The 144,179-nt window shown below is 42.9% G+C and overlaps 3 protein-coding genes across 4 annotated transcripts in view; all 3 read right to left on the bottom strand.

The window, feature by feature from the left end:
• LOC135541664 (testis-expressed protein 264 homolog) overlaps positions 1–12,726 on the bottom strand; it is a 99,608-nt gene extending 86,882 nt beyond the window's left edge. Inside the window, exons 1-3 of one of the 2 annotated variants that reach the window (XM_064967981.1) lie at positions 12,696–12,712; positions 12,166–12,359; positions 10,336–10,853 (exon numbers count right to left, since the gene is read on the bottom strand). In XM_064967981.1, coding sequence (XP_064824053.1) covers positions 10,336–10,590 — 255 coding nt within the window. In that variant the 5' untranslated portion in view covers positions 10,591–10,853; positions 12,166–12,359; positions 12,696–12,712. Of the gene's footprint in view, positions 1–10,335; positions 10,854–12,165 lie in introns of both variants that reach the window. The other variant, XM_064967980.1, reaches the window with a different exon arrangement.
• Positions 12,727–55,346: 42,620 nt separating this feature from the next.
• slc6a14 (solute carrier family 6 member 14) lies at positions 55,347–79,191 on the bottom strand. The gene is made up of 15 exons (XM_064967175.1): positions 79,111–79,191; positions 78,513–78,687; positions 71,091–71,222; positions 68,412–68,573; positions 68,038–68,176; positions 67,738–67,870; positions 66,227–66,367; positions 66,011–66,146; positions 65,796–65,888; positions 65,576–65,701; positions 61,589–61,707; positions 61,382–61,481; positions 58,099–58,208; positions 57,794–57,961; positions 55,347–55,814 (listed from the first exon to the last, which is right to left on the bottom strand). Exons 1-15 carry the CDS (start codon positions 79,171–79,173, stop codon positions 55,653–55,655), a joined length of 1,959 nt encoding a protein of 652 aa, XP_064823247.1. The 5' UTR covers positions 79,174–79,191; the 3' UTR covers positions 55,347–55,652.
• Positions 79,192–94,029: 14,838 nt separating this feature from the next.
• On the bottom strand, positions 94,030–98,762 carry LOC135541655 (fibromodulin-like). Its single transcript, XM_064967976.1, has 6 exons — positions 98,650–98,762; positions 96,920–97,334; positions 96,668–96,790; positions 96,295–96,435; positions 95,799–96,066; positions 94,030–95,150 (listed from the first exon to the last, which is right to left on the bottom strand). The coding sequence occupies exons 2-6, from the start codon at positions 97,289–97,291 to the stop codon at positions 94,999–95,001; spliced, it is 1,056 nt and encodes a 351-aa protein (XP_064824048.1). The 5' UTR covers positions 97,292–97,334; positions 98,650–98,762; the 3' UTR covers positions 94,030–94,998.
• Positions 98,763–144,179: the final 45,417 nt, after the last annotated feature.

Raw genomic sequence — 144,179 nt, 5'->3', positions numbered from 1 at the left:
TAACACACAAATGATTGTATTTTTGTTGTCTATTGAATACATCATTTAAACATTCACAGTATAGATTGGAAAATGTATGTGAACCCCTAAGCTGACTCCAAAAGCTAATTGGAGTCAGGAGCCAGCTAACCTGGGGTCCAATCAATGAGACGAGATTGGAGACGTTGATTATAGCTGCCTTGCCCTATAAAAACACTCACAAAATTTGAGTTTGCTATTCACAAGAAGCGTTGCCTGATGTGAACCATGCCTCGAACAAAAGAGATCTCAGAAGATTAAGATTAAGAATTGTTGACTTGCATAAAGCTGGAAAGGGTTATAAAAGTATCTCTAAAAGCCTTGATGTTCATCAGTCCACAGTAAGACAAATTGTCTAGAAATGGAGAAAGTTCAGCACTGTTGCTACTCTCCCTAGGAGTGGCTGTCCTGCAAAGATGACTGCAAGAGCACAGTGCAGAATGCTCAATGAGGTTAAGAAGAATCCTAGTGTCAGCTAAAGACTTACAGAAAACTCTGGAACATGCTAACATCTCTGTTGATGAGTCTACAATACGTAAAACAAGAATGGTGTTCATCGGAGGACACCACAGAATAATCCACTGTTGTCCAAAAACAACCTTGCTGCACATCTGAAGTTTGCAAAAGTGAACCTGGATGTTCCACAGGGCTACTGGCAAAAATATTCTGTGGACAGATGAAAGTACCGTTGAGTTGTTTGGAAGAAACACACAACACTGTGTGGAGAAAAAAATAGCACAGCGCACCAACATCAAAACATCATCCTAACTGTAAAGTATGGTGGAGGGAGCATGGTTTGGGACTGCTTTGCTACCTCAGGGCCTGAACAGCTTGCCATCATCGACAGAAAAATGAATTCCCAAGTTTATCAAGAAATTTTGCAGTAGAATGTTAGGCTCTGTCCACCAATTGAAGCTCAAAAGAAGTTGTGTGATGCAACAGGAGAATGACTCAAAACACAGAAGTAAATCAACAACAGACTGGCTTCAACAGAAGAAAATATGCCTTCTGGAGTGGCCCAGTCAGAGTCATGACCTCAACCTGATTGAGATGCTGTGGCATGACCTAGAGAGCAGTTCACACCAGAAATTCCAAGAATATTGCTGAACTGAAACAGTTTTGTACAGATGAATGGTCCAAAATTCCTCCTGCAAACCGTAGTCTCGCTTTTTTATGGCGGTTTTGGAGCGGTGGAATCTTCCTTGCTGAGCGGCCTTTCAGGTTATGTTGATATAGGACTTGTTTTACAGTGGATATAGATACTTTTGTACCCGTTTCCTCCAGCATCTTCAGAAGGTCCATTGCATTTTTTCCACTTTTCACACAAAAGTATATTCATCTCTAGGATACAGAAGGTGTCTCCTTCCTGAGCAGCATGGTGACTGCATGGTCCCATGGTATTTATACTTGCATACTATTGTTTGTACAGATGAACGTGGTACCTTCAGGCGTTTGGAAATTGCTCCCAAGGATGAACCAGACATATGGAGGTCTACACTTTTTTCTGAGGTCTTGGCTGATTTCTTTTGATTTTCCCATGATGTCAAGCAAAGAGGCAATGAGTTTGAAGGTAGGCCTTGAAATACATCCACAGGTACACCTCCGTTCGACTCAAATTATATAAATTAGCCTATCGGAAGCTTCTAAAGCCATGACATCATTTTCTGGAATTTTCCAAGCTGTTTAAAGGCACAGACAACTTAGTGTATGTAAACTTCCGACCCACTGGAATTGTGATACAGTGAGTTATAAATGAAATAATCTGTCTGTAAACAATTGTTGAAAAATGACTTGTGTCATGCACAAAGTAGATGTCCTAACTGACTTGCCAAAACTATAGTTTGTTAACAAGAAATTTGTGGAGTGGTTGAAAAACAAGTTCTAATGACTCCAACGTAAGTGTATGTAAACTTCCAACTTCAACTGTACCTCTCTGCATCTTCATAACAACTTTGTCAATATGACTTAAACATGATAATAGACCATCCAATTTTACTCTTACAGCTTCTTCAACTTGTTCAATGACACCGTTTATGTACAACTCCAGTTGAGGTTTAGGTCTTAGAGAATGTTTTGAAACAAATACAATGCTTTTGGTTTGAGATGTATTTAAGAGAGCAACAGAGAGACGAGTGGAGCCTTTGAACTATGTCAAGAGAGGAGGAGAGGCTGTGGAAAAGAGGAGAGATGAGACAGACTTTACGCCTGGTGATGTCAGCTGTTTGAAGGAAGGGAAGGATAGGAAGAACAGAACAGTTGCTCCACAGCCCTGTATTTATGCCAACCATGTCAGGACCACCTCGAGCCCTTTCTCTCTGAGTCTTTTGTTTCCACAGAGGAAGTGATTAAAAAGAGAAGACTTTAGACTTGTGAAAAATATGAGGATATATACTCGATGGAGGAAAGACGAAGCCATACTTAACTGAAAACCAACCTCTCCTCTGACAGTTGTGCTTTTGTCAATTTAAACTCCCCATTCCATTTAAAACCAATAGCCTTTCTCTGAGTAGAAAACACTATTCCAACTCTGACTGTTCAAAATGGCACCCTAATCCCTATGGGCCCTGGTCAAAGGTAATGGACTATACAGGAAATAGTGTCCCATTTAGAACACAGCCTATGTTTTTCTGCCCATCCCCCTACCCTCCCTCCAGGGGGCCCAAAGCACTGAGGGCTTCTGACCTTGGGAACAGATAACATCCCGGGGTTTTAACAAACAAGCTGAGATCATTACGCCAATTAGGCCTAGCCAAACTTACATCAGGACTTGGCTGTGGCTGTACACAGCCTATAGGGTCCATTGCTAATTGCGGGCTTGGGAAAAAGCAGACGGGTGTCGGTGTCACAAAGGGGGATTGGAAGCAGAGCTGGGAAGAATCATTCAACTCTGGTAGCTAACATTCCAACAGGTTGCTGTGGGTACGAATCGGGCTCAGATAGCGAGAAGGGTACAGTTATTTATCTTGTAACTCCAGCTCATAGTATTAGCCAATGAGATGGAGAGGCGAGGCATGGAACCAAATAGCAGTCCTATAAAGAGAATGGTGAACAAATTCATTAAGTAATCTGAAAGTATTGTGAGTGGAGATGGACAGAAGTACAGAATGCTGATCAGTCAGAGGCTACCATTGCCAATCTATTGTGGACTCCAGAGCAGAGGAACAGAGGGGGCAAGGGGGGGGGAGACAGAGGTGGGGTGAGAAGGAGAGAGAAAGAGAGAGGGGGAGAGAGTGAGAGAATGATTTGAATTCAATCACTGTTTGAACACATCTCTTTCAATTTAAAAACTTTCCCTACATGTTTGGCCATTGAAGAAGTGGTCAGTCAGAAAGTTATTTTTTCCCCTGAATGTCAAAACATTCCTGAGAAAAGGGTGCTTAAAGTTGACCCATTTTGCATACCCCACCATACCATGAGACATCCATATTTTCATCAATTGAAAAGATAAAACGGTTGTGTTATAATTTAAAACCTTACAAAACAGGGTTGTCAAACTATTTCATAATTTCTTTCTTTTTTAACATCAATTATCTAAAAATGCGTAAACTCCGATTTTTTTCATATTCTGATACGTTGTAGATTAGATCCTATTTCACATCTGAGGTTTTTTGTGTTGTGCCTACCATCGGTTAAGACAGAACCTGCTCTTGAATACAGGGTGGGTGTCATTTCAACCATAGAAATAGATTTCCTAGAATGGACCTATCCCTTCAGATCACTGCAATTTAGCTGGTACACCATTGAAATTGGAATTTAATAGATTTTTAAAAATTCTAATTACTACCAAAGACGGCCGCCGGTCCACCCACCATCGAATGACAACTTAAATGTTTTTCTATTACCTATGTTTCTATGATTTCCTATGGAGAATTGACAGCATCATTTAAAACAACAGATATTCCCATTCAAGTCAACATTCTATGATGTGTGGAACTCCAACCATCTTTGTGGTACGATTAGAAAGTTGAAATTTCAATTTTATTCCTATTTTAGTACATTTATGAGCTAAAACATGACACCCACAATGTATTCAAGGGCATGATGTGTCTCAACCAATAGCAGGCACAACACAAAAACCATTAAACGATGTAGAATAGAGTCTAAGCTACAACAAATGTGAATATGAAGACAAATGTACGCATTTTTAGATCATTTATGTTTAAGGTAAAAAATTAAATACACTTTTTTCCAAGACATTTTGAAATAGTTTGACAATCTTATTTGTAATGTAATGTAAATGTAAGCTTAAAAAATATATCAATCTCAAATGTTTATTTTTTTCCAGTGATGTCTAATGGTATGGTGGGGTATGTAAAATAGGTCAACTTTGAGCACCTTTATCTCTTCAATGTTTTGGCATTCAGGACCAAAAGTGACTTTCTGACCACTTCTACAATGGGCAAACATGTATGGAAGGTTTTGTTCAAATCAAAAGGGGTGCTGTCAGAAAGTGATAGAAATCAAATGGATTTGCCCATAGGGGTAACAGAAGTTCAGTCTTCACACAGGGACCAGCAGGAGGCAGGAGAAAACAGTGTCACAGAGACACCCAGCAGGTTAGTGGATGGTGTTGACACTGCAGCGGGGTGGGAAGAGAAAGAATGGAGAGGAGGCAGCAGAGTGGATGGAAGAGGAACAAGCGGGACTACAATGGGCTACCTTCATTCACATGACCAGAGAGGGGGAACCATGTTTAGAGGCTAGCCCCTTGGCCTGACATCCTGAGAACACAGGTCTAGGGATCAGGCGTAGGGGGGATACAAAGTATACATCCCCCAAAACCATATAAGGGACAGAAGCTGTGTTAACATAGTCATGGACAACAAAAACACACATCACCACCGACCACACCCATTTCCAGATATTCTCCGGTATTATTTAGCTTCATATGAGACTGACATATCACTAAACTCAATGGCTGAGCTCATATGAGGCATTTAAAAGGGTAAACAAGCTCAAAATGTGGACCTATAGATGTGCAAAGGTAAAATTACTTCAAATGACCAACACTTTCAACTTCTGTGTCTGAGGACAACACCATATACTGACCTTTGGTTCAAGGTAGTAGATCTATAGACCATATTTCTGGCTTTAGGTTACATGTTTGGGTATAGAATGGATACCCTGGGAAACAACATCCATATTTTCTAACACACGATAAGCCCATTTATATACAAACAAGACGAATCCAGTACTGATGTGGTAATTCCTCCTGAAGGTAACGTGTATGCTATCATATTCCACCCCACCACTTCCAAATAGCACTGGGTTCTTTCTGATACCATTATCTCCATCTAGTGGATAATGGAGTAAATTACTAATCCAATCTGGAAACACCAGGGGAGAATGACTGCCCCCTCTCATTGAAGACACAGAAGTCAAATCAAATCTTCTTTCTCACGTTTCGTAAACAACAGGTATAGACTTACTTACGAACAACGCAAAAAAAATATATAGAAATCTTTTATTTTATTTTTTTATAACAATAACAAAGAATAATGGAAAAATAATAACACGAAGAATAATTGAAAAATAATAACCCAAGGAATAAATACACAATGAGTAACAACATATTGGCTATATACACAGAGTACCAGTACCAGTCGATGTGCAGGGGTACAAGGTAATTTAGAGCATCCAGTCTTCTGGGAAGGGTTTCTACTAGATGTTGGAACATTGTTGAGAGGATTTTCTTTCAGGCAACCACAAGAGCATTAGTGAGGTCAGGCACTGATGTTGGTCAATTAGGCATGGCTCCAATTCATCCCAAAGGTGTTCGATGGAGTTGAGGTCAGGGCTCTGTACATGCCAGTCAAGTTTTTCCACACTGATCTCAACAAACCAGTTCTGTATGGACCACACTTTATGCATGGGGGCATTGTCATGCCGAAACAGGGAAGGGCCATCCCCAAACTGTTGCCACAAAGTTGAAAGCACAGAATTGCCGAATGTAATGTAATTGTATACAGTAGTGTTAAGATTTCCCTTCACTGGAACTAAGGGGAAAAACAGCCCCAGACCATTATTCCTTGTGACTTAAATCTACTTGAAAATCTATGGCAAGACTTGAAAATGGTTGTCTAGCAATGATCTACCACCATTCTACAGAGCTTGAAGAATTTAGAAAATAATAATAGGCAAATGTTGCACAATCCAGGTGTGGAAAGCTCTCAGAGATTTACCCAGAAAGACTCACAGCTGTAATCGCTGCCAAAGGTGCTTTTACAAAGTATTGCGTCAGGGGTGTGAATTTTTGTATTTAATTTTCTATACATTTTTTTACTTCATCATTATGGGTTCATCATTGTGTACAGATGGGTGAGAAAAACTACAATGTAATCCATTTGTGGTGGTCTGCTTGAAAAATGTACATATTACAGACTAGGTTAGAGTTTGAAAATGTCAGAGAAGACACTTGCCAGCTGGTCAGCACATGCTTTGAGTACGCGTCCTGATAGTCTATCTGGCCCTGCGGCCTTGTGATTGTTAACCTGTTTAAAGGGCTTACTCACATCGGCTACGGAGAGCGTGATCACACAGTCGTCTGAAACAGCTGGTGCTCTCATGCATAGTTCAGTGTTTGCTAGCCTTCGAAGCGTGCATAGAAGGTATTTAGCTCATCTGGTAGGCTACCGACACTGGACAGCTTGGGCTGGGTTTCCCTTTGTAAGCAGTAGTAGTTTGCAAGACATGCCACACCTGACGAGCATCAGACGCTGTGTAGTAGGATTCGATCTTGATCCTGTATTGACACTTTGCCTGTTTGATGGTTCATCGGAGGGCGTAGCAGGATGTCTTATAAGTGTCCGGATTAGTGTCCCGCTCCTTGAAAGAGGCAGCTCTAGCCTTTAGCTCAGTGCAGATGTTGCTTGTAATCCATGGCTTCTGGTTGGGATATGTTCATCGATACACTTATTTATAAAGCCGGTGACTGATGTGGTAAACTCCTCAATGCCATCGGATGAATCCCAGAACATATCCTGTCTTTGCTAGAGAAACAGTCCTGTAGTGTAGCATCCACTTCATCAGACCACTTCCATATTGAGTGTGTCACTGGTACTTCCTGTTTGAGTTTTTGTCTTGTAAGAAGAAATCAGGATAGAGTTATGGTCAGATTTCCCAAATGGGGAAAGGGGGATACCTAATAAGATGGACAACTGAATGCCTTCAACTGAAATGTGTCGTCTGCATTTAACCCAACCACTCTGAATCAGAGAGGTGCAGGGGGCTGCCATAATCGACAACCACGTCTTCGGCGCCTGGGGAACAGTGGGTTAACTGCCTTGTTCAGGAGCAGAACGATAGATTGTTACCTTGTCAGCTCGGGGATTCGATCCAGCAACCTTTCAGTGGAGCGTGATCTACAGTTTTTTTCACCTTTAGGTTTCTGGTAGAAATTAGGTAAAACAGATTTCAGTTTTCCTGTATTAAAGTCACCGGTCACTAGGTGCACCGTCTCTGGGTGAGCATTTTCAAAGTCAAATTTATATAGCCCTTCTTACATCAGCTGATACCTCAAAGTGCTGTACAAAAACCCAGCCTAAAACCCCAAACAGCAAGCAATGCAGGTGTAGAAGCACGGTGGCTAGGAAAAACTCCCTAGAAAGGCCAATTTTCTTGTTTGCTTAAGGCCTTATACAGCTTGTTGAATGTGGTCTTAGTGCCAGCACTGGTTTGTGGTGGTAAATAGTCAGCTACGAAATATATAGATGAAATCTCTTGGTAATTGGTGTGGTATACAGCTAGCTTATCATGAGGTATTCTAACTTAGGCGAGCAGAACCCCAAGACTTCCTAAACATTAGAGATCGCACACCAGTTGTTGTTAATAAAGATACACACACTCTCAGCTTCCCCAACAATCCGTTCTGTCCTGCTGATGTATAGAAAGACCAGCTAGATTTATATTAACTACATCCTTGTTGAGCTATGACTCAGAGAAACAGGATAATACAGATCTTCAGATCACATTGATAAGATAAGTCTTGAACGGAGCTCATCCAGTTTATTCTCCAGTGATTGAAATTTGGCCATTAGAACGGAGGTTAGAGGCGATTTAACCACTCTGACTTATTCTCTTCAGGTATCTCGCACACCGGCTTCTATAGAGCCGTCTCCTCCTTCCAACATATTTGATGCTGAGTGGAAGCTACAACTGGAGACCCAATGGGGAAGAAGATGGTGTAAGCGTATTTTCTGTTTGAATCAGATGGCGTGTCGAATGGAGAATGAGAAGAATGGAGAGTGAGAATGGAGAGTGAGAAGGATTACAGTTGCAAACACAAACTGAAATAAGAGAATTAATGTGGTTGTCGGATTTAGTAAATCAAAGCCCAGTTCTGATTCTTTTTTGGACGGAGTGAGGGTTTTGGATCGATGGAGTTACCTGGGAGATCCGTTTGAAGTCTATATGAAAATCATGGATGCTTTGGACAAGAAGACCATTGGCCTGCGACTGAATCTAGTTGATGATTCCTGCTTTAAGAGCTTTCATTTCCAAACCCATGCAGTGTGATAATTGAAAATTATTTGGTAATGTGTCAAGTGTATGTAGAGGGCAGGAGTATCGTATGCAAGCTGAGACTAAATACTGCAATTGTGGTGGTAAACATGCACCCGGATTCTTTAAATGCCGTTAGGGTGAAGGAGACAGAGGTGGGAAGAATAATGTCTACTATCAGAAGGCCGTGAGGAGAGTGGAAGAAAGGAATGACGTTGAATAAATAATGGTAGTAGGAGTAGAGACACCAGTGAATATTCCTTGTCATCAGAAGGATCCTGACATGTTGCATGTTAAGAAGGTGAACTTTGTAGCGTTTATTGCATTGGTTATCAACTGCACAGCGCAAACAGAGAGGAAATCTGAGAAAACAGGCATAGTTGTGAGTGAGGCTGAATGTTTTTTTTTTTTACAACAGAGGCATTACAAGGAATCAATTAATGCTATGTCCTCACAGGCCCCTGAGTCTGACTGAAGAAGTGGGATGGTTTTTGATTGATTTCATCAAAAACCCCAAACAGTAGGTGGCGGCAATACACCAATAGGTTGTAGTGTGTCAAACTGAATGCTTTAAATGTTCACCCCCTGCGATCCATCTGGGTTTCCCCTATCCATCTGTGGTGGTAGTGAATAAAATCATGTTGAAAAGATATTGCTGCTGATAGGCCAAACAATGAAGTAATTGTTACTTTGGGGCTAGGCTAAATCTGGTCTGCTTAATCAGGCTGTAATACATCATTAATTGGTATATACTGCCTGACACATTTGAGTGAAAAATTGTGAAGGCCTAAATGTTCCTTGCAAGGTAGAAGGTTTAATAAAATTACATTTAGACTTACTCTACCGGTTGTCTGTGCAGTTTGTCCTTCAGCACTCAATTATTTTTTACAAATATCCACAGGAAATGATTGTTTACCCTAATTTTTTGAAAGCTGGTAGGTATGGTTCTGTCCGCTTGATTTTCTGTTGTGTGTTTTACACAACTAAACACTTGCACAATAAACAATAACCAAGTGTAACCAAACCACAGACTGAACATTGCTTACGTTCAGCTGGCAGTGGCAAACCTACCAGCTCTCTAAAAAGTTGGATCAACAATAATTTCCTGTGGATATTTTGGCTCAAATTTCAAGTGGGTGAAAGACAAACCGCACAACAATCGGTAGAGTAAGTTTAAATGTCATTTTATTCAACATTCTGGCATAAAAAGAACATATACACAATGTTGAACTCAAACATGTCAGGTTGTATACTATGCCAATGAATTGTGTATTATAGCCTGACTAATCAGACAAGACTAAATCCTTGAGTCAGAGCTAGGTAAGCTCACAGAAACGGTAGCCTTCTAGTATCAGGTCCTACCTCCAATACGATGTTCAAACTCAACCATGCTGTATGACCAACTGAGACTCGTGAAACTTCATTTATTTTAGATTAGAGGCCACCTACACAATAATGTAGGCTATTACTCACCGTTGTGTCACTTTGGATAAAATGGCATCCCTAACATCTTCAACATCCCTGAATACAGTAATTACAGACCGTGGCCAATTAGCAGTGCATGCCAGCCTTTATGATGTCAGCTAGAGAGCAATGGGCCTCAGTACTGTCAGACATAGGCCTGATAATAGCCTGTTATTTCTTATGACAAATATACCAATTTGTAGAAAATTGATTTATGTATGAGTATACTGTCATAACTAAATACGGGCTGATAAGTAGGCCTAAAATCTGATTTCTAGTAATGATGTATGTGTGCACAGGAAGTTGGCTAGCACTGCGCAGGCAGGGGCTGTGTTCTATGGCTAGCTAGTTTACCTTTTTAGGATCATCGTAGAACACTCCAATACTAGACAGATTGCGTCCGATGCTGCAACTCTCAGTAAAAAGTTGTCCACACTCTTTATATGGTCCCTGTTTGAACTTGTAGGCGATTGTGATGTTCTTGATTGGAGGAGAACCAGTCCGGATGTGTATTTCTGACAACAGCCCCGAGTACAGAACGTACCCTACTATTGTCACAAGACTCAACAAGAAGACGAACATCAAACACAACACTAACCATTCTGCCATGATGTAGAGTCCTAAAATGTAGCTTTGGTTGTTGAAACCTTTTCTGCCTTTGCGATTTGCTAAAACACACTCGGGAATTTATTTATGTTGGTAGCTAACTAGCTGGCTTAAAAGCCAACTAAAGCCACAACTACTTTCACAGTTAAAACGTCCGTTAACTTGATAACAACTCTCACATAACGGCATGAACAACTGGTCCGTTCAATACAGATTAATTTCCCTAAACAAGGACCAGTTGAAAACAACTTCCTGGGATGCACCATCTGTGGAAACGAAAGTGAGGTATTGTTTAATTCCATGACCATTGCTATTCAATATATCTGTAATATAAATTGTAGCTACCTACTTTTATAAACCAAATACATCTATCAATGTCATTTCAAATTCAAAACATATCTCAACGACTAAAATTTCGTGTTGTAGAAAATCGTTTAATCTAGTAAACACCCCTTTATATTTTTTTATCTTGTTCCAATCAATTATACGCTTTGCTGCGTGAGACGCCACCAGAGGTCAACAAATCCTCATGGAAGTTGTTACTGGGCAATTCCATGATAACGGAATGAAAAACATTGTTTGCAAAGTTAAATAAACCTTGTAAATATATGCACAAGGACTGCTTTTAACAACTTCCAGAGAACATTTTACAAAAACACATTTACTTGAAGAACAGATGTGTAGATGTAAAGTTTGGTGTCAGAATAACTGTAAAATCTCCCTCAGTTTTTATGTGAACCACTTTTTCCAAAACGTGTATGTAGAAAGAATGGGGTGTCAGCTATGATGAAAAAAAAATCTATTTTGGTTATTGAACTACAGTAAGTGAAAGGGATTAACACCCAGTAATAGAATGATGGCAACATAATGACATCATGGGTCCCTGATCTATAGTACAGAAATGCATAATTATGAATGTTATTCTCTTCATGGTGAAGTATCCTGAGTAGGTAAAAAAATGTAATATCCTCATTGGAATGTTTGGGTATTATTCTACACACTGGCTATTATTCTAATGAGCTTTGCCTCCAAACAATATCAAACGTGGATGTTCCAGACCGGACCAAATATGTACCAATAATGGACCTACATGTTTCACAAGTTTGGACACCACAGCACAGTAGAGTAGAGTTCAGTACAGTATAGTTCAATACAGTAAAGTGCAATACAGTCAATTATACTGTACTCTACTATAGTATGCTCTACTGTACTGTACTAAACTCTACTTTACAGTACTGTACAGTGCCTGCGGAACATATTCAGACCACTTTACTTTTTCCACATTTTGTTACATTACAGCCTTATTCTAAAATTGATAAAATATTATTTTTTTTCTCAGCAATCTACACACAGTACCCCATAATGACAAAGCGAAACCATTTTTAAAAGTTTTGCACACTTATCAAAAATAAAAAACAGAAATAACTTATTTACATTAGTATTCAGACCCTTTGCTATGAGACTCGAAATTTAACTGAGGTGCGCAGTTTCCATTGATGATCCATGAGAAATTTCTACAACTTGGAGTCCACCTGTGGTAAATGTAATTGATTGGGCATGATTTGGAAAGGCACACACCTGTCTATATATAGTTGAAGTTTGTATATTTAACAGTACTCTTCTTGCGTTGTGTACAATCAGTCATCGACACGGAACTCCAACATGTAGCACCAGTCATGTAGATTTATTCTGATAGGAACAGCACAAAATTGCACGTCATGCAATGCACGTCTCACCATCCAACTCTGCACTCACGCACGCTGGTTTGGTGCCTGTTCACCGGGACAGTTACCAAAATAATACAATTACAATATACAATATAATATCTTTAACAATGTAACTGAGAGGAACGGCACAAAATTGCACGTCATGCAATGCACGTCTCACCATGAACTCCCCCCCACCAGACACAGTAAGTTGCTAGCTAGTACTGGCGGGAATTCTTTACAACAAAATGCACAACATATATTCTCCAAAAACCGCTGCATCTTATGTGTGATGTTCGAATAACATTTACAAACAATTTGATATAAATTGTACATTTAAATCATCACTTGAGAGTATAAAAATCACTTTTGATGTACAGTGCTTTGCAACCAACAACTTACCGCTGGTTTGGTGCTTGTTCACTGGGACGATTCTAACAGGAACATTCCCCCTCGTAAGCAAGCAACGCAAACCAGCCAATAAGATGCCATGTTGAGTAGGTGAAGGCAAGACAAACTCAAACCAAAAACCCATTGGCTTAACAATAAAGTGACAAGGAGAATCACCAATATAACCCTGTTACACATACACCTTAGCCAAATACATTTAAACTCAGTTTTTCACAATTCCTGACATGTAATCCTAGTAAAAATTCCCTGTTTTAGGTCAGTTAGGATCACCACTTTATTTTAAGAATGTGAGATGTCAGAATAATAGTAGAGAGAATTATTTATTTCAGCTTTCATTTCTTTCATCACATTCCCAGTGGGTCAGAAGTTTGCATACGCTGAATTAGTATTTGGTAGCATTGTCTTTAAATTGTTTAATTAACTTGGGTCAAACGTTTCGGGTAGCCTTCCACAAGCTTCCCACAATAAATTGAGGGAATTTTGGCCCATTCCTCCTGACAGAGCTGGTTTAATTAACTGAGTCATGTTTGTAGGCCTCCTTGCTCGCACACACTTTTTCAGTTCTGCCCACATATTTTCTGTAGAATTGAAGTCAGGGCTTTGTGATGGCCACTCCAATACCTTGACTTTGTTGTCCTTAGGCCATTTTGCCACAACTTTGGGAGTATGCTTGGGGTCATTGTCAATTTGGAAGACCCATTTGCGACCAAGCTTTAACTTCCTGACTGATGTCTTGAGATGTTGCTTCAATATATCCACATAATTTTCCTGCCTCATGATGCTCCTAACTTTTTATTCCACCCAATAAACCCCGCCAAAATCCACAGACAAACAAACAAGGAAACATACAATGCACTATTTATAAACAACTCAACTCATTCACTGGGTACCTCTTCAAAATAAAGGTGCAATAAAAAAAATACAACCCAAAATAAAAATAGATGATTAATGCTGAACCACCTCTTCAAAACTAAAATAACTAGTATTGGGTAATTGTCGCTGAATTGCCTCTACAAAAGAAAAATAGATGATTGTTATCAATGAACCACCTCTTCCAAAATAAAATAACTAGTATTCAGTAATGGTCACCCGCATTACAACCCGAAATAAAATAGAAGAGATGAGTACTATAACCACCTATCCAAAACCAAAATAACTAGGATTTAGTAATGGTCGCCTGCATTACCATCCAAAATAAAATAGATGATTATTACTGAATCACCTCTCTCTCTCTCCAAAAAAAAGTATTCAGTAATGGTCGCCTGCATTACTACCCCAAATTAAAATTAAAATCATCAATCATTAATTTCATTCATCCTATATTGACATTTCCACAATAGCCCGTTAAGTAATTTCTCCAAACTAAAATCCGACTATGTCATATTCAAATGGTACTGTATGTCTATATTTTATAGTAAATGAGCTGCCACTTACTTGTTAGAGGGAAACCACACCAGTGAATGCCAAATAATTACAGACTTAAACAGGTGTCTGCGTACCTTGTTTAATTTGTTTAATTTGGAGCTCTGGCACTGGCAGATGTTAATGCGAGTGTAGCAAAATGCTTGTGCTTCTAGTTCCGACAATGCAGTAGTAACCAACGAGTAATCTAACCTAACAATTCAACAACTGCTACCTTATACACACAAGTGTAAGGGGATAAAGAATATGTACGTAAAGATATATGAATGAGTGATGGTACAGAACGGCATAGGCAAGATGCAGTAGATGGTATTGAGTACAGTATATACATATGAGATGAGTAATGTAGGGTATGTAAACATAAAAGTGGCATAATTTAAAGTGGCTAGTGATACATGTATTACATAAAGATGGCAAGATGCAGTAGATGGTATAGCGTACAGTATATACATATGAGATGAGTAATGTAGGGTATGTAAACATTATATTAAGTGGCATTGTTTAAAGTGGCTAGTGTAAAATGTATTACATAAAGATGGCAAGATGCAGTAGATGGTATAGAGTACAGTATATACATATGAGATGAGAAATGTAGGGTATGTAAACATTATATTAAGTGGCATTGTTTAAAGTGGCTAGTGATACATTTTTTACATCCATTTCCATTATTAAAGTGGCTGGATTGAGTCAGTATGTTGACAGCAGCCACTCAATGTTAGTGTTGGAAGCAGCCACTCAATGTTAGTGGTGGCTGTTTAATTGTGAGATATTCTAGGTCAGGTGAACAGAAGGACTTGAGTTCCTGTATGTTATCACAGTTAAACATAAATCGTTAATCATAAGACATATACCTCCACCCTTCTGCTTCCCAGGAGAGATATTTGTTCCTGTCGGCACGATGTACTGAGAACCCAACTTGCTTTACAGACTCAGACAGTATTCGTCGAGAGAGCCATGTTTCCATGAAGCAGAGTATGTTACAATCCCTGGTTTCCCTCTGAAAAGCAACTCTCGCCTTGAGCTCATACATTTTATTATCCAGAGATTGGACATTAGCGAGTAAAATACTTGGGTGTACGCACTTCCTACGTCAGACCAGAAGACCGGCTCGAGTACCTCTGCTGCGCCGGCGTTGTTTTGGGTCAGCCTCTGGAAACGTTTGATTACTCTCAGGAGAGCATCCAAAGGAACTGCTCCAGGGAAGTTGTAATCCTGGTCATAATGCTGGAAGTTCTGGTGAGTTACCGGCTCTCTATCTCTATCCAATAGTTCTTCCCAGCTGTATGTTATGACACAAAACAATTCCTGAGCTAATAACATAAAAAATAGTACATAAACAAACAAAATACTGCAAAGTTGCTTAAGAGCAAGTCACCATGCTGCCATCTCCGCCGGCACCATCAAAAGCTAATGTGCCTTTTACTGAGGAGTGTCTTCCATCTGGACACTCTACCATAAAGGCCTGATTTGTGGAGTGCTGCAGAGATGATTGTCCTTCTGGAAGGTTCTCCCATCTCCACAGAGGAACTCTAGAGCTCTGTCAGAGTGAACATCAGGTTCTTGGTCTCCTCCCTCGATTGCTCACTTTGGCCAGACGGCCAGCTCTAGGAATAGTTTTGAAGGTTCCAAACTTCGTCCATTTAAGAATGATGGAGGCCACTGTGTTCTTGGGGACCTTCAATGCTGCAGAAACGTTTTGGTACCCTTCCCCAGATCTGTAACTCGACACAATCCTGTCACGGAGCTCTACGGACAATTCCTTCAACCACATGGCTTGGTTTTTGCTCTGACATGCACTGTCAACTGTGGGACCTTACAGTTGAAGTCGGAAGTTTACATACACTTAGGTTGGAGTCATTAATACTAGTTTTTCAACCACTCCACGCATTTCTTCATAAACGACTATAGGCTACTCCACCTCGCCGCACTGGCCTGGCTACGGGGAGCATTCAACCAGGTAAGTTTGGGCAGGCTCGGTGCTCAAGAGCTCCAGTGCGCCTTCATGGTCCGGTCTGTCCGGTGCCACCTCCACGTACCAGCCCTCCGGTGGCAGCCCCCCGCACCAGGCTGTCTCTCCGTCTTCTCCCTACAGGTGTACCCGCCTGTCCAGTGCTGTCAGAGCCTTCCTCCTCTCCAGCGCTGCCAGAGTCTCCCGTCTGAGCCGTCAGTCAGCCAGGAGCTGCCAGAGCCATCAGTCAGCCAGGAGCTGCCAGAGCCGTCAGTCAGCCAGGAGCTGCCAGAGTTGCCTGTCACGCCGGCGATGCCAGAATCGCCCTTCACTCCAGAGCTGCTGGAGTCTCCCTCCTGTCCGGTGCTGCCGGAATCTCCCGTCCATTCGGGACCCATGGCTAGGGTCCCCAGTCGGAGGTTGGCGGCGAGGGTCGCCGCTCGTAAGAGGCCACGGGGGCGGTTGAGGAGGCGGACAAAAACTGTGAAGTGGGGTCCATGGCCCGCGCCAGAGCCGCCACCGTGGACAGACGCCAACCCAGACCCTCCCCTATAGGTTCAGGTTTTGCGGCCAGAGTCCGCACCTTTGGGGGGGGTTCTGACCTTAGTTCCTTTGTTTTGTCTTTGTTTTTGTATGGTCAGGGAGTGAGTTGGGGTGGGCAGTATATGTTGGTTTTTGAGTTCGGCCTAGTATGGTTCTCAATCAGAGGCAGCTGTCAATTGTTGTCCCTGATTGAGAATCATACTTAGGTAGCATGGGTTTCACTTTTGGGTTGTAGGTGTTTGTTTCCGTGTGAGTGTTTGGGCCACACGGTACTGTTTCGGTTTTGTAAATTCACGTCATCGTTTATTGTTTTGATTCAGTGTCCAGTGCTTTCTTTAATTAGAATCATCATGAACAATTACCACGCTGCACTTTGCTCCTCCTCTCTTTATCCTGACGAAAACCGTTACAATTATCAGGTGAGTAACAGCCTTTAAAAAAAATGTATTTAAAAAAACATTATTTCCCTGATTTTGATGCACCTACCGTCCTTCACCAATTACAAACACACATACCATCATGACACAAGGCGATACTCAGATGCAGACAGAGGAGGCAAATGGTTGGAGTTATTTGAATAAAAGGTTGAACTGTCACGAACCTCGCCGAGGATGGTGCCTCTTCCTGTTCGGGCGGGGCTCGGCGGTCGTCGCCGGCCTATTAGCTGCCATCGATTTCCTTTCCGTTTGTTTTTGGTTATTGGGTAATTGGGTACACCTGTTTTGTATTAGGGTTTGTTTGTAGGTTATTTAAGGGCACTAGGCCCGCTGGGTATTTGTGCGGGCTTGTTTCTTGTTACTCTGTGTTGGATGGACAAACGACTGAACCCTGCTCTCTGCGCCTGATTCTACCCACCACTCCTAGTTATCGTAACATGAACATATTTGTTAGTGACACTTTCCTACCATAGTAGAGTATAGGAAATGTACAATCCTTAGAATACCAGTAGAATTATTACAAGGAAATGTCTGTAAAATTTTCATAAAAAGTTACTTTGTGATTCTATCACCCGGGGGCACTGGTGTATAACATCTTACTGTTACTCTACACCGGGCACTGGTGTATAACATCTTACTGTTCCTCTACACTGGTGTATAACATCTTATTGTTCCTCTACACTGGTGTATAACATCTTACTGTTACTCTACACTGGGCACTGGTGTATAACATCTCACTGTTACTCTACACTGGGCACTGGTGTATAACATCTTACTGTTACTCTACACTGGTGTATAGCATCTTACAGTTACTCTACACTGGGCACTGGTGTATAACATCTTACTGTTCCTCTACACTGGTGTATAGCATCTTACTGTTACTCTACACTGGTGTATAACATCTTACTGTTCCTCTACACTGGCGTATAACATCTTACTGTTCCTCTACACTGGTGTATAACATCTTACTGTTACTCTACACTGGCGTATAACATCTTACTGTTCCTCTACACTGGTGTATAACATCTTACTGTTACTCTACACTAGTGCACTGTTACTCTACACTGTATAACATCTTACTGTTACTCTACACTGGTGTATAACATCTTACTGTTACTCTACACTGGTGTATAACATCTTACTGTTACTCTACACTGGTGTATAACATCTTACTGTTACTCTACACCGGTGTATAACATCTTACTGTTACTCTACACTGGGCACTGGTGTATAACATCTTACTGTTACTCTACACTGGTGTATAACATCTTACTGTTACTCTACACTGGGCACTGGTGTATAACATCTCACTGTTACTCTACACTGGGCACTGGTGTAAAACATCTTACTGTTACTCTACACTGGTGTGTAACATCTTACTGTTCCTCTACACTGGGCACTGGTGTAAAACATCTTACTGTTACTCTACACTGGTGGGTAACATCTTACTGTTCCTCTACACTGGTGTAAAACATCTTACTGTTACTCTACACTGGTGTATAACATCTTACTGTTACTCTACACTGGGCACTGGTGTAAAACATCTTACTGTTACTCTACACCGGTGTATAACATCTTACTGTTACTCTACACTGGTGTATAACATCTTACTGTTCCTCTACACTGGGCACTGGTGTATAACATCTTACTGTTACTCTACACTGGTGTATAACATCTTACTGTTCCTCTACACCGGGCACTGGTGTATAACATCTTACTGTTACTCTACACTAGGCACTGGTGTATAACATCTTACTGTTACTCTACACTGGTGTATAACATCTTACTGTTCCTCTACACCGGACACTGGTGTTTAACATCTTACTGTTACTCTACACTAGGCACTGGTGTATAACATCTTACTGTTCCTCTACACTGGTGTATAACATCTTACTGTTACTCTACACTGGTGTATAACATCTTACTGTTACTCTACACTGGTGTATAACATCTTACTGTTACTCTACACCGGTGTATAACATCTTACTGTTACTCTACACTGGGCACTGGTGTATAACATCTTACTGTTACTCTACAATGGTGTATAACATCTTACTGTTACTCTACACTGGGCACTGGTGTATAACATCTCACTGTTACTCTACACTGGGCACTGGTGTATAACATCTTACTGTTACTCTACACTGGTGTATAACATCTTACTGTTACTCTACACTGGGCACTGGTGTATAACATCTTACTGTTACTCTACACTGGTGTATAACATCTTACTGTTACTCTACACTGGTGTATAACATCTTACTGTTACTCTACACTGGTGTATAACATCTTACTGTTCCTCTACACTGGCGTATAACATCTTACTGTTCCTCTACACTGGTGTATAACATCTTACTGTTACTCTACACTGGCGTATACCATCTTACTGTTCCTCTACACTGGTGTATAACATCTTACTGTTACTCTACACTGGCGTATAACATCTTACTTTTCCTCTACACCGGACACTGGTGTATAACATCTTACTGTTACTCTACACTAGGCAATGGTGTATAACATCTTACTGTTACTCTACACTAGTGTATAACATCTTACTGTTCCTCTACACCGGACACTGGTGTTTAACATCTTACTGTTACTCTACACTGGTGTATAACATCTTACTGTTACTCTACACCGGTGTATAACATCTTACTGTTACTCTACACTGGGCACTGGTGTATAACATCTTACTGTTACTCTACACTGGTGTATAACATCTTACTGTTACTCTACACTGGGCACTGGTGTATAACATCTCACTGTTACTCTACACTGGGCACTGGTGTATAACATCTTACTGTTACTCTACACTGGTGTATAACATCTTACTGTTACTCTACACTGGGCGCTGGTGTATAACATCTTACTGTTACTCTACACTGGTGTATAACATCTTACTGTTACTCTACACTGGTGTATAACATCTTACTGTTACTCTACACTGGGCACTGGTGTATAACATCTTACTGTTACTCTACACTGGGCACTGGTGTATAACATCTTACTGTTCCTCTACACTGGTGTATAACATCTTACTGTTACTCTACACTGGTGTATAACATTTTACTGTTACTCTACACTGGGCACTGGTGTATAACATCTTACTGTTCCTCTACACCGGTGTATAACATCTTACTGTTACTCTACACTGGTGTATAACATCTTACTGTTACTCTACACTGGGCACTGGTGTATAACATCTTACTGTTCCTCTACACCGGGCACTGGTGTATAACACCTTATTGTTAATCTACACTGGTGTATAACATCTTACTGTTACTCTACACTGGGCACTGGTGTATAACATCTTACTGTTAATCTACACCGGGCACTGGTGTATAACATCTTACTGTTCCTCTACACTGGGCACTGGTGTATAACATCTTACTGTTAATTCTCTACACCGGGCACTGGTGTATAACATCTTACTGTTCCTCTACACCGGACACTGGTGTATAACATCTTACTGTTCCTCTACACTGGGCACTGGTGTATAACATCTTACTATTCCTCTACACTGGTGTATAACATCTTACTGTTACTCTACACTGGGCACTGGTGTATAACATCTTACTGTTCCTCTACACTGGGCACTGGTGTATAACATCTTACTGTTACTCTACACTGGGCACTGGTGTATAACATCTCACTGTTACTCTACACTGGGCACTGGTGTATAACATCTTACTGTTACTCTACACTGGTGTATAACATCTTACTGTTACTCTACACTGGGCACTGGTGTATAACATCTTACTGTTACTCTACACTGGTGTATAACATCTTACTGTTACTCTACACTGGTGTATAACATCTTACTGTTACTCTACACTGGTGTATAACATCTTACTGTTCCTCTACACTGGCGTATAACATCTTACTGTTCCTCTACACTGGTGTATAACATCTTACTGTTACTCTACACTGGCGTATACCATCTTACTGTTCCTCTACACTGGTGTATAACATCTTACTGTTACTCTACACTGGCGTATAACATCTTACTGTTACTCTACACTAGGCACTGGTGTATAACATCTTACTGTTACTCTACACTAGTGTATAACATCTTACTGTTACTCTACACTGGGCGCTGGTGTATAACATCTTACTGTTACTCTACACTGGTGTATAACATCTTACTGTTACTCTACACTGGTGTATAACATCTTACTGTTACTCTACACTGGTGTATAACATCTTACTGTTACTCTACACCGGTGTATAACATCTTACTGTTACTCTACACTGGGCACTGGTGTATAACATCTTACTGTTACTCTACACTGGTGTATAACATCTTACTGTTACTCTACACTGGGCACTGGTGTATAACATCTCACTGTTACTCTACACTGGGCACTGGTGTATAACATCTTACTGTTACTCTACACTGGTGTATAACATCTTACTGTTACTCTACACTGGGCGCTGGTGTATAACATCTTACTGTTACTCTACACTGGTGTATAACATCTTACTGTTACTCTACACTGGTGTATAACATCTTACTGTTACTCTACACTGGGCACTGGTGTATAACATCTTACTGTTACTCTACACTGGGCACTGGTGTATAACATCTTACTGTTCCTCTACACCGGTGTATAACATCTTACTGTTACTCTACACTGGTGTATAACATCTTACTGTTACTCTACACTGAGCACTGGTGTATAACATCTTACTGTTCCTCTACACCGGGCACTGGTGTATAACACCTTATTGTTAATCTACACTGGTGTATAACATCTTACTGTTACTCTACACTGGGCACTGGTGTATAACATCTTACTGTTCCTCTACACTGGGCACTGGTGTATAACATCTTACTGTTCCTCTACACCGGGCACTGGTGTATAACATCTTACTGTTCCTCTACACTGGGCACTGGTGTATAACATCTTACTATTCCTCTACACTGTTGTATAACATCTTACTGTTACTCTACACTGGGCACTGGTGTATAACATCTTACTGTTCCTCTACACTGGGCACTGGTGTATAACATCTTACTGTTAATCTACACCGGGCACTGGTGTATAACATCTTACTGTTCCTCTACACTGGTGTATAACATCTTACTGTTACTCTACACTGGTGTATAACATCTTACTGTTACTCTACACTGGTGTATAACATCTTACTGTCAATCTACACTGGGCACTGGTGTATAACATCTTACTGTTCCTCTACACCGGTGTATAACATCTTACTGTTACTCTACACTGGTGTATAACATCTTACTGTTACTCTACACTGGTGTATAACATCTTACTGTTACTCTACACTGGGCACTGGTGTATAACATCTTACTGTTCCTCTACACTGGGCACTGGTGTATAACACCTTATTCTTAATCTACACTGGTGTATAACATCTTACTGTTACTCTACACTGGGCACTGGTGTATAACATCTTACTGTTAATCTACACCGGGCACTGGTGTATAACATCTTACTGTTCCTCTACACCGGACACTGGTGTATAACATCTTACTGTTCCTCTACACTGGGCACTGGTGTATAACATCTTACTGTTCCTCTACACTGGGCGCTGGTGTATAACATCTTACTATTCCTCTACACTGGTGTATAACATCTTACTGTTACTCTACACTGGGCACTGGTGTATAACATCTTACTGTTCCTCTACACTGGGCACTGGTGTATAACATCTTACTGTTAATCTACACCGGGCACTGGTGTATAACATCTTACTGTTCCTCTACACTGGGCACTGGTGTATAACATCTTACTGTTCCTCTACACCGGGCACTGGTGTATAACATCTTACTGTTCCTCTACACCGGACACTGGTGTATAACATCTTACTGTTCCTCTACACTGGGCACTGGTGTATAACATCTTACTGTTCCTCTACACTGGGCGCTGGTGTATAACATCTTACTATTCCTCTACACTGGTGTATAACATCTTACTGTTACTCTACACTGGGCACTGGTGTATAACATCTTACTGTTCCTCTACACTGGGCACTGGTGTATAACATCTTACTGTTAATCTACACCGGGCACTGGTGTATAACATCTTACTGTTCCTCTACACTGGTGTATAACATCTTACTGTTACTCTACACTGGTGTATAACATCTTACTGTTACTCTACACTGGTGTATAACATCTTACTGTCAATCTACACTGGGCACTGGTGTATAACATCTCACTGTTACTCTACACTGGGCACTGGTGTATGACATATTACTGTTACTCTACACTGGGCACTGGTGTATAACATCTTACTGTTCCTCTACACTGGGCACTGGTGTATGAAATCTTACTGTTACTCTACACTGGGCACTGGTGTATAACATCTTACTGTTCCTCTACACTGGGCACTGGTGTATAACATCTTACTGTTACTCTACACCGGTGTATAACATTTTACTGTTACTCTACACTGGTGTATAACATCTTACTGTTACTCTACACTGGGCACTGGTGTATAACATCTTACTGTTACTCTACACTGGTGTATAACGTCTTACTGTTCCTCTACACCGGGCACTGGTGTATAACATCTTACTGTTCCTCTACACTGGGCACTAGTGTATAACATCTTACTGTTACTCTACACTGGTGTATAACATCTTACTGTTACTCTACACCGGGCACTGGTGTATAACATCTTACTGTTACTCTACACTGGGCACTGGTGTATAACATCTTACTGTTCCTCTACACTGGGCACTGGTGTATAACATCTTACTGTTACTCTACACTGGGCACTGGTGTATAACATCTTACTGTTCCTCTACACTGGTGTAAAACATCTTACTGTTACTCTACACTGGTGTATAACATCTTTCTGTTACTCTACACTGGGCAATGGTGTAAAACATCTTACTGTTACTCTACACCGGTGTATAACATCTTACTGTTACTCTACACTGGTGTATAACATCTTACTGCTCCTCTACACTGGGCACTGGTGTATAACATCTTACTGTTACTCTACACTGGAGTATAACATCTTACTGTTCCTCTACACCGGGCACTGGTGTATAACATCTTACTGTTATTCTACACTGGGCACTGGTGTATAACATCTTACTGTTCCTCTACACTGGGCACTGGTGTATAACATCTTACTGTTACTCTACACTGGGCACTGGTGTATAACATCTTACTGTTCCTCTACACTGGTGTAAAACATCTTACTGTTACTCTACACTGGTGTATAACATCTTACTGTTACTCTACACTGGGCACTGGTGTAAAACATCTTACTGTTACTCTACACCAGTGTATAACATCTTACTGTTACTCTACACTGGTGTATAACATCTTACTGCTCCTCTACACTGGGCACTGGTGTATAACATCTTACTGTTACTCTACACTGGAGTATAACATCTTACTGTTCCTCTACACCGGGCACTGGTGTATAACATCTTACTGTTACTCTACACTGGGCACTAGTGTATAACATCTTACTGTTCCTCTACACTGGGCACTGGTGTATAACATCTTACTGTTACTCTACACTGGTGTATAACATCTTGCTGTTCCTCTACACCGGGCACTGGTGTATAACATCTTACTGTTCCTCTACACTGGGCACTGGTGTATAACATCTTACTGTTACTCTACACTGGCCACTGGTGTATAACATCTTACTGTTCCTCTACACTGGGCACTGGTGTATAACATCTTACTGTTACTCTACACTGGTGTATAACATCTTACTGTTCCTCTACACCGGGCACTGGTGTATAACATCTTACTGTTACTCTACACTGGTGTATACCATCTTACTGTTCCTCTAGACTGGGCACTGGTGTATAACTTCTTACTGTTACTCGACACTGGGCACTGGTGTATGACATCTTACTGTTACTCTACACTGGTGTATGACATCTTACTGTTACTCTACACTAGGCACTGGTGTATAACATCTTACTGTTCCTCTACACTGGTGTATAACATCTTACTGTTCCTCTACACTGGGCACTGGTGTATAACATCTTACTGTTCCTCTACACTGGGCACTGGTGTATAACATCTTACTGTTCCTCTACACTGGGCACTGGTGTATAACATCTTACTGTTCCTCTACACTGGGCACTGGTGTATAACATCTTACTGTTCCTCTATACCGGGCACTGGTGTATAACATCTTACTGTTACTCTACACTGGGCACTGGTGTATAACATCTTACTGTTACTCTACACTGGGCACTGGTGTATAACATCTTACTGTTACTCTACACTGGTGTATAACATCTTACTGTTACTCTACACTGGTGTATAACATCTTACTGTTACTCTACACTGGGCACTGGTGTATAACATCTTACTGTTACTCTACACTGGGCACTGGTGTATAACATCTTACTGTTCCTCTACACTGGTGTATAACATCTTACTGTTACTCTACACTGGTGTATAACATTTTACTGTTACTCTACACTGGGCACTGGTGTATAACATCTTACTGTTCCTCTACACCGGTGTATAACATCTTACTGTTACTCTACACTGGTGTATAACATCTTACTGTTACTCTACACTGGGCACTGGTGTATAACATCTTACTGTTACTCTACACTGGTGTATAACATCTTACTGTTACTCTCCACTGGGCACTGGTGTATAACATCTTACTGTTAATCTACACCGGGCACTGGTGTATAACATCTTACTGTTCCTCTACACTGGGCACTGGTGTATAACATCTTACTGTTCCTCTACACCGGGCACTGGTGTATAACATCTTACTGTTCCTCTACACCGGACACTGGTGTATAACATCTTACTGTTCCTCTACACTGGGCACTGGTGTATAACATCTTACTATTCCTCTACACTGTTGTATAACATCTTACTGTTACTCTACACTGGGCACTGGTGTATAACATCTTACTGTTCCTCTACACTGGGCACTGGTGTATAACATCTTACTGTTAATCTACACCGGGCACTGGTGTATAACATCTTACTGTTCCTCTACACTGGTGTATAACATCTTACTGTTACTCTACACTGGTGTATAACATCTTACTGTTACTCTACACTGGTGTATAACATCTTACTGTCAATCTACACTGGGCACTGGTGTATAACATCTTACTGTTCCTCTACACCGGTGTATAACATCTTACTGTTACTCTACACTGGTGTATAACATCTTACTGTTACTCTACACTGGTGTATAACATCTTACTGTTACTCTACACTGGGCACTGGTGTATAACATCTTACTGTTCCTCTACACCGGGTACTGGTGTATAACACCTTATTGTTAATCTACACTGGTGTATAACATCTTACTGTTACTCTACACTGGGCACTGGTGTATAACATCTTACTGTTCCTCTACACTGGGCACTGGTGTATAACATCTTACTGTTCCTCTACACTGGGCACTGGTGTATAACATCTTACTGTTCCTCTACACTGGGCACTGGTGTATAACATCTTACTGTTCCTCTACACTGGGCACTGGTGTATAACATCTTACTGTTCCTCTATACCGGGCACTGGTGTATAACATCTTACTGTTACTCTACACTGGTGTATAACATCTTACTGTTACTCTACACCGGGCACTGGTGTATAACATCTTACTGTTACTCTACACTGGGCACTGGTGTATAACATCTTACTGTTACTCTACACTGGTGTATACCATCTTACTGTTCCTCTAGACTGGGCACTGGTGTATAACTTCTTACTGTTACTCGACACTGGGCACTGGTGTATGACATCTTACTGTTTCTCTACACTGGTGTATGACATCTTACTGTTACTCTACACTAGGCACTGGTGTATAACATCTTACTGTTCCTCTACACTGGTGTATAACATCTTACTGTTCCTCTACACTGGGCACTGGTGTATAACATCTTACTGTTACTCGACACTGGGCACTGGTGTATAACATCTTACTGTTACTCGACACTGGGCACTGGTGTATAACATCTTACTGTTCCTCTACACTGGGCACTGGTGTATAACATCTTACTGTTCCTCTACACTGGTGTATAACATCTTACTGTTCCTCTACACTGGTGTATAACATCTTACTGTTCCTCTACACTGGGCACTGGTGTATAACATCTTACTGTTCCTCTACACTGGGCACTGGTGTATAACATCTTACTGTTCCTCTACACTGGGCACTGGTGTATAACATCTTACTGTTACTCTACACCGGTGTATAACATTTTACTGTTACTCTACACTGGTGTATAACATCTTACTGTTACTCTACACTGGGCACTGGTGTATAACATCTTACTGTTACTCTACACTGGTGTATAACGTCTTACTGTTCCTCTACACCGGGCACTGGTGTATAACATCTTACTGTTCCTCTACACTGGGCACTAGTGTATAACATCTTACTGTTACTCTACACTGGTGTATAACATCTTACTGTTCCTCTACACCGGGCACTGGTGTATAACATCTTACTGTTACTCTACACTGGGCACTGGTGTATAACATCTTACTGTTCCTCTACACTGGGCACTGGTGTATAACATCTTACTGTTACTCTACACTGGGCACTGGTGTATAACATCTTACTGTTCCTCTACACTGGGCACTGGTGTATAACATCTTACTGTTACTCTACACTGGGCACTGGTGTATAACATCTTACTGTTCCTCTACACTGGGCACTGGTGTATAACATCTTACTGTTACTCTACACTGGGCACTGGTGTATAACATCTTACTGTTCCTCTACACTGGGCACTGGTGTATAACATCTTACTGTTACTCTACACTGGTGTATAGCATCTTACTGTTCCTCTACACCGGGCACTGGTGTATAACATCTTACTGTTCCTCTACACCGGGCACTGGTGTATAACATGTTATGAACTTGAGTGAAGACCCAAACGCGGTTTTAACAGAAAACAGAGTTCTTTAATAAAAAAACAGGAATGGCATAAATCCTCTTCCAACGTAGTCAATGGAACAAAAGAACGTAGTATAATGCAGGTTGCACCTGCCATGCAGACTCCGACAGGACAGGACAAGGTGGAAGCAAACGAGACGACAGCTTGCTTCTGGCATCAAAAAACACAAACAAGAATCAGACACTGAAAGTAGCAGGAACAGAGAAAGAAATAGAGACCTAATCAGAGGGGGAAGAGAGAACAGGTGGGGAAAGAGAGAATGAGCTAGTTAGGGGAAATGTAGAACAGCTGAGGGATGAGAGACAGAGAAGGTAACCTAAAAAGACCAGCAGAGAGAGAGAATGAAGAGAAAGGACAGGAACAGACATAACAAGACATGACAGTACCCCCCCCCACTCACCGAGCGCCTCCTGGCGCGCTCGAGGAGGAAACCTGGCGGCAACGGAGGAAATCATCGATCAGCGAACGGTCCAGCACGTCCCGAGAGGGAACCCAACTCCTCTCCTCAGGACCGTACCCCTCCCAATCCACTAGGTACTGATGACCACGGCCCCGAGGGCGCATGTCCAAAATCTTACGAACCCTGTAGATGGGTGCGCCCTCGACAAGGATGGGGGGGGACGAGCGGGGGCGAAGAACGGGCTTAACACAGGAGACATGGAAGACCGGGTGAACGCGACGAAGATAGCGCTGGAGAAGAAGTCGCACTGCGACAGGATTAATGACCTGGGAAATACGGAACGGACCAATGAACCGCGGGGCCAACTTGCGAGAAGCTGTCTTAAGGGGAAGGTTCTGAGTGGAGAGCCATACTCTCTGACCGCAACAATATCTAGGACTCTTGGTCCTACGCTTATTAGCGGCCCTCACAGTCTGCGCCCTATTACGGCAAAGTGCCGACCTGACCCCCTTCCAGGTGCGCTCGCAACGCTGGACAAAAGCCTGAGCGGAGGGAACGCAGGACTCGGCGAGCTGAGATGAGAACAGCGGAGGCTGGTACCCGAGGCTACACTGAAAAGGGGATAGACCGGTAGCAGACGAGGGAAGCGAGTTGTGGGCGTACTCTGCCCAGGGGAGCTGTTCTGACCAAGACGCAGGGTTACGAAAAGAAAGACTGCGTAAAATGCGACCAACAGTCTGATTGGCCCGTTCGGCTTGACCGTTAGACTGGGGATGAAAGCCGGACGAGAGACTGACGGAAGCCCCAATCAAACGGCAAAACTCCCTCCAAAATTGAGACGTGAACTGCGGGCCTCTGTCGGAAACGACGTCAGACGGAAGGCCATGAATTCGGAAAACATTCTCGATAATGATCTGAGCCGTCTCCTTAGCAGAAGGGAGCTTATCGAGAGGAATGAAATGAGCCGCCTTAGAGAATCTATCGACAACCGTAAGAATAACTGTCTTCCCCGCTGATGAAGGCAGTCCGGTGATAAAATCTAAAGCGATGTGAGACCACGGTCGAGAGGGAATGGGAAGCGGTCTGAGACGGCCGGCAGGAGGAGAGTTCCCAGATTTAGTCTGCGCGCAGACCGAACAAGCGGCGACAAATCGACGCGCGTCACGTTCCCGAGTGGGCCACCAGAAACGCTGGCGAATGGAAGCGAGCGTACCCCGAAGGCCGGGGTGGCCGGCTAACTTGGCAGAGTGGGCCCACTGAAGAACGGCCGGACGAGTAGGAACGGGAACGAACAGAAGGTTCCTAGGACAAGCTCGCGGCGACGGAGTGTGAGCGAGTGCTTGCTTTACCTGCCTCTCAATTCCCCAGACAGTCAACCCGACAACACGCCCCTCAGGGAGAATCCCATCGGGGTCGGTGGAGACCTCAGAAGAACTGAAGAGACGAGATAAAGCATCAGGTTTGGTGTTTTTGAGCCCGGACGATAAGAAATAACAAACTCGAAACGAGCGAAAAACAGAGCCCAACGAGCCTGACGCGCATTAAGTCGTTTGGCTGAACGGATGTACTCAAGGTTCCTATGGTCAGTCCAAACGACAAAAGGAACGGTCGCCCCTCCAACCACTGTCGCCATTCGCCTAGGGCTAAGCGGATGGCGAGCAGTTCGCGATTACCAACATCATAGTTACGTTCTGACGGCGATAAGCGATGAGAGAAAAACGCGCAAGGATGGACCTTGCCGTCAGAGAGAGAGCGCTGAGAAAGAATGGCTCCCACGCCCACCTCTGACGCGTCAACCTCAACAACAAACTGTCTAGAGATGTCAGGTGTAACAAGAATAGGTGCGGAAGTAAAACGATTCTTAAGAAGATCAAAAGCTCCCTGGGCGGAAACGGACCACTTAAAGCACGTCTTAACAGAAGTAAGGGCTGTGAGAGGAGCTGCCACCTGACCGAAATTACGGATGAAACGACGGTAGAAATTAGCGAAGCCCAGAAAGCGCTGCAGCTCGACGCGTGACTTAGGAACGGGCCAATCAATGACAGCCTGGACCTTAGCGGGATCCATCTTAATGCCCTCAGCGGAAATAACGGAACCGAGAAAAGGGACAGAGGCGGCATGAAAAGTGCACTTCTCAGCCTTCACATAAAGACAGTTCTCCAAAAGGCGCTGGAGGACGCGTCGCACGTGCTGAACATGAATCGAGAGAGACGGTGAAAAAATCAGGATATCATCCATGTAAACGAAAACAAAAATGTTCAGCATGTCTCTCAGGACGTCGTTAACTAGTGCCTGAAAGACAGCTGGAGCGTTAACGAGGCCGAAAGGAAGAACCCGGTATTCAAAGTGCCCTAACGGAGTGTTAAACGCCGTCTTCCACTCGTCCCCCTCCCTGATGCGCACGAGATGGTAGGCGTTACGAAGGTCCAATTTGGTGAAAAACCTGGCTCCCTGCAGGATCTCGAAGGCTGAAGACATAAGAGGAAGCGGATAACGATTCTTAACTGTTATGTCATTCAGCCCTCGATAATCCACGCATGGGCGCAGGGACCCGTCCTTCTTCTGAACAAAAAGAACCCCGCGCCGGCGGGGGAGGAGGAGGAGACTATGGTACCGGCGTCGAGCGAAACCGACAAATAATCCTCGAGAGCCTTACGTTCGGGAGCCGACAGAGAGTATAATCTACCCCGGGGGAGTAGTTCCCGGAAGGAGATCAATACTACAGTCATACGACCGGTGTGGAGGGAGAGAAGTGGCCTTGGAACGACTGAACACCGTGCGCAGATCGTGATACTCCTCCGGCACCCCTGTCAAATCGCCAGGCTCCTCCTGTGAAGAAGAGACAGAGGAAACAGGAGGGATAGCAGACATTAAACAGGTTACATGACAAGAAACATTCCAGGATAGGATAGTATTACTAGACCAATTAATAGAAGGGTTATGGCGCACTAGCCAGGGATGACCCAAAACAACAGGTGTAAAAGGTGAACGAAAAATTAAAAAAGAAATGGTTTCGCTATGATTACCAGAGACAGTGAGGGTTAAAGGCAGCGTCTCACGCTGAATCTTGGGGAGAGAACTACCATCTAAAGCGAACAAGGCCCTGGGCTCCCTAACTGTCTGAGAGGAATGTCATGTTCCCGAGCCCAGGTCTCGTCCATAAAACAGCCCTCCGCCCCAGAGTCTATCAAGGCACTGCAGGAAGCAGATGAACCGGGCCAGCGGAGATGGACCGGAAAGGTAGTGCGTGATCCAGAAGGAGAGGCCTGAGTAGTTGCGCTCACCAGTAGCCCTCCTCTTACTGATGAGCTCTGGCTTTTACTGGACATGAGGTGACAAAATGACCAGCGGAGCCGCAGTAGAGACAGAGGCGATTGGTGATTCTCCGTTCCCTCTCCTTGGCCGAGATGCGAATACCCCCAGCTGCATAGGCTCAGCATCCGAGCCGGCGGGGGAGGGTGGCAGTGATGCGGCAGGTGGCAGTGATGTGGAGAGGGGAGCAACGGAGAACGTGAGCTCCTTTCCACGAGCTCGGCGACGAAGATCAAACCGTCGCTCTATGCGAATAGCGAGAGCTATTAAGGAGTCCAGACTGGAAGGAACCTCCCGGGAGAGGATCTCATCCTTAACCTCGACGTGGAGACCCTCCAGAAAACGAGCGAGCAAAGCCGGCTCGTTCCAGTCACTAGAGGCAGCGAGAGTGCGAAACTCAATAGAATAATCCGTTATGGATCTATTCCCCTGACATAGGGAAGACAGGGCCCTGGAAGCCTCCTCGCCAAAAACAGAACGGTCAAAAACCCGTATCATCTCCTCCTTAAAGTCCTGATACTGGTTAATACACTCAGCCCTCGCCTCCCAGACTGCCGTGCCCCACTCACGCGCCCGTCCGGTAAGGAGAGAAATGACGTAGGCGATGCGGGCTGCGCTCCTGGAGTAAGTGTTGGGCTGGAGAGAGAACACCACATCACACTGAGTGAGGAATGAGCGGCACTCAGTGGGCTCCCCAGAGTAACACGGCGGGTTGTTGATCCTGGGCTCCGGAGACTCGGAAACCCTGGAAGTGGGCGGTGGATCGAGGTGGAGTTGGTGAACCCGTCTTGTGAGGTCGGAGACTTGGACGGCCAGGGTCTCAACGGCATGTTGAGCAGCAGACAATTCCTCCTCGTGTCTGCCTTGCATCGCTCCCTGGATCTCGACGGCGGAGTGAAAAGGGTCCGGAGCCGCTGGGTCCATTCGTGGTCTGATTCTTCTGTTATGAACTTGAGTGAAGACCCAAACGCGGTTTTAACAGAAAACAGAGTTCTTTAATAAAAAAACAGGAATGGCATAAATCCTCTTCCAACGTAGTCAATGGAACAAAAGAACGTAGTATAATGCAGGTTGCACCTGCCATGCAGACTCCGACAGGACAGGACAAGGTGGAAGCAAACGAGACGACAGCTTGCTTCTGGCATCAAAAAACACAAACAAGAATCAGACACTGAAAGTAGCAGGAACAGAGAAAGAAATAGAGACCTAATCAGAGGGGGAAGAGAGAACAGGTGGGGAAAGAGAGAATGAGCTAGTTAGGGGAAATGTAGAACAGCTGAGGGATGAGAGACAGAGAAGGTAACCTAAAAAGACCAGCAGAGAGAGAGAATGAAGAGAAAGGACAGGAACAGACATAACAAGACATGACATAACATCTTACTGTTCCTCTACACCGGGCACTGGTGTATAACATCTTACTGTTACTCTACACCGGACACTGGTGTATAACATATTATTGTTACTCTACACTAGGCACTGGTGTATAACATCTTACTGTTACTCTACACTGGGCACTGGCGTATAACATCTTACTGTTCCTCTACACTGGGCACTGGTGTATGACATATTACTGTTACTCTACACTGGGCACTGGTGTATAACATCTTACTGTTACTCTACACTGGGCACTGGTGTATAACATCTTACTGTTACTCTACACCGGGCACTGGTGTATAACATCTCACTGTTACTCTACACTGGGCACTGGTGTATAACATCTTACTGTTACTCTACACTGGGCACTGGTGTATAACATCTTACTGTTACTCTACACTGGGCACTGGTGTATAACATCTTACTGTTACTCTACACTGGTGTATAACATCTTACTGTTCCTCTACACTGGGCACTGGTGTATAACATCTTACTGTTACTCGACACTGGGCACTGGTGTATGACATCTTACTGTTACTCTACACTGGTGTATGACATCTTACTGTTACTCTACACTAGGCACTGGTGTATAACATCTTACTGTTACTCGACACTGGGCACTGGTATATAACATCTTACTGTTCCTCTACACTGGGCACTGGTGTATAACAACTTACTGTTCCTCTACACTGGTGTATAACATCTTACTGTTCCTCTACACTGGGCACTGGTGTATAACATCTTACTGTAACTCGACACTGGGCACTGGTGTATAACATCTTACTGTTACTCGACACTGGGCACTGGTGTATAACATCTTACTGTTACTCGACACTGGGCACTGGTGTATAACATCTTACTGTTCCTCTACACTGGGCACTGGTGTATAACATCTTACTGTTCCTCTACACTGGGCACTGGTGTATAACATCTTACTGTTCCTCTACACTGGGCACTGGTGTATAACATCTTACTGTTACTCTACACCGGGCACTGGTGTATAACATCTTACTGTCACTCTACACCGGGCACTGGTGTATAACATCTTACTGTTACTCGACACTGGGCACTGGTGTATAACATCTTATTGTTCCTCTACACCCTTAGGATATAATATTATTAATTGAAGTCTAGCATGCAGTTGTCTCTGTAAGGCCTGTGTGTGAAATATATTTGAATTCAGTAGAACCATTTACTATAGCCTGGATTAAGTGAGAGTAGAATTAGGATTATAGTATCACCCAGTGTTGTTGAACACACACTGAAACGAGATAGATAATCATTTATATAGACATATTCCTACATAATATACCCACTTTAGGACAACCCTAAAGAAATTGGAAAACACATTCCACACAGAGTATCTAAATAAAAAGCCAGAGCACCATGGCACAGTCAAACCAGAATGAGGAGATGGGAGCAATGAAGCCTGACACGCCTGTTGAATATATGCAAAAGAAGTTTCCTGCTGTGGAATTTACATTCATTTTTAAGAAATGGCATGTCTGGACAGAGATGGCAGGAGAAAATAGATATCCAATGGCTGGTTCATTCAACAAGACAAAGATGGATTTAGTCAAGGAGATAATTCAGACAAGACAAATGGACAAAAGGAAGGGGATGAAGAAGAGTACCCTTGTATCAGAAACTGTGATAGGAATGATGATGCTGAAGGATAGATCTTCAGGAACAAGGCTACTGTGACAAAACTAAAGCTGGAGAGAACAATAGAGTGCGGGAAGAAAGAAGTGGGTCAGGACAGAGGCAGAAGAGGAGTCCTCCCCACTGCCCCGCCGCCGTATGACAATCAACCCAAAGGTATCCTGGGTGACTATACACAGATTTACCCTCTCATACCACTGACAGAAGGAAATGGAGAAGCAACCACAATTATCCTCAAGGGGACTCTGTTGAAGGAGGTGGATGACAACAGCAGCAACAAGTGGTATGAGAACAATAAAATTGGATGAAAAAAGGAGGCACAGTTCCTGGAGGGAGATTCCCTCATCACCTCATTTCACTCCACAGAAAGGAACAGACTGGAAGACCATAGACATACTGTAGAAACCAAACTAAATACTAAAGAAGTACAAGTAAGGTAACAAGTGTTACCATCCATGGGTGACCAATTCAGAGACCAGAAAGAAAGAGAGAAGTACTGGCAAATAATAAGTTGTATACATTACGAAAAGAGAAGAGAAAGTTGATAGAAGATCTACAAATGCTAATTGATGATAAGATTAAAGAGACAATGGACACAAGATGTGGACGAAAGTCAAAAGTTAAAAGACGAGGTCAGACAAGCCAAGGATATGGTAAGACGATACCAGAGGGAGGTAGAATAAGAACTGGGAAATTTAGGGAGAGATAGAAAGGGAGAGACATTTTCCATGATGCCCTTGGTGTATCGTATGGGTCTAGGGGGACAGGTGACTCAGGAATATAAGGTTTGGAGATTTGGAGACCTGGAAACAGCAGTGAACAGCATGCCCAGGATCTCAAAATGAGTGGATGGGTGGATATAGACTTCGAGCATTTACATGGGTATAACGAAAGACTATGCCTGGGAGACCTTAAGGAGCTGCTGGCGAAGATGATGACACCAGGGCAATTTGAGACAGTGTTGTTGAGAGCCCGCAACAATGATGCTAACCTGAAACAGTATTGCGTGATGTCCGAGCACTCCTGTGGGGGACTTTAAGATATGAATACCCCACTGTAAGAGAGATGACCAGACTAAGCCATGTGGCCCTCGACGAAAACACAGATTTCGCAGAATGGCTTGAAAAGTTTAAAGCAATATGGAATGAGGAACTCAAGGAAAGATATGACCAGAATGACACTGGAAAATGCATGTTCTATGATTATACAACTAAGAATTTCCCTGAACCCAGCAGAAAAAAAGGTTGAAGATGAAATAGGATGGGACAGAAAGACTGGGGGAGAGAAAGAAGAGTATCTCAGACATTGGTTCATGAACTGGAAGAAACAAAAGTATGATGAGAAATCGAGGAAAGGAGGACTAGACACTGTACTGAAGAAGGCCCAGCTTGCACAGATCGAGAAAGGAAGTGGTGGGTTTGCGCACAATGTGATGGCTGCTCAAGTTGTTTCCACAGCCCCACCACAACCACAACCTGTAGCCCCCCCCCCCACAGTCACACCTGGTACATGTGAACCTGGTGCCTGCAGGATATGTGCCTATTCCCATGCAGCCTTATGGTGAGCCACAACCATGGACTGGAAGAGGATATGGGCCCACCAGAGCCCCTTGTGACTGGAAGAACACTCAATGCTGGACATGTGGCCATATGAGTTTGCAGTGCAGGGGACATGGAAGAGGAAGTGGTTACAGCAGGGGCAGAGGAAACTTTGGGCCTGGCAGAGGAAGAGGAAATGTTGCTAATGCACATTCTGGAGAGTACAACCCACCATGGCAACAATATGCTCCTCAGACACAGTACCACTCGCCAGGAGCTGAAAATGCTCCCCAGGGGCCACCTATGCCCCATGTACAAGGAGGACAAGTTAATGACAAAGCACAGCCATGGCCAATGGGAAATCAGAATTCCCTCAGAATCAAACATGAAGGTGCCCGACTCCCCTGCTCCAGTGTTCCCAGTATGAATTCAATTATGAAAATGAAGAGTTAATGGTTACTCTTAATGTTAATAGACATGACCTACCATTTCTAATAGTCACTGGAGTTCACTGTTTCTGTTTAGGAAAACCTGGACAAGTTGTTTGGGCTTCTCTGAGCAAATCATCAGTAACAATAACATTGGGACAGCCCAGGAATGTGTACTGGACAAAAACTTGTTTGAAGAACCTCTGCTTGTCTCTGACATGGTGCTGTTCATTGATGGTTCTGCCTATATAGATCAAAGCACAGGAAAGAAACATGTAGGATTTGCTGTAGAAGTACAGTGTAAGGTGATATTGATATACCAGAGCATTTATCAGCGCAACAGGCAGATGTATTAGCTCGGAACTCAGCTTGTGAATTGGGGGAAGGGAAGGCCCTTACTGTCTACTCAGACTCAGCATATGCTATTGGGGTTTGTTTGTCATAGTGTGGATTTGGAGAGCAAGATAATTTACTAATACCACAGGCACACCTATTAAAAGCAGACCTTATGTTGGACCGTTGATTGAAGCTATGTGAAACCTAACACATTGGCTATCGTTAAGTTTGAGGCACACATGGATTGGTGTGATTATGCTAGAATTGGTAACAGCATAGCCGATGAGGTGGCCAAATTGGCTGTTTCCTGTTGTCACACACATGTATTCTATGTTTAGTTGTTGTGTCATTTGAAACTACTGATCTTGAGAAACAGCAGCAGGCTGATATTCTCAATCACCAGGTGTCGAGGGAGAGAGGGTGTGTTCTCTGTCCTAGGTCTGGATTATGGATAAATGTTTTGTCTGGCATGCCCTGTTTACCATCAACCATGATCTTAAATATTTATCGATTGGCTCATGGAGTGAGCCATTCATCAAAGGGGGATATTTAGTAGGAGGTGAAGATTTCCCCCAATGGTTTTGCCAAAATTTTAATCAGCACGTAAATCAGTTCATTTATCATTGTGCAACATGTTTGTTATATAACATAGACAAGGGAACTCCACTGCAACCAGGGAAAAAGGACCTTTTTGTCCACCTTGCTATGGATTTCATAGACAAAGAAAGAAAGAGATACTGCCTGGTGATAATTGACAGGTTTACCAGGTGGGTGGAACAATCCCACTACCAACTACATTGCTTGAACAGATGCAAAATTGCTAGTTAGGGAAATTATACTCAGGTTCGGAGTGCCTGAGGTTTGTCTGCAGACAATGGGACCCATCTCATAGGACATGTTGTTACCCAAATGGCCAAAATGATGGGTGTTGACCAGAAGTTTGTGTCCATCTATCAACCGCGGAGTAACGGGAGTTACTGAGAGGGCTAATCAGACCCTGAAAGGCTCCCTTACCAAACTAAGCCATTCCACAGGAATGACATGGGTAGAGGGATTACCTCTTGTCATCATGAAAATCTGCAGCAGCCTTAACAAAGGTATTGGGTGTACACCTTATGAAATGTTAACAAGACGACCAATGAACACCCCAGGGGTGAAACCTATGACTGACCGACAGATAACTGAGATATAATGTCACCATCTTGAGTGCATGAAGGAACTAACTTCTGTTGTAAGTTTTCTCCACTCTCACACTAGGAAAGCAGCAGAACCAATGCTGATGAGCTACCCATAAATGTTGGAGACTGGGTGAAACTCAGGGTCCACAAGCGAAAGTGGAACCAACCACGATGGATGGGTCCGTTCCAGGTAACCATGGTAACACCAACAGTCCTGCGGGTAGCGGAGTGGTCCGGCTGGCATCATCTCTCCCACTGCAAGCATCTCCCAGAGTGGAAGCCATGGATGAGCAACTGGAGGGAGGGAGAGCAGGGCCCCGAGAACATCTAAAGGAGGAAGAAGGTCCGAGAAGAAGGATAGAAGCAGAGGGCCGAGACCAAAGGCCAGAAGAACCAACAGAGGGTTCAGCCACAGAACCTGAAGAGTCATCAGATGTCGACGACACCATCATACACACACACTATGGGTGTGAAACAAGAAAATCGCAACCATGGAAACACACATGTAGGGTAATTATTGCTTTCCAAATCCTACTCGTTCCATTTGTGGACGGGGATGCGGATACAGAGAATAATAAATGGGTGAAAGCAGTGACAGACATAGGATTACAGGGGAAGGGGAACACATCTGGCACACGGGTAATGATTTTCCACAAACCCACCTCCACAGACTTTCTGTGGGGAACCCAGGCAGTACCAATTGGAAAGAATAATTTTGGAGGTGGATTACTCCATTTTATGCGAAGGAACAATACCAGGGTTCGACAACGAAACAGCAATTATACTATTCTGATGTTGGTCACGAGGGAGAAGGAAGCAGCATGGGAAAGTGGATTATCCAATAAGTAATAGTTCAGATGCAGCTAAAGAATTTGAGGGTTGGCCCATTGAGACTAAATGGCCAAGGTGGAAGAAGGTTCCTAGCGTACAACCAGGCAACAATTCCCAGCTGATTAAATACAAAGGACCTCCAAAAGTACAATTGGGAGAGTAACTGACTGGTAGTGTAAAGCCCCTAAATGATAAAGGAGATGTTGTGTTGACAGGATTAAAACCCACAATAACCCCCTCTGTTTGTATCTGCAACTCGGGGAATGTGGATGTAGGAACCACCACTAATTGCCTGTCTTACACAGGCATAAAAACAGATACCAGTAGTTTTGATGTACTGGATGGGCAACAATTGATAACTAGGGTAAATATGTCAAACATAGGCAAAGGCATGGGGACACCTCCGGATCATCTCTGGATCTGTGGGGATAATGGCTACATTTTCCTCCCCATGGGATGGAAAGGATGTTGTTATTTGGGGAAAACTGAACTGACAGTAGCAACATTACTTGTTTCTGAGTTGCTGATCAGTTCTTTGCAAATGAGTTTCAGATCGAATAGCAGAGCTGAAAGAGCAGTGGCTCAAAATAATGAAGCTTATGGACATGTGCCGTCTCAGCTAGAGATGGCAGCCGTAGTAATCTTTACAGGTGCAGGACTTGTTGTAAAGGGTAAGGGGATTAACAATTTGACATACTCCATGCAGTTGTCACTAAATGTGCAGAATTTGAAGGCAGTAGTGACCAGAGACGAAATAGCCCATATTGGCTAAAGACAGAGGGGCCTAGAGGGACCTCCCTTGGAATAGACGATAAGTATTACTGTGTCATGTTGCTTCCTGACTCCTCTAACAACATGACAGGTATTATTAATGACATGGCTAAATTAGGAGGTACTCTGGAAAAAGCTGTCAACACAATCTCTGACCAAATTGGACACTGGTTTAATGGTGTATTTACAAACGTGATGGGTAAGGTGGTGATGTTCCTGTCTGCCATGATTGTTCCACTCCTGGTAGGACTACTGTGCTTTTCTGTTGCTTTATGTAAAATAAAGTGCTTGGCTAGAAAGACTGTTGAACATTTGGGGATTATGGGACACATGTATGTTGGGGTGGTCACAAGAAGGGAGAAAACTTACCTATTGTGGTAGAGAGGAGTGGGAGATACTAGAGCATGTCATGTACAGTGGGGAGACAGTACATGACATGTACAGTGGGGAGAACAAGTATTTGATACACTGCCGATTTTGCAGGTTTTCCTACTTAGAGCATGTAGAGGTCTGTAATTTTTTGTCATAGATGCACTTCAACTGTGAGAGACGGAATCTTAAACAAAAATCCAGAAAATCACAAAATCATCCATCCTCCCCTCAATACGGTGCAGTCGTCCTGTCCCCTTTGCAGAAAAGCATCCCCAAAGAATGATGTTTCCACCTCCATGCTTCACGGTTGGGATGGTGTTCTTGGGGTTGTACTCATCCTTCTTCTTCCTCCAAACACAGCGAGTGGAGTTTAGACCAAAAATCTCTATTTTTGTCTCATCAGGCCACATGACCTTCTCCCATTCCTCCTCTGGATCATCCAGATGGTCATTGGCAAACTTCCGACGGGCCTGGACATGCACTGGCTTGAGCAGGGGGACCTTGCGTGCGCTGCAGGATTTTAATCCATGAAGGCGTATTCTGTTACTAATGGTTTTCTTTGAGACTGTGGTCCCAGCTCTCTTCAGGTTATTGACCAGGTCCTGCCATGTAGTTCTGGGCTGATTCCTCACCTTCCTCATGATCATTGATGCCCTACGAGGTGAGATCTTGCATGGAGCCCCAGACCGAGCGTGATTGACCGTCATCTTGAACTTCTTCCATTTTCTAATAATTGCGCCAACAGTTGTTGCCTTCTCACCAATCTGCTTGCCTATTGTCCTGTAGCCCATTCCAGCCTTGTGCAGGTCTACAATTTTATCCCTGATTTCCTTACACAGCTCTCTGGTCTTGACCATTGTGGAGAGGTTGGAGTCTGTTTGATTGAGTGTGTGGACAGGTGTCTTTTATACAGGTAACGAGTTCAAACAGGTGCAGTTAATACAATGAGTGGTGAACAGGAGGGGTTCTTAAAGAAAAACTAACAGGTCTGTGAGAGCCGGAATTCTTACTGGTTGGTAGGTGATCAAATACTTATGTCATGCAATAAAATGCAAATGAATTACTTAAAAATCATACAATATGATTTTCTGGATTTTTGTTTTAGATTCCATCTCTCACAGTTGAAGAGTACCTATGATAAAAAATGATAGACCTCTACATGCTCTGTAAGTAGGAAACACTGCCGATTTTGCAGGTTATCAAATACTTGTTCTCCCCACTGTATATATTGGTCAACTGAGAGAAGAGTATAGTGATAGGAGAAACTATGCTAAAGGGGATTTTAGTGTGCTAGACTTACAGTAACAGGTGACAGTTGTAAACCTTTCCAGGATAGAGGAAGGCATGGGAGCACCTTTTGGATGAATGTGGGTATGCGGTGATAAGGGGTATCTCATTTTACCTCTTGGATGGGGGGGGGATGTTGTTATTTGGGGAGAATAGAAATGTTCATGTTAAGAACTCCCGTCAATGCTCTTTTCAATGAGACCGGTAAAACCAACTCTGGGGAACTGCAGCTTGCCAAACAACTCATCCCAGACAATCAGTAAGCCTATGATCGTGTCCTACACCCGGGTGAGATATTTGGTATGTTAATCATACCCTTCTGGGGTGTGGCTGTTCTCGGAAAGTGGGTAAACAATTTAACCTACTCTTTACAGGCCCATATGAACCCAGAGGATTTAGCCACCATGAGCTGGCTTCAGATTATCTTTTGGCGGAGGAAGGAGGACACTGTAATGTACTAGGTATTATTGATCCTGAAAATTGTGTTATGCTCCTCCCTGACTCCTCTGAGAATATGACTGCAATAATTGATAAGATTGCTGATCTTAGTAAAACTCTCTCAAAATCTGAAAAATCTGTTTTTGACACAATTGGTGACTGGTTTAATGCTAAATTTGGAAATGTGATGTGAAAAGTTATGTTGACTTTGTTTTCATTGTTTACTCCTATACTTGTAGGAGGTTTGGTGATTTTGGTTACTGTTTACGTTTGTAAGAAAATGACTGTAACTGCTCTTGAACATGCTGGAGTGATGGTGTTGGTGGAAGCTGATACACATTGTGCTGAAGGTGATACTGGTGCATTCCTGGTTTATCTTAATCCCATTGTTTATTCAACTCGTGTGGTTCTTCCCAGGACTCTGGAGGAATGGGACTATAGACAGACTCACCCCTCCCCCACCAGCATTCCAGGAACCTCAGAAGTTGTTTCTCCCTTCAGCAGGTCATCCCTGGGATCAAATGGATCCGGGGGATTTGCCTAATATATTTGATTTCAGAGGAGAATATTATGTTTGAAGCTGTGAGACAAATTAGTCTCAAAGGGGGAAATGTCAGGTTCACCTTGGGGATATGATAGGTGCTGTACCAAATGTTTGATGTATTATAATAATTGATTGTGCTTATGTTGTATTAATAGAAGGGGAGGGGCTAGATGACCCCTCCCTCCTTACATTTATAGACTCCTAGACTACAGATTAACAATATATATATATTCATTATAAAGGTTTAATATTGTTCCACGGTCTTTTCTAATCTCTGCCTCTTATAAAGAAACTGTCTGAGAAATGGGTGACTGAGACAGAACTCTGCATGGGAGTGTAAGAGTTAAGAGACTAGTCAGACATTCCACTATAAATCATTCCACTATAAATTGGGGAGTGGACATTTACTGCTATTTTAGATAACACTAAAACTCTATGTTTATATGGCTGTGTAGGCATGGTTTTGGTCTCATGAGTAGAAGGTAATGACATAGGCAGTGACATCACTAAGATGTATGACTTTAGGAATAATAAAACAACTCAGACCCTTTTCTATTTTGCAGAACTTACTTGGAAACATGCGTGCTATGTTCCTGTCTGCAATTGCATTAATAAAGGTTTTTGAATGATTTAATTAAAGATATTGTCTAAATGCTAATTTCACCAATGAGCCAATGATTGACAAAGAACAAGGAACGAACCCCAACAGCACCTAAAGACTCTAGGATCATGAGAAACAAGAAACCAAGATTGAACTCTTTGGCCTGAATGCCAAGCGTCACATCTGGAGGAAACCTGGCACCATCCCTACGGTGAAGCATTGTGGTGGCAGCATCATGCTGTGGGGATGTTTTTCAGTGGCAGGGACTGGGAGACTAGTCAAGATCGAGGCAAAGATGAATAAAGCAAAGTAAAGAGAGATCCTTGATGAAAACCTGCTCCAAAGCGCTCAGGACCTCCGACTGGGGCGAAAGTTCACCATCAAACAGGACAACAACCCTAAGCACACAGCCAAAACTGTGTAAGAGTGGCTTTGGGACAGGTCTCTGAATGTCCTTGAGTGGTCCAGCCAGAGCCCAGACTTAAATCCAATTGAACATCTCTGGAGAGACCTGAAGATAGCTGTGTAGCGACACTCCCCATTTAACCTGACAGAGCTTGAGAGGATCTGCAGAGAAGAATGGGAGAAACTCCCCAAATACAGATGTGTCAAGCTTGTAGCGTCATACCCAAGAAGACACAAGGCTTTAATCACTGCCAAAGGTGCTCCAACAAAGTTCTGAGTAAAGGGTCTGAATACTTAGGTAAATGTCATATTTAAGGTTTTCATTTTTAATAAAATAGCTAACAAGATCCTCTGTTCTGATGAAACCAAGATTGAACTCTTTGGCCTGAATGCCAAGCGTCACGTCTGGAAGAAACCTGGCACCATTCCTACGGTGAAGCATGGTGGTGGCAGAATCATGCTGTGGGGATGCGGGAGAATGGGAGAAACTCCCATTAAACATCCATGGACATCTGGTGTTGGTCGGTGATCAGTGGGTGAGAGGCTCGGGAAATGTGACATTAACTGGAGAGTGAGAGAAGACAGTGACCTGAACATAACAGTATGCCATTAGAAGGGAGGAGAGTAGCAGGTGACCCAAATGTGGTTTGTGACTACTATGAATTCTCATTGTAGCCACTTCAGTTGAAATCATTCTGTTACAGATTTTTTTGGTCATTCTGTTACCCATTTGGTAACAGAATGATGTGTTGTAATCACTTAATAAATCATTAACCAAACTGTTATCAGTAAAAACACTATAACTAATTGGTAGGTCTACATTTGGGGATTTCTGTCTGTAAACTTTAATTATCCTCCCTCCTCACAGAGAAATTAGAAAATATCTTCAAGATATGTGGGTTTTTGCTAACAGAATGACAAGACACTAGAAATATTTCTTAAACTTACCAAAGGCAAATAATTTCTCCAAAACTAAGTATAAATGTTAATATTATTTGTAGGGGTCTTTATGTCAACATTATTGTATTTTGATGTATTTATATGACATGTTAAAAGTTATTCTGATAGATGTTTTCTAAGACCCCTTTTCAATCCATTTGACCAGAAATCAAAGCCTGGATGGAAATGGTTGAACATTTCCCCAAAATATAGACTCTTTGCTTTCATTTGACAACACATTTGATGTGTTCCTATGTGTCTGCGGCTATGGAACCCTGACCTGTTCCCTGGACATGCTACCTGTCCCAGACCTGCTGTTTTCAACTCCCTCGAGACAGCAGGAGCGGTAGAGATACTCTGAATGATCGACTATGAAAAGCCAACTGAAAGTGTGTATCTCTCACATACCTAGAATGAGATTCACCTTCTATGATCTCTCTTCCTCTCTGCTCTGATAGACATGAGCCTGCAACTCTCATATCTCCAGCGTTGCACTTCATTATTTATTTATTTATAGTATCACACTAAGGGTTCTAAAGGAACTGCAGTACCCCTGATAAATTGAAATACAAGTGCCAAGGTTATATAATTACTGCTGTCTGTTCAGAAATAAATGAAATAATTTAGAATAGCCTACTACAGCACAAGAAGGCCTATAATTTAACCACAGAGGACCAATAGATATATTTTTAAATTGCCTAGCTGTGGATTGTAGCCCAATAACAAGGAATAGCATGCAGACAAAGCAGGCATTTCGCCATATTTCAAATACAATCAAGGAAAAACACAGGTCGGAAAGCAAATGGCTCCAGCTGAAAAGAGAAGACTATGCTGTAGGCTACCAAAATATTTGATCAACTTCCAAATATTGCAAACAAGAGAAATAGGCTTTTGGCGAGCGCATCCGCCATCACCAGCGAGTGTGCGCATCATTGGGTGAGTCAGTGAAACTGGAAAGCATTTTTAGGACTATAATTTCCTCCTCATAGAGGAAGCCTACAATATGTATCTCCACACACCGATGCCTAGGCTATTGATGGACTCAAGACAAGGTCATTTTTATGGATCTCAGAATCTCAGTTTGTCAGAGTCAAAGTACCCTGCCATTTCAAATCAAATCAAATCAAATTTTATTTGTCACATACACATGGTTAGCAGATGTTAATGCGAGTGTAGCGAAATGCTTGTGCTTCCAGTTCTGACAATGCAGTAATAACCAACAAGTAATCTAACTAACAATTCCAAAACTAATATCTTATACACAGTGTAAGGGGATAAAGAATATGTACATAAAGATATGAATGAGTGATGGTGCAGAGCAGCATAGGCAAGATACAGTAGATGGTATCGAGTACAGTATATTCATATGAGATGAGTATGTAAACAAAGTGGCATAGTTAAAGTGGCTAGTGATACATGTATTACATAAGGATGCAGTAGATGATAGAGTACAGTATATACGTATACATATGAGATGAATAATGTAGGGTATGTAAACATTATATTAGGTAGCATTGTTTAAAGTGGCTAGTGATATATTTTACATCCTTTCCCATCAATTCCCATTATTGAAGTGGCTGGAGTTGAGTCAGTGTGTTGGCAGCAGCCACTCAATGTTAGTGGTTGCTGTTTAACAGTCTGATGGCCTTGAGATAGAAGCTGTTTTTCAGTCTCTCGGTCCCAGCTTTGATGCACCTGTACTGACCTCGCCTTCTGGATGATTACGGGGTGAACAGGCACTGACTTGCATATCTTAGACCACATTTTGAAAAACTTGTTATCAGTGAATGCAAAATTCACTGTGAAGTGTTTTGTTCACAGAATATTAACACATTGTTGTCATCAGAGAAATGTGTGCTATTGTGTTCACTGTTTCCGGCAAACAGTAAATACTAGACTACTGCACACAATGTTTAATCACAGCAGCAGTGTCATATTATGTACAATATATGGAAAGATCTAGGCAATGGGGACAGTCTAATTGTTATGATTTGTTACAATATTGCAGAGCTGCAGAGAATTAAGTTGGTTAACTTAGTAACTTTGGGTTACTCCTAAGTTATCATCTTCAATATTGTGACCTTCCATTATAGAGCTTTGATTTGGTGTTGCTATACATTCATGGGCAATTGGTGTGGCCTGTTATTTGTGTCCAATGATAATATTTTATATTTAAAAAAACTACAAATACAAAAAAATCTTCTTACATTTCTACATGTTCTCTTTTATTTGGCACTGCATCAATTTATCACAAGGAATGATCCATTTTTACAGTTATGGCATGTCAAACTGTAAAAATGTCATGTGGTGGAACCGTCCGAGGTTGAATTTCAACAGAAAAAGTGTTGTCAAATTGTTGTAACCCCAAAGAAAACTGCAAATATTTAACTATGTGATTATATAATGAAATATTGTCCAAATATTGAGTTTATCAGGACTCAGGCTAAAACCCAGATGCAGACACAGGGGTCTCATAGTTTATTACAGTAGAAGGGGCAGGCAAAAGGTAAGTCAAGGCAGGCAAAGGGTCACAATCCAAATCAGATTGTAGACAGGTACAGGACAGCAGGCAATCAGTAGGTGCAGGCAAAGAGCCATAATCCAAATCAGAGTCAGGCAGGTACCGGACGGCAGGCAGGATCAAGGTTAGGAGGACAGGCAAAAAGGTCAGAACTAGGAAGACTAAGAAAAACAAAAACTAGAGCACAGGAATCACTGCAACATGCTGGTAGTACTTGACGGGACAAGACGAACTGGCAACAGACAAACAGGAAACACAGGTATAAATACACATGAGGTAATGGGAGACACCTGGTGGGGGTTTGAGACCATCACAAGACAGGTGAAACAGATCAGGGTGTGACAGATAGGAAGGAATCATTTTATTTTAAATACTTTTGTCTGAGCATTTGAAAAACACTAATATCATATGGTGCAACCAACATTAAAAAGACAGTTTTGACTACATAACATCATTTTTCTCCATGTGTTGTGATATGACATCAACGACTAAACTGTAGTAAACCATCCTATTCAGCAGAAAGATATCAAATCTCCCACAAATGTCACATCTCTTTCCTCATTCACCTACCTAGACTGATGATGTCATCTAATTTGCATAGCCAGGTAAACAGAAGAGGGAACAAGATAACTTGCAATGATCAGTAGTGTGGGTAAAATCATTTGCGGAAGCCTAGCTTCCATTGGCATCCATGAACACATTCCACCGGCAATGACAGCAACTGAGAGGCAGTTTAGGATCATTTAATTACACATTATCCATCTCGATAGCTGGGTTTATTAGCTATACCATTATATAGCTTACTGTGGATAGAATTACAACTCTTTAGCTAGATAGATTAATATGATGAAGCATATTCACTAGTTAGCTTAGTTAGCTTTCTTATTAGCTATAGCTTCCAGGCTTAAATGATTGCTTATTAGCCTGTTTTCTAGATGGTTTACCATATACCTTTCTAGCTAGCTATGTTCAGGGGTGGAAATGGGCCAAACAAATGGGAAAAGGCAATACCTTCTATCCCTAGCCTGCAGGGTATTCCCTGAAAGATGGTTTAACAAATTTAGGATTCCCTGAACATATCCGCCTTCTCTAAACCAGATAAGGGAGTCCGGGATTTCTTGGTTCCCGAACAGCTACTTCTCGTTTAACCCCCTATAGTCAATTGACACACCGGTGCATCAACCTAATTAACATAATAACAAAATCCCCATCAAAATGTGTCAATTTAAGCTAGAGATATCTGTTATTTTGCACTTTATATATGGCTGCATTGTAATACATTATTACAATTACACTACAGCCAGATAAACCAACCTAACTATTTGGCAAGTACCAAAACTTTTGCCAGGCAGATCATGAGGTTACACAGGTCTCTCTTAAGCCTGACATTCATTTTTAAATCAACCCCTTGTCCCTTACCCTTTAGTCACTCCACATACCCCTATCCCAGAGACACTTCCCTACCCCAACCTCCAGCCTACTGCAAGTAGAACAGAAACATAAGATAGGTATATGGGCTGAGCTCAACCTTGAGCTGGACTTGGTGGAATGTTCACCATATCATTTACATCTATCCCATTTCAAGGTCAATTTGTATAAGTATATAGGGGGTTGGTGGTAGGAGAAGGGGGCTAGCTAAGGTGCAAGGGCTAGTTCTAGGAGCTAGGGTGTACTGAAAAGGCTAAGGGGTTATTAATTATCCCGTCCTTATGGTTGTACTTTTCTGCAAATTATTACAACTGAAAACAGACTTGCTTTTTAATTGTCAGCTAATAATATCTTAAAACAAGGATGTATGAAGTTTATCAGAGTTTTAGTGAAGGCAGCAGAAACCCTTGTTCAAACAGGTGAATGAGGCTTATTGAGTTTGTTGTATAATGGAAAAGCCATAGAGATATGAGAGAGATAGGAGAAGTCACTGAGAGTATAAAAGGGTTCAGCAGCCAATGGAGCAAAGTACAGAGCAACCATGGAGCAAAGAACAGAGAAACCATGGAGCAAAGTACAGAGCAACCATGGAGCAAAGAACAGAGCAACCATGGAGCAAAGAACAGAGCAACCATGGAGCAAAGAACAGAGCAACCATGGAGCAAAGCAGAGAACATGGAGAGCAGAGCAACCATGGAGCAAATGGAGCAACCATGGAGCAAAGTACAGAGCAACCATGGAGCAAAGTACAGAGCAACCATGGAGCAAAGTACAGAGCAACCATGGAGCAAAGTACAGAGCAACCATGGAGCAAAGTATAGAGCAACCATGGAGCAAAGTACAGAGCAACCATGGAGCAAAGTACAGAGCAACCATGGAGCAAAGTAGAGCAACTCAAATTGGCATGGAGCAAAGTACAGGAAGCACTTTCTATAGAGCATTATTTAGCTTATAACTACAGCGCAACATGGAGCAAAGTACCAAAGCTAACATTTTATTTATATTTTACATTTTATTTATATTTTAATTGTAATGACAATCACCAATTGAATCCTGAACATTCAAACATACAAGGCTCTATACTAAGGCTCTGGCTCCCTGGTGAGGGAATAGGCCACTGGCAAATGTCCTCTAGCTATGCATTTTGTCAATGCTGCTGTGGTCAAAGTCTGTTTCTAAGGACTGGGGTTGCCAGCCCCATGAACAGCCTACACTCTTAGAAAAAAATGTTCTTAAGGGGTTCTTTGGCTGTCTCCAGAGGACAACCCTTTTTGGTTCCAGTATAACTCTTTTGGGTTCCATGTAGAAGCCTCTGTATAAAGGGTTCTACATGGACCTCAAAAGGGTGCTACCTGGAACCAAAAATGGTTCCTCAAAGGGTTAACAGCTTCTACCCCTTAGCCATAAGACAGCTGGACAATTAATCAATTGGCCACCTGGACTATTTACATTGACCCCCCCGCTTTGTTTTTACATATCTGCTACTTGCTGTTAATTATATATAGTCACTTTGCAAAATTACCTCGACTAACCTGTTATTAGATTTTTTTTACTTCAGTTTATTTAGTAAATATTTTCTTGACTCTGTTTCTTGAACTGCATTGTTGGTTAAAGGGTTGTATTCGGCGCATGTGACATTTTTGTATTTATTTGATTATATTTGAGGTAGTGAGAGGTTGCTACCAGATAGACATCCTCACGGTCTGCCAAGAACTCAAGGGTTCCCAGAGGAGACAGCATTCACCAGAAGACGGTAACCTGGAAGAGGTCTCCTGGGGTAGACCAGTTTCTTTTATTTTTCTTTATTGTTTTAAATAAACACCCTTGAAACTGAGGTGTCACACTTGTGTCTGATCTGTGTAAACATTTAGATTAAACCCCCTGGTCTGCCACTGTGTGTATTTTCATGTCTGAGGGGAAGGAGTAGTAGAACAACGGCACAATAGTTCATTATTTTTGCAGTTCTGAATACCAAAAAAAGGTCCAGTTGCCAGGACCACAAATTCAAAATCCATCTAGACACCATTGCCATAGAGCACACAACAACTATACATACCTTGACCTAAACACAAAGCTATGAACAAGGCAAGAAGGGCCTTCTACGCCATCAAAAGGAACATCAAATTTGACATACCAATTTGGATCTGGCAAAAAATACTGGGGTCCGTTCAAAATCCAGAAAAGAGCCGTTAAATTCTACAACCACCTAAAAGGAAGCAATTCCCAAACCTTCCATAACAAAGCCTTCACCTTCAGAGAAATTGACCTGGAGAAGAGCACCCTAAGCAAGCTAGTCCTGGGGCTCTGTTCACAAACATTTACATTTACATTTAAGTCATTTAGCAGACGCTCTTATCCAGAGCGACTTACAAATTGGTGAATTCACCTTCTGACATCCAGTGGAACAGCCACTTTACAATAGTGCATCTAAATCATTTAAGGGGGTGAGAAGGATTACTTTATCCTATCCTAGGTATTCCTTGAAGAGGTGGGGTTTCAGGTGTCTCCGGAAGGTGGTGATTGACTCCGCTGTCCTGGCGTCGTGAGGGAGTTTGTTCCACCATTGGGGGGCCAGAGCAGCGAACAGTTTTGACTGGGCTGAGCGGGAACTGTACTTCCTCAGTGGTAGGGAGGCGAGCAGGCCAGAGGTGGATGAACGCAGTGCCCTTGTTTGGGTGTAGGGCCTGATCAGAGCCTGGAGGTACTGCGGTGCCGTTCCCCTCACAGCTCCGTAGGCAAGCACCATGGTCGTGTAGCGGATGCGAGCTTCAACTGGAAGCCAGTGGAGAGAGCGGAGGAGCGGGGTGACGTGAGAGAACTTGGGAAGGTTGAACACCAGACGGGCTGCGGCGTTCTGGATGAGTTGTAGGGGTTTAATGGCACAGGCAGGGAGCCCAGCCAACAGCGAGTTGCAGTAATCCAGACGGGAGATGACAAGTGCCTGGATTAGGACTTGCGCCGCTTCCTGTGTGAGGCAGGGTCGTACTCTGCGGATGTTGTAGAGCATGAACCTACAGGAACGGGCCACTGCCTTGATGTTAGTTGAGAACGACAGGGTGTTGTCCAGGATCACGCCAAGGTTCTTAGCGCTCTGGGAGGAGGACACAATGGAGTTGTCAACCGTGATGGCGAGATCATGGAACGGGCAGTCCTTCCCCGGGAGGAAGAGCAGCTCCGTCTTGCCGAGGTTCAGCTTGAGGTGGTGATCCGTCATCCACACTGATATGTCTGCCAGACATGCAGAGATGCGATTCGCCACCTGGTCATCAGAAGGGGGAAAGGAGAAGATTAATTGTGTGTCGTCTGCATAGCAATGATAGGAGAGACCATGTGAGGTTATGACAGAGCCAAGTGACTTGGTGTATAGCGAGAATAGGAGAGGGCCTAGAACAGAGCCCTGGGGGACACCAGTGGTGAGAGCGCGTGGCGAGGAGACAGATTCTCGCCACGCCACCTGGTAGGAGCGACCTGTCAGGTAGGACGCAATCCAAGCGTGGGCCGCGCCGGAGATGCCCAACTCGGAGAGGGTGGAGAGGAGGATCTGATGGTTCACAGTATCGAAGGCAGCCGATAGGTCTAGAAGGATGAGAGCAGAGGAGAGAGAGTTAGCTTTAGCAGTGCGGAGCGCCTCCGTGATAAAGAGAAGAGCAGTCTCAGTTGAATGACTAGTCTTGAAACCTGACTGATTTGGATCAAGAAGGTCATTCTGAGAGAGATAGCGGGAGAGCTGGCCAAGGACGGCACGTTCAAGAGTTTTGGAGAGAAAAGAAAGAAGGGATACTGGTCTGTAGTTGTTGACATCGGAGGGGGTCGAGTGTAGGTTGGGTTTTTTCAGAAGGGGTGCAACTCTCGCTCTCTTGAAGACGGAAGGGACGTAGCCAGCGGTCAGGGATGAGTTGATGAGCGAGGTGAGGTAAGGGAGAAGGTCTCCGGAAATGGTCTGGAGAAGAGAGGAGGGGATAGGGTCAAGCGGGCAGGTTGTTGGGCGGCCGGCCGTCACAAGAAGCGAGATTTCATCTGGAGAGAGAGGGGAGAAAGAGGTCAGAGCACAGGGTAGGGCAGTGTGAGCAGAACCAGCGGTGTCGTTTGACTTAGCAAACGAGGATCGGATGTCGTCGACCTTCTTTTCAAAATGGTTGACGTAGGGTAGGGGGAGGAGGATTCAGGAGGGAGGAGAAGGTGGCAAAGAGCTTCCTAGGGTTAGAGGCAGATGCTTGGAATATAGAGTGGTAGAAAGTGGCTTTAGCAGCAGAGACAGAGGAGGAAAATGTAGAGAGGAGGGAGTGAAAGGATGCCAGGTCCGCAGGGAGGCGAGTTTTCCTCCATTTCCGCTCGGCTGCCCGGAGCACTGTTCTGTGAGCTCGCAATGAGTCGTCGAGCCACGGAGCGGGAGGGAGGACGGAGCCGGCCTGGAGGATAGGGGACATAGAGAGTCAAAGGATGCAGAAAGGGAAGAGAGGAGGGTTGAGGAGGCATAATCAGGAGATAGGTTGGAGAAGGTATGAGCAGAGGGAAGAGATGATAGGATGGAAGAGGAGAGAGTAGCGGGGGAGAGAGAGCGAAGGTTGGGACGGCGCGATACCATCCGAGTAGGGGCAGTGTGGGAAGTGTTGGATGAGAGCGAGAGGGAAAAGGATACAAGGTAGTGGTCGGAGACTTGGAGGGGAGTTGCAATGAGGTTAGTGGAAGAACAGCATCTAGTAAAGATGAGGTCGAGCGTAACACAAACAGACCCCACAGATCCCCAGGACAGCAACACAATTAGACCAAATAAATATATATATTACTTGACACACAACTGAGCAAACTAGAATTGCATTGCCATTGCACTGCACACTGACCTATCCCATCTGGACAAGAGGAATACCTATGTAAGAACGCTGTTCATTGACTACAGCTCAGCATTCAAAACCATAGTACCCTCCAAACTCATCATTAAGCTCAGGGCCCTATGTCTGAACTCCGCCCTGTGCAACTGGGTCTTGGAAATTCTGACGGGCCACTCAGGTGGTGGAGGTAGGAAACAACACCTCCACTTCGCTCATCCTCAACAAAGGGGCCCCACAAGGGTGCGTGCTCAGCCCCCTCCGGTACTCCTTGTTCACTCATGACTGCATGGCCACGCAAGTCTCCAACTCAATCATCACGTTTGCAAATGACACAACAGTAGTGGACCCGATTACCAACAATGACGAGACAGCCTACAGAAAGGAGGTAAGGGCTCTGGGAGTGTGGTGCCAGGAAAATAACCTCTCACTCAATGTTGATAACAAAGGAGATGATTGTAGACTTCAGGAAACAGCAGATGGAGCACGCCCCTATCCACATCGATGGGACCACAGTGGAGCATGTGGAAAGCTTCAAGTTCCTCGGCGTACACATCAATGACCCTCTGAAATGGTCCACTCACACAGACAGTGTGGTGAAGAAGGCGCAACACATGCAGGCACATACACAAAAGCAGGTACGCACATTCTCATTCAGGCAAGTACACACACATACCTAAACCAGGACTAACTCTAACTCTTGTATTTGTTTACAAGAACAGCAACCTAAAGACCTTGCTGGCAATTGGAGGGAACTTTGGCACTCGGACGCAAGTGGAGAGACATACACACACATATCAAATCAGTCTCTTCCTGCCTGTCTAGGTTCCAGTTGAGCGTAAGTAACATCTTTATTTTTCCAATCTTCGCTCTCTAGTGTTCTCACTACCACATACTGTGTGTTCTAAGGACTATGCCATGAAGTACTGGAAAAGCAACGGTGCCCCTGCAGAGAAGCTCCTGGCTGGATATGCCACACCTTTCAGCAGGCCAGTGGCTCTAACACTGCTGTGGGCGCTCCCACCATTGGCCCCGGCCCTGCCGGACTCTTCACCAGACAGGCTGGCTTCTCGGCCTACTACAAAGTAACTGACACAGGACCAGGATACAGTAGGTGTGAAATGACACCCTATTCCTTACAGTGCCATACTTGTGTACTCTGGTTAAAGGTAGTGTACTATATGGGGAACAGGGTGCCATTTTAGACTCAAACACAGTGTGTGTGATTACATCTGCAGCTTCCTGAAGCAGGCTTCCCTTTGAAGATGATGTAAACTCCCAACCCTAACGTAAGTGTGTCTTTAGATCTGCACCTTCCTGAAGCAGGGAGATCGAGGTCTGGGACTCTACCCAGATGGTGCCCTACAACAAGCAGAACGTGTCGGTCAGATACGATAACATCAAGAGCTTCCAGAACAAGATCTGTGTTTGTATATGTGGGGGAAAATATATGACTAGAGGTTAATGGAGTAGCATACTACTCTGTTACATTCACACCTCTCTCCATCACTATCTCAACCAGATCTGGGTTCAAATAGTAGTTGAAATGATATCAACCCCATCTCATCTCTCCCAGGTCGTTTCATCAGCTTCAATAAATAGTTCCGACCCCTAAGTATGTCATGAAGGAGCTGGGTCTTTTTTATTTTATTTTCTTTATTTAACCAGGCAAGTCAGTTAAGAACAAATTCTTATTTTCAATGACGGCCTGGGAACAGTGGGTTAACTGCCTGTTCAGGGGCAGAACGACAGATTTGTACCTTGTCAGCTCGGGGTTTTGAACTTGCAACCTTCCGGTTACTAGTCCAATGCTCTAACCACTTGGCTACCCTGCTGCCCCGGCTGTGTTGTCGTTAGGACCAGTTGTCATGGCCCATTCTAACATCTGCACCATGTAATGTCTAACCCACTCTAATAAACTCCCAAAATATGAATGCATCCTGCTGTATGTCACTTTACTTCCTTTGTGGTCAACTACATTGCACTTGCACTTGAACTATGCAGAATCACTGATCTACAAATCACCTTGCATCCCACATAACTACTCAGTAAGTGATCAATATTAGCAACTCAACTTTAATAAAATAAAATGTTGAAGTATTCAATGAGAGAAGTCAAGAACAAATTCTTATTTCCAATGATGGCCAACCTTGCTCAAACACCCTCTGTCAGTTTAGTTTCAATAGAATCCATTTAACAAACAGCGAATAGCAGAGAGTAGTCCTTTATTACGGTCAAACGTTACCAGGCTAAGTGGTCATTAACATGACAGTTTAAGTTAAGGCATTGACATTCAACACGTAGAAAACATGTACACACAAAAAAAACATTTAAAATCTGTGATGTTATGAATTAAAATTGTAAAAGCTTACCACACCACAGTGCAAAGTGAAACTAAGCATGAATCATTGTGATCAGATAGTTTTTAAAAAAAATAAGTATACAATGCTTATAAAAATCTTATGAAAAGTGGTGATACCAAATGTTGACACCACACACACACACCCCAGGGGGTTAGAGGCGTGTGAGGTGGTTGGAGATGTGGTAAACATTGTTGTCTGGCAGGTGGAGAGAGTTCTTCCTATAGTACCGTTGTCCATCTGTATAACGCCCGCCACGGTGGACCTCCAGGTATGGACCCCAACCCTCCACAGGAGAACACACAGCACACATACGCTGCAGACAGAGACATAATGCACTGTAATAGAGAGGATGCTTGTAGAGACACAGGCAGAATCATATGACCCACTCTTCAGTGGGTCATATGATTGAGTGTAGTCTAGCCCAGGAGTGGGAAGGTGAATGGAAAGGCTCTGGAGCAACGAACCACCCTTGCTGTCTCTTCCTGGCCGGTTCCCCTCTTGCCAATGGGATTCTCTGCCTCTAACCCTATTACAGGGGCTGAGTCACTGGCTTACTGGGGCTCTTTCATACCGTCCCTGGGAGGGGTGCGTCACTTGAGTGGGTTGAGTCACTGATGTGATCTTCCTGTCTGGGTTGGCGCCCGCCCCCCCCCCCCTGGATTGTGCCGTGGCAGAGATCTTTGTGGGCTATACTCGGCCGTGTCTCAGGATGGTAAGTTGGTGGTTGAAGATGTCCCTCTAGTGGTGTGGGAGCTATGCTTTGGCAAAGTGGATGGGGTTATATCCTTTCTCTTTGGCCCTGTCCGGGGGTATCATCGGATGGGGCCACAGTGTCTCCTGACCCCTCCTGTCCCAGCCTCCAGTATTTATGCTGCAGTAGTTTATGTTTGTTATATCTGGAGGGGCTAGGGTCAGTTTGTTATATCTGGAGTACTTCTCCTGTCCTATTCGGTGTCAGAAGAGGACTGGCCACCCCACATAGCCTGTTTCCTCTCTAGGTTTCTTCCTAGGTTTTGGCCTTTCTAGGGAGTTTTTCCTAGCCACCGTGCTTCTACACCTGCATTGCTTGCTGTTTAGGGTTTTAGGCTGGGTTTCTGTACAGCACTTTGAGATATTAGCTGATGTACGCAGGACTATATAAATACATTTGATTTGATTTGATTAACACTAGAAATGCTAAAGAAGTAACATTGGCTGCATTTGATTCTTTTTTTATTACCCCACCATTTATGTCAAGCTCCCCGCCGACCTTAATTTTCATTTTATAAGTCTATATTACACACTGCAGTTAAAATCTTAATATCGCAAACAGAACTGGAGTTATAACCAGTTTTAGAAGGGAATGTCATTTTTCTTATGGTTTTGCTGTAAGTTATGATGGGGAGAAAGGGTGCGTTGATGAGCGAGGGGAAGCGAATAATGCATAATGAAGAACAGGGTGGGCCATTCTATTGCATTGGCATATTCTAATTATAAACTCAATAATGGTATGTACCTTATATCAGTCCACTGAATCCAAGCAGTCTTATCAGTCTACTCTGGCTACTTGGAGTACACAGTGAGATCGTGTGTAATTTACAATAAGAAGACCAAAACGAATGGATGCACATGCTGCGTTAGTGCCGCTACAAGATCTGAATGAAAATGACTCGGATGGTGGGGAAGAAATGAATCTTGACATGTCTGATGCTGACCCTCAGCCTGAATCTACAACTCATAACATGCCACACACACATGCTACTGTCTATTATCTATCCTGTTGCCTAGTCACTTTACCCCTACATATATGTACATAGCTAACTAAATTACCTCTGCTCATCGACTTGGTACTCGTACTCCCTGTATACAGGGCATTAGGAAAGAATTCAGAACTCTTGACTTTTTACATTATTACGTTACAGCCTTCTAAAATTGAATTTGTTTCAATCCCTCAATCTAAAACAATATACCCTGTAATCACTAAGAAAAAAACAGGTTCGTAGTCATTTTTGCAAATGTATTAAAAATAAACAGAAATGTCACATTTACATAAGTATTCAGACCATTTACACAGTACTTAGTTGAAGCACCTTTGGCAGCAATTACAGCCTAGAGTCTTCTTGGGTATGACACTACAAGCTTGGCACACCTGTATTTGGGGAGTTTGGTTTGATATACTGCATGCATTTTTCACCTGAACTTTCCAGGACCTGGGTTTGATACCTGGCTAAAAAAAAGGATTGACAATTCCAGGAGAAGTTCCAAACACTCTCAGAAGTCCTAAGCATCCACATCTCTGCCAGACACACCTACCTGCCACGGGTTTCCTTGGGCACAGAGTATTTTCCAGATGGCGACGAGGGGTATCCAGATGAGACAGAAAGCGATCATACACCATCCCAGAGCCACACCCCACGCAGGGTACTGCACCGTACCGTAGGATGGCGGACGGAAAGTCAACAACGACCACACCAAGATCACCTACACAACACACACATGCATTAGAGAAGTGTGTATGCGTGCCAGAGAACAGGGGTTAAAGAAATGAGAACCCTGGAACAGAGAGCCAGGTAGGATAGAATCTAAATTATTAAGAGAAAGACTGAGAGATTACTCACAGTGATGACAGCAGGAGTGATGAAAAACCAGCATGCTCTCCACCACAGCCAGAAGAGAGAGCTCCTCGTCCCAATCATCATCTCTATGTCCTTAATGAAACGATTTCCTCCTTCAAACAAACACAGAATGTGCCATACTTTATAACATGTACTATACTGTATATAGCTATAATATAACATGCAATATATACACTGAGTATACAAAACATTGAGAACACCTGCTCTTTCCAATGACCAGGTTAAGCCAGGTGAAAACTATGATCCCTCATTGATGTCACTTGTTAAATCCACTTCAAAATCAGTATAGATGAAGAAGAAGAGACAGGATAAAGGATTTTTAAGTCTTGAGACATGATTGTGTATGTGTGCCATTCAGAGGGTGAATGGGCAAGACAAAATATTGAAGTGCCTTTGAACAGGTTATGGAAGTAGGTGCCAGGTGCACCAGTTTGTGTGAATAACTGCAATGCTGCTGTGGTTTCATCCACCGCCCAAAGGACATCCAGCCAACTTGACAACTGTGGGAGGCATTGGAATCAACATGGGCCAGCAGCCCTGTGGAACGCTTTCGGCACCTTGTTGAGTCCGTGCCCCAATTAATTGAGGCTGTTCTGAGGGGGAAAATGGGGGAGGGGGGCACCCTAATGTTTGGTATACTCAGTGTATGTGCATTGTGATTGGACAAAAGCAATGACAATACAGCCCCTCCATAGCCTCTCTTGAAAAAGCCAAACTTTGACCCAGAAAATATAAAAAACTATTGGCCTATATCGAATCTTCCATTCCTCACAAATTTGTTTGAAAAAGCTGTTGCGCAGCAACTCACTGCCTTCCTGAAGACAAACAATGTATACAAAATGCTTCAGTCTGGTTTTAGACCCCATCATATCACTGAGACTGCACTTGTGAAGGTGGTAAATGACCTTTTAATGTCATCAGACCGAGGCTCTGCATCTGTCCTCGTGCTCCTGTCCTCCACCTTTTGATACCATCGATCACCACATTCTTTTGGAGAGATTGGAAACGCAAATTGGTCTACACGGACAAGTTCTGGCCTGGTTTAGATCTTATCTGTCGGAAAGATATCAGTTTGTCTCTGTGAATGGTTTGTCCTCTGACAAATCAACTGTAAATTTCGGTGTTCCTCAAGGTTCCGTTATAGGATCACTATTGTTTTCACTATATATTTTACCTCTTGGGGATGCCATTCGAAAACATAATGTTAACTTTCACTGCTATGCGGATGACACACAGCTGTACATTTCAATAAAACATGGTGAAGCCCCAAAATTGCCCTCACGAGAAGCCTGTGTTTCAGACATAAGGAAGCAGATGGCTGCAAACCTACTTTTAAACTCGGACAAAACAGAGATGCTTGTTCTAGGTCCCAAGAAACAAAGAGATCTTCTGTTGAATCTGACAATTCATCTTGATGGTTGTACAGTCGTCTCAAATAAAACTGAAGGACCTCAGCGTTACTCTGGACCCTGATCCCTCTTTTGACGAACATATCAAGACTGTTTCAAGGACATATTTTTTTCCCTCTACGTAACATTGCAAAAATCAGAAACTTTCTGTTCAAAAATGATGCTTAAAATGTATCCATGCTTTTATTACTTCTAGGTTAGACGCCTGCAATGCTCTACTTTCCGGCCACCCGGATAAAGCACTAAATAAACTTCAGTTAGTGCTAAATACGGCTGCTAGAATCCTGACTAGAACCAAAAGTGCTAGCCTCCCTACACTGGCTTTCTGTTAAGGAAAGGGCTGATTTCAAGATTTTACTGCTAACCTACAAAGCATTACATGGGCTTGCTCCTACCGATCTCTCTGATTTGGTCCTGCCGTACATACCTACACATACGCTACAGTCACAAGACACAGGCCTTCTAATTGTCCCTAGAATTTCGAAGCAAACAGCTGGAGGCAGGGTTTTCTCCCATAGAGTTCCATTTTTATGGAATGGTCTGACTATCCATGTGAGAGACACAGACTCGGTCTCAACCTTGAAGTCTTTCCTGAAGACACAGCTCTTCAGTGGGTCATATGATAGAGTGTAGTCTGGCCCAGGAGTGTGAAGGTGAACGGAAAGGCTCTGGAGCAACGAACCAAACTTGCTGTCTCTGCCTGACCGGTTCCCCTCTCTACACTAGGATTCTCTGCCTCTAACCCTATTACAGGGGCTGAGTCACTGGCTTACTGGTGCTCCTTCATGCTGTCCCTGGGAGGGGTGCGTCACTTGAGTGGGTTGAGTCACTGACGTGATTTTCCTGTCTGGGTCGGCACCCCCCCTTGGGTTGTGCCGTGGCGGAGATCTTTGTGGGCTATACTCGGCCTTGTCTCAGGATGGTAAGTTGGTGGTTGAAGATATCCCTCTAGTGGTGTGGGGGCTGTGCTTTGGCAAAGTGGGTGGGGTTATAGCCTTCCTGTTTGGCCCTGTCTAGGGGTATCATCGGATGGGGCCACAGTGTCTCCTGACCCCTTCTGTCTCAGCCTCCAGTATTTATGCTGCAGTAGTTTATGTGTCGGGGGCTAGGGTCAGTTTGTTATATCTGGAGTACTTTTCCTGTTTTTTATCTGGTGTCCTGTGTGAATTTAAGTCATCTCTAATTATCTCGGAGGACCTGAGCCCTAGGGCCATGCCTCAGGACTACCTGGCATGATGACTCCTTTCTGTCCCCAGTCCACCTGGCCGTCCCCAGTCCACCTGGCCGTGTTGCTGCTCCAGTTTCAACTGTTCTGCCTGCGGATATGGAATCCTGACCTGTTCACCGGACGTGCTACCTGTCCCAGACCTGCTGTTTTCAACTCTCTGGAGACAGCAGGAGTGGTAGAGATACTCTTAATGATCGGCTATGAAAAGCCAATTGACATTTACTCCTGAGGTGCTGACTTGCTGCACCCTCGACAACTACTGTGATTATTATTATTTGACCATGCTGGTCATTTATGAACATTTGAACATCTTGGCCATGTTCTGTTATAATCTCCACCCGGCACAGCCAGAAGAGGACTGGCCACCCCTCATAGGCTGGTTCCTCTATAGTTTTCTTCCTAGGTTCTGGCCTTTCTAGGGAGTTTTTCCTAGCCACCGTGCTTCTACACCTGCATTGCTTGCCGTTTGGGGTTTTAGGCTGGGTTTCTGCCCAGCACTTTGAGATATCAGCTGATGTACGAAGGGCTATATAAATACATTTGATAACATAAAAAAATCCTCTACATGTACCCATCACACAATATTTTCTGTAGATGTAGCTATAACATGTAATATACTTCCATTTACCGTAGAAGTAGAACACCCCAACAAGCTCCAGCAGAGCAGCGATCAGTAGAACAAAGCCAGCACAGAACTGATCCATCAGAGTCACCCAATATATCCCTGCCTGGAGTGACACACACACACAGTAATAACATGCATTCGCAATAAATTAATGTGAAGGAAATTGTGGTATCTAAGGACCTATTTTAGTTATGGTAACTAAGGACTTACCTGGGTTACGCACGGCAGGCCGAGCAGGAAAAGGATGGCACAGGTCCCCACAGAGATGATAGAGCGTTTTGATTTGAACCTCTCAGGGAAGGCATCCTGTAGGCAGGTGGAGATGACCTCTGAGGGAACACGGCAAGAGTCAGAGGTCACTATCCAGGTCTAGTTAGTAGTGTGTGTGTGCAAACACACACACACGGAAAGTATTCAGACCCCTTCACGATTTCAAGTTACAGCCTAAAATGTATCAAAACTTTTTTCCCATCAATCTACACAATACCCCATAATGACAAAGCACAAACAGTTTATTTTAACACATTTATAAACAAATGTAACCTGAAATATCATATATTCATATGTATTCAGACCCTTTACTCAGTACTTCGTTGAAGCACCGTTGGCAGCGTTTATAGCCTTGAGTCTTCTTGACTATAACGCCACAAGCTTGGCACACCTGTATTTGGGGAGTTTCTCCCATTCTTCTCAAGCTCGGTCAGGTTGGATGGGGAGCGTCACTGCACAGCTATTTTCTGGTCTCTCCAGAGATTGGGTTCAAGTCCAGGGTCTGGCTGGGCCACTCAAGAACATTCAGACTTGTCCCGAAGCCACTCCTGCGTTGTCTTGGCTGTGTGATTAGGGTTGTTCTGTTGGAAAGTGAACCTTCTACCCATTCTGAAGTTCTGAGCAGGTTTTCAGCAAGGATGTCTGCACTTTCCAGCGTTTATCTTTCCCTCGATCCTGACTCGTCTCCCAGTCCTACTGCTGAGAAAATAAATAAAAAATTCACACAGCGTGATGCTGCCAGATTTCCTCCAGACGTGACATTTGGCATTCAGGTCAAAGGGTTCAATTTTGGTTTCATCAGACCAAGGAATCTTGTTTCTCATGGTCTGAAAGTCCTTTAGGTGCCTTTTGGCTAATTACAGGCAAGCTGTTATGCGCCTTTCACTGAGGAGTGGCTTCCGTCTGGCCACTCTACCATAAAAGGCCTGATTGGTGGAGTGCTTTAGAGATGTTGTCGTTCTGGAAGTTTCTCCCATCTCCACGGATGAACTCTGGAGCTCTGTCAGAGTGACCATTGGGTTCTTGGTCACCTCCAAGGCCCTTCTCCCCCGATTGCTCAGAGTTTCCATGCGGCCAGGTCTAGGAAGACTCTTGGTGGTTCCAAACTTCTTCCACTTAAGAATCATGGAGGCCACTTGTTGGGGACCTTCAATGCTGCAAAAAGGTTTTGGTACCCTTCCCCAGATCTGTGCCTCGACACAATCCTGTCTCAGATCTCTACGGACTATTCCTTCAACCCTATGGCTTGGTTTTTGCTCTTACATGCACTGTGTGAAGGATATCGTCCTCTTCGTCTGAGGAGGAGTAAGGATCGGACCAAAGCGCAGCGTGGTACGTGTTCATGATGATTAATAAAAGAAAGGACTGAATCAAAACAATAAACGATGACGTGAATATGCCAAAACTGTACCATGTGACCAAACACTCACACGTAAACAAACACCCACAACCCAACAGTGAAACCCAGGCTACCTAAGTATGATTCTCAATCAGAGACAACTAACGACACCTGCCTCTGATTGAGAACCATACAAGGCCGAACACAAAAACCAACATAGAAAAACAAACAGACTGCCCACCCCAACTCACGCCCTGACCATACTAAAACAAAGAATAAAATAACAGAACTATGGTCTGAACGTGACACACTGTCAACTGTGGGACCTTAACAGGTGGGTGCGCCTTTCCAAATCATGTCCAATCAATTGAATTTACCACAGGTGTACTCCAAATCAAATTGTGGAAACATCAAGGATGATCAATGGAAACAGGATGTGCCTTAGCTCAATTTCAAGTCTTACCTGAATAGAGCAAAGTACAGAGAGAAATCCTTGATGAAAATCTGCTCTTGAGTGATCAGGACCTCACATTGGGGCGAAGTTCCACCTTCCAACAGGACAACAACCTTAAGCACACAGCCAAGACAAAACAGGAGTGGCTTTGGCACAAGTCTCTGAATATTCTTGAGTGGCTCAGCCAGAGCCCGGACTTGAACACAATGGAACATCTCTGGAGAGACCTGAAAATATCTGTGCAGCAATGCTCCCCATCCAAACTGACAGAGCTTGAAAGGAACTGCAGAGGAGAATGGGAGAAACTCCCCAAATACAGGTGTGCCAAGCTTGTAGCGTTATACCCAAAGAATACTTGAGGCTGTATTCACTGCCAAAGGTGCTTCAACAAAGTACTAAGTAAAGAGTAATTACACTACCAGTCAAAAGTTTGGACACTCACTCAAGGGCTTCTTTATTTTTTATTACTTTCTACATTGTAAAATACATCAAACTTAAGCAATATGGAATCATGTAGTAACCAAACAAATAGTGTTAAACAAGTCAAAATATATTTCACACTTGAGATTCTTCAAAGTATCCACCCTTGCATTCTCTCAACCAGCTTCATGAGGTAGTCACCTGGAATACATTTCAATTAACAGGTGTGCCTTGTTAAAAGTGAATTTGTTGAATGTATTTCCTTCTTAATGCATTTGAGCCAAGCAGTTATGTTGTGACAAGGTAGGAGTGGTTTACAGAAGATAGCCCTATTTGGTAAAATACCAAATCCATGTCATGGCAAGAACAGCTCAAATAAGCAAAGAGAAACAGTCTACCAGAACTTTAGCACATGATGGTCAGTCAATCCAGAAAAGTAAGAACTTTGAAAGTTTCTTCAAGTTTAGTCACAAAAACCATCAAGCGCTATGATGAAACTGGCTCTCATGAGGACCGCCCCAGGAAAGGAAGACCCAGAGATACCTCTGCTGCAGAGGATAAGTTCATTAGTAACCAGCCCAAATAAATGCTATTCAGAGGAGACTATGTGAATCAGGCCTTCATGGTTGAATTGCTGCAAGAAACCACTACTAAAAGGACACCAATAAGAAGAGGAGACTTGCTTGGGCCAAGAAATATGAGCGGTGGTGTGATAGTGCTTTGCTTGTGACACTGATTTATTTAGAATTCAAGGCACACTTAACCAGCATGGCTACCACAGCATTCTGCAGCGATACGCCATCCCATCTGGTTTGCGCTTAGTGGTACTATCATTTGTTTTTCAACAGAACAATGACCCAAAAAACCTCCAGGCTGTGTAAGGGCTATTTGACCAAGACGGAGAGTGGTGGAGTGCTGCTTCAGATGACCTGGCCTCCACAATCCCCCGAACTCAACCCAATTGAGATGGTTTGGGATGAGTTTGACCGCAGAGTGAAGGAAAAGCAGCCAACAAGAGCTCAGCAAATGTGGGAACTCCTTCAAGACTGATGGGAAAGCATTCCAGGTGATAACCTCCTGAAGCTGGTTGAGAGAATGTCAAGAGTGTGCAAAGCTGTCATGGTGGCTACTTTGAAATATCTCATATTTTTTTGTTGAACACTTTTTTGGTTACTACACGATTCCATGTGTTATTTCATAGTGTTGATGTCTTCACTATTATTCTACAATGTAGAATAAAGAAAAATCCTGGAAAGAGTAGGTGTCCAAACTATTTGTTGTTTAAATACTTATTTTTCTGTGCATTTTAGTATTTTGTACACCAACGTCAAACAGCTGAAAATACAATATTTTTTGTTATGGAAAATATATTTCACAGCGTTTTAGATGCTACAATGACACTATACTTGCTTGTTTTGTCACAAACTGAAATTAGGTGAACTCTTCGAATTTTAGCAGTCAGGAAGTGGCAGAGCAAATTCTGCATAGTGCATCTTTAAATTCATGGGAGTGTATGAGTATTTTCAAAAACTTTCCAAGTGTATTTCCAAATACATTCCAATATTCAACTACTGTTATTTTCAGAAAATATATATCTAAATACTTACTTCCAAATGTTTTTGAAAGTAATTGAAATACCCCAAATATTTGGCAGTAAGTGAAATACCCTGGCGTGTGTGTCCCATGTGCATGGTTGTGTGTGTGTCTGACTGACCTATGCCAGCGAACTGCGAATCCAGTCCAAGGGTGAGCAGCATGAAGAAGAAGAGGATGGACCAAAGAGGAGAAATTGGCAGCTTGGACAGGGCATCAGGGTACGCAATAAATGCTAGGCCAAAACCTATACGCATGCACACGCGCACACTTTGTTAGTGTTTGTTAAGTGGCTAATGTGTCAGGTAAAGCTAAACACAGTACAGTGGTGTACTACTCACCTGCCTGGGCCACCTCGGATACAGGCTTTCCATAGACATGAGCCATGTGACCTAAGATGGAGAAGATGGCGAAGCCTGCAAACACACTGGTACCTATAGAGTGACATTAAACGGGAAAGGAAAAACGATGTACTGGAACAGAATGAAACCTTGAAAGTTCTTCATTATGATGCCATAAGCATCCATCTGGTGCGTGTGTGGTGTTTGAGTCATACCACAGTTGGTGAGGCAGACGGTCAGTGCGTCCTTGAACACATTGTTGTGGAACTTGTTATATGAAGACAGGGCCGTGACACCACCCCACGCTACTGACAGAGAATAGAAGATCTGTGTGGCTGCATCTCTCCACACCTGCCAGAAAGACCTACTGTTTAGTTACTTCAGTCAAGCATGTGTATTTTGAGTTGACAGGTAAGAGGTTAGGCTCTAACCTCTGCCTCGCCCAGTTTTGTGAGGTTGGACTGGGAGCCAATGTAGAACTCAATCCCGTCTCTGGCGCCCTCTAGTGTAACTCCCCGGATCAGAAGAATCAGCAACACCACATAGGGAAACGTAGCGGTGAAATACACCACCTGGGGACAGACACACACAAAATGATTAGAGAGACACATGCACATCCAAAAGACACACATTAGAAAGACAGGACCAACTCACACACTAGTGGTGAGCAGGTCAGCTCTTTGTTCGCCCGCAATTGCTAATAACCCATCGACAACCACCCAACTATATGTAATAATTTTAAATCGGAGGCCCGCACCCGACCCTAACCCTCTAATATAGAAAATGTTGTAGGTTACCGTTAGGTTTTTGTTTTTTTTAGTACTAAGTTTGCCTGATTTCAGATATGTTTTTGCTTGTAACTTCTAATGTTTTGGTAGGCTATTTGTAAGTCAACTTGTCTATAATTAGATACGTGCAGCATCTCTTCTGTCATTGTTGCCCAAGACTAAATAAACCCTTGCTTACCAGAATCTAGTTGACATCGATAAAGTTCTCAGTCATCTCTCATACTTCCATGGAGCAAATATGTTTCGGGACCGGCAAGAAAATTAAATAACTAAAACTTAAAAGATGTGTAAAATTTCCAAATAATATCAGTTTGACCGGTTGTAAGGAAATAGAAAGCTGTGAAAACAACCCAACGTGTTTCTCATAAGATTTCAGTTCAGCTTGGATACATATTTTGTGGTTGAAATAGTATCATCTTTTATGAAGCTGATAAAGATTGCACTGCGACAAACTGTATCTAACTGCAGATTTGCATTCTCTCAAGAAGCTGAAAGAAAGAAAATCATATTTCTCCACTCCTGTGAGTAAAAATGTTGCCTACATTTGCTGTATCATTTTACTGCAAGAAATGCTTAAATTCTGCGGGTGTTAATATTAAGGCTAAGTGAGAGGTTATAGACCTACAGTCAGTGTCCAGATTTCAGTTTCCATTTAACCCATCAACAGTAGGCTACAAGTCCCTTGACGTGCCATAGGCCTATTTGAAGTCCCCGTCTTGTGACTGAGGCACTGTACAAATTTGACAACCACACATAACATAGCCAGCACTGCTATCATCCTCTTTGACCACTTCAAATATTACTTTTCTGGCCCTCCCTTGTCTTTATTTTCAACTCTCCATTTCGCAGCTTTTCTCTAAACTCAGACATTGTCCTTTTTTTCCCCTCCTTGGGTCGACGTTAACTTGTCCTGCCCGTTCCAAATGCATTTGGCGACTGGCATGTAAGCTACTTGGTGCAAGTACAGTTAGGCCCTACAGCTTATGCACTAATGCCAGCTATCCTAAAATAATGAAAGATATCATTTTCCCTTTATACAGTATTTCATGACCCTAAACCTGCCCACCTCGTGGATATAACTGCGGCGATTGTGGGTTATGGGTCAACCCGCACATCACTATCACACACACAAACAGGAAATGGGTCATACAGACTTTTCCTGAGGACTTGATGCCTTTGAAAAGGGCAGCAGCGATGAGCAGCCATCCCAGTAGCAGACAGAGAGCCAGATGCCAGACCACCGGACCGGTCTCATCCAGACCACTAGACCTTTGTAAGGCCACCAGGCTGGAGATAGACAAAGAGATTGTCTGACTGTAAGGTGGTCAATCTTACAGACGGGATCAGTTTCAACATAGCATTATAGAGACAACCTGGCATTCAACACAACCTGTGTGACCTCTGAAGTATTTTCAACTTAGTGAAATTTAATCAAGTGTGTGTGTGTTACTCACTCCCAATACTGTTCGCTGGGGCTCTGTACTGGGATGCTGATGATGTTTTCCTTTGGGCAAGTCTCATTATCCCACAGCGTCATGTTGGCTACAATTACTGGTTCACTCCAGTTGGCAGCTAGGGTATTGTTGCACACTTCTGTAGAGGTCAGAAGCCATTGTCAGAGTGGTAAAGTTACATGGCACTCTGTTCAGGTTCACCTTGGTCATGTTCATTAAAGCATATCATGGAAAACATTAATGTCAGGTAATGGAAAATATTGGTCAAGGTTATTTTGTTTGGAGCCTAATTAACATGATAGAAGAGTAAAAGCTGCACAACAGGGAAACTTCACTACATCTTTAGATGTGACACTACATTATAAAACAGGTACCTCTTGGTGCGAGGCTACAGTTGCTGTTGGACCAGTAGAGACAGTCACTCCATGGCAGAGGGGACTGGAATGAGGCAAACATGTAGTAGAGACTGTAGGCAATGATGATGTTGTAGTAGATGCCTACTAACGTACTGACCAAAACCATAGCTACACCCACACCTGGAGAAGATAGGGAAAGGGAGAGTGAGGAGAGAGCAGGAATTGAGTTAGATGTAAATCAAGGCGGATTCTTCAATATTTGAATTTCAATTCACTTCCTGAATAGATTGAATCGTCACCATCCCTGATAGCAGTGACTTTATTGACAAGTTCTGTGAAGTTCCATCTTTATCTCATACTGATTCAGCCGAAGGCAAACAGCCAGAACCAGTGCTTCCTGGTATACTGGTCAACCGGTCACGTTGTAGTTCCTGATCTTGAGATTTATCTAATCAAGGAAGTCCCATTGAGGAAAACATTCTATTTTCCAAGGAAGACGTAACAGAGAACACATGATAAGTGAGACATTCTATGGTAAGATGTATCCGCCAAAGCATGTGAAAGAATAACTACAGTGGCAATGTACAAAAATTACACTGACCACAAATACACAATTCAAAAGATTTTACTGAGTTACAGTTCATATAAGAAACTCAGTCACTTTAAATAAATTCATTAGGCCCTAATCTATGGATTTCACATGACAGGGAAAACAAATATGCATCTGTTGGTCACAGATACCTTAAAAAAAGAAAAAAAGAAATAAAAGTAGGTGCGTGGATCAGAAAACCAGTCAGTATCTGGTGTGACCACCATTTGCCTCATGCAGTGCGACACATCTCCTTTGTATAGAGTTCAGGCTGTTGATTGTGGCCTGTGGAATATTGTCCCACTCCTCTTCAATGGCTGTGCGAAGTTCCTGGAAATTGGCGGGTACTGGAACACGCTGTCGTACATGTCGACCCAGAGAATCCCAAACATGATCAAGGGGTAATTTCATTTTCATCTGTGTACATTCAAACTGCCATTAATAAAATGCAATTGTTTTCGTTGCCCGTAGCTTATGCCGGTCACCACACGACACTCATCAAATCAAATTGATTTATAAAGCCCTTCTTACATCAGCTGGTATCTCAAAATGCTGTACAGAAACCCAGCCTAAAACCCCAAACAGCAAGCAATGCAGGTGTAGAAGCACTCATCACCATGTGCCCGGTACAGTTGAAACAGGGAATCATTCGTGAAGAGCACACTTTTCTAGCGTGCAAGTTGCCATCGAAGATGAGCATTTGCCCACTGAAGTTGGGTAAAACGCCAAACAGCAGTCAAGTCAACGAGCAAGCCGATGAGCTTCCATGACACAGTTTAACAGTTTGTGCTGAAATTCTTCACTTGCAAACCCACAGTTTCATCAGCTGTATGGGTGGAAGTGAAAAAGCTGGATGTGGAGGTCCTGTGCTGGCGTGGTTGCAGGTGGTGTGCGGTTATGAGGCCGGTTGGACGTACTGCCAAATTCTCTAAAACATCAAATTCTCTGGCAACAGTTCTGGTGGGCATTCCTGCAGTCAGCATGCCAATTGAACACTCCCTCAAAACATGTGGCATTGTGTTATGTGACAAAACATTTGTGGCTTTTTGTCCCCAGTTCACCTGTGTAATGATATACCACACTTATCAGGTGGATGGATTATCTTGCCAAGGGAGAAATTATCACTAATGAGGATGTAAACAAATTTGTGCTAAACACAATAACTAAATAAGATGTGCTTATGGGCAATTTCTACAATTTATCTTATATTTCAGCTCACAAACAAGTATTACTAAGAAATTGCTTACATGCACATCCTAGAGCAATGTTTCTTAATCCTGGTTCCGGGGATCCAAAAGGGGTGCACATTTGCTCTAGCGCTACACACCGGATTGAAATAAACAACAAACGTGAATCGGGTGCATTACGTAGTGCTAGGGTTAAAAACAAAAACCAGGATTTGGAAACACTACCCGTGACAGTTGTATAACTAACCAATAGCAGTAGAGAAGGACTTGGTCCAATATGCACGATGAATGTGTTCTGTGTTTTGGCTCATTCAGCAGCTAGAGGCCAGTCTGACAGAGTGATACAGTAACCCATTGGGCTTGGTAGGGTTATAGGTTAGCTCAGGGGCTGGGTACATACAGTAAATGGACTAGCAGCCTTATAGGGTTAGCCCTGGGTCTAGACTGATAATTCCTCCAGCTCATACATCGAGTTTAGATTCAGGTCATATGGTTAACCATTAATACACTGCTCAAACAAACTTGATACAATTTTCCTCTAAGGTCAATAAAGCTGATCCCGTGGTGTAATGTGCTGTCTGCTCACACAACATTCAAACAGAGAGAGTAGCAAACACTCCTCAAAAGGTCTGAGTGTTGAAGGGAATGGATGAGTTCCTAGAAGTGGAAAAAAAGTCATACAGCTGGTCCCAATCCACTCCTTAACCATTCCCTTTGGCCCTTACCCTTCAATGTCTGCAGATCTGAAGATTCTGGCTAGGTATAAGCAGTGTAGTGGTGAAGGTTCCAAAAACATAGCTTATACCTTACATACTGTATCTGCAAACATCAACGGGTTGAGACCAAGAGTAATGGGTAGACATTGAATTGGGACTGGTTTGGGCTTAGGTGGTAAATTAGGGGTACAAGGCTTAGTCTTACCCTGAAATATGGGCAGAGCCCGCCACACATTGATAGGGCCTTGGCTGCAGAACTGACCAAAGGAACTCTCCAGGAAGAACAGAGGTATACCAGCAACAGCCAGCATGATGACATACGGGATGAGGAAAGCACCTAGAGACAGAGAGGACAGAAAACTTGACACTAATAACAAATGCAGATATATGAGGTAGCCAGTGGATAACAAAGGGTGCAGTGGTTAGAGCGTTGGACTAGTGAAGGTGCAAGTTCAAATCCCGAGCTGACAAGGTACAAAGTTCTGCCCCTGAACAGGCAGTTAACCCACTGTTCCCAGGGTCATTGAAAATAAGAATGTGTTCTTAACTGACTTGCCTGGTTAAATAAAGGTTAAAAAAATAAAAAATATGGGCTTAACTACAGTAATCTGAAATGAATCTTTAAGAATGTTCTGCCATGGTCTAGTTTATGAGTTATTATAGGGTTATTATAGGATTCCCAAATAGGCGGCCTGCGGGACAGAGTTGGCCAGTAGGTGATTTTATTAGGCCCCCCAAGTTCTGACACTCATAATTATTTTGGGACATAAAATCACCAGGAAATAAGCTTCAAGTGATTTTAATTTAGGAAATTTGTTGCCATGTAAACCCACGCATAAATAGAGGCATGTGAGCTTATCAAGGTTTTAAATGATTCCGTTTTTTGTCAAATATGTGATCGGTTAGTTTTTTTGCGGTCAATTTGCAATGTTGAAATTTAAACTCAGCAAAAGAAACGCCCATTTTCAGGACCCAGTCTATCAAAAATAATTAGTAAAAATCCAAATAACTTCACATATCTTCATTGTAAGTGGTTTAAAACACCGTTTCCAATGCTTGTTCAATGAATTAATGAACATGCGCCTGTGGAACAGTCGTGAAAACACTAACAGCTTACAGACGGTAGTCAATTAAGGTCAGTTATGAAAACTTAGGACCCCAAGAGGCCTTTCTATTGACTCTGAAAAATACCAAAAGAATGATGCCCAGGGTCCCTGCTCATCTCCGTGAATGTGCCTTAGGCATGCTGCAAGGAGGCATGAGGACTGCAAATGTGGTCAGGGCAATAAATTGCAATGTCCATACTGTGAGACGCCCAAGACAGCGCTACGGGGAGACAGGACGGAGAGCTGATCGTCCTCGCATTGGCAGACGTGTAACAACACCTGCACAGGATCGGTACATCCGAACATCACACCTGCAGGACAGGTACAGCATGGCAACAACAACAGTCCGAGTTACACCAGGAACGCACTCTCTCTCCATCAGTGTTCAGACTGTCCGTAATAGGCTGAGAGAGGCTGAACTGAGGTCCTGTAGGCCTGTTGTAAGGCAGGTCCTCACCAGACATCACCGGCAACAACGTCGCCATTGGGCACAAACCCACTGTCGCTGGACCAGACAGGACTGGCAAAAGTGCTCGTCACTGACGAGTCGCGGTTTTGTCTCACCAGGGGTAATGGTCGGATTAACGTTTATCGTCAAAGGAATGAGCGTTACACCAAGGCCTGTACTCTGTAGCGGGATCAATTTGGAGGTGGAGGGTCCGTCATGGTCTGGGGCGGTGTGTCGCATCATCGGACTGAGCTTGTCGTCATTGCAGGCAATCTCAATGCTGTGCATTACAGGGAAGACATCCTCCCCCCTCATGTGGTACCCTCCTGCAGGTTCATCCTGACATGACCCTCCAGCATGACAATGGAAACAGCCATACTGCTTGTTCTGTGCGTGATTTCATGCAAGACAGGAATGTCACTGTTCTGCCATGGCCAGCAAAGACCCTGGATCTCAATCCCATTGAGCACGTTTGGGACCTGTTGGATTGAAGGGTGAGGGCTAGGGCCATTCCCCCCAGAAATGTCCGGGAACTTGCAGGTGCCTTGGTGGAAGAGTGGGGTACCATCTCACAGCAAGAACTGGCAAACCTGGTGCAGTCTATGAGGAGGAGATGCACTGCAGTACCTAATGGAGCTGGTGGCCACACTAGATACTGACTGTTACTTTTGCCCTCCCTTTGATCAGGGTCACATTATTCCATTTATGTTAGTCACATGTCTCTGGAACTTGTTCAGTTTGTCTCAGTTGTTGAATCTTATGTTTATACAAATATTTACACATGTTGCTGAAAATAAACGCAGTTGACAATGAGAGGACGTTTTTTTTTTACTGAGGTTATAACTATGTTCCGGCCCCCGACCATCTGCTCAAGGAAAGAAAAAAATAATTGGCACACGGCTGAATGCAACTGGGGACCCGTTATAGGGTATTGAGTTACTATTGAACAGGTGTGTCATTAGTGCACACTAAGCAAGCTTAGGTCACTGTGTATGTGTGTGTCAGTGGAGGCTCCTTGTCAGATGAAGGGGAGGACCATCCTACTCAGTGAATTTCAGAAAAACCTAATGTCAACATAAGATAAAACTATACTAAATATATTAATTTTACCAAAATTATTAAAACACTGTTTTGCAATGAGGGTCTACAGTAGCCTCAACAGCACCTTCTAGGGTAGAATAATAATAGTGTAGGTGGAGGAAAAATATCTTTTCCATCCTCCTCTTGGTACATTGACTCCAATACAAAACCTAGGAGGCTCAAGGTTCTCACCCACTTCCATAGACGTACACAGTAATTATGACGACTTCTGGAGGACGTCCTCCAACCTCAGAGCTCTTGCAGCATGAATTGACATGTCCATCCAATCAAATGATCAGATAATTCATCTGGTACTGAAAGCAGAAGCTACAGCTAGCTAGCACAGCCGTGCATCAAGTGTGGTGTGTTGATGACTCAGAAAGACAATAGTTGAACAGTTTTAAACAAATTATTTTCTTAAATTAAGGATAAGCAGTTCATTACCTTTCACTCACTTAGCTAGCTAAGGCAGCTAATATAGCCTACTCAACAACCTGACTCAAACAGCGAGGAATGCCATTTATGTTAGCTAGCTGGCTAAGGCAATCCAACACTGCAACTCTTCCAAGTCAAGGTAAGCTTTCGGTTTTAGTAATGTACAGACGCCGGTGCATGCCAGTCTAACTGCTAGCCCTACACATAGATTGGATAGTGGGTTTACTAATGCGTTAGTTCTAGTAGGTCTAGCTATATTGACTATGACAATAGCAAATATGGTACGTTTACATGCACACTAATAATTTCATATTAAACTGATTATGGCACTAGGCAGATTATGCAATAAAAAAAATTAAAAAGGCATTCCAGCAATGTATTTGATCTGTGCGTGTGTGTGTGCTGGCACCTGCCAAGCGAGCCTCCCTCTTTAGGGCTAGTGAAATGTGTTGGGCACAACAATGTACAATACTGTTCAAAAGTTTGGGGTCACTTAGAAATGTCCTTGTTTTTGAAAGAAAAGCACATTTCTTCTGTCCATTAAAATAACATCAAAATGATCATAAATAAAGTGTAGACATTGTTAATGTTGTAAATGACTATTGTAGCAAGAAACGGCAGATTTTTATGGAATATCTACATAGGCGTATATAGGCCCATTATGAGCAACCATCGCTCCTATGTTCCAATGGCACATTGTGTTAACTTATCCAAGTTTATCATTTTAAAAAGGCTAATTAGTCATTAGAAAATACTTTTGCAATTATGTTAGCCCAGCTGAACTTCTTTAGTGCTGACTAAAAAAGCAATTAAACTGGCCTTCTTTACACTCGTGGAGAATCTGGAGCATCAGCATTTGTGGGTTCAATTACAGGCTCAAAATGGCCAGAAACAAATAACTTTCTTCTGAAACTCAGTCCGTTCTTGTTCTGAGAAATGAAGGCTATTCCATGCAAGAAATATCCAAGAAACTGAAGATCTGGTATAACGCTGTGTACTACGCCCTTCACAGAACAGCGCAAACTGGCTATAACCAGAATAGAAAGAGTGGGAGGCCCTGGTGCACAACTGAGCAAGAGGACAAGTACATTAGTGTCTAGTTTGAGAAACAGATGCCTCACAAGTCTTCAACTGGCATTTTCATTAAATAGTACCCGCAAATCAAATCAAATGTTATTTGTCACATACACATGGTTAGCAGATGTTAATGCAAGTGTAGCGAAATGCTTCTGCATCTAGTTCCGACCATGCAGTAATATCTAACAAGTAATCTAACAATTTCACAACAACTACCTTATACACACACAAGTGTAAAGGAATGAATGAGAATATGTACATATAAATACATGGGTGAGCGATGGCCGAACGGCATAGGCAAGATGCAGTAGATGGTATAGAATACAGTATATACATATGAGATGAGTAATGTAAGCATTATATAAAGTGGCATTGTTTAAAGTGACTAGTGAGACATTTATTACATCCAATTTTTATTATTAAAGTGGCTAGAGATTTGAGTCAATATGTTGGCAGCAGCCACTCAATGTTAGTGATGGCTGTTTAACAGTCTGATGGCCTTGAGATATAAGCTGTTTTTCAGTCTCTCGGTCCCAGCTTTGATGAACCTGTACTGACCTCGCCTTCTGGATGATAGCGGGGGGAACAGGCAGTGGCTCGGGTGGTTGTTGTCCTTGATGATCTTTTCGGCCTTCCTGTGACATCGGGTGGTGTAGGTGTCCCGGAGGGCAGGTTGATTGTGCCCGGTGATGCATTGTGCAGACCTCACTACCCTCTGGAGAGCCTTGCGGTTGTGGGCGGAGCAGTTGCCGTACCAACTTTTTGCCTCTGTAAAAGTTTGTGTTTTTAGTGACAAGCCAAATTTCTTCAGCCTCCTGAGGTTGAAGAGGCGCTGTTGCGCATTCATCACCACGCTGTCTGTGTGGGTGGACCATTTTAGTTTGTCCGTGATGTGTACTCAGAGGAACTTAAAAACTTTCCACCTTCTCCACTACTGTCCAATCGATGTGGATAGAAGGGTGCTCCCTCCGCTGTTTCCTGAAGTCCACAATCATCTCCTTAGTTTTGTTGATGTTGAGTGTGAGGTTATTGTCCTGACACGACACTCCGAGGGCCCTCACCTCCCTGTAGGCCGTCTCGTCGTTGTTGGTAATCAAGCCTACCACTGTAGTGTCGTCTGCAAACTTGATGATTGATTTGGAGGCGTGCAAGGCCACGCAGTCATGGGTGAACAGGGAGTACAGGAGAGGGCTGAGAACACACCCTTGTGGAGTCCCAGTGTTGTGGATCAGCGGGGTGGAGATGTTGTTACCTACCATCACCACCTGGAGGTGGCCCGTCAGAATTTCCAGGACCCAGTTGCACAGGGCGGGGTCGAGACCCAGGGTCTCAAGCTTAATGACGAGTTTGGAGGGTACTATGGTGTTAAATGCTGCGCTGTAGTCGATGAACAGCATTCTTACATAGGTATTCCTCTTGTCCAGATTGGTTAGGACTGTGTGCAGTGTGATTGCATCGTCTGTGGACTTATTGGGGCGGTAAGCAATTTGGAGTGGGTCTAGGGTGTCAGGTAGGGTGGAGGTGATGGTCCTTGACTAGTCTCTCAAAGCACTTCATGATGACGGAAGTGAGTGCTACGGGGCGATAGTCATTTTGCTCAGTTACCTTAGCTTTCTTGGGAACAGGAACAATGGTGGCCCTCTTGAAGCATGTGGGAACAGCAGACTAGGATAGGGATTGATTGAATATGTCCGTAAACACACCAGCCAGCTGGTCTGCGCATGCTCTGAGGACGCGGCTGGGGATGCCATCTGGGACGGCAGCCTTGCGAGGATTAACAAGTTTAAATGTTTTACTCACGTTGGCTGCGGTGAAGGAGAGCCCGCAGGTTTTGGTAGCGGGCCATGTCGGTGGCACTGTATTGTCCTCAAAGCGAGCAAAGATTTTGTTTAGTTTGCCTGGGAGCAAGACATCGGGGTCCGCGAAGGGGCTGGTTTTCTTTTTGTAGTCTACTTTGTCTCCATGCGGACGCTTAGCTTGTTTGATTGCCTTGGAGGGAATAGCTAAACTGTTAGTATTCGGTCATGTTTCCGGCCGCCTTGCCCTGATTAAAAGCAGTGGTTCACGCTTTCAGTATTGCTTGAATTCTGCCATCAATCCACGGTTTCTGGTTGGGGAAGGTTTTAATTGTCGCCGTGGGTACAATATCACCGATGCACTTGCTAATAAACTCGCTCACCAAAACTGCATATACATCAATGTTGTTCGACGCTATCCGGAACATATCCCAGTCCACGTGATCAAAGCAATCTTGAAGCATGGAATCAGATTGGTGGGACCAGCGTTGAACAGACCTGAGCACGGGTGTTTCCTGTTTAAGTTTCTGTCTATAGGCTGGGAGCAACAAAATGGAGTCGTGGTCAGATTTGCCGAAAGGAGGGCCTTGTATGCATCACGGAAGTTAGAGTAACAATGATCCAGAATTAGTCCAGCCCGGGTCGCGCATTCGATATGCTGATAAAAATTTAGGGAGCCTTGTTTTGATCCATTGTCCTGGGTGGTGGACCAAACAGAGGATCCGCTTCAGGAAAGTCGTGTTCCTGTCTCAACGTCAACAGTGAAGAGGCGACTCCAGTATGCTGGCCTTCTAGGTAGAGTTGCAAAAGAAAAAGCCATATCTCAGACTGGCCAATAAAAAGAAAAGATTAAGATGGGCAAAAGAACATAGACACTGGACAGAGGGAGCTCTGCCTCGAAGGTCAGCATCCCGGAGTCGCCTCTTCACTGTTCTGGTTAGAGCCAGTTTGCTTTGTTCTGTGAAGGGAATAGTTCACAGCACTGTACCAGATCTTACGTTTCTTGGCAATTTCTCACGTGGAATAGCCTTCATATCTCAGAACAAGAATAGACTTGAGTTTCAGAAGAAAGTTCTTTGTTTCTAGCCATTTTGAGCCTGTAATCGAACCCACAAGTGCTGATGCTCCAGCTACGCAAGCAGTCCAAAGAAGGCCAGTTTTATTCCTTCTTTAAATCAGAACAGGTTTTCAGCTGTGCTAACATAATTGCAAAAGAGTTTCCTAATGATCAATTAGCCTTTTAAAATGCTAAAATTTGATTAGCTAACACATTGAGCCATTGAAACACAGGAGTGATGACTATCCACAATAGTCGCATTATTGTATGCATGTAACCGCACTCGATGTAGGCTGTGCAGTGGTTAGCAGTTAGGGTATGAAGGTTTGACTTAGATACGTTTTTTTCACCTGGTCACAGACAGTTGTTGTGTTGTGCACTTAACACCAAGCAAAGGGAAAAGGTGAGAGGAGAGAGAGCTGAGATCCGTGAAGGAATTATTCAACAAGCAAAGTGATGATGCTGTATGTGCCTGCTATGAAGGTGAATTCATTTCACCCATACTGTTGCAAAACATTTCTTAAACATTTCTGCAATAGAAATTAGGCCATGCTCAAAAATCATCATCCCTAATCTTAAACTGCACCGAGAGCCACTGGTGTGTGTGTGCCGGTGTGTCCCCACTTACCTCCTCCATTCTTATAGGCCAGGTAGGGGAACCTCCATACATTCCCCAGACCCACAGCATAGCCAATCATAGACAACATGTACTCCCTCTTATTGGTCCAGTTCCCCCGGTCAATATTCTCATCATTGCTGCTCACACAGGAGTCCTGCTGCTCCTTCTCATGGTCATCCTTAACCTGTATCACAGACAGATAACGCAAGCACGCACATAGTAAGTGAGAGCATATTTCATAAAGCTTAGAAGGCAATGTCAAGCCATTGTTACATACGTGCAACCCACTGGAATTCGTTTTTATTCGTTTACAGTGAATAGCATCCCAACCGTGACAGAGAAGTAGGCTATGCAGTTAAATTCTCCATTCCAGATGAATTAGAATTCTACCTGTTTGTTATTTGGACCGCGCAAATAACAGCATATTTACCCATTAATCGCTTCATACATTTTAAGCGTTTATCTTTATAAGTAGGCTAATCTCCCCAATTAAATAAATAAAAAGACAGTCGTCAGAATGAAGTTGCTTTGGTCAAAATATCGTTCCTCCCGCCAACAACCATGACTTAATTAACTGTTACACCAAGACAGTTGCATATCATCCTACCGTGTCAGTGGCCGCGGGGTTTTTAAATATTACGTCTGTGAAACTGCTCCAATATTTCCTCATTTTGCTGCTGTTTGTCACATTAAGAAGTGATGTGATGAGAAGCGTTTGTTTGGGACAGACAGGTACACAGTTATTTAAACTCCCTTGAGCCTGAGTGACACGCTCGTCTCTCTAGCCAATCGCCGCTCTGATCCCGGAATCATCTGCATTACCCGCGTACCAAATTATAGCCTTGAGTGAAACGTTTGAAACCGCGTGCGCCCGCATGCGTGTGTGTGCATGTGCGCGTGCGTGTTTCCAACCAGAGTGCTATGACATACTGTACCTATAGTACTTTCTTGTAAATAGACCTAAATCGTTCATTATTTTGTCCTCTTTCAGATATGATTAACTATTTCCAATGGTGTTCCAAAAAGTACCCAATTGTCATACTTGAATAAAAATAAAGATATCTTAATATAAAATGACTAATGTAAAAGCAAAAGTCACGCAGTAAAATACAACTTGAGTAAATGTCTAAAAGTATTTGGTTTTAAATATACTTAAGTATCAAAAGTAAATGTAATTGCTAAAATATTAATTATTCCACATTCCTTATATTAAAGCCAGAAGGCACAATATTCTTTTTAAAATGTATTTACAGATAGCCAGCGGCACACTCCAAAACCCAGACATCATTTACAAACGAAGCATTTGTGTTCAGTGATTCTGCCAGATCAGAGGCAGTAGGGGTGACCAGGAAGGCTCTCTTGATAAGTGTGTGAAATGGACCATTTTCCTGTCCTGCTAAGCATTCGAAATGTAACTATTACTTTCGGGTGTCAGAGACAGTGGAGTGAAAGTAAAAGTTGTCAAAACTATAAATATTAAAGTAAAGTACAGATACCCCAAAAAACAACTTAAGTAGCACTTTAATAAGTCGTTTTACTTAAGTACTTTACACCACTACTTTTTAAGTAGTTTTACTTAATCACTTTACACCACTGACTATTTCTAGTGGGTTTATTCTATCAATGCCAAACAAAACAGGTTACCTATCATTTTTTGTCAAGTGCATTGTAGTTTTTTCTTGGTGTGAGTATGTGCTTATGTGTGTGTATGTGATTAGTGTAGTGTCAACATCGCAGCCACTACCAGCTAGCCTACTCCAGCAGTACTGTTTCATTTCAATCATTTTAGTCAATAAGATTCTTGCTACGTAAGCTTAACTTTCTGAACATTCGAGACGTGTAGTCCACTTGTCATTCCAATCTCCTTTGCATTAGCGTAGCCTCTTCTGTACCCTGTTAACTATGTGTCTATCTATCCCTGTTCTCTCCTCTCTGCACAGACCATACAAACGCTCCACAGCCACCCTAATCTGGTGGTCCCAGCGCGCACGACCCACGTGGAGTTCCTGGTCTCCGGTAGCCTCTGGAACTGCCGATCTGCGGCCAACAAGGCAGAGTTCATCTCAGCCTATGCCTCCCTCCAGTCCCTCGACTTCCTGGCACTGACGGAAACATGGATCACCACAGATAACACTGCTACTCCTACTGCTCTCTCTTCGTCCACCCACGTGTTCTCGCACACCCCGAGAGCTTCTGGTCAGCGGGGTGGTGGCACCGGGATCCTCATCTCTCCCAAGTGGTCATTCTCTCTCTCTCCCCTTACCCATCTATCTATCGCCTCCTTTGAATTCCATGCTGTCACAGTTACCAGCCCTTTCAAGCTTAACATTCTTATCATTTATCGCCCTCCAGGTTCCCTCGGAGAGTTCATCAATGAGCTTGATGCCTTGATAAGCTCCTTTCCTGAGGACGGCTCACCTCTCACAGTCCTGGGCGACTTTAACCTCCCCACGTCTACCTTTGACTCATTCCTCTCTGCCTCCTTCTTTCCACTCCTCTCCTCTTTTGACCTCACCCTCTCACCTTCCCCCCTACTCACAAGGCAGGCAATACGCTCGACCTCATCTTTACTAGATGCTGTTCTTCCACTAACCTCACTGCAACTCCCCTCCAAGTCTCCGACCACTACCTTGTATCCTTTTCCCTCTCGCTCTCATCCAACACTTCCCACACTGCCCCTACTCGGATGGTATCGCGCCGTCCCAACCTTCGCTCTCTCTCCCCGCTACTCTTTCCTCTTCCATCCTTTCATCTCTTCCCTCTGCTCATACCTTCTCCAACCTTTCTCCTGACTCTGCCTCCTCAACCCTCCTCTCTTCCCTTTCTGCATCCTTTGACTCTCTATGTCCCCTATCCTCCAGGCCGGCTCGGTCCTCCCCTCCCGCTCCGTGGCTCGATGACTCATTGCGAGCTCACAGAACAGAGCTCCGGGCAGCCGAGCGGAAATGGAGGAAAACCCGCCTCCCTGCGGACCTGGCATCCTTTCACTCCCTCCTCTCTACATTTTCCTCCTCTGTCTCTGCTGCTAAAGCCACTTTCTACCACTCTAAATTCCAAGCATCTGCCTCTAACCCTAGGAAGCTCTTTGCCACCTTCTCCTCCCTTCTGAATCCTCCTCCCCCTCCCCCCTCCTCCCTCTCTGCAGATGACTTCGTCAACCATTTTGAAAAGAAGGTCGACGACATCCGATCCTCGTTTGCTAAGTCAAACGACACCGCTGGTTCTGCTCACACTGCCCTACCCTGTGCTCTGACCTCTTTCTCCCCTCTCTCTCCAGATGAAATCTCGCTTCTTGTGACGGCCGGCCGCCCAACAACCTGCCCGCTCGACCCTATCCCCTCCTCTCTCCTCCAGACCATTTCCGGGGACCTTCTCCCTTACCTCACCTCGCTCATCAACTCATCCCTGACCGCTGGCTACGTCCCTTCCGTCTTCAAGAGAGCGAGAGTTGCACCCCTTCTGAAGAAACCTACACTCGATCCCTCCGATGTCAACAACTACAGACCAGTATCCCTTCTTTCTTTCCTCTCCAAAACTCTTGAACGTGCCGTCCTTGGCCAGCTCTCCCTCTATCTCTCTCAGAATGACCTTCTTGATCCAAATCAGTCAGGTTTCAAGACTAGTCATTCAACTGAGACTGCTCTTCTCTGCATCACGGAGGCGCTCCGCACTGCTAAAGCTAACTCTCTCTCCTCTGCTCTCATCCTTCTAGACCTATCGGCTGCCTTCGATACTGTGAACCATCAGATCCTCCTCTCCACCCTCTCCGAGTTGGGCATCTCCGGCGCGGCCCACGCTTGGATTGCGTCCTACCTGACAGGTCGCTCCTACCAGGTGGCGTGGCGAGAATCTGTCTCCTCGCCACGCGCTCTCACCACTGGTGTCCCCCAGGGCTCTGTTCTAGGCCCTCTCCTATTCTCGCTATACACCAAGTCACTTGGCTCTGTCATAACCTCACATGGTCTCTCCTATCATTGCTATGCAGACGACACACAATTAATCTTCTCCTTTCCCCCTTCTGATGACCAGGTGGCGAATCGCATCTCTGCATGTCTGGCAGACATATCAGTGTGGATGACGGATCACCACCTCAAGCTGAACCTCGGCAAGACGGAGCTGCTCTTCCTCCCGGGGAAGGACTGCCCGTTCCATGATCTCGCCATCACGGTTGACAACTCCATTGTGTCCTCCTCCCAGAGCGCTAAGAACCTTGGCGTGATCCTGGACAACACCCTGTCGTTCTCAACCAACATCATGGCGGTGGCCCGTTCCTGTAGGTTCATGCTCTACAACATCCGCAGAGTACGACCCTGCCTCACCCAGGAAGCGGCGCAGGTCCTAATCCAGGCACTTGTCATCTCCCGTCTGGATTACTGCAACTCGCTGTTGGCTGGGCTCCCTGCCTGTGCCATTAAACCCCTACAACTCATCCAGAACGCCGCAGCCCGTCTGGTGTTCAACCTTCCCAAGTTCTCTCCCGTCACCCCGCTCCTCCGCTCTCTCCACTGGCTTCCAGTTGAAGCTCGCATCCGCTACAAGACCATGGTGCTTGCCTACGGAGCTGTGAGGGGAACGGCACCGCAGTACCTCCAGGCTCTGATCAGGCCCTACACCCAAGCAAGGGCACTGCGTTCATCCTCCTCTGGCCTGCTCGCCTCCCTACCATTGAGGAAGTACAGTTTTCAGCCCAGTCAAAACTGTTCGCTGCTCTGGCCCCCCAATGGTGGAACAAACTCCCTCACGACGCCAGGACAGCGGAGTCAATCACCACCTTCCGGAGACACCTGAAACCCCACCTCTTCAAGGACTACCTAGGATAGGATAAGTAATCCTTCTCACCCCCCCCCCCTTAATGACTTAGATGCACTATTGTAAAGTGGCTGTTCCACTGGATGTCAGAAGGTGAATTCACCAATTTGTAAGTCGCTCTGGATAAGAGCGTCTGCTAAATGACTTAAATGTAAATGTAAATGTGTGTCTGCATGTGCATGTGTTTTGGATGCATGTGTGGATCTGTGTGTGTGTGGATCCCTCTCTCTCTGTGTGTGTGTGTGTGTGTGTGTGTGTGTGTGTGTGTGTGTGTGTGTGTGTGTGTGTGTGTGTGTGTGTGTGTGTGTGTGTGTGTGTGTGTGTGTGTGTGTGTGTGTGTGTGCATTAGACCACAATGTTACTATTAAGGAGCCTACTCCTTTAAAGTCCAAATAACTTATATGTTATGTTCAGAGGTAAACTGGCTCTGTCAGCAAAAACAGCCAAATATTCCCTCTAAATGTCAATCGATTCTCAATAGTGATACGGTTCTAAAACATAAAGCCCTCTATTTTCATATCACATAAAAAATAATTTAGCAAATGCAACATAAACACTTACTGTACACTGTTTGAACCGGTTTTAACACAGTTGCAGCTGACAGTATTTTCTGGCATCCTTCTTCCAATACACTTGCCTCTTCTTCCAATTGGTTGCCTCTGTCTTCCGTCGGTCTTCCTTTGACAAGCGCTGTAACATTGAAATATGACCGTGTGGGAACTCTAACCCTATAAAGGTGTGTAGTAATTTAACCTTTTGTTTTATGAAAAACGTTCTTGATTATATGACAGTAAATATCCAAAGGTTTCCAAAGCCGTATCATAAGCAAGGGTTTCAACATGTAGACAAAGCGTTGGGAATATTGTACACAGTCCTGCACCATCGTCAATGCTTCAGCTGAGAACCACAGAGGGAGCCCTCTTTGTTAAACAAAAGCTAGTGTGTGCCTATGTCACAGGATCAGATAGTTGTTGAGAATCATCTTGTAAAAGCATACCTGCCTCTCACAAACAAATCTGGGTTGTGTGTTCTGTGTGACTGCCATGGGGTTGCTGATTTCCTGGTATGTTTTTAGAAACATACTGATGCTGTTTTATGAATAATGAATTGATGCATTGGAACAGTATTGGAAACAATAAGAGAAGCAGGTGTTTTTTTCTGGACTCTGTTGACTGATTCTATTGTATTAGAGGGGATAGTGTCATATCTGTCTCTAAAATAACTGTTCTCAAATATTAAGATATGTCATATCACTTTGGTGATGTATAACTAACTGTATTACACCATCACTAAATACACCAACTTAGTTGCCGGGGACAATGCACATTTGTTTTCACATTCATTAGAAGGTATTTTGGTATTTTATTAGCGAAAGCAGCAAGTACTCTTCCTGGGTTCCACACAAAACATGAAACATGACATAATACAAAACATTAATAGACAAGAACAGAACAACATATATTTAAAACATCACATATAGCCTACAAATCAGTACATACATACAAAATATCTAGGTCAAACAGGGGAGAGGCGTTGCGCCATGAGGTGATGCTTTATCTGTTTTTTTAAACTGGGTTTGCTGTTCACATGAACAATCACAGATGGGGAGTTCCATGTAATCATGGCTCTATATAATACTGTAAGTTTTCTTGAATTTGTACTGGATTTGGGAACTGTGAAAAGCAGGTCCTAAAATAACATTTGTGATTCATTTTTGCACACAAATGCTTTGTGTGCAAAAATGACACCAACAAAACACTCCGAAATGGATGTCCATGCTTTGTAATGTTTCTAAAACAATATATGTATTACTCGTAAGAAGTAATGTGGTAAGTAAATTAATTTTTAATCAAAATATTGGATACAAAAATGTTCACCTACCCCTTTAAGGGCGGGAGGTTACCGTGGTAACACTGCTCCAGTCATTGTCTTCTCTTCCCTAGCTGTTGAAACTCAAACATTGAAACACAACTTAGCTTGTGAACAAAACAATGTAAAGAGCCAAGAAACACCAGGACAAAGTCTCACTTCAGTAGACTTTAATTTCAATTTAATGAGACCAACTTTTATGGGTTGCGCAGCACTTCTAAAAATGAGTCTTTCTCTCAGCTCTTCACATGTGCACAGCTCCCAGCCAGGCAGTGTTGCAGTGCAATGTGGGACAGGCTATATGATTCCTAGTTCTTGACTTTGTGCGATGAATTGACCAACTATGAAACTAAACAGCAGAAAGACTTTGAAAACGGCTACTACAGCATTTATTTAGCAATAAATGTGACCATACTTTACTATTTTTATTCACAAATTCGAGTGAAATGCTCACAGTGTGGAGCCTTGACCACCCGCCAACGTGTTAGCCACCAAAGCCAAAATCAAACCACATTTGATAGATGGCGGGTGTTCATTTTAGGCCCTGGTGAAAAGACCCCAGGTGGCGGGGCAAGTGCATGTGTGTAAATTGACTATGCAAACAATTTTGGATTTTCAACACTTGAATGTTTCTTATAAAAAGAAATGATGCAGTCAGTCTCTCCTCTACTTTTAGCCAAGAGAGACTTGCATGCATAATGTTGATATTAGCCCTCTGATTACAGTGAAAAGCAAGAAGTGCTGCTCTTTTCTCTGCCAGCTGCAGTTTTTCTTGTTATTTTTTTTTGCAGCAGCTGACCATATGACTGGGCAATAATAAAGATAAGATAAAACTAGGATTTTCTTTGTGGAATGTGGTGTCAAAAAAGAAGAGCATCTCTTTGTCACTGTCATTGTCACCCCATCTTTACAGCCATTGAAATAATGTTTTTTGAGCATGACAGTTTACAATCCAAGGTAACACTAAGTAATTTAGTCTCCTCAACTTGCTCAACAGCCACATTATTCATTATTAGATTCAGCTGAAGTCTAGAACGTAGAGAATTATTTTTACCAAATACAATTCTCTTAGTTCTAGAGATGTTCAGGACTAGTTTAATACTGGCAACCCATTCTAAAACTGACTGCAATTATTTGTTTAGGGTTGCAGTGATTTCACTAGCTGTGGTTGCTGACTCGTATGGGGTTGAATTATCAGCATACATAAACACACAGGCTTTGTTTAATGTCAGTGGCAGGTCATTAGTAAAAATAGAAAAGAGTAGAGGGCCTAGAAAACGGCCGTGTGTTACACCACACTTTATATCTTTTTAACATTAGAGAAGCATCCATTAAAGAAAACCCTCTGTGTTCTATTAGATTGATAGCTCTGAAATCACGATATGGTAGAGGTTGAAAAGCCTCAACAACAGGTTCTGGTCAATAATATAAAAGGCTGCACTGAAATCAAACAGTACAGCACCCCCAATCTTATTATTATCAATTTATTTCCAACAATCATCTGTCATTTGTGTCAGTGCAATACATGTTGAGTGCCCTTCTCTATAAGCATGCTGAACGTCTGTTGTTAATTTGTTTACAGAGAAATTGCATTGTCAAAAACAGCAAGCTAATTGGTCGGCTGTTATAACCAGTAAAATGTGATTTACCATTCTTGGGTAGCGGAATGACTTTGACTTCCCCCCAGGTCTGAGGATAAACATTTTTCATATGACAAATAGTAGTGGCAATATAGTCCGCTACCATTCTCAGTCGCTTTCTCTCTTAAGTTGTCAAGACGAGGTGGGTTGTCATTATTGATGGCCAACTATAATCGTTCTACCTCACCCACACTAACTTTACAGAATTCAAAATAGGGCGGCAGGTTAGCCTAGTAGTTAGAGAGTTGTACTAGTAACCTGAAGGTTGCAAGTTCAAACCCCAGAGCTGAACAGGCAGTTAACCCACTGTTCCTAGGCTGTCATTGAAAATAAGAATGTGTTTTTAACTCAGTTAACCTCTTACATCTATGGGGGCGCTATTTCATTTTTGGATGAAAAACGTTCCCGTTTTAAACAAAGATATTTTGTCACAAAAAGATGCTCGACTATGCATATAATTGATAGCATTCGAAAGAAAACACTCTGACGTGTCCAGAACAACCAAGATATTCTCTGTGCGTGCCCTAGAACGTGAGCTTCAGGCAAAACCAAGATGAGATGGCATCCAGGAAATGAGCAGGATTTTTGAGGCTCTGTTTTCCATTGTCTCCTTATATGGCTGTGAATGCGAGAGGAATGAGCCTGCCCTTTCTGTCGTTTCCCCAAGGTGTCTGCAGCATTGTGACGTATTTGTAGGCAGATCATTGGAAGATTGACCATAAGAGACCACATTTACCAGGTGTCCGCCCGGTGTCCGCCCGGTGTCCTGCGCCGAAATTGGTGCGCAAAAGTCACCTGCCAGTATTTTTCCATGGGATACAGAGAGGAAAGCAAGCTTCCACGAACTGCATATCAATGAAGAGATATGTGAAAAAACACCTTGAGGATTGATTCCAAACAACGTTTGCCATGTTTTGGTCGATATTATGTAGTTAATCCGGAAAAAGTTTTACGTTGTAGGTGACTGAATTTTCGGTTCGTTTCGGTAGCCAGACGCAATGTAGAAAACGGAACGATTTCTCCTACACACAGACGCTTTCAGGAAAAACTGCGCATTTGGTATGTAACTGAGAGTCTCCTCATTGAAAACATCAGAAGCTCTTCAAAGGTAAATGATTTTATTTATATGGTTATCTGGTTTTTGTGAAAATGTTGCGTGCTAAATGCTACTCAAAATGCTATGCTAGCTTTGCATACTCTTACACAAATTAGTCAATTTCTATGGTTCAAAAGCATATTTTGAAAATCTGAGATGACAGTGTTGTTAAGAAAAAGGCTAAGCTTGAGAGCAGACGCATTATTTTCATTTTATTTGCGATTTTCAGAAATCGTTAACGTTGCGTTATGCTAATGAGCCTGAGGCTTTAGTCACAAACCCGGATCCGGGATGGGGAGTTTCAAGAAGTTAAAGGAAAAATAAAAATATGGCCACTATATTATGGTCAGTACATCCAATGGATAAGGATACACCATTAGAACAGAGTTCTGCAGAATTGGTAAAAATGTGATAAATACACATGGATGATATAGTTCCTGTACTGTTCGTAACAACTTGAACCATACTGGTTATAGTGAGAAGCTTCCTCTTGAGCGAACAGCTTGATGAAAAGCAGTCTTTATTCAGGTCACCCAGAAAATATAACTCTCTGTTAACATCACACACAATATCAAGCATAGCACATATATAGTTGAAGTCGGATGTTTACATACACTTAGTCATTAAAACTAGTTTTTCAACCACTCCACAAATTTCTTGTCAACAAACTATAGTTTTGGCAAGTCGGTTAGGACATCTACTTTGTGCATGACACAAGTCATTTTTCCAACAATTGTTTACAGGCAGATTATTTCACTTATAATTCACTATATCACAATTTCAGTGGGTCAGAAGTTTACATACACTAAGTTGACTGTGATTTAAACAGCTTGGAAAATTCCAGAAAATTATGGCTTTAGAAGCTTCTGATAGGCTAATTGACATCATTGGAGTCAATTGGAGGTGTACCTGTGGATGTATTTCAAGGCCTAACTTCAAACTCAGTGCCTCTTTGCTTGACATCATGGGAATATCAAAAAAAATCAGCCAAGACCTCAGAAAAAAAATTGTAGACCTCCACAAGTCTGGTTCAGCCTTGGGAGCAATTTCTAAATGCCTGAAGGTACCACGTTCATCTGTACATATAATAGTATGTAAGTATAAACACCATTGGACCACGCAGCTGTCATACCGCTCAGGAAGGAGATGCATTCTGTCTCCTAGAAATGAATGTACGTTGGTGTGAAAAGTGCAAATCAATCCCAGAACAACAGCAAAGGACCCTGTGAAAATGCTGGAGGAAACAGGTACAAAAGTATCTATAGCCACAGTAAAATTAGTCCTATAACCTGAAAGGCTGCTCAGCAAGGAAGAAGCCACTGCTCAAAAACCACCATAAAAAAGCCAGACTACGGTTTGCAACTGCACATGGGGACAAAGATTGTACTTTTTGGAGAAATGTCCTCTGGTCTGATGAAACAAAAATACAACTGTTTGGCCATAATGACCATCGTTATGTTTGGAGGAAAAAGGGGGAAGTTTGCAAGTCAAAGAACACCATCCCAACTGTGAAGCAGGGGGGTGGCAGCATCATGTTGTTGGGTGCTTTGCTGCAGGAGGGACTGGTGCACTTCACAAAATAGAAGGCACCATGAGGCAGGAAAATTATGTGAATATATTGAAGCAACATTTCAAGACATCAGTCAGGAAGTTAAAGCTTGGTTGCAATTGGGTCTTCCAAATGGACCATGACCCCAAGCATTCTTCCATATCAGCTAGTTGGTTTGGGGATTTGAACCAGAAACCTTTTGGTTCCTGACCAAACACTCTGAACTGCTAAGCTACCACTATCGCTATCAGCCACCACCGATGTCAGGAAGTGGTCAGAAGTATTGTTGATGTTCTCAGACTACCTGTAGCAGTAACAGCAGAGGCAGAGGAGGCGAGGCAGGGCCAGAGAGGATGTAGTCAGATATACAGAGATACTGGGTGTAGTCTACTGTAGTAGGCCTACAGGTTGGAGGTGGTTCTCAGAGCTGGGCTGTATAGACAATAGTTTATATGGCATCACAAATACACACGTATAGAGTAAACACGCAATTGGAATAATGTATATTAAGCTATCAACAAATATAGTTAAGCACTGAGTTACCTCATTTATCCGTCATGACTGACTGTTGCACTGCATGATTGTTGTGTATGTGAGCAAGGGTGAAGTGAGTTCATTACTCATCTGCTGACACAGAGAGAGATGGTCACATTACAGTAGCAGCACCCTCATAATAGGATTAGAGGTTAGTTGGCCACACACACACACACACACACACACACACACACACACTACATCATGTTGTTGCCATTGTACAGGACACTGTATTTTTCCAGGACTGTGTTTTCAGAGATTACAGCATGGTTTCAGTCTTAAACAGTCATTTTACGGTAATCCTGACCTCAGAAAACTAGTGAAGACAACAGACATGTTACGCATCAAAATATTGTTAGTTTAAAGTTCATTGAGAGTCAAAATCAGGTTTTTGATGAAATTGGATGATATTTAAAGAAAACCAGATCAAAGTCTTCTTGGTCATGGAAACTTGGCCATGGAAACCAGATCATCTTGACCATGTTCTGTTATAATCTCCACCTGGCACAGCCAGAAGAGGACTGGCCACCCCTCATAACCTGATTCCTCTCTAGAATTCTTCCTAGGTTTTGACCTTTCTAGGGAGTTCTTTCTAGCCCCCATGCTTCTACACCTGCATTGCTTGCTGTTTGGGGATTTAGGCTAGGTTTCTGTACAGCACTTTGTGACATCAGCTGATGTTAGAAGGGATTTTTAAATACATTTTATTCATTGATTGTTTGATTTTGTTGTTTTTAAGCCATTTTGCCACAACTTTGGAAGTACGCTTGGGGTCATTGTCCATTTGGAAGACCAGTTTGCGACCAAACTTTAACTTCCTAACTGATGTCTTGAGATGTTGCTTCAACATACCCACCTAATTTTCCTTTCTCATGAAGCCATCTATTTTGTGAAGTGCACCAGTCCCTCATGCAGCAAAGCACCCCAACAACATGATGCTGCCACCCCCGTGCTTCACGGTTGGGATGGGGTTTTTCTGCTTGGAAACCTCCCTTTTTTTCTCCAAACATAACAATGGTCATTATGGCCAAACAGTTCTATTTTTGTTTCATCAGACCAGAGGACATTTCTCCAAAAATAACGATCTATGTCCCAATGTGCAGTTGCAAACCGTACTCTGACTTTTTTTTATGGCGGTTTTGGAGCAGTGGAATTTTCCTTGCTGAGCGGCCTTTCAGGTTATGTTGATATAGAACTCATTTTACAGTGGATATAGATACTTTTCTACATGTTTCCTCCAGCATCTTCACAAGGTCCTTTGCTGTTGTGCTGGGATTGATTTGCACTTTTCGCACTAAAGTACGTTCATCTCTAGGAGACAGAACGCGTCTCCTTCCTGAGCGGTATGACAGCTGCCTGGTCCCATGGTGTTTATACTTGTGTACTATTGTTTGTATAGCTTAACGTGGTACCTTCAGGCATTTGGAAATTGCTCCAAAGGATGAACCAGACTTGTGGAGGTCTACAAATTTTGAGGTTCTTGGTGATTTCTGTTGATTTTCCCATGATGTCAAGCAAACGGGCACTGAGTTTGAAGTTAGGCCTTGAAATACATCCACAGGTACACCTCCAATTGACTCCAATGATGTCAATTAGCCTATCAGAAGCTTCAAAAGTCATTACATAATTTTCTGTAATTTTCCAAGCTGTTTAAAGGCACAGTCAACTTAGTGTATGTAAACTTCTGACCCAGTAGAATTGTGATACAGTGAATTATATGTGAAATAATCTGTCTGTAAACAATTGTTGGAAAAATGACGTGTCATGCACAAAGTAGATGTCCTAACCAACTTGCCAAAACTGTAGTTTGTTAACAAGAAATTTGTAGTGCTTGAAACCCGAGTTCTAATGACTCCAACTTAGTGTATGTAAACTTCCGACTTCAACTGTATATTTTCCAACTGGGCTATACATTTGGGTGAGGTTTTTTTCTGTCCTGAGTAGCATCATTTCACTTCCAAAAATAAAATTAAACAATCTAGTGTTTAGCGAACAGTAGTACCCGCAAAACACCAGTCTCAACATCAACAGTGAAGAGGCAACTTTGGGATGCTGGCCTTCTAGGCAGAGTTGCAAAGAAATAGCCATATCTCAGACTGGCCAATAAGGCAAAATAATATAGACACTGGACAGAGGAACTCTGCCTAGAAGGCCAGCATCCCAGAGTCACCATTTCACTGTTGACGTTGAGACTGGTGTTTTGTAGGTACTATTATCTATTTTTCAAACTAGACACTCTAATGTACTTGTCTTCTTGCTCAGTTGTGCACCGGGGGCTCGCACTTCTCTTTCTATTCTGGTTAAAGCTAGTTTGTGCTCTTCTGTGAAGGGAGTTGTACACAGTGTTGTACCAGATCTGCAGCTCCTTGTCAATTTCTCGCATGGAATAGCCACTTCTCAGAACAAGAACAGACTGACGACTTTCAGAAGAAAGTTCTTTGTTTCTTGCAATTTATAGCCTGTAATCGAACCCACAAATGCTGATGCTCCAAATACTCAACAAGTCTAAAGATGGCCAGTTGTATTGCTTCTTTAATCAGAAGAACAGTTTTTAGCTCTTATAACATAATTGCAAAGGGGTTTTCTAATGATCAATTTGCCTTTTAAAATGATAAACTTGGATTAGCTAACACAATGTGTCATTGGAACAAAGGAGTGATGGTTGCTGATAATGGGCCTCTGTACGCCTGTGTAGATATTCCATATAAAAGCAGCTATTTACATCTACAATAGTCATTTAAAACATTAACTATGTCTACACTGTATTTCGGATCTATTTTATTTTATTTTAATGGATGAAAAAATAGATTTTCTTTCAAAAAGAAGGACATTTCTTTAGTATATGTCCGTTACGTGTATGGGGGGTCAATTTAGGATGATATCCTCTTCTGGAAACCAGGACAACAGGAGATTATATTTTTAAGGTACTGGACATCTTTGTGACATCAAATGGACTCTGGTGGTCAAGATGTGTTGGTATCTGTACTGATGGCACAAAACCATGACAGGGAGACATAGTGGAGTGGTAACACGCGTGCAAGCAGTTGCTCCCGACGCCACTTGGGTACACTGCAGCATCCACCGAGAAGCTCTTGCTGCCAAGGGAATGCCTGACAGTTTGAAAGACGTTTTGGACACTACAGTGAAAATGGTTAACTTTGTTAAAGCAAGGCCCCTGAACTCTCGTATTTTCTACGCTATGCAATGATATGGGCAGCGACCATGTAACGTTTTTACAACATACAGATGTGCGCTGGTAATCAAGGGGCAAAGTGTTGACAGGTTTTCACGATGACGAGTTTCTCACATGACTGGCCTGTCTGGGTGAGGTTTGTTTCTCGCCTAAATGATCTGAATCTAGGATTACAGTGTCTTCACTGACATTTTCAACCTCTGCCTGACTGAGTCTGGGATACCTACATGTTTCAAGCAGACCGCCAACGTTCCTGGGCCCAAGTAAGCGAAGGTAACCTGCTTAAATGTTTAGTTCCCCGTAGCACTCACTTCGGTAGCCATGAAGTGCTTTGAAAGGCCCAGTACATCACTACGGCCGAGCTTTTATTATCACTTCACCACTACCTACATGTACAAATTACCTCGACTAACCTGTACCCCGCACATTGACTCGGTACCAGTACCCCAGGTGGGTGATAAACATTGGTGGTGGACAAGGTTTTTCCACCTTACCATTCAAAGCACTTACCTTGGAAGTGTGTGATTTTGTGTGTGCAGAAAGAGTGAGTCTATAGAAAATAGTGTGTTTGTAAGAGTGTATGTGTGTGCGCCATAGAGACATTGTTGGGTGATCGGGTATCGGTCTCTGTTTGTGTCTCTGTCCCTGTCCTTGTCCCTGCCTCTGTCTCTTGTATCACAACCTGCAGACACTACCCAATGAAAGCTAATTTCTGGGTATCGTCTGGCCCAGTGGGTTTACTGTGGCACTCAAGTTACATTTTTTGTCCCGAAAACTATATTGATTTTTGTGAAACAAGAGATTGAACCTAAAGAATAATCCAAAATCAAAACCGGTTAAGTCTTTTAGTAAAACATGAATCCCTTTATTAAGTCAATAAGAAAGCCCTGTAAAGGACATCAAAACACCAAGGCCCTTAGTCAAAACTAATACCAATACATGCAGTAGGCCTACATGTCTTTCATATCATAAACCATATCATAAATCACAAAAGTTACATCCCTACTCGGATTAGGGCCGGAACACAGAGATCTGATCCAATGGTATTTCTCTGAGGCTCATATGTTGTCAGACAACGTAAATTATGGCCAGAACCACCATTCGTCCATCATTTTTTTCTGACCGTCAAAAGTTGACATGAAGTTGACTTTGGAAGCACTTTCAACATGCTTTGAACATTCTATTTCTAACTTGTCCTGATATGGAGATGTATGCTAATGTCCTTTTGAATGATATTAGTAAAACAAACTAAACCAAAATAAACGTGGTGTGCCTTTGTGTCTCATACCCCTCTGCTGCCCCTTCTTGGTGAGATTGGGGAATTGCAAAGTGATGCTAAAGTTAGGACTGCTGCTTTGTCACTAGTTATCACAGCCACAGAGTCAAAATTGGCTATATTGTCAAAATTAATGAAAGCAAAAATGTTCTTCTCAGTCTTCATTTAAGGTTAGGGTTAGGCATAAGTTTAGCAGTGTGGTTAAGGTTAAGGTTAGGGTTAGGTTTAAAATCAGATTTTTGTCAGAAAAATTGTTGCTCAGTTGGCAGCTCAGTTGGCAAATGTATGCATGCATGACTGCAAGTAATTCTGGATAAAAGCGCCTGCTAAACGGCTAATATATTATAGAAATAGGTGGGTTTAGCCATAATTTTGACTTTGTGGCTTTGGTAACTAGTGACGATCAAACTGCTGCCCTCCGTTCAGGAAATAGGGGAGTTGCAGATGTGTACTGGAAATGCTGCATTCCAGTGTTGAGATGGTTGTTCACACCTTGATGGTGCTGCAACCTGGTGGTGAGATGGGAACATTACACCTGAATGGTGTTGGCCATGCGCAGACAAAGGACTGAGTCGGAGGGGACATCTGCGGTGCTGATCTCATTCCCATCCAGACGTACCGTCCTCAGTTTAGAGAAGTTAATCACGTCCACGACACTACAGAAACTACCCAGGGTAAACTCTACAAAGAGAGAGGGAGAAAGCAACAGAGAGGGGAGGGAGGTAAGTGTGGGAGAGAGCCAGCGAGAGAGGTATAGACAGAGAGTGATATTGTTTAGATTCTGGCATTCAAACAAAGAGCAAATGTGTTTCTTCAACTTCTAAGTGCTGCTGGAATCACATCATTAGACTATGGACGTGTCCTACCTGCAGCATTGTGTAAGGGCATCTGTGCACCACAACCACACTATGCTGCACCACAACCACACTATGCTGCACAACCACATCACATGACGTGTCCAAAGCACCTTCCCACCTACTGTAACCTACTTTCCCCCCAACCTCAATGGAGCATTGTCATAATGGACTTCAATGGAGCATTGTCATCATGGACTTCAATGGAGCATTGTCATCATGGACTTCAATGGACCATTGTCATCATGGACTTCATTGGAGCATTGTCATCATGGACTTCAATGGACAGACAAGATGTTGTGTGCTCATACATGTGCATGTGTATGTTCTGCTTGCATGCAAACAGTTTAAGGATATAATATGTGGTTGCTGTTGATCCTCAGGGGCCTCCGTAGTTCATGTCATGATGAGATGACTCATAAATCAGTTTTGATTATGCTTAATTAGGTTGTCAGACATCACTAATTTCACACACCTTTGATGTGGTTGGCCTGTAGGTAGAGGTGCTCTAGCGTCTGGCTGACGGGGGGGATCCTCTCCAGCTGGTTAAAGCTGAGGTCCAACTCCACCAGGCCAGTCACGTTGAAGGTGTTGGGGGGGATGCCCTTGTCCGTTAGCTGGTTGTGGCCCATGCGAATGTATTGCAGCTGGGAGAACTTACTGAGGAATCCCTCTGGGACAGCGCTGATGGCATTAGACTCCAGGTACAGCTGGTGGATGAGCTCTGGGAGGCTGTCTGGAACCTGGAGGGTTCAGTCAGTCAATCAATAGATCACTTGATCAATCAATACAAGTGTATTTATATATTGTATTTTTACAAAAGTATTTTGACTAAGTGCTTCACAAAGAGAAGACAGAAAAGTGAAATACACACACACACACACACACACACACACACACACACACACACACACACACACACACACACACACACACACACACACACACACACACCCGTTACACTACGGTACCTTTTTCAGCTTGTTGCCGCTGACATCGAGGAGTGTGAGTGAGTTCAACCCCCTGAGAGATGTGCCCATCTCCGTCAGAGTGTTGTCATGGAGATATAGGATGGTCAGGTTATCCATGCCCTCCAGGGCCTCTGGTGTAATCTAGGCAACCACAACAAAACAAACTTTATTGAAATGATTGCATAAAAACAGTAATGAGGCCCAGAACGCTTGTGGTCTTTCCAAGAGTGTGTTTTTTTACATGCCTCTTTGACACTTGATTGAAAAACATCTGGATGCACTTCACAATCAAAATAAAGACTGAATACAGATGAAGAAGAATAAAAGTGTTTGAAAGTGCAGCGGTGATGAAGGGTCTGAATGATGCCGTTACCTTGTTGATGTTGTTGTTGTTGAGTCTGAGGTCTCGTAGTGAGCGTGGCAGGTTGGGGGGAACACCAGTCAGGTTGTTATGTTGTAGGTACAGACGCTCCAACCCTTGCAGCTTGGCAAACACCTGGAATACAATGATGAAAAAAGTATGTTATAATCTATGTACTGATTGGTTGATCGAAGCCTAGTGTAGTGTAGTCTAATGCTGTATTGTGACGTGCAGTGAAGTGTCATGTTATATAGAGTAACCTACCCTCTTGCCGATTTTGTCTGTAGACAGCGCGTTGTGATGCAACATGACCCAGACTAGGTTAGTAGTGTTAGCCAGGGCGGAGTCTGGCAGGGCGGTGATCTCGTTGTGCTGCAGGTACAGGTACTTCATCCTGGAGGGCACGGTGGGCATGGCTGTCAGCCCCCGTCCGTCACAGTACATAGCGATGGGAAAGGAGGGCGGGCAGTCACACTCATCAGGACACTCCCCCCCGGTGGTGTCGGCCAATAGGGATCCCTCGTTGTAACCGCGACCATGCAGGGCGGACAGCCAGAGAAACGGGTCCTGCCTGTCTGGCATGGCAACGGATAGCGCCATGATGCATACCAAAAGGAAGACGCACACGCCGCGCATGGTCACACACGCAGGAAAGAAATCACACACAAGTCTGCTGCAGCTAAGAGGAGAGAAAGAGAGGAGACTTACCCAGAGTTCAGAAATGTGAGTTAAACCTACCTGAACATCCTGGAAAATACTCCAAATGACAGTGGAAAAATAATCATCAACCAACCTGAACCTACTGTATAAAAAAGGGGTCAAAAGAAATTAGAGAACATTGTAAAGGACCCATACACTCCCATTGGGAGTTGAAACTCATAAATTACCATCAAGACATTTCTCTGCCCCCCTTTGTAAAAACAACACATATGAAAGTAATGCATTCTTGATACCAAAGCTTTAATACATAATAAACTCCTGGAATGACCGGAAAATGTAGATGCTAAACATCAAAACACCATAACCGAAGAAAAACCCAAGTCAAATGTTATCTATCAAAATGTAATCTATCACCACATGAAAAGAGAGGAGAGCTACAGGGGATCAGCACACACACACACACACACACACACACACACACACACACACACACACACACACACACACACACACACACACACACACACACACACACACACACACAAAACAGATATGAAAACAAGCCAAAGGGCAGCTGCCCATCCAAACAGCAGGCACTATTGACTCAACACTAGATATACTGCATGTTAAATACTGTGCATTACTGCAGGGGCAGTCTTTAAGGATCTTTCTTCATCAGGTAATGGATCCACAGAGGAGAATGTAAAAAAGAGAAGAATATATAAATGAATGTACACTCTTAGAAAAAGGGTTCCAAAAGGGTTATTTGGCTGTCAACCACAGGTAGAACTATGTAGTGTTCCATGTAGAACCCTCTGGGAAAAGGGTTCTACAGCCCAATAGGGTTCTACCTTGAACCAAAAAGGGTTATCTGATGGGGACAGCCAAATATCTCTTGTACAGCTAACCTTGTGGGGATACACAATTCAGTCCCATTAAAAATATTATTTTTAACCCCTAAACCTTACCCTAACCCGTACTTTTACCCTAACCATAATCTTAACCCTAACCCTAAAACCTAACCTTAACCCTAACCCTAGCTCCTAAACCTAATTCTAACCCTAACAATAATTCTAACCTTAACCATAAACCCACTAGAAATAGCATTTCACCTTGTGGGGACCAACAAAATGTCCCCAGTTGGTAAAATGTTTGTTTGTTTACTATTCTTGTGGGGAATTCTGGTAGTTAAACATGTCCACACACACACCCATGCAATATTTGTGCACACACACACGCACCCACACACACACACACACACACACAAGAAAAAACACACATACAATGCTCATGCACACATGCACACACACACACAAACACACACACCTACCTACCTGACCAGTGAGAACCAGTACCTCTTGAGTCCCTCTTGAGAGGCTGTGCAGGACTGAGAGGGTCTTTGCCAAACACTTTATGAAAACCTCTCTCTCCTTCACTTCCTTCCCTCCTCCATCCCCCTCTCCACCCATCCATTCCATTCCTCTCGACCCCCCCCCACTCTACTTTTGCTAGCGTCCCCCTGCCTTTTCTTTCCTCCCTCACCCTTTCCTGTTACCACACACAACCCTGCCAATCTGCTCCCTCTTCTCCTCTGCTGAGTGTCTCTGTTCTTGTCTCAACAGGCATAGTGTTTGGTTGTTCAGAACATAAGAAGACAATCGCTGAAAGAAGCTGAATACTGTATTTGGAAAACACATTCAGATGCTGTACTCTACTGATTCTGCAAAGCTGTTCAACCATGAAACTCAATAGACACTGAACCAAATTAAAACTGATGTAAAAGCATTCCAAAAAAGACCACAGTATCGGCCGTCTCCTGAATCTCTTTGGCCTTTCTCTACTTTCCTCACTCTTTATCTCTCTCTTTCCCTGCCAGGGCTCTCTTTAGCTCTCTCTTTCCCTTTCTGCCCCTCTTCCCCTGTCAGGGCTCTCTTTATGTCTCTCTTTCCCTGTTTGCCTCTCATCCCCTGTCTGCCTCTCTTTTCTCTTTCTTTACCTGTCTTCCTTCTCTTTATCTCTCTCTTTCCCTGTTTGCCTCTCTTCCCCTGCCAGCCTCTTTATATCTTGTACCCTGTCTGCCTCTCTTTACCTCTCTTGTACCGTCTGTCTCTCTTTATCTTTATTTAACCTGTCTGCCTCTTAGTCTCTCTTTTTCACTGTCTGTCTTTTTCATTTCCCTCTTTACCTGTTCTCCTCTCTTTACCTCTCTCTTCCACTGTATGCCTCTCTTTATCTTTCTGCCCCTGTCAATCTCTCTATCTGCCTCTTTGTCCATCTGTGCCTTTCTCTGTGCCTCTCTCTATCTATCTCTCTTTTCCCAGTGGAATCCTGCTGGTTTTAATGAGAGGAGATTGGATGGGCAGCTGTCAGGAGATAAAAACAGAGATGGAGAGGGAGAGGGAGGATAGATGAGGAGAAGGGAGACGATGATGAGAGAAGAGAGCAGACAGTAGATACAATATACGTAGGATATATATATTTTTAAAAATGCCTGTTTTGCATGTTATTTTGACGTGAATACGTGTCACATATCAGTTTGCAGACAATGTAAAACAAATACAATAATTATTGACTTAATAAAGCTGCATACCATCATGGTCTCTTTTTTACGTTCTTCAGTAAGGCAGCTCCAAAATGCAGGTGTTCCAGCCTGATGATGCCCATCCAAGATGGGTCATGGTCATTGGCCACAGATATAATGATGTCAAATCACATTATATCTACTGTAGTTTTGATTGGACTGATCATGACAACACCATACTTTCAGAATCTTAGCTAGCAAGCTAAACAATCAGTCAACATCATGAATCACAATCTGCAATCTACTGGCAAATCCTTTTCAATCCTTGTCATATGAAGAGAAATTATAGATCAAACGTATCGAAGCTCATCGGCCATTGGACATAAACATTACACAACAAGTTGGTCATCGCAAATTCAACAATGAGTGGTTTGGAAGGAGTCAGTGGCTAAATGCAAGCGTTCACATTCAACACCATGGGCCAGTAAAGATTGAATACATTGGCCATGCTGTTAACCTGTTGAGTGTAGGGGGTAGTATTTTGATGTTTGGATGAAAAATGTACCCAAATTAAACTGCCTATTTCCCAGGCCCAGAAGCTAGAATATGCATATAATTGTCAGATTAGGATTAGATTGTCAGATTAGATTAGAAAACAGTTTTAAAAACTGTCAAAATATTGTCTGTGAGTATAACAGAACTGATATTGCAGGCGAAAACCTGAGGAAAATCCAACTAGGAAGTGCCTCTTATTTTGAAAGCTCCCTGTTCCATTGCATGCCTTCCCTCCATTTAAAGGGATATCAACCATATTCCTTTCCCTATGGCTTCCACATGGTGTGAACAGTCTTTAGACATAGTTTCAGCCTTTTATTCTGAAAAATAAGCGAGAACGATCACATCGCTTCAGTGGATGGCTGGGTGCCAGCTGAGTTTTGCATGCGCAACAGCTTGGAGCAGACATTTTCTCTCTCTCCTATTGAAAAAGCTATGGTCCGGTTGAAATATTATCGATTATATATTGTATTATATATTGTAAAAACAACCTGAGGATTGATTATAAAAAACGATTGATGTAACGGTTTTCTTCTGGGGAAAGAGAGGCGGACCAAAATGCAGCGTGGTTAGTTTTGTACATCTTTAACAAATCTTTAACAAAAAAGAAACGTGAAAAAACCAAAACAGTCCTATATGGTGCCACAAACACAAAGTGAAACCCAGGCTACCTAAGTATGATTCTCAATCAGAGACAACTAATGACACCTGCCTCTGATTGAGAACCATAGTAGGCCGAAACTTAGAAATACCCAAATCATAGAAATACAAACATAGACTGCCCACCCCAACTCACGCCCTGACCATACTAAATAATGACAAAACAAAGGAAATAAAGGTCAGAACGGGACACTTGACATGTTTCTACGAACTTTACGGATACTATTTGGAATTTTCATCTGCCCCGTCGTGACCGCTCGAGCCTGTGGATTTCTGAACAAAACGCGCCAACCAAAGGGAGGTATTTTGGATATAAAAATCATCTTTATGGAACAAAAGGAACATTTATTGTGTAACTGGGTGTCTTGTGAGTGCAAACATCCGAAGATCATCAAAGGTAAGCGATTCATTTTATTGCTTTTCTGACTTTAGTGACCAATCTACTTTGCTGCTAGCTGTTTGTAATGTTTTGTCTGCTGAGAGAGATGTCCTTACATAAACGCTTTGTTTGCTTTAGCTGTAAAGCTTTTTTGAAATCTGACACGCCAGGTGGATTAACAACAAGCTCAACTGTGTTTTGCTATATTGCACTTGTAATTTTATGAAAATTAAATATTTTTAGTAATTTAATTTGAATTTGGCGCTAACGTGATGGGTGCGCCAAGAATTAATCCAGTATAATTTCTGCCGTGGAAACTGGAACTGGAAATGGAAAATGTCAAACTTCAGTGAGTTCAAGACAATTGGGAACTCTGAGAAAAATGAGCTACTATTGGGAAAATAAATTGGGCCTCTTTCCAGAGCTCTGACCTGAAAATCACTGACGTCATGATTCGACCTTGTTTTGTTTTTTTGTTTCCATTTGTCTTGAAAGCACCATAAATCCAGAGAATGACACACTTCGATGAAAAAGGGTGGTGACAGAATTTGCCCAGAAGAAGGACTGCGGTGCCACCTTGCTGTTTGAGTCTGCACAGCACAATCGTGAGTCCATAAATGTATTCTATGCTACTGCAGAAATTATGTATGCCAGGGATATAGTTATACTGTAGCTAAGCTGTTAGTAGTCCATGTGCCTCACCCTAATAATTTGGTCCCTTCCCCCTCATAACTTAGCCTACTGTTCTGACGGTGGTGCACATGTAGCCTATAGCCTGTTTTAGAGAAATTTCCTCATAAAATATTGCAAGAGTGGAAGGTGCCTCACTAGGATAAGGTAGGTGCAGGAGTCAGGAGCAGGAGAACACTGAAGTCCAAATAGTAAAATATTTATTTGGATGTCCAAAACACAACAAAACTGGTCAGGAAAGAAACCTAACGAAGGCGCCCAACAAAACAGGAACTCGAAATGACAACAGGAAGAACAAAAACAATCTACTCCTAAATAAATCACAACGGCACAAAACGACCGTGAGAATAGCCTGTGGCGCAATCTAGCACATGCACCAAACAAACACAGAAATAATCCAGCACAAATTAACAGCAGGCAACAAGGTTAATGAACCCACAGAAATGAACTCAATAGAACACAGGTGTAAGAAACAGACAGACACAAACGGAAAAAAAATGGATCGGTGGTAGCTAGTAGGCCGGCAACGACGACCACCGAGCACCTCCCGAACAGGGAGAGGAGACACCTTCAGTGGAAGTTGTGACAAAGAGCTGTCATTGTTTGCGTATATGGCCCTTTTATTTATCCTACGGTTCTGACTTGGTGTACAGGGAAATGGCCCATGTTCTGAATTAATTCGCTATACATTTCAAAAGTGCTGAACCAATAGTTACAGTTGAAGTTGGAAGTTTACATACACTGAGGTTGGAGTCATTAAAACTCGTTTTTCAACCACTCCACAAATTTCTTGTTAACAAACTGTACTTTTTGCAAGTTGCAGCCAAGACCTCAGAAAAAAATTGTAGACCTCCACAAGTCTGGTTCATCCTTGGGCGCAATTTCCAAACACCTGAAGGTTCCATGTTCTTCTGTACAAACAGTAGTACGAAAGTATAAACACCATGGGACCACGCAGCCATCAGGAAGGAGATGCGTTCTGTCTCCTGGAGATGAACGTACTTTGGTGTGAAAAGTGCAAATCAATCCCAGAACAACAACAAGGACCTTGTGAAGATGCTGGTGGAAACAGGTACAAAGGTTTCTATATCCACAGTAAAATGAGTCCTACATCGACATAACCTGAAAGGCCGCTCTGCAAAGAAGAAGCCACTTCTCCAAAACCGCCATAAAAAAGCTAGACTACAGTTCGCAAATGCACATGGGGACAAAGATCGTACTTTTTGGAGAAATGTCCTCTGGTCTGATGAAGCAAAAATATAACTGTTTGGCCATAATGGCCATCGTTATGTTTGGAGGAAAAAGGGGGAGGCTTGCAAGTTGAAGAACACCATCCCAACCGTAAAGCACGGGGGTGGCAGCATCATGTTGTGGGGGTGCTTTGCTGCAGGAGGGACTGGTGCACTTCACAAAATAGATGGCGTCATGAGGAGAAGAATGATGTGGATATATTGAAGCAACATCTCAAGACATCAGTCAGGAAGTTAAAGCTTGGTCACAAATGGATCTTCCAAATGGACAATGACCCCAAGCATTCTTCCAAAGTTGTGGCAAAATGGCTTAAGGACAAAAAAGTCAAGGTATTGGAGTGGCAATCACAAAGCCCTGACATCAATCCCATAGAAAATATGTGGGCAGAACTGAAAAAGCATGTGTGAGCAAGGAGGCCTACAAACCTGACTCAGTTATTCCTCCTGACAGAGCTGGTGTGAGTCAAATTTCACCCAACTTATTGCGGAAGGCCACCCAAAACGTTTGACCCAAGTTAACCAATTTAAAGGCCATGCTACCAAATACTAATTGACTGTATGTAAACTTCTGATCCACTGGGAATGTGATGAAAGAAATAAAAGCTGAAATAAATCATTCTCTCTCAATTTCACATTCTTAAAATAAAGTGGCGACCCTAACTGACCTAAGACAGATAATTTTTACTAGGATGAAATGTCAGGAATTGTGAAAAACTGAGTTTAAATGTATTTGGCTAAGGTGTATGTAAAAATCCGACTTCAACTGTATATTGTAGATAGCAGTAAGATGATAAAATGAGTTCAGAGAGCATGTCTGTCACGTTCTGACCTTTATTTCCTTTGTTTTGTCATTATTTAGTATGGTCAGGGTGTGAGTTGGGGTGGGCAGTCTATGTTTGTTTTTCTATGATTTGGGTATTTCTATGTTTCGGCCTAGTATGGTTCTCAATCAGAGGCAGGTGTCATTAGTTGTCTCTGATTGAGAATCATACTTAGGTAGCCTGGGTTTCACTGTGTGTTTGTGGGTGATTGTTCCTGTCTCTGTGTTTGCACCAGATAGGGCTGTTTTGAGTTTTCACGTTTCTTGTTTTGTTAGTTTGTTCATGTGAAGTGCTTTATTAAACATGAATCAAAATAACCACGCTGCGCTTTGGTCCGCCTCTCCTTCAAGTCAAGAAAACCATGAAAATGTCAGCATGACAGAACTGCCCCTTTCAAACAAACTGTGTAAATGATGAGTTAAATACTACAACCACCTAAACGGAAGCGATTCCCAAACCTTCCATAACAAAGCCATCACCTACAGATCAAATCAAATGTATTTGTCACATACACATGGTTAGCAGATGTTAGTGCGAGTGTAGAGAAATGCTTGTGCTTCTAGTTCCGACAATGCAGTAATAACCAACAAGTAATCTAACTAACAATTCCAAAACTAATTTCTTATACACAGTGTAAGGGGATAAAGAATATGTACATAAGGATATGAATGAGTGATGGTGCAGAGCAGCATAGGCAAGATACAGTAGATGGTATCGAGTACAGTATATACATATGAGATGAGTATGTAAACAAAGTGGCATAGTTAAAGTGGCAAGTGATACATGTATTACATAAGGATGCAGTAGATGATATAGAGTACAGTATATACGTATACATATGGGATGAATAATGTAGGGTATGTAAACATTATATTAGGTAGCATTGTTTAAAGTGGCTAGTGATATATTTTACATAATTTCCCATCAATTCCCATTATTAAAGTGGCTGGAGTTGAGTCAGTGTGTTGGCAGCAGCCACTCAATGTTAGTGGTTGCTGTTTAACAGTCTGATGGCCTTGAGATAGAAGCTGTTTTTCAGTCTCTCGGTCCCAGCTTTGATGCACCTGTACTGACCTCGTCTTCTGGATGATAGCGGGGTGAACAGGCAGTGGCTCGGGTGGGTGTTGTCCTTGATGATCTTTATGGCCTTCCTGTAACATCGGGTGGTGTAGGTGTCCTGGAGGGCAGGTAGTTTGCCCCGGTGATGCGTTGTGCAGACCTCACTACCCTCTGGAGAGCCTTACGGTTGTGGGCGGAGCAGTTGCCGTACCAGGCGGTGATACAGCCCGCCAGGATGCTCTCGATTGTGCATCTGTAGAAGTTTGTGAGTGCTTTTGGTGACAAGACAAATTTCTTCAGCCTCCTGAGGTTGAAGAGGCGCTGCTGCGCCTTCTTCACGATGCTGTCTGTGTGAGTGGACCAATTCAGTTTGTCTGTGATGTGTATGCCGAGGAACTTAAAACTTACTACCCTCACCACTACTGTTCCATCGATGTGGATAGGGGGGTGTTCCCTCTGATGTTTCCTGAAGTCCACAATCATCTCCTTAGTTTTGTTGACGTTGAGTGTGAGGTTATTGTCCTGACACCAAACTCCGAGGGCCCTCACCTCCTCCCTGTAGGCCGTCTTGTCGTTGTTGGTAATCAAGCCTACCACTGTTGTGTCGTCTGCAACTTGATGATTGAGTTGGAGGCGTGCGTGGCCGCGCAGTCGTGGGTGAACAGGGAGTACAGGAAAGGGCTCAGAACCCTTGTGGGGCCCCAGTGTTGAGGATCAGCGGGGTGGAGATGTTGTTGCCTACCCTCACCACCTGGGGGCGGCCCGTCAGGAAGTCCAGTACCCAGTTGCACACAAATTGGAGTGGGTCTAGGGTGTCAGGTAGGGTGGAGGTGATATGGTCCTTGACTAGTCTCTCAAAGCACTTCATGATGACGGAAGTGAGTGCTGCGGGGCGGTAGTCGTTTAGCTCAGTTACCTTAGCTTTCTTGGGAACAGGAACAATGGTGGCCCTCTTGAAGAATGTGGGAACAGCAGATTGGTATAGGCATTGATTGAATATGTCCGGAAACACACCAGCCAGCTGGTCTGCGCATGCTCTGAGGGTGCGGCTGGGGATGCCGTCTGGGCCTGCAGCCTTGCGAGGGTTAACACGTTTAAATGTTTTACTCACCTCGGCTGCAGTGAAGGAGAGACCGCATGTTTTTGTTGCAGGCCGTGTCAGTGGCACTGTATTGTCCTCAAAGCAGGCAAAAAAGTTATTTAGTCTGCCTGGGAGCAAGACATCCTGGTGCGTGACTGGGCTGGATTTCTTCTTGTAGTCCATGATTGACTGTAGACCCTGCCACATACCTCTTGTGTCTGAGCCGTTGAATTGAGATTCTACTTTGTCTCTATACTGACGCTTAGCTTGTTTGATAGCTTTGCAGAGGGAATAGCTGCACTGTTTGTGTTCGGTCATGTTACCAGTCACCTTGCCCTGATTAAAAGCAGTGGTTCGCGCTTTCAGTTTCACCCTAATGCTGAATCAGGTGAACAGAAGGATTTGTGTTCCTGTATGTTTCTGTGATCACACCACGTCTCGTTAGCCATAAAGCATATGCCCCCGCCCCTCTTCTTACCAGAAAGGTGTTTGTTTCTGTCGGCGCGATGCGTGGAGAAATCCGCTGGCTGCATCGCGTCCAATAGCGTCTCTCCAGTGAGCCATGTTTCCGTGAAGCAAAGAACGTTACAGTCTCTGATGTCCCTCTGGAATGCTACCCTTGCTCGGATTTCATCAACCTTGTTGTCAAGAGACTGGACATTGGCGAGAAGAATGCTAGGGAGTGGTGCACGATGTGCCCATCTCCGGAGTCTGACCAAAAGACCGCCTCGTTTCCCTCTTTTACGAAGTCATTTTTTTGGGTCACCGGCTGGGATCCATTCCGTTGTCCTGGTTGAAAGGCAGAACACAGGATCCGCTTCGCGAAAGTCATATTCTTGGTCGTACTGATGGTGAGTTGACGCTGATCTTATATTCAGTAGTTCTTCTCGACTGTATGTAATGAAACCTAAGATGACCTTGGGGTACTAATGTAAGAAATAACTGTATAGTTTCCTAGGAACGCGAAGCGAGGCGGTCATGTCTGTCGGCGCCGGAAGTTCAGAGAGCTAAACCTGGAGAAGACTCCCCTATGCAAGCTGGCCCTGGGGCTCTGTTCACAAACACAAGCAGACCCCACAGAGCCCCAGGACAGCAACGCAATTAGACCCAACCAAATCATGAGAAAACAAAAGATTATTACTTGACACATTGGAAAGAACTAACAAAAAACTGAGCAAACTACAAAGCTATTTGGCCCAAAATAGAGAGTACACAGAGGCATAATACCTGACCACTGTGACTGACCCAAACTTAAGGAAAGCGTTGACTATGTACAGACTCAGTGAGCATAGTCGTGCTATTGAGAAAGTCCACTGGGCAGACCTGGTTCTCAAGAGAAGACAGGCTATGTGCATACTGTGCACAAAATTAGGCATAAATTGTTCTGCACTTCCTAACCTCTTGCCAAATGTATGACCATATTAGAGACACATATTTCCCTCAGGTTACAGACCCAGAAAGAATTTGAAAACAACCCCAATTTCGATAAACTCCCATATCTATTTGGTGAAATACCACAGTGTGCATCACAGCAGCAAGATTTGTTAACTGTTGCCACAAGAAAAGGGCAACCAGTGAAAAGCAAATACCATTGCAAATACAACCTGTGAATATAACAGAACTGATTTTGCAGGCAAAAACCTGAGAAAAATCCATCCAGGAAGAAGGATTTTGTTTTGTTTTGTAGTTTTCTATTCAATGCCATTACAGTATCCATTGACTAAGGACTCAATTTGTAGTTCCTCTGCCTTCCACTAGATGTCAACAGTCTTTAGAAATTGTTTCAGGCTTGTATTCTGAAAAATGAAGGAGTAAGTGCAGTCTGAATGAGTGGACCCTGCAGTGTCACAGAGCTTTTTCATGCGCGCTACCGAGAGTACCTTTCTGTTTTATATATTCTAAGTTATTGTCCAGTTGAAATATTATTGATTATTTAGGCTAAAATCAACCTGAGAATTGAATATAAATATTGTTTCACATGTTTCTATGAACTTTACAGATAAACATTTTTGTCTGCCTGATGTGACTGCGTTTGAGCCTGTGGATTACTGAAGAAAACGTGCAAACAAAACTGAGGTTTTTGGATATAAAGAGAGACTTTTCAAACAAAACTCACATTTATTGACTAAATGAATGTCTTCTGAGTGCAACCATATGAAGATCCTCAAAGGTAAATGATTCATTGTATCTCTATTTCTGACTTGTGTAACTCTTCAACTTGGCTGGTTTCTGTTTGTAATGATTTGTCTGCTGGGCGATGTTCTCAAATAATCGTAAGGTATGCTTTCACCGTAAAGCCTTTTTGAAATCTGACACCGTGGTTGGATTCACAAGAAGTTCATCTTTAAAACCTCTTAGAGATCGGGCTACTTTTTTCAACATTCTGTTAAAAATCGCACAACATTTCAACGTCCTGCTACTCATGCCAGGAATATAGTATATGCATGTGATTAGTATGTGTGCATAGAAAACACTCTGCAGTTTCTAGAACTGGTTCAATGGTGTCTGTGACTATAACAGAACAAGTTCCGTGGTCAAAATCGCCAGAAAACCTGGTCACTAAATCGACGAAGAAAAAATCAATCCGCCAGCCCAAGTATTGTCTATTGGAAGGAAAAATAATTAAGAGTGAGATTACAGTTCCTACAGCTTCCACACGATGTCGCCAGTATTGTGATTTCGATTCAACTAAATCCTTGGTCATCTGAGTAATAGCCACATCCAGTTGTCAAGTCCACAGATGTAAACAATGAAACCGGAAAAGTTAGTTACGTTACCCAAACTCGTGCTTATTGAATACAGATCGCTCCATGATCAATTTGATCGTTTATTAACGTTTAGTAATACCTAAAGTTGGATTACAGAAGTAGTTTGAAGTGTTTTGTCAAAGTTTATAGGCAACTTTTTAATTTTAAAAAATAACGTTGCGTTTAAAAAATGTGTTTTTACTGGATCTGACGGTGTTCATAAATTGACATTTTGGGTACACAAGTACCGATTTAATCGAAAAAAAGACCCAATTGTGATGTTTATGGGACATATAGGAGTGCCAACAAAGAATCTCGTCAAAGGTAATGAATGTTTTATTTCTGCGTTTTGTGTAGCGCCGGCTACGCTAATTCCTTTGTTTACGTCCCTTCTGGTATTTCGGCGTGTTGCCTGCTATCAGATAATAGCTACTCATGCTTTCGCCGAAATTAATTTTACAAATCTGACTCGTTGTCTAGATTCACAACGAGTGTAGCTTGAATTGACTACCCTGTATGTGAATTTTAATGAACGTTTGAGTTTTAACGAGTGCTATTACCATTTGGCGTAGCGCATTTGCATTTATTGTTGGAAGGGGGTGCGGTTGTGTCCCGGGTGGGCCAGACAGGTTAAACCTATGTAAAATACTTTAAAAATCCTATAAAATTCTAACTTTCATTAAATCACACATGTACAATACCAAATTAAAGCTACACTCGTTGTGAATCCAGCCATCATGTCAGATTTCAAATAGGCTTTTCGGCGAAAGCATAAGAAGCTATTATCTGATGATAGCACAACAGTAAACAAAGAGACAATAGTATATTTCAACCCTGCAGGCACCACACAAAACACAGAAATAAAATAGAAATCATGCCTTACCTTTGACGAGCTTCTTTTGTTGGCACTCCAATATGTCCCATAAACATCACAAATGGTCCTTTTGTTCTATTAATTCCGTCAATATATATCCAAAATGTCCATTTATTTGGTACGTTTGATCCAGAAAAAAACAGCTTCCAATTTGCGCAACGTCACTACAAAATATCTCAAAAGTTACCTGGAAACTTTGGCAAAACATTTCAAACTACTTTTGTACTACAACTTTAGGTATTTTTAAACGTTAATAATCAATCAAATTGAAGACGGGTCTATCTGTTTTCAATACAGGAGGATCACAAACCAACGCTACTTTTCAAGTCTTGCGCAACTCTCAACAGTACACATAACGTCACCCAAGATGGCCGTACTTCTTCATTGCACAAAGAAATAACCTCAACCAAATTCCAAAGACTGGTGACATCCAGTGGAAGCGGTAGGAACTGCAAACAAGTGCATAAGAAATATCGTTTCCCAATGAGAAACCACTGAACAGACAGTGACCTCAAAAAAAAAATTCTAAATGGTTAGTCCTCTGGGTTTTGCCTGCTATATAAGTTCTGTAATAGTCACAGACATGATTCAAACAGTTTTAGAAATTTCAGAGTGTTTTCTATCCAAATCTACTAATAGTATGCATATCTTATATTCTTGGCATGAGTAGCAGGAAGGTGAAATTGGGCACGCTATTTATCCAAAAGTGAAAATGTTGCCCCCTATCCCAAAGAGAGAGTAAGAGACAGATAGATAGATGGAGAAAGAAAGAGACAGAAAGATAGACGTGAGAGAGAGAGAAATAGACAGTCGGACGTTTACATACACTTAGGTTGGACTCATTAAAATTAATTTTCAACCATTCCACAAATTTCTTGTTAACAAAATATAGTTTGGCAAGTCGGTTAGGACATCTACTTTGTGCATGACACAAGTCATTTATCCAACAATTGTTCACAGGCAGATAATTTCACTTACAATTCACTGTATCACATTTCCAATGGGTCAGAAGTTTACATACACTAAGTTGACTGTCCCTTTAAACAGCTTGGACATGCTTAGAGATGACCGTACTTTGGTGAGAAAAGTGCAAATCAATCCCAGAACAACAGCAAAGGGCCTTGTGAAGATGCTGGAGAAAACAGATACAAAAGTATCTATATCCACAGTAAAACAAGTCCTATATCGACATAACCTGAAAGGCCGCTCAGCAAGGAAGAAGCCACTGCTCCAAAACCGCCATAAAAAAGTCAGACTGCGGTTTGCACCTGCACATGGGGACATAGATTATACTTTTTGGAGAAATGTCTGATGAAACAAAAATATAATTGTTTGGCCATAATCACCATTGTTATGCTTGGAGGAAAAAGGGGTATGCTTGCAAGCCGAAGAACACCATCCCAACTGTGAAGCACAGAGGTGGCAGCATCATGTTGTTGGGGTGCTTTGCTGCAAGAGGGACTGGTGCACTTCACAAAATAGATGGCCTCATGAGGCAGGAAATGTATGTGGATATATTGAAGCAACATCTCAAGACATCAGTCAGGAAGTTAAAGCTTGGTCGCAATTGGGTCTTCCAAATGGACAATGACCCGAAGCATACTTCCAAAGTTGTGGCAAAATGGCTTAAGGACAACAAAGACAAGGTATTAGAGTGGCAATCACAAAGCCCTGACCTCAATCCTATAGAAAATGTATGGGCAGAACTGAAAAAGCGTGTGCGAGCAAGGAGGCCTACTGGATGAATGGGCCAAATGTGCCAAAATTCACCCAACTTATTGTGGGAAGCTCGTGGAAGGCTACCCGAAACATTTGACCCAAATGAAACAATGTAAAGGCAATGCTAACAAATACTAATTGAGTGTATGTTAACTTCTGACCCACTGGGAATGTGATGAAAGAAATGAAAGCTGAAATAAATAATTATCTCTACTATTATTCTGACATCTCACATTCTTAAAATATAGTGATGATCCTAACTGACCTAAAACATGGAATTTTACTAGGTTTAAATGTTAGGAACTGTGAAATTGAGTTTAAATGTAGTTGGCTAAGGTGTATGTAAACATCCGACTTCAACTGTGTATATATGTCACGTTCTGACCTGAGTTCCTTTGTTTTGTCTTTTGTTTTAGTATGGTCAGGGCGTGAGTTGGGTGGGTTGTCTGTCAGTTTTTCTATTTTCTATTCTATTTCTATTTCTATTGTTTTGAAAGTGTTCAGTTTCATTAAAATAATATGAACACTTACCACGCTGCGCTTTGGTCCTCTCCTTCTTCCCAAGACAACCGTTACAATATAATATATATATATATATATATATATAAACCTCCCTTTTTCAGGACCCTGTCTTTTAAAGATTATTCGTAACAATCCAACGAACTTCAGATCTTCATTGTAAAGGATTTAAACACTGTTTCCCATGTTGGTTCAATGAACCATAAACAATTAATGAACATGCACCTGTGGAACGGTTGTTAAGACACTAACAGCTTACAGACGTTAGGTCACAGTTATGAAAACTTAGGACACTAAAGAGGCCTTTCTACTGAATCTGAGGAGTACTGCAGATGTGGCTATGGCCTAGAATTGCAATTTCCGTACTGTGAGACGCCTAAAACAGCGCTACAGGGAGACAGGGCGGACAGCTGATCGTCCTCGCCGTGGCAGACCATGTGTAACAACACCTGCACAGGATCGGTACATCCAAAAATGACAGGTACAGGATGGTAACAACAACTGCCCGAGTTACACCAGGAACGCACAATCCCTCCATCAGTGCTCAGACTGTCCGCAAAAGGCTGAGAGAGTCTGGACTGAGGGCTTGTAGGCCTGTTGTAAGGCAGGTCCTCACCAGACATCACCGGCAACAACGTCGCCATTGGGCACAAACCCACCGTCGCTGGACCAGTCAGGACTGGCGAAAGTGCTGTTCACGGACGACTCGCGGTTTTGTCTCACCGGGGGTGATGGTCGGATTCACGTTTTATCGTCGAAGGAATGAGGGTTACACCAAGGCCTGTTCTCTGTAGCGGGATCAATTTGGAGGTGGAGGGTCTGTCATGGTCTGGGGCGGTGTGTCACAGCATCATTGGACTCAGCTTGTTGTCATTGCAGGCAATCTCAGCGCTCTACTTTACAGGGAAGACATCCTCCTCCCTCATGTGGTACCCTTCCTGGAGGCTCATCCTGACATGACCCTCCAGCATGACAATGCCACCAGCCATTCTGCTCATTCTGTGCGTGATTTCCTGCAAAACAGGAATGTCAGTTTTCTGCCATGGCCAGGGAAGAGCCCGGATCTCAATCCCATTGAGCACGTCTGGAACCTGTTGGATTGAAGGGTGAGGGCTAGGGCCATTCCCCCCAGAAATGTCCAGGACCTTGCAGGTGCCTTGGTGGAAGAGTGGGGTAACATCTCACAGAAAGAACTGGCAAATCTGGTGCAGTCCATAAGGATGAGATGCACTGCAGTACTTAATGCAGCTGGTGGCCACACCAGATACTGACTGTTAATTTTGATTTTGACCCCCATTTGTTCAGGGTCACATTATTCTATTTCTGTTAGTCACATGTCTGTGTTTTTTGTCTCAGTTGTTGAATCTTGGTATGTTCATACAAATATTTATACATTTTAAGTTTGTGGAAAATAAGCGATGTTGACAGTGAGAGGACGCTTCTTTTTTTGCTGACTTTATATATATATATTATATATATATATATATATATATATATATAGAGAGAGAGAGAGAGAGGGGTGACCTCCCCTCTCAATTCTATTGACCTTCTCATTCTATAGGTCTTTATCCCATCACTGTGATGCTGGGACACGCCCAGATCTACAGTGGAATTTACTGTATTCACTCTTCCTTCCTTCTGAAACACATTCAGAACCACAGATATCATTTTACACGGCTTTCCCCTCAGGACATCCCTACAGAGATATTATTACACAACACTTCTCCCTCAGAACTCTTGGAATGTGTTTGTCCCTGTAACAGGGCTTGGCTAGTCCTGCTATTCTTATTCTTAACAGAGCAGCTTTGTCTCATATTGTAGTTTTTATAACGTTTTGTTTTAATTTGAGGGAGACTCTGAAGAGGTCCATGATATAAGCGCCCTGGTATGGTGGACCAGATGTCATGTCCCTTCATAGTGAACAGAAACAGTCAGTGATTGTGTATATTACATATAGTACATTAGTTATTTCAGTGTTGGTATTTTTTGTTCAACACCCCAAAGCCACCAGCACCCCTCCTTCTGTCCTCCCAGCCGGTGTGTCTCTCTAAGTGTCTTTGACCCACTCTGGAATAGAGGTCGACCGATTAATCGGAATGGCCGATTAATAGGGCCGATTTCAAGTTTTCATAACAATCGGAAATCTGTATTTTTGAACACCAATTTGGCCATTTCTTTTTGTATTTTCTTTTTTACACCTTTATTTAACTTGGCAAGTCAGTTAAGAACATGTTCTTATTTTCAATGGCGGCCTAGGAACGGTAGGTTAACTGCCTCGTTCAGGGGCAGAACGACAGATTGTTACCTTGTCAGCTCAGGGATTCAAACTTGCAATCTTACAGTTAACTAGTCCAACGCTCTAACCACCTGCCTCTCATTGCACTCCACGAGGAGCCTGCCTGTTACGCGAATGCAGTAAGAAGGCAAGGTAAGTTGCTAGCTAGCATTAAACTAATCTTATAAAAAACAATCAATCAATCAATCATAATCACTAGTTAACTACACATGGTTGATGATATTACTAGTTTATCTAGCGTGTCCTGCATTGCATATATATTCGATGTGGTGGGCATTTGCGGAAAAAGGACTGTCGTTGCTCCAACGTGTGCCTAACCATAAACATCAATGCCTTTCTTAAAAGCAATACACAGAAATATATATTTTTAAACCTGCATATTTAGCTAAAAGAATTCCAGGTTAGCAGGCAATACTAACCAGGTGAAATTGTGTCACTTCTCTTGCATTCATTGCACACAGAGTCAGGGTATATGCGATAATAATAAACGTTTTGTTTTCGAAATTATAGTTTCGGATTCGACCATATTAATGCCCAAAGGCTCGTATTTCTCTGTGTTATTATGTTATAATTAAGTCTATAATTTGATATTTGATAGAGTAGTCTGACTGAGCGGTGGTAGGCAGCAGCAGGCTCGTAAGCATTCATTCAAACAGCACTTTTGTGCGTTTTGCCAGCAGCTCTTCATTGTGCTTCAAACATTGAGCTGCTTATGACTTGAAGCCTATAAACTCCCGAGATTAGGCTGGTGTAACTGATGTGAAATGGCTAACTAGTTAGAGGGGTGCACGCTAATAGCGTTTCAAATGTCACTCGCTCTGAGACTTGGAGTAGTTGTTCCCCTTGCTCTGCCTGGGTAAGGCTGCTTCGAGGGTGGCTGTTGTCGATGTGTTCCTGGTTCGAGCCCAGGTAGGAGCGAGGAGAGGGACAGAAGCTATACTGTTACACTGGCAATACTAAAGTACCTATAAGAACATCCAATAGTCAAAGGTGTATGGAATACAAATAGTATAGAGAGAAATAGTCCCATAAATACTATATTAACTACAACCTTAAACTTCTTACCTGGGAATATTGAAGACTTGTTAAAAGGAACCACCAGCTTTCATATGTTCTCATGTTCTGAGCAAGGACCTTAAACGTTAGCTTTTTTTACATGGCACATATTGCACTTTTACTTTCTTCTCCAACACTTTGTTTATGCATTATTTAAACCAAATTGAACATGTGTCATTATTTATTTGAGGCTAAATTGATTTTTTATGTTATATTATATATTTTATATTAAGTTATATTTATATTAAGTTAAAATAAGTGTTCATTCAGTATTGTTGTAATTGTCATTATTACAAATAAATATAAAAAATCAGCCAATTAATCCTTATTGGCTTTTTTTGGTCCTCCAATAATCTTTATCGGTATCGGAGTTGAAAAATCATAATCGGTCGACCACTACTCTGGACAGATACGTCCATATTACAGCTTTATAGGGCTGTTTGGTTTTAGTGCATCTTTATCCAACTAACACTCTCTTTATGTGTCTCTCTCTGTGTGTGTGTGTGTGTGTGTCTCTCAATATCTCTCCCTTGCTATATTTTCTATTTTCCCATTTCTCTTAACTTGCTTGGTTAGCAGATACACACACCTCAAGGGTACGATGGACATTTTTTCTTTCTTCTGTGAGGTTGGTTGGTAGACTCAGTGGCTCCTTTAGTAACCGGAACCAGAGAGCCTGAGGGTCAGACATACCGCTATACCCAAAACAGATGTCTCTTCATCACATCACACAGCTGTTTCAGCTGCTCTGCAGGAAATTCATTGCCTGAATCGGTAAACGTTCTCTTTTGGGTTCTCGTCACAGCGAAACTGGAATATGATGTATTTGCAGAAATTACTAAATTAATTTAACATTTCACAATTTACAGAAGACTGTTAGTCCCCTAATATAATCCCTACGTTGCCTAGACTTTAGCTCAGTGGGCCAAAGTGGTCTTGAGGCTCATGGACGACCAAAGTTTGATAGTGGTCCCGCAGAGCTATCTTCTGTTCACATCCTGTTTGGGATGTAAGAGACACAGGCCCAGAAATCACACACATATCATCAAGAAGTGTGTTTGACAGAGTCTGGGCCATGTCCCAGATGTGTTCCATACCCACAAATGTACACATTTTCACACTTATGCATGTACGCACACACACATACTGTACATGCACACATGCACATTTTTACATACACATGTATGCACACACACGCAGGCACATGCGCACACACACACACACACACACACACACACACACACACACACACACACACACACACACACACACACACACACACACACACACACACACACACACAAACACACACAACACACACACACACTCACACAAGACAGATGTTGGTGGTGAAAAGCCTCTCAGAGTGGCAGAAACATTAAACAGTGTAACCATGGGAACTATTCCTGCCTGAAAGATAATGCCAAATCATAGAAATGCATTGAATAGAACATAAAAGATTCTGAATAGAACAACACTCAATGGGAATGACCATTCTACACACCCACATTCTATGCTAGACTAGTGCATATCGAAATGGCGCCCTCTAGCCGCAATAAGAGGGAGGGCCCTGGTGTATGATTAAATCATAAACACATCTGATTCACACAGTGAGGATGGTGTTTTTTGTTGTTGAATTTAAACATTTTGATAACCTTTTGAGGGTTGAGCTAAAATATCTGGTGGTGACTCATGGAGTTGCAGGACTGACCATGGCAAGTGTTTTATGCTTGGATTGGCTATCTTTAGCTGAAGATGTGCTGGAACTTTGCAATTCCATGCTAACAGAATGATGCTGAACACAGATTTCTCTCTGAATAAAATGTATGTTAAAAAAAAACAATGATTGCAAAGTTAAACAAACCATAAAACTTTATGCACAAATAATAATTTTAACCATTTCTGCACTGTTTTTCAAGTAAATGTGTTTTTGTAAAATTTCAAAATGTTTTTGTAAAAAAAAAAATATATGTTTTTGGAAATTGTTAAGTCATCCTTGTGCATAGGTTTGTGTTCTGTTCTATGGTTTGTGTAACTTTGCCATTGTTGGTTTAGTTTGACAAACATTTTTTAAAGAGAAAAATCTGTCTCAGGATCCTTCTGCTACAGTGGAATCGCCCATTTAGAACAGAGTAAAGTTGGACAGCAGCAGAGAGAAACAGAGGTCTGGACAGACTGTAGAACTCATAGAACTTAGTGGAACTGGAACCATAAGGACTGGAAATCATCCAGAAGACATCACACTGCTCAGATATGAGGCAGCTCTGTCTTTCTGCAACACAGCAGTTAGGAGAGAATTACATCTGGATTGCATGTGTGTCTTTATATGTCAGTGCACGTGTTCTAACATCAGATCAGAGACAGTTATCTGTCTGTTGATGATGTATGACCTCATCAGCTGTATATGAGCAGACTGCTGGTGATTTAGTGCTACCACTCACATACTGTACACACCCAACTATCTGACAGCGCTGATGGAGAGAGTGGGAGGGTTGGCTGGGGTACGTATGGAGGGGAATGGGAGACCGAGGAGAGAGTGGAGGAGATAACGGTGGGGATTTAGGCAGTACAGTTTTGGAGGGTCTGGGCAGGGGAAGAGGTGCCACATGGAGAGAGCGAGAGAGAGAGAAAGAGGGGGAGAGAGAGCGAGAGAGAGAGAAAGAGAGAGAGGTTTTAATTTAAAGTAGGCAGACAGCCATAACTTCACTCTTTGTCTGCCTGGAGAAAAACTATGGACTTGGTCCTTTCACATTGGCTCTTTCTCAGCCTGTACTGGCTCTCCTTCACTGTATACTGTTATATTTTATGACTTTTCCCTCCATCACTCTGTCTCTTGTAATCACAAGGTTGCTGGTTCAAGTCTTGTTCCAGCTGTTAACTCTCAATCGTTACACATATGGGTAAAACTCTGAAAATGAGCATGGGCCATACTTGGTTACTGTACTAAACTTGAATGAATGTTTTTGGTGTGAAAAGTGAATATTGCATGGTACTGTTGCTGTCGACCTATACTCCCCTACATATGTATATATATTTCATCTTCTTTTTTTATTTGTCTCTATACACCATATCATATATTAATTATGAGGGGACAGTACATCATAGGTATTGAGGAGTACACCACATCAGTCACTGGCTCCATCAATAAGTGCATTGATGACGTCGTCCCTACAGTGACTGTACATACATACCCCAACCAGCAGCGATGGATTACAGGCAACATCCGCACTGAGCTAAAGGGTAGAGCTGCCGCTTTCAAGGAGCGGGACTCTAACCTGGACGCTTATAAGAAATCCCGCTATACCCTCTGACGAACCATCAAACAGGCAAAGCGCCAATACAGGACTAAGATTGAATCATATCACACCGCCTTCGACACAAGTCGGATGTGGCAGGGATTGCAAACTATTAAAGAGTACAAAGGCAAGCGCAGCCGCGAGCTGCCCAGTGACATAAACCTACCAGACAAGCTAAATCACTTATATGCTTGCTTCGAGACAAGCAACACTGAAACATGCATGAGAGCACCAGCTGTTCCGGACGACTGTGTGATCACGCTCTCCGTAGCCGATGTGAATAAGACCTTTAAACAGGTCAACATTCACAAGGCTGCAGGCCCAGATGGATTACCAGGATGTGTACTCCGAGCATACACTGACCAACTGGCAAGAGTCTTTACTGACATTTTCAACCAGTTCCTGACCGAGTCTGTAATACCAACATGTTTCAAGCAGAACACCATAGTCCCTGTGCCCAAGAACACTAAGGTAACCTGCCAAAATGACTGCTGACCCGTAGCACTCACGTCTGTAGCCATGAAGTTCTTGGAAAGGCTGTACTCCCCGTTAACTCATGACTGCATGGCCAGGCATGACTCCAACACCATCATCAACTTTGCAGATGACACACCAGTGGCAGGCCTGATCACCGACAATGATGAGACAGCCTATAGGGAGTAGGTCAGAGGCCTGGCCGTGTGGTGCCAGGACAACAACCTATCCCTCAACCTGCTCAAGACAAAGGAGATGAATGTGGACTACAAGAAAAGGACGACCGAGCACTCCCCATTCTCATCGATGGAGCTGTAGTGGAACAGGTTGAGAGCTTCAAGTTCCTTTGTGTCCACATCACCGACAAACTATCACGGTCTAAACACACTAAGAGAGTTGTGAAGAGGGCACAACAAAGCCTACTGCCCCTCAGGAGACTGAAAAGATTTGGCATGGGTCCACAGATCCTCAAAAGGTTCTACAGCTGCACCATCAAGAGCATCCTGACTGGTTGCATCACTGCCTGGTATGGCAACTGCTCGGCCTCCGACCGCAAGGCACTACAGAGGGTAGTGCGAACGGCCCAGTACATCACTGGGGCCAAGCTTCCAGCCACCCAGGACCTCTACACCAGGCGGTGTCAGAGGATGGCCCTAAAAATTGTCAAAGACTTCAGCCACCCTACTCATAGACTATTCTCTCTGCTACCGCACAGCAAGCTGTGCCGGAGTGCCAAGTCTAGGTCCAAAAGGCTTTTAACAACCTCTACCCCCAAGTCATAAGACTCCTGAACATCTAATCAAAGGGCTACCCAGACCCCTATTTTACGCTGCTGAAACTCTCTGTTTCTAATCTATGCATAGTCACTTTAACTCTACCTACATGTACATATTACCTCAATTTCCTCGACTGACCGGTGCCTCCGCATATTGAGTCTGTACTGGTACCCCCTGTATATAGCCTCGCTTGTAATATTACTGCTGCAGTTTAAATATTTGTTACTTATATTTTCTATTTTCTATTTTTTAATTAAAACATATTTTCTTGAAGCATTGTTGGTTAAGGGCTTGTAAATAAACATTTCACTGTAAGGTCTACCTGTTGTATTCGGCGCATGTGACAAATACAATTTGATTTGATTTGACGTAATGGCACCTTTTATTTGATGGTAGTTTCATACATATCTGATTTACCATTTGAAAATTAATGCACTTTATATATTTAGTTCCCCCATTTGAAGATGTCATAAGTATTTGACTACTTCAAGTTTAGATGCATTTAGCTTATAGTTTGTTTTGGTTGTGTTTCAGATTATATTTTGTCCAATAGGAAGGGAATGGTGAATTATGTCATTTTGGAGTAGATTTTTATTGTAAGTAAGAATAAAATATGTTTGTGAACACTTCTACATGAATGTGGATATTACCAGGATTATGGATAATGGCTCGAGGGCGCCAGGCTGCCCATCATTACGCATTCCTGTCACCTTCGTTATGCGCATCAGCGCTTCATTGGACACACCTGTACTTGCCTTCCCTATATCTGTCTGTTGTTATGTTTTTCATGTCCAGACGCTGTTGCCGTTGCCGATGGAACCGGGGGTGCCTTAGCTGGCTCGTTGGGCTTCCATGCCTTAGCTGGCTCGTTGGGCTTCCATGCCTTAGCTGGCTGTTTGGGCTTCCATGCCTTAGCTGGCTCGTTGGGCTTCCATGCCTTAGCTGGGTTGTTGGGCTTCCATGCCTTAGCTGGCTCGTTGGGCTTCCATGCCTTAGCTGGCTCGTTGGGCTTCCATACCTTAGCTGGCTCGTTGGGCTTCCATGCCTTAGCTGGCTCGTTGGGCTTCCATGCCTTAGCTGGCAGGTTGAGCTTCCATGCCTTAGCTGGCTCGTTGGGCTTCCATGCCTTAGCTGGCTCGTTGGGCTTCCATGCCTTAGCTGGCTCGTTGGGCTTCAATGCCTTAGCAGACTTGAAAGGTTTCCTAGCATCGTATGGATGGCCGGAAGGCTCCCATCCCACGTCGTGCCTCAGCCGGCTCGTCAGGCTCCCACTCCTCAGCGGGAACATCAGGCTTTCACGCCTTAGCCCGGCTCGTCAGGCTCCTACGCCTCAGCCCGGCTCGTCAGGCTCCTACGCCTCAGCCCTGCTCGTCAGGCTCCTACGCCTCAGCCCGGCTCATCAGGCTCCTACGCCTCAGCCCGGCTCGTCAGGCTCTCACGCCTCAGCCCTGCTCGTCAGGCTCCTACGCCTCAGCCGGCCTCAGCCCTGCTCGTCAGGCTCCTACGCCTCAGCCCGGCTCATCAGGCTCCTACGCCTCAGCCCGGCTCGTCAGGCTCTCACGCCTCAGCCCTGCTCGTCAGGCTCCTACGCCTCAGCCCGGCTCGTCAGGCTCCTACGCCTCAGCCCGGCTCCGCTCCTACGCCTCAGCCCGGCTCATCAGGCTCCTACGCCTCAGCCCGGCTACAGGCTCACGCCTCAGCCGGCTCGTCCCGGCTCAGCCCGGCTCGTCAGGCTCCTACGCCTCAGCCGGCTCGTCAGGCTCCTACGCCTCAGCCGGATCATCAGGCTCCTACGCCTCAGCCGGCTCATCAGGCTCCTACGCCTCAGCCCGGCTCATCAGGCTCCTACGCCTCAGCCGGCTCATCAGGCTCCTACGCCTCAGCCGGCTCGTCAGGCTCCTACGCCTCAGCCGGCTCGTCAGGCTCCTACGCCTCAGCCGGCTCATCAGGCTCCTACGCCTCAGCCGGCTCGCATCCTACGCCTCAGGCTCCTACGCCTCAGCCCGGCCATCAGGCTCACGGCCGGATCATCAGGCTCCTACGCCTCAGCCCGGCTCGTCAGGCTCCTACGCCTCAGCCCTGCTCGTCAGGCTCCTACGCCTCAGCCCTGCTCGTCAGGCTCCTACGCCTCAGCCCTGCTCGTCAGGCTCCTACGCCTCAGCCCGGCTCGTCAGGCTCCTACGCCTCAGCCCGGCTCATCAGGCTCTCACGCCTCAGCCGGATCATTAGGCTCCTACGCCTCAGCCCGACTCATCAGGCTCTCACGCCTCAGCCGGATCATTAGGCTCCTACGCCTCAGCCCGGCTCATCAGGCTCCTACGCCTCAGCCCTGCTCGTCAGGCTCCTACGCCTCAGCCCTGCTCGTCAGGCTCCTACGCCTCAGCCCGGCTCATCAGGCTCTCACGCCTCAGCCGGATCATTAGGCTCACGCCTCAGCCCTGCTCGTCAGGCTCCTACGCCTCAGCCCTGCTCGTCAGGCTCCTACGCCTCAGCCCAAGTGAAATTTGGCTGCTTTGATTTCTAAACAGTAAATCATATACAGTCAGACGTTTACATACACCCGTCAGGCTCCTACGCCTCAGCCGGCTCATCAGGCTCCTACGCCCAGCCGGCTCATCAGGCTCCTACGCCTCAGCCGGCTCATCAGGCTCCTACGCCTCAGCCCGGCTCATCAGGCTCTCACGCCTCAGCCGATGTATTTAGGCTCTACGCCTCAGCCCTGCTCATCAGGCTCCTACGCCTCAGCCCTGCTCGTCAGGCTCCTACGCCTCAGCCCGGCTCATCAGGCTCACGCCCTACGCCTCAGCCCGGATCATCAGGCTCCTACGCCTCAGCCCGGCTCGTCAGGCTCCTACGCCTCAGCCCGGACATCAGGCTCCTACGCCTCAGCCCGGATCATCAGGCTCCTACGCCTCAGCCGGCTCGTCAGGCTCCTACGCCTCAGCCCGGCTCGTCAGGCTCTCACGCCTCAGCCGGATCATTAGGCTCTCACGCCTCATACCCCCCAAAAATGCTAACCTCCCCTGTTATTGGTAATGGTAAGAGGTTAGCATGCTTTGTTGTAGCCTCTAACATTCTCACTCATCATTGTCCATGATTCATTAATTATATTTTTAATCATGGCATTATCAGGATTGATTTAGAAGTGTTCAGAAACATCTTATCTACCACTTAGAAAGACAATTCCTTCAGGCACCATTCACCATTCAGTTCTTATTGGGCAACACATGATCTGAAACCCAACCAAAACAAACTGCAAATGCACCCAAAGAGTTTGTAGCGACCACAAGCTTGATGTAGTCAATGAGTGATAAGAATATGTTACAAATACTCCATTTGATGATATACAACAAGTGAAATTTGTCCAAATACTTATGACATCTTCAAATGGGGGGACTGTAAAGTGCTTTGATTTCTAAACAGTAAATCATATACAGTCAGAAGTTTACATACACTTAGGTTGGAGTCATTAAAACTTGTTTTTCAACCACTCCACAAATTCATTGTAAACTAACTATAGTTTTTGCAAGTCGGTTAAGACATCTACTTTGTGCATGACACTAGTCATTTTTCTAACAATTGTTTACAGACAGATTATTTCACTTATAATTAACTGTATCACAATTCCAGGGGGTCAGAAGTTTACATACGCTAAGTTGACTGTGCCTTTAAACAGCTTGGAAAATTGCAGAAAATTATGTCATGGCTTTAAAAGCTCCTGATAGGCTAATTGACATAATTTGAGTCAATTGGAGGTGAACCTATGGATGTATTTCAAGGTCTACATTCAAACTCAGTGCCTCATTGCTTGACATAATGGGAAAATCAGCCAAGACCTCAGATTTGTTTTTAGACCTCCACAAGTCTGGTTCATCCTTGGGAGCAATTTCTAAATGCCTGAAGGTACCACGTTCATCTGTACAAACAATAGTACGCAAGTATAAACACCATGGGACCACGCAGTCATCATACCGCTCAGGAAGGAGACGCGTTCTGTCTCCTAGAGATGAACGTACTTTGGTGCGAAAAGTGCAAATCAATCCCAGAACAACAGCAAAGGACCTTGTGAAGATGCTGGAGGAGACAGGTACAAAGTATCTATATCCACAGTTAAACAAGTCCTACATCGACATAACCTGAAAGGCCGCTCAGCAAGGAAGAAGCCACTGCTCCAAAACCGCCACAAAAAGCCAGACTACAGTATGCAACTGCACATGGGGACAAAGATCGTACTTTTTGGAGAAATGTCCTCTGGTCTGATGAAACAAAAATAGAACTGTTTGGCCATAATGACCATCATTATGTTTGGAGGAAAAAGGGGGAGGCTTGCAAGCCGAAGAACACCATCCCAACTGTGAAGAACTGGGGTGGCAGCATCATGTTGTTGGGGTGCTTTGTTGCAGGAGGGACTGGTGCACTTCACAAAATAGATGGCATCAAGAGGAGGAAAATTACGTGGATATATTAAAGCAACATCTCAAGACATCAGTTAAAGTTAAAGCTTGGTCGCAAATGGGTCCTTCAAATGGACAATGACCCCAAGCATGCTTTGAAAGTTGTGGCAAAATGGCTTAAGGACAACAAAGTCAAGGTATTGGAGTGGCAATCACAAAGCCCTGACCTCAATCCTACAGAAAATGTGTGGACAAACTGAAAAAGCGTGTGCAAGCAAGGAGGCCTACAAACCTGACTCAGTTACAGCAGCTCTGTCAGGAGGAATGGGCCAAAATTCACCCAACTTATTGTGGGAATCTCGTGGAAGGCTACTCAAAACATTTGACCCAAGTTAAACAATTTAAGGGCAATGCTACCAAATACTAATTGAGTGTATGTAAACTTCTGACCCACTGGGAATGTGATGAAAGTATTAAACACTTAATTAAATGATTCTCTCTACTAATTATTCTGACATATCACATTCTTAAAATAAAGTGGTGATCCTAACTGACCTAAGAAAGGAATTTTTACTCGGATTACAGGTTTTTACAATCACGTTGGAACTAATTTCAGAACCTTGTGGTCATTTTTCAAAACTCTGGACACAAAACTCAAAACGGTCATCACTTGTAACACAGGCTGTCCAGTGTTCAAAACATTGCATTGTGCATTCATATCTTTAAAGAAACCTTGCACTTGCAGAATAATTGGTAAGAATAACTCATTTATCATGAAATACCATAGGAACATTCATTTAGATCACCCACACACAAGATGCAGATAGTTTCGCTGTGTAGTTGTTCGTACAATAATTAAATATTGTAGTACAAAATATGTGATACATGTTTCATTTTGCTACTACATGTAAATACATCAATGTAAAAGGACTAGTAGAGAGAACTACAGACACAGTGGAATCATTGAACAAAATATGAAATGTATTGATGAAATGCAATAAAATCACAACATAGGTTTCTTTGAAACAAAGCAAAAATAATTAGCTACAAAACAATAAAAAAAACTACAGTAAAACGCTCAGCTGCAGTGTTCCTCACCTGGCTTACTGTAAAACATCACCTGCAGTGTTCCTCACCTGGCTTACTGTAAAAAGCAAAACAAAGGATTGATTACTGTACTTCTATATTTCCATCAACCCTGTCTTGTGGATTTGGCCACAGGTTCTCATCCATCACAATAGATGTTTTCATTTGCCAAACATCTTGGGAAGAATCTGCCGTGATGTCATTGCATGCATCATCCATGGCCTGGAGAAGGGTGGCTTGTTCATGAGGGCGCCTACAATATACCTTCCACCCCCATGTGGAGAAAAATTCCTATTGGGTTAAAAGGAGAGTATAGGGGTAAGTACAGGGTGGTAAATTGTGGTTGGGCCTGAAACCATGCTTGCACCATTTGAGAATGGTATGATTGTTGATGCCACACATGGTGATTCCAGCATCTCAGAAACAGCTTCCCTCCTGGGATTTTTGCGCACTACAGTCTCTAGAGTTTTCAGAGAATGGTGCGATAAACAAAACACATTCAGTGAGCGGCATTTCTGTGGGCAAAAACACCTTGTATTGAGAGAGGTTAGAGGATAATGTACAGACTCATTCAAGCCAACAGAAAGGCCACAAATCCTCAAATAACAGCTGTTTAAAACAGTGGTGTGCAGAATGGCATCTCTTAACATACAACACCATGAATAATTCAGGCTGTTGTGGAAGCAAAAGTGGGTCCTACCCAGTACTAGATAGGTGTACCTAATAAAGTGGCTGGTGAGTGTACAGTAATGTCAAATCTGAAAACATGGTCTGGAAAAGTGCTACATGGGACCATAGAAACAGTGTCTGATAAAGAATGATGATGAACTATTACATCCATAGATAATGTAGTCCAATTGGTTCATGTTCCACGGTAATTGATGTCAATGGATCTCGTTATCCTGAAACTTTCATGATCTAAACATGGAATATTGTTAGACAGTTTCCATAAAACTATGCATTAAGAGTAATGCAACAGTTGCTTATCATTTTGAGCAGTTGTATCAATTGATAGTTAGATAATTTTAATGAAATGAATAGACATTCATTTCAGATGTAATGTGTGAATTGCATTTTGAAATACTAATACCTGGATGTCAAGTTGTGTCATTTTGAACAGGTGATTTTAGTTCAATGATCAAATGATCTTAGCTTTATGTGTATTGTATCCAAGCAATTGGAAAAAGTGTTAGAGTTTTGAAAAATGTGCATTTTGATCATTGGTTGTGAGTTTTGTGTCTAGAGTTTTGAAAAATGACATGGAAGTTCCGAAATTAGTGCCAAAGTGATTGTAAAAAACTGTAAATGTCAGGAATTGTGAAAAACTGATTTTAAATGTATTTGGCTAAGGTGAATGTGAACTTCCGACTTCAACTGTACGTATGAAAATGCCTTCAAATTAAAGGTGGCATTCTGTACTGTCAACTCATATGAACACCCACGACTGCGTGGCCACGCACGCCTCCAACTCAATCATCAAGTTTGCGGACGACACAACAGTGGTAGGCTTGATTACCAACAACGACGAGACGGCCTACAGGGAGGAGGTGAGGGCCCTCGGAGTGTGGTGTCAGGAAAATAACCTCACACTCAACATGAACAATTCTAAGGAGATGATTGTGGACTTCAGGAAACAGCAGAGGGAACACCCCCCTATCCACATCAATGGAACAGTAGTGGAGAAAGTAGTAAGTTTTAAGTTCCTCGGCATACACATCACAGACAAACTGAATTGGTCCACCCACACAGACAGCATCGTGAAGAAGGCGCAACAGCGCCTCTTCAACCTCAGGAGGCTGAAGAAATTCGGCTTGTCAACAAAAGCACTCACAACCTTCTACAGATGCACAATCGAGAGCATCCTGGTGGGCTGTATCACCGCCTGGTATGGCAACTGCTCCGCCCACAACCGTAAGGCTCTCCAGAGGGTAGTGAGGTCTGCACAATGCATCACCGGGGACAAACTACCTGCCCTCCAGGACACCTACACCACCCGATGTTACAGGAAGGCCATAAAGATCATCAAGGACAACAACCACCCGAGCCACTGCCTGTTCACCCCGCTATCATCCAGAAGGCGAGGTCAGTACAGGTGCATCAAAGCTGGGACCGAGAGACTGAAAAACAGCTTCTATCTCAAGGCCATCAGACTGTTAAACAGCAACCACTAACATTGAGTGGCTGCTGCCAACACACTGACTCAACTCCAGCCACTTTAATAATGGGAATTAATGGGAAATGATGTAAAATATATCACTAGTCATTTTAAACAATACTACCTAATATAATGTTTACATACCCTACATTATTCATCTCATATGTATACGTATATACTGTACTCTATCATCTACTGCATCCTTATGTAATACATGTATCACTAGCCACTTTAACTATGCCACTTTGTTTGCATACTTATCTCATATGTATATACTGTACTCGATACCATCTACTGTATCTTGCCTATGCTGCTCTGTACCATCACTCATTCATATATCTTTATGTACATATTCTTTATCCCCTTACACTTGTGTATAACACAGTAGTTTTGGAATTGTTAGTTAGATTACTTGTTGGTTATTACTGCATTGTTGGAACTAGAAGCACAAGCATTTCGGAACACTCACATTAACATCTGCTAACCATGTGTATGTGACAAATAACATTTGATTTGATTTGAAACATTAGATCTTGAATCCGAAATGCTGGAGTATAGAAACAGATTTAAGATTTTAGCATCACTGAATAAAGAAGTAGGTGAGTGCTTGTGGTTGTTTGACAGAGTAACTTATTATAGTGGTTAGTTGGCTCTCATTGGCTGCCTGCTGGTGAAAAGACTGAAAGAACCTGGCCAAGAGACAATGGAAGGTTTCCTCATTTCATGCTTTTGTTCATGGAAAAGCCATTAGCGTGTGTGTGTGTGTGTGTGTGTGTGTAGTAGTAGCCTAGAATGGTATGTGCTACCTGTTGGCAGTCTGTCCTAACACAGGGCCACAGCTTTAAAAGATCAGTCAATGTTTTTCATTCAATTATAAACCAGACAGACAAATCTATTTCATAACAATGTTGTTGTGAAACTCTGCCAATATGGACCTAAGTTTCTGTTACCATGGAAAAGATTTGACAAATTATGATTCCAAAACTTTTTCTGAAGTTCTTCATTCTTGTTTATCTGTCAAGCATCAGTTTGAACTCTGTATATGTTTATCAAAAAGCAGCAACTGCTTTTCTCATCAAACTTTCCCTCAGTAACATTACCTGTTGGCAGTCTGTCCTAACACAGGGCCACAGCTTTAAAAGATCAGTCAATGTTTTTCATTCAATTATAAACCAGACAGACAAATCTATTTCATAACAATGTTATTGTGAAACTCTGCCAATATGGACCTAAGTTTCTGTTACCATGGAAAAGATTTGACAAATTATGATTCCAAAACTTTTTCTGAAGTTCTTCATTCTTGTACATAAAGATAATTAAACATCTCATAATTAAACATCTTATTGTAGATCAAAAGAATCCGATATCATAATAATAGTGCCCTATTTAGCCCCCTATTAATAATCCTCCATTTTAGCCCCCTATTACTAATCCTCCATTTTAGCCCCCTATTAATAATCCTCCATTTTAGCCCCCTATTAATAATCCTCCATTTTAGCACCCTCTTTCAGTCCCCAAATAACAATACACATTATAGTTCCCCCTTTACTCCCCTATTTCAGTCCTCTACTGTTAAGGGAATTGTTTTAAATCAATGATGACTAATTATGTATACATTTCAATCAGGACTGACTAGTCCAAATGCTATTATGTACTGTACATGTATGAATTTTCTCTCTTGCTCCCATTCCCAATTGCATATAATATAGTCAGGAGTTCAGAACAATGCCTTGGTACAAATGAATGAACTATCTCCAGACTGTCTCGAATGCTTATCTACACTGACTGACCTTGGCTTTAGGGGAGGAGGGAAGGCTCGAGAACTATAGGGCCTCTCTACCAGTGTCAAGAAGAGATAGAACATTTAGAAAACGCTGATGTCATTTTCAGTTTATATCCTGTGGTAAAATGTGTATGAAGGCAGTACTCTCTTGAATTAAAGGCTGTTACCTGACTTTTAAGACCGGGGCTCTGTCCATTCTTAAAAAATAAGGGTCTTACAAACCCTTAATGCATTGACAGAGTGTTTCATTTTGATTGGGTATTAAAACAGAGTAATTTAGAATTCCTTCAACATCTACTCACCATAATAGTCCACAGTTTTAGTAGTCATAGCTAAACTGGGTGACATTATGTCAGACCTATGATGACACTGTTCCCCTGAGGAGGCTGTCATGTGAAACCCTTTGATTCTTCCTCTGGCAACATAGACAGAAACAGCATGTCTGACACTCAGAGGGTTGGGCAAAGTGCTTACATATGTACCCATGTGCACTCACAGCCACACACACACAGACACTGTGGAACTGATGGTGGTGTTATGACATCTGTTTGTGCTAGGGGGTGCTCCTTCTGTGTCTTTTTCTCTCTCTATCGCTCTGTTCCCACACTCCTCTTTTCCTCTCTTCCTGAGTCCCCACCCTCTCTTTCCCTCTCTTCCTCACTCCCCACCCTCTCTTTCCCTCTCTTTCTCAGTCCCCACAGTCTTTCCCTCTCTTCCTCAGTCCACACCCTCTCTTTCCCTCTCCTCCTCAGTCCCCACCCTCTCTTTCCCTCTCTTCCTCACTCCCCACCCTCTCTTTCCCTGTCTTCCTCAGTCCCCACCCTCTCTTTCCCTCTCTTTCTCAGTCCCCACCCTCTTTCCCTTCTTCCTCAGTCCACCCTCTCTTTCCCTCTCCTCCTCAGTCCCCACCCTCTCTTTCCCTCTCTTCCTCACTCCCCACCCTCTCTTTCCCTCTCTTCCTCAGTCCCCACCCTCTCTTTCCCTCTCTTCCCCAGTCCGCACCCTCTCTTTCCTTCTCTTCCTCAGTCCCCACCCTCTCTTTCCCTCTCCTCCTCAGTCCCCACCCTCTCTTTCCCTCTCCTCCTCAGTCCCCACCCCTCTTTCCTTCCCTTTCTTCCTCAGTCCCCACCCTCTCTTTCCCTCTCTTCCTCACTCCCCACCCTCTCTTTCCCTCTCTTCCTCAGTCCCCACCCTCTCTTTCCCTCTCTTCCTCAGTCCCCACCCTCTCTTTCCCTCTCTTCCTCACTCCCCACCCTCTCTTTCCCTCTTCCTCAGTCCCCACCCTCTCTTTCCCTCTCTTCCTCAGTCCCCACCCTCTCTTTCCCTCTCTTCCTCAGTCCCCACCCTCTCTTTCCCTCTCTTCCTCAGTCTCCACCCTCTCTTTCTACTTCTCTCCCTCAGTCCCCACCCTCTCTTTCTACTTCTCTTCCACAGTCCCCACCCTCGCTTTCTCCTTCTCTCCCTCAGTCCCCACCCTCTCTTTCTACTCACTCCCTCGGTCCTCCCAACCTCCCTTTCTCCCTTAATCCCCCACAAGATCGCCCTCTTCCAGTCCCTCCCTCTTTCCAACCCCTCCCTTCTTCTCTCTATCCCCACTGCCTTCCTCTTCTCTACCCTACTCCCTCTCCCTCCCTCTGTCCTACCGTTTTTCTAGCTCCCTTTGTCCCCATGGCTACCAGCAGTAACCCTGGAAAGCGCTGGAATATTTCCATTGTACGCAGCTGAGATGCACACACACACACACATTCACGCACAAAACCTGGGCCTGTTGCCTGGATCATAATTCCAGAGATTGTCCCTTTGCATATTGATGAAGTACAGTGCATGGAGATTCAGGGCACTCTGAAGAGCACCTGATCCTGATGGCATGCAGCCTTTGAAAACTTGACCAGATTATAATTCAAACCCCATGCCATGATATCAGACATGTCTTTCTCCCTCTATCCTCTATAACTGTTTCCCCCCTTCTCTCGCTCTCTCTTCATTTTAGATAACATGTTTCCACCAAATGTTGCAGGATAGACAGTTACTATAGGGTGTTGTCTGAGTGGAAAGAGGGAGAAGAGAAAGAGGGGGAGAGAGAGAGCGAAAGTAGAGAGAGAGAGAGTGAAAGTAGGTAGAGAGAGAGATGGTAGAGGGAGAGAGCAGAGAGAGAGAGTAGAGAGAGAGAAAGAGAGAGAAAGTGAAGGGTATCGAGGAAGTCAAGGATCTTGCCTGTGTACCTCAGGAACGTATTTGGGCAGTGTGTTTAAATACTTCCGGCATCCTGAACACACACACACACACACACATTATTTACAGGTCTTGGTGATCCAATGGTGAAATTACCATATCATACAAAATATACAAGCAGATTTACCCAATATCCATGGGGAATAGCCCAAAAGAAGTAGCCTTTGCATCAGGCTCCTGGTGTGTTCAGAACAACTGGGAAATCTGAAAAATACAGGGTCAAATCGTGACGTCAGTAATCTTCAGGACGGAAAGTCGAGTTCCCAAGTTGGAATTCCGGGTTGGAAACTATTTTTCCCAGTCAGAGCTTGTTTTTTTCAAGTTCCCAGTTGCCTTGATTGCACTGAATTTTTTTTATTTTTTATTTTACCTTTATTTAACCAGGCAAGTCAGTTAAGAACAGATTCTTATTTTCAATGATGGCCTGGGAACAGTGGGTTAACTGCCTGTTCAAGGGCAGAACGACAGATTTGTACCTTGTCAGCTCAGGGGTTTGAACTCACAACCTTCCAGTTACTAGTCCAACGCTCTAACCACTAGGCTACGCTGAAGTCGGAACTCTGAGATTTCCAAGTTCCCTGTTGTTTTGAATGCAGCATCAATCTGTCCTATCTAAAGGAAAAATTAACAGAATCTGTCTGTGGATGTGTTTACCCAGGCAGCTCAATTCTGATTCCCCCCCCCCCCCCCACAAATCGGTATTTTGACCAATCAAATCATGTCTGAAAAAGATCTGATGTGATTGGTCAAAAGACAAATTAGTGGGAAAAATATCAGAATTGGGCTGCCTGTCTTAACCAGCATAACAGGAGCTCAAACTGGCACTTATAAGCACACCCTGCCCATAACCATACATTTACACAATTGGCAATTGGATATGTCCACATCCATCTTAATCAGAATGAATGATTATTAATGATATGTCATCAACATTTATACATGCAACCATCATTTGATCTTATTCAACTGAATCCAATGCGTGGGGTGAATGCCACATAGCCTATTTCTATGCGCACTAAAAGCCAACGTATGCTTGATCTGAAAATGTGGTCGAATGATCTGTGTGGTGGGTGTGACAAATTGAGCTCTGTACCGCATCACTGTGAGACTCGCAAATTATATAACAATATGGAAGGCTCCTTACAGCTCCGAATTGATATGATTGGTCGACGGTAGGTGGGGGCGGGAGGTCCTGTATAAACACAAACTTACTTCCTTGACAAATTCCTTCACAATTTACTGCTGCTGCTCAGCAACGAGCAAGAAGTATGAATGCCCTGACGTCTGCAGGCGATATCACCGATTCACGGTAAATGCTGCACTGCCAATGCAGATAACAGATTGACAGTGCAGAGCTTTTTAGGCGCACGCGTTCCTAATACGCATAACCAGAATGATAGAGACGGGACATAGATACACGGAACTCCGACATAACCTTGGAATTTGGGAAATATGAACAAAGGAAACCATATATTGAATTCAATAAACATAACTTATATCCCATGAGTCTTGCAAACGTTCATGTGCACAAAACATCGCGCCCACTCAGTGGGTAAGAAATGGTCACTGAAAATGTATGTCAAACATGAAACAGAAATGTCTAAGTGCTGCAATAAACGGTGCAGGGATGGAATGATGAAACGCAAGAAATTGTTGTAGAATTTTAATGGAATATAGATTGACCACATATTTATTTAAAAGTGTGCAAGCCATTGCAAACATTTTAACACGAGAACAAAGTGCTCTCCACTGGCTGGAGTTTGGCAGGCGCTAGTGGAGACGCGCCTATGTTGCATATTCGCAACAGTAATAATACATTTTAACAAATTCCATTATGCAAGCTTAATAAGTAAATATACATTTCATAAGTAATATACAGTAATATACATTTCAAAATTTTTCAAAAACCAGTAGGCCTATGCTAGTAATTGTTTCTTGATGCCCCATTGCAGGTGAGCTTGTAAGGTACCGTTAATATTATTGATCATCAAAGATTTTTTGGAGCTGTATATTTATTTATTACAGTGGTGGAAAAAGTCATACTTGAGTACAAGTATAGATACTTTAATACAAGGTTACTCAAGTAAAAGTGAATGTCACCTAGTAAAATACTACTTGAGTAAACGTCTAAAATATTTGGTTTTAAATATACTTAAGTACCGAAAGTAAATGGAATTGCTAAAATATGCTTAATTAAGTGTCAAAAGTAGAAGTAAAAGTAGAATATAAACCATTTTAAATTCCTTATATTAAGCACACCATATGGCACAATTTGCTTGTTTAAAAAATGTATGGATAACCAGGGGCACACTCCAACAATGCATTTGTTTTTAGTGAGTCTGCCAGGCCAGAGGCACTAGGGATGACCACTGTTCTCTTGATAAGTGCTTAAATTTGACAATTTTCTTGACCTGCTAAGCATTCAAAATGTAACAAGTACCTTTGGGTGTCAGGGAAAATATATGGAGTAAAAGGTACATTATTTTATTTAAGAATGTAGTGAAGTACGTGCTTCAACACCTGCATTGCTTGCTGTTTGGGATTTTAGGCTGGTTTTCTGTACAGCACTTTGAGATATCAGCTGATGTACGAAGGGCTATATAAATACATTTTATTTGATTTTATTTGAAGTAAAAGTAGTCAAAAATATAAATAGTAAAGTACAAATATCCCCCAAAACTACTTAAGTAGTACTTTAAAGTATTTTTACTTAAGTACTTTACACCACTGATTTAAGTATGTCAATCCACTCTCCATACAATTAGTTTTTTGCGCTGCACTCGATCCGTTTAGATGTACAGAAAAGCGGCAATCTGTTCGCTCGACCAGTGTTGATTGACAGTTTGCTGGTCCAATCAGAGGGCCGAGTGTGCGTTTCACTAGCCAATCTGTTGCGCGTTTTTTTCTTTTTTTTTGCAGGGCGATGCTGAGGCTACTGACTCTGGCTGTTTAGAGAATAATCCACCGAGTCTGTGACACAAATTGAATTACAAACGTTACAAAACCTGGTTAGATCATTTCATGTCATCAGTCTCAAGTCAAAGTCAAGTCTCAGGTTATTTTATTTCCCTTCAAGTCGAGTGTCAAGTCATCAAATTTGGGACTCAAATTAGACTCGAGTCCAAGTCATGCGAGTCAAATCCACAACTCTGGTGCAGAGACAGACCGATGACCACCTCTACTGTCTTCGACTACATGTTTATACTGTACAGAGAACAGCTCAGGAATACACACAACCACAAGCCAGAACTACACCTGTTCTACCACAGCTAAAACAAATATGTCTACTCTGTTTCCTTCATTTACCTGGGGTGAGTTAGTGAGTTTATGCAATTTGAAGTTGGACAGAAATGATTTTATTCATAGATGAGTAATTCCACTGTAATTGTACTGTAGTGAGGTATACCTTTAAAGGTGGGCATTTCATCTTCTGACTAACAGGCAGTGGTGTGGATGTGAATGACTGTACATTAACCCAATCTTTCCCTAACTCAATGAGATATGAAGATTAAGTCCAGTTGACTTGTAAGGATGATGCAGTCTGCCATTTTTGTGTGTATAATGTGTGTGAGAGCGAGCATGTATGCATGTGTGTGTGTGAGCAAGCCTGTGTGTGTGGGTGTGAGAGTGAGCATGTATGCATGTGTGGGTGTGAGAGTGAGCATGTATGCATGTGTGGGTGTGAGAGTGAGCCTGTGTGTGTGGGTGTGAGAGTGAGCCTGTGTGTGTGGGTGTGAGAGTGAGCCTGTGTGTGTGGGTGTGAGAGTGAGCCTGTGTGTGTGGGTGTGAGAGTGAAAGCTATCCACTGTGCATTATTAAGACGTTGCAGCTGTGCACGTGGAGAAATACAGACACGCATTCCTCTCTGTCCAAGGCAGATGTATGTCTGCACAGCAAGACATGTGAGGGAAAAAATTGCATGAATTCCTGTACTGTATTACAGTATTGAGATCTTAAGTGACAAAGACGTAGTCACTGGTTGGTGTCTCATGCTGTGACAACAGTCTCTCCAGGAGTCACAGGCCGTAGCTTCTTGCTGTAGAAGTGGTGTTAATTTTGCTAAAGCAGATCATTAAAGTTGCTGTGTCCATGGCTGTAGTGTGTTCATGGTGCTGGGTCTGGTCCTGGTCTGAGAATGTGCATATGTATGTCATTAATATAATTATTATTCCCAGGTAATCTAAACTATCTCCATGGCCACGGTGCGGTAAATAGTGGCCCTAGGTCTCTGGCTGGGTCTGGTGCTAAGTGTCTGCAGCTGCAGGTCTGTGTATTTATATATAATATATTTCATAAAAATCCCTATTATTGTTACTATTATCAGTCCCAGGTTATCCATGGCTGTGCTGCAGTCTGTGCTGAGTGTCTGCAGGTCAGTGTGTGGCAACCCAGGGGTACCCCAAGAACTGGACTACGGAGGGGTTCCTCTCTGGATCAACCGTCTGCTGGAGGAACCCTCTGTCCTCAGCCTGAGGGGCTGCATGGACCGAGCATGGTACTGTATTTAACCTGGAACCTTTATGGACTGCGTGGTACTTTATTTCGATATATGGACTGACCATGCAACTTCAATTAGATATATGGACTAAGCATGGTATTTATTTAGATATATGGACTAAGCATGGTAATTGTTACGAATCCCTTTTGGCCCGACAGTCTAGGGGAGGGGGGATGGTAATGAGACCCGTAACTTAACTCATGCAAATTATAATAGTGACAAAGTAAAAGTGTGAACAAAATAACCAGGACAACTGAAATCTACCGTCAAACTCAAGGTTTATTTGAAAACACACGGTAATGCGGGGGGGGGGGGGGGCAGGAAAAGGGGCTGAGCTGGACCCAAGGAAAGAAACAATAAGTATTCAAAAACACCCCTAAGCTAGACTAGCCTACTTTAACAACAGCTAACTAACCAAAAATAGTGGGTGGTCCTCCCAGTTCTAACTAGTGTATTTAACAAAGTCTACCTACGGGTAGTGTATGCCCATGGGCGACTTGTCTTGGTTTCCCCTTTTCCCACCAGCAAACTAACAAACACCGTAACCAAAAACAATACTCACAGGTGAGGACAAAGTGCTATGGAGGTGCTCAAACAAGAGAGGTAAATACACAAAGAGAGGTAAATACACAAAGAGAGGTAAATACACAAAGAGAGGTAAATACACAAAGAGAGGTAAATACACAAAGAGAGGTTAATACACAAAGAGAGGTTAATACACAAAGAGAGGTTAATACACAAAGAGAGGTTAATACACAAAGAGAGGTTAATACACAAAGAGAGGTTAATACACAAAGAGAGGTTAATACACAAAGAGAGGTTAATACACAAAGAGAGGTTAATACACAAAGAGAGGTTAATACACAAAGAGAGTGAACCACAGAGACCTACAGACATGGCACTTACAGAGAGATTGAGCTATAGAGCAAACAACTGAGAGGGTTTTTAAACCAAGGGAAAGGAACTGTGATAGGGTAGGAAACAGGAGGAGGTGTGTCTTCTGATTGATGATTGGATTGGTGACTGATTGGGGAGTGATGATTTTCACCTGGAGGGGAGAAGGAGAGAAAAGAACACAGGATACATACATACACACACACACACACACACACACAGGATACACACACACACACACACACACACACACACACACAGGATACTGGTATCCGTAACAGTAATTTATTTAGAATGTGGACTAAGCATGGTACTTTATTTAGATATATGGACTAAGCATGGTACTTTATTAGATATACGGACTAAGCATGGTACTTTATTTAGAAATATGGACTAAGCATGGTACTTTATTTAGATATATGGACTAAGCATGGTACTTTAATTAGAAATATGGACTAAGCATGGTACTTTATTTAGAAATACGGACTAAGCATGGTACTTTATTTAGATATATGGACTAAGCATGGTACTTTATTAGATATACGGACTAAGCATGGTACTTTATTTAGATATATGGACTAAGCATGGTACTTTATTTAGATATATGGACTAAGCATGGTACTTTAATTAGAAATATGGACTAAGCATGGTACTTTATTTAGAAATACGGACTAAGCATGGTACTTTATTTAGAAATACGGACTAAGCATGGTACTTTATTTAGAAATACGTACTAAGCATGGTACTTTATTTAGAAATACGTACTAAGCATGGTACTTTATTTAGATATACGGACTAAGCATGGTACTTTATTTAGATATACGGACTAAGCATGGTACTTTATTAGGTTTATGGACTAAGCATGGTACTTTATTTAGATATACGGACTAAGCATGGTACTTTATTTGATCTATGGACTAAGCATGGTACTTTGTTTAGATATACGGACTAAGCATGGTACTTTGTTTAGATATACGGACTAAGCATGGTACTTTATTTAGATATACGGACTAAGCATGGTATTTTATTTAGAAATATGGACTAAGCATGGTACTTTATTAGGTTTATGGACTAGCATGGTACTTTATTAGATATACGGACTAAGCATGGTACTTTATTAGATATACGGACTAAGCATGGTACTTTATTAGATATATGGACTAAGCATGATACTTTATTTAGAAATATGGACTAAGCATGGTACTTTATTTAGAAATATGGACTAAGCATGGTATTTTATTTAGAAATATGGACTAAGCATGATACTTTATTTAGAAATATGGACTAAGCATGATACTTTATTTAGAAATATGGACTAAGCATGGTACTTTATTAGGTTTATGGACTAGCATGGTACTTTATTAGATATACGGACTAAGCATGGTACTTTATTAGATATACGGACTAAGCATGGTACTTTATTAGATATATGGACTAAGCATGGTACTTTATTTAGAAATATGGACTAAGCATGATACTTTATTTAGAAATATGGACTGAGCATGGTTCTTTATTAGGTTTATGGACTAAGCATGGTACTTTATTTAGATATACGGACTAAGCATGGTACTTTATTAGGTTTATGGACTAAGCATGGTACTTTATTTAGATATATGGACTAAGCATGGTACTTTATTTAGATATATGGACTAAGCATGGTACTTTATTAGGTTTATGGACTAAGCATGGTACTTTATTAGATATATGGACTAAGCATGGTACTTTATTTAGATATATGGACTAAGCATGGTACTTTATTAGATATATGGACTAAGCATGGTACTTTATTAGATATATGGACTAAGCATGGTACTTTATTTAGATATATGGACTAAGCATGGTACTTTATTTAGATATATGGACTAAGCATGATACTTTATTTAGAAATATGGACTAAGCATTGTACTTTATTAGGTTTATGGACTAAGCATGGTACTTTATTTAGAAATATGGACTAAGCATGGTACTTTATTAGATATATGGACTAAGCATGATACTTTATTTAGAAATATGGACTAAGCATAATACTTTATTTAGAAATATGGACTGAGCATGGTACTTTATTAGAAATATGGACTAAGCATGGTACTTTATTTAGATATATGGACTAAGCATGGTACATATGGACTAAGCATGGTACTTTATTAGGTTTATGGACTAAGCATGGTACTTTATTTAGATATATGGACTAAGCATGGTACTTTATTTATATGGACTAAGCATGGTACTTTATTAGGTTTATGGACTAAGCATGGTACTTTATTAGATATATGGACTAAGCATGGTACTTTATTTAGATATATGGACTAAGCATGGTACTTTATTAGATATATGGACTAAGCATGGTACTTTATTAGATATATGGACTAAGCATGGTACTTTATTAGAAATATGGACTAAGCATGGTACTTTATTTAGATATATGGACTAAGCATGGTACTTTATTTAGAAATATGGACTAAGCATTGTACTTTATTAGGTTTATGGACTAAGCATGGTACTTTATTTAGAAATATGGACTAAGCATGGTACTTTATTTAGAAATTTGGACTAATCATGATACTTTATTTAGCATTAGAGCATGATACTTTATGGACTAAGCATGGTACTTTATTTAGAAATATGGACTAAGCATGGTACTTTATTTAGATATATGGACTAAGCATTGTACTTTATTAGGTTTATGGACTAAGCATGGTACTTTATTTAGAAATATGGACTAAGCATGGTACTTTATTTAGAAATTTGGACTAATCATGATACTTTATTTAGAAATATGGACTAAGCATGGTATTTTATTTAGATATATGGACTAAGCATGGTACTTTATTTAGATATATGGACTAAGCATGTTACTTTATTAGGTTTATGGACGAAGCATGGTATTTTATTAGATATATGGACTAAGCATGGTATTTTAGTAGATATATGGACTAAGCATGGTTCTTTATTAGATACAGTATATGGACTAAGCATGGTACTTTATTAGATATACAGTGGGGCAAAAAAGTATTTAGTCATCCACCAATTGTGCAAGTTCTCCCACTTAAAAAGATGAGAGGCTTGTAATTTCCATCATTGTTACACTTCAACTATGACAGACAAAATGAGAAAACAAATTCCAGAAAATCACATTGTAGGATTTTTAATTTATTTATTTGCAAATTATGGTGGAAAATAAGTATTTGGTCACCTACAAACAAGCAAGATTTCTGGCTCTCACAGACCTGTAACTTCTTCTTTAAGAGGCTCCTCTGTCCTCCACTCATTACCTATATTAATGGCACCTGTTTGAACTTGTTATCAGTATAAAAGACACCTGTCCACAACCTCAAGCAAAAACAGGTTTTTACATTTTTTTTGCAAAACAAAACAAAAAGAAACTGATATCACAGTTTTCAGACCCTTTGCTCAGTACTTCGTTGAAGGATGGCCGGAAGCTTGCCCCAGTGATGTACTAGGCCATAAGCACTACCATAGGCCATAAGCACTACCCCCTGTAGTGCCTTGCGATCAGATGCCGAGCAGTTGCCATACCAGGTGGTGATGCAAACGGTCAGGATGCTCTCAGCTGTGGAATGCCAAATCTTTTCAGTCTCCTGAGGGGGACTGTCTTGGTGTGTTTTGGACTATGATAGTTTGTGGACACTTCAGCCCCGTTAATGTTAATTAATGGGGGTTGGTTCGGCCTACCGTTTCCAATAGTCCACGATCAGCTCCTTTGTCCAGACTCAGGGTGGGCCACTCAAGGACATTCAGAGATTTGTCCCGAAGCCACTCCTGCGCTGTCTTGGCTGTGTGCTTAAGGTCGTTGTCCTGTTGGAAGATGAACTTTTGCTCCAGTCTAAGGTCCTGAGCGCTTTGGAGCAGGTTTTCATCAAGGATCTCTGTATACTTTGATCCATTTATCTTTGCGTCGATCCTGACTAGCCTCCCAGTCCCTGCCGCTGAAATACATCCCCACAGCATGATGCTGCCACCACCATGCTTCACCGTATGTATGGTGCCAGGTTTCCTCCAGGCGAAGAGTTTAAGAGTTCAATATTGGTTTCATGTTTAAGAGTTCAATCTTGGTTTCATCAGACCAGAGAATCTTGTTTCTCATGGTCTGAGAGTCCTTTATGGTGGTTCCAAACTTATTCCATTTAGATTGATGGAGGCCACTGTTTTCTTGGGGGACCTTCAATACTGCAGGCATTTTTTGGTTCCCTTCCCCAGATCTGTGTCTCGACACGATCCTGTCTCGGAGCTCTATGGACAAGTCCTTCAACCTTATGGCTTGGTTTTTGCTCTGACATGTACTGTCAACTGTGGGACCTTATATAGACAGTTGTGTGCCTTTCCAATATTTATTTTTTTACTTTATCCTTTATTTAACTAGGCAAGTCAGTTAAGAACAAATTCTTATTTACAATGACAGCCTACCCCGGACAACACTGAGCCAATTGTGCACTGCCCTATGGGACTCGGTAGTGATACAGCCTGGAATCGAACCAGGGTCTGTAGTGATGCCTCTAGCACTGAGATGCAGTGCCTTAGACCACTGAGAGCCGATTCAAGTCCAATCAAATGAATTTACCACAGGTGGATTCCAATCATGTTGTAGAAACATCAAAGATGATCAATGGAAACAGGATCCAATCTTGGGATCCAATCTTGCAACCTTACAGTTAACTAATCGAACACAATAATGACCTGCCTCTCTCTTGTTGCACTCCACAAGGAGACTGACTGCCTGTTACGCTAATGCAGTAAGCCAAGGTAAGTTGCTAGCGAGCATTAAACTTATCTTATAAAAAACAATCAATCATAATCACTAGTTAACTACACATGGTTGATGATATTACTAGATATTATCTAGCGTGTCCTGCGTTGCATATAATCTGACTGAGCATACGAGCATACAAGAATCTAAGTATCTGACTAAGGGGTGGTAGGCAGAAGCAGGCGCGTAAACATTCATTCAAACAGAACTTTCGTGCGTTTTGCCAGCAGCTCTTCCTTGTGCGTCAAGCATTGCGCTGTTTATGATTTCAAGCCTATCAAGTCCCGAGATGAGGCTGGTGTAACCGAAGTGAAATGGCTGGCTAGTTACTGCGCGCTAATAGCGTTTCAAATGTCACTCGCTCTGAGACTTGGAGTAGTTGTTCCCCTTGCTCTGCATGGGTAACGCTGCTTCAATGTTGTGTTGCTGGTTCGAGCCCAGGGAGGAGCGAGGAGAGGGAAGGAAGCTATACTGTTACACTGGCAATACTAAAGTGCCTATAAGAACATCCAATAGTCAAAGGTTAATGAAATACAAATGGTATAGAGGGAAATAGTCCTATAATTCATATAATAACTACAACCTAAAACTTCTTACCTGGGAATATTGAAGACTCATGTTAAAAGGAACCAACAGCTTTCATAGGTTCTCATGTTCTGAGCAAGGACCTGAAACGTTAGCTTTCTTACATAGCACATATTGCACTTTTACTTTCTTCTCCAACACTTTGTTTTTGCATTATTTAAACCAAATTGAACATGTTTCATTATCTACTTGAGGCTAAATTGATTGTATTGATGTATTATATTAAGTTAAAATAAGTGTTCATTCAGTATTGTTGTAATTGTCATTATTACAAATACATTTTTTTTAAAATCGGTATCGGCTTTTTTGGTCCTCCAATAATCGGTATCGGCGTTGAAAAATCATAATCAGTCGACCTCTATTCATTTATATTTAATCACTTTTAGAATAAGGCTGTAACGTAACAAAATGTGGAAAGGTCAAAGGGTCTGAATACTTTCCGAATGCACTGTATTCCTTATTCTATTCCACTGAAATTTAGTCAATTCCACTCCGACATTGTTCGTTCTAATATTTATATATTTCTTAATTTCATTCTTTCTTTTTTTGATTTGTGTGTATTGTTGTGAATTGTTAGATACTACTGCACTGTTGGAGCTAGGAACACAAACATTTCTCTACACCCATAATAACATCTGCCAAATATGTGTATGTGACCAATAAAATGTATTTGATAGAAGGTAAGGCCACACACACACACACACACACACACACACACAGGGCTGGGATGGAAAGTAAGTTAACGCTGAGGAGAGGAGAAAACCTCTGTGAAGGCGTGACCAGGAGAATAAGATCAGCCAAAATGATGCTCAGAAAAACACTCCTCTTGCTGTGCCTCCAAATATTTTCAAATGACGAAAGCTGATAGAATTATGAACTCCTGAACACTTCTCTTGGGCTGCAAATCAGCACATGGAGAGTGGATTTATCTTCTTGCCTCATCTTCAACAACGAACCTGTGAATCTCACAAACAGTCAAACACTGCTTGGCCGCTCGGTCGCTCAGCCGTGTCTCCTGGACAAAACACTGTTAAGATTCCTGGATACCTGTTCAGGCTGAAAAGAGGATGTTTGGGCAGGAGGTTGAGAGGCAGAGAGAATGATGAGAGAAAAACAGAGGTAGATAAACAGGGAGGGAGAGAGAGAGAGAAAGATTTCTCCAGGAGACTAGACTATAAGCTGGTATGTCTGACAAAGAGCTAAACACCAGACACTACCCTCAAAGTAGAGCACCTGGACAGCTAGCAACTGTTACTCTTCTGCCAACAGCTATAGGCTGGAACCAGTGGCAGTCAGTGCCGTTTATGATGAGCGAGGACAATCATTTTTCTCATGAGCATGGTGTTTTTTCTATTACAGTATATTGGATGACTGTCATTCATATTCCAGTTACCCAGTTCAATGTAACATCGATAGGTTTAAGCTACTACGTGATACTCAAAATTTCCCTAGGACCATCAAGAGGTTGTTATAACCTAGCCTATGAATGAAAGTTTCCAACGTAGCTACACACAGGTCGAGAGAAAATGTTGAGGTGACAGACAGTGACACAACCCCCTTCAGAGGCTAGCCAGCTAACTAGCTACTATCTAGTAGTCAGTTAGCCACTGCTAGCGGTCATCACCGTTAACTCTGACATCTGCCAGCCTCAGCCCGGTCAATTCCTGCCAGTCTGCACAGCGCAATATCAACCCAGAGC

This window comes from Oncorhynchus masou, chromosome 6, assembly GCF_036934945.1.
Source record: "Oncorhynchus masou masou isolate Uvic2021 chromosome 6, UVic_Omas_1.1, whole genome shotgun sequence".
Classification (NCBI taxonomy): Eukaryota; Metazoa; Chordata; class Actinopteri; order Salmoniformes; family Salmonidae; genus Oncorhynchus; species Oncorhynchus masou.
This window is presented reverse-complemented; position numbering and strand designations above follow the sequence as displayed.

Bases quoted from the DNA above. Each gene is read 5' to 3' on its own strand.
- slc6a14 (XM_064967175.1), bottom strand. From the start codon at position 79,173: ATGAGGAAATATTGGAGCAGTTTCACAGACGTAATATTTAAAAACCCC. The intron at 71,223-78,512 runs GTAAGTGGGGAC...CTCTGTCTCTAG, and splicing joins GGCCTATAAGAATGGAGGAG to GTGCTTTCCTCATCCCGTAT. The intron at 68,177-68,411 runs GTACCTGTTTTA...TGACCTCTACAG, and splicing joins CTGTAGCCTCGCACCAAGAG to AAGTGTGCAACAATACCCTA.
- LOC135541655 (XM_064967976.1), bottom strand. From the start codon at position 97,291: ATGCGCGGCGTGTGCGTCTTCCTTTTGGTATGCATCATGGCGCTATCC. The intron at 96,791-96,919 runs GTAGGTTACTCT...ATTGTATTCCAG, and splicing joins CAGACAAAATCGGCAAGAGG to GTGTTTGCCAAGCTGCAAGG. The intron at 95,151-95,798 runs GTGTGTGAAATT...CTCTCTTTGTAG, and splicing joins ACAGGCCAACCACATCAAAG to AGTTTACCCTGGGTAGTTTC.